The sequence below is a fragment of the Eublepharis macularius genome, chromosome 1 (assembly GCF_028583425.1).
Source record: "Eublepharis macularius isolate TG4126 chromosome 1, MPM_Emac_v1.0, whole genome shotgun sequence".
Taxonomy (NCBI): domain Eukaryota; kingdom Metazoa; phylum Chordata; class Lepidosauria; order Squamata; family Eublepharidae; genus Eublepharis; species Eublepharis macularius.
The window spans coordinates 253402271-253545302 of NC_072790.1; the positions used below are offsets into that span (position 1 = coordinate 253402271).

The 143032-nt window shown below is 49.4% G+C and overlaps 2 protein-coding genes across 2 annotated transcripts; both read right to left on the reverse strand.

Annotated features, from left to right (window-relative positions):
• Positions 1-30489: 30489 nt before the first annotated feature.
• PLEKHO1 (pleckstrin homology domain containing O1) lies at positions 30490-45196 on the reverse strand. The gene is made up of 6 exons (XM_054983634.1): positions 45113-45196; positions 44877-45023; positions 38524-38664; positions 36070-36174; positions 34181-34282; positions 30490-31957 (listed from the first exon to the last, which is right to left on the reverse strand). Exons 1-6 carry the CDS (start codon positions 45137-45139, stop codon positions 31196-31198), a joined length of 1284 nt encoding a protein of 427 aa, XP_054839609.1. The 5' UTR covers positions 45140-45196; the 3' UTR covers positions 30490-31195.
• Positions 45197-53797: 8601 nt separating this feature from the next.
• On the reverse strand, positions 53798-115452 carry VPS45 (vacuolar protein sorting 45 homolog). The gene is made up of 15 exons (XM_055000252.1): positions 115285-115452; positions 109524-109658; positions 108821-108881; positions 102340-102419; positions 100985-101053; positions 100000-100137; positions 99419-99529; positions 98156-98290; positions 97425-97538; positions 95682-95849; positions 92876-93034; positions 92319-92426; positions 88160-88281; positions 78234-78365; positions 53798-54359 (listed from the first exon to the last, which is right to left on the reverse strand). The coding sequence occupies exons 1-15, from the start codon at positions 115375-115377 to the stop codon at positions 54272-54274; spliced, it is 1713 nt and encodes a 570-aa protein (XP_054856227.1). The 5' UTR covers positions 115378-115452; the 3' UTR covers positions 53798-54271.
• Positions 115453-143032: the final 27580 nt, after the last annotated feature.

Consider the following 143032-nt stretch of genomic DNA (forward strand, 5'->3'; position numbering starts at 1 on the left):
GTACTACCCGCTACCATCACCGGTTGCCAGACCTCAGGAGCTACCGATGGGATGGGTGAAGCTGGAAGCTACATTCGACGGGGATCCCGCGAAACTGGGATTTTTTTTAGTACAAGCGCTGCAATTTTTTAACCGTTGGGGACATTTGTTCGAAGATGAGGCCAGCCAAATCGAACACCTGGGGTCCCGGCTACAAGGAAAAGCAGCAGAATGGTATGTAGCGTTGTATGAATTGGGGGCCCCAGAATTAGACTCCTTGCAGGGATTAGTAGCGGCACTCCGAGCCCAATATGAAGATCCTTTGGAAGAGAGTAGAGCCCGCACAGAGTTACAAACCATTAGACAAGGCAGTATGTCGGCCAGAGACTATGTTATGAAATTCCGACAACTGGCCGCCAAATGTCCAAGGTGTGAGGAATCCACCAAAATAATTTTGTTTAAACAAGGCATGAATCCCAGATTGCTGGATCGAGCCCTCATGCAAGACAATCCCCCCACACTCTTGGGTTGGATTCAATTAGCATGTGAAGTAGAAAACCGCATGCAGGAAGTACGGCTTGTAGAGCAACAGCAAGCAACAGGGCACTGGCGGACTTCAATAATTGTAAGAGGGGGAAGGGGAACAGGATACACCGCCAGAGGAACGAGAGATGCTAGATGGCAGCAAGGACTATGCCCACATTGTGGCCAAAGCGGCCACTTCGCGGCACAATGTCCACTCAGGCCTGTGCAAAGACCTCCGTTCCCACCACAGCAAACAGTCTCTACCACCCCTCCCCCACCATACCACCCAACGCCAACTCCACGAACGGCGAGGGGGCGAGGAGCTACCCGGAGAAATCCTCCCGAGAAAGGGTTAGAGCTGGAAAAAATTATGGATCTTGATCCAACTGCCCTAACTAGTGAAGAAGGACCCGAGAGCCCCAACTTGGGAAATGAAATGGATCTGTCGTAAAGGGACCCAAACGGCAGATCAAGCCCCAGTCGACTCCCATAGTGGAAAGACCTCGAGGGTCCATATTATTCATGCCGGTTACATTGATTAATCATGAGAGAAAAACTCATATTCGTGTACAAGCCCTTATCGATTCCGGCTGCTCCAGAGACATTATTACACCTGCTCTCGTGAATGGACTAGTACTCCCAATGAAAGAACTCGAAACTCCAGTTATTTTTGAACAAATGGATGGTACAAATATGAACCCAGTCACCACTGAAACAATACCTGTGATCACAGGCATGGGACAACACTGGGAAACAAAATCGTTTGTAATCAGCTCCACAGCTAAATACCCTCTGATTTTGGGGAGCAGATGGTTGTGCGACCACAACCCAGACATAGACTGGACAGTTGGAAGCATTAGCTTTAAACACGATAGCTGCAAAAATCATCGTTGGGACCAAAATTGGGGTAACAATCCTATCCTCATAGAACAAGCACTATTAACCCAAGAAGAGATTAATCAAATACCTAAAGAATACAGAGCTTATTTACAAGCCTTCACAGAAGAAGAAGCTAACACTTTACCTCCACATAGGAGGACTGATTGTGCAGTAGAAATCATCCCCGGCGCTGCCTTACCCAAAGGCAGACTGTATCCCATGAGCCCAAACGACAGAGAGGAGCTCCGCAAATTCATTGACACTAATCTTCAAAGAGGATTCATACGACCAGCAAACAGTCCTCATGCTGCTCCAGTATTGTTTGTGAAAAAGAAAGATGGAGGATTAAGACTGTGCACTGATTTCAGAGGACTTAATGCAGTCTCCTCCACAAACGCTTATCCTATACCCCTCATCAGAGATCTCCTCAATGTCGTGGCACAAGGTAAGATCTTCACAAAGTTGGACTTAAAAGATGCTTACTTCCACGTTCGTATAAGGGAGGGGGATGAATGGAAAACCGCTTTCAATACGCCCTTAGGGCAGTACGAATATTTAGTTATGCCTTTTGGCCTGGCTGGGGCCCCTTCGGTTTTCATGTCCATGATCAATGAAGTATTGCACGAATTTTTATATAAAGGAGTAGTTGTTTACCTAGATGATGTCCTCATTTACTCAGAAACAGAAGAAGAACACATAGACTTAGTACAAAAAGTCTTAACTACTCTAATGTGCAATAAATTGCCCATCAAATTATCGAAATGTGAATTTCACAAAACGGAACTCAGTTACTTAGGATACTGCATTTCCAAAAATGGGCTAAAAATGGATCCAGGCAAAGTAAAAGCAGTTCATGAATGGCAAACTCCCACAACCCGTAAAGAACTGCAATCCTTTCTGGGGTTTGCCAACTTCTACAGAGAATTTATACAAAACTTTGCCCAAATAACGCTTCCCCTCACTGAACTATTAAAAACCAAAAACAAAGGGGAACAAGCCAAAAAACCGAATGCTAAGCTATTGTGGACTCCACAATGCCAATTGGCTTTTGATGTCCTAAAGCAGCAATTTATATCTGAACCAGTGCTGCAACACCCCGATGAAAATCGCCCATTCATAGTACAGGTGGACGCCAGCGATACTGCGATTGGGGGTGTTCTTCTACAGCGTGGGGAGGACAATGTTCTTAAACCTTGTGCTTACCTTTCTCGAAAATTTTCTGAACCAGAGAGAAATTGGAATGTTTGGGAAAAGGAAGCTTTTGCTGTAAAAGCGGCACTCTCCTCTTGGAGGCATTGGTTAGAAGGGGCCCGCCATCTGTTTGAAGTATGGACAGATCACAAAAATTTAGAAGCATTACATAGTCCTAGAAGACTCAATGCCAAGCAGTTGAGATGGGCGGAATACTTTTCAAAATTCAATTTCACTCTCATATTCTTGTCCGGCAAAACAAACTTTCTTGCAGACGCCCTATTGCGCATGCCCCAACACAAAAGCAGGAGGGAGGAGACAGTGGATACAGTGTTTTCGCCTACGCAATTAGGAGGAGTGGTCACAACGCGCAGCCGCACAAAGCAACCTCCTCAGTCAGATCAGGGGTGGAGACAAAAACTGAAAAGCGAAGTAGAGAAGGAGGGGGAGAATGTGCCCAAAGAGAAATTGATTCAATCTGAACAAGGGGAATGGCTTTGGGGTGATCGATTTTATGTACCAGATAGTTTGAGAAAAGAAGTATTGCAACGCTGTCACGATGCCCCAACAGCTGGCCATTACGGATATTTAAAAACGCTTCATTTGGTCCAAAGGCAATTTTGGTGGCTGGGCATGCGCAAAGATGTTTCACAATATGTAGCTTCATGTCCTATTTGCCTCAGCGCCAAAACGCGAAAGGGCAAGCCTCCAGGACTCTTACAACCCCTTGAAACCCCAAGTAGACCGTGGGAAATCATTTCTATGGATTTCATCACAGATCTTCCCCCCTCCAAAAATCACACCTGCATTTTGGTTGTAGTGGATCTATTTTCAAAACAAGCCCACTTCATTCCCTGCACCACTATGCCTTCGGCAAAAAAGTTGGCGGATATTTTTCTGAAATATATTGTAAAACTCCATTCTTTTCCATCAAAGGTGATATCCGACCACGGCGGACAGTTCGTTGCCAACTTCTGCCCATAAGCTTATGCAACTTATGGGCATTGAACAAGGTTTAAGCTCCGTCCACCATCCGCAAACCGATGGGCAATCAGAAAAAACTAATCAAATATTAGAACAATTTCTCCGTTGCTACATCAATTTCCAACAAGACAATTGGATTGATTTATTGCCTTTAGCAGAATTTTCTTACAACAACAGTGTGCATGCTTCTACCGGAGAAACACCATTCAAAGTAGTTTATGGCTATCAATTTAAACCATTCCCTTTTGAAACTCTTCCCCCCACAACAGCTTCTAAAGACGTCTCAGAATGGTGGGGGGAGGCAGCTCAACAATGGACTCTTATTCAAAAACATCTTGACAAAGCTAAACAGGACTATAAAAAGTACGCTGATCGCCATCGTGTGGCTGAATGGGAATTACATCCTGGAGATCTTGTTTATTTATCCACAAAAAATTTGAAAGTTGCTCAAACCAGCCGTAAATTGGCATTAAAGTTTTTGGGACCTTTTCCAGTTCGTAAAATCATCAACAAAGTGACTGTAGCACTTGATTTACCAAAGAATCTGCGTCACGTGCACCCAACTTTTCACATCAGCTTATTGAAAAAGGTCCCCCCAACAGATCAATGGCACACCCGTGCTCCTCCCATACCGACCTTGATTGATGATCAAATCCATTACGAATTACAGCAAATTCTAGACTCTTAAATCAAACGTAATAAGCTGTTTTACCTCATCAGGTGGAAGGACTTTGACTCTGGGTTTGATGAGTGGGTGGAGGCTGTTCATGTTCATGCTCCTAGGTTATTAAAATCTTTCCACACTCGCTACCCTCTGAAACCCGGGGGGAGAGCATTTTAGAGGGGGCAGAATGTCAGGTTCTGACTATGTTTCATGTGTGTTCAAACCAAAGAGACTCCATTTTAATCTTGCCAGTAGCCGTGGTCTTGGCATTGGCATATACAGCCCAGAAAATCCACAACAACCATCGTTCTCCGGCCGTGAAAGCCTTCGTCAATACATCGGTCCTTCAGATGCTTACAGACATGCTAATGGTTAGAGGACCGCACCCAAAGAGTGGTGGTCAATGGCATTTCATCAGATTGGAGGGAGGTGTCCAGTGGGGTGTCACAGGGCTCGGTTTTGGGCCCAGTACTTTTCAATACTGCCTTGGTCAAGCCGTGCCTGGAGAACTGTGTGCAGTTCTGGAGGCCTCAATACAAAAAGAATGTGAACAAACTTGAGGGTGCAGAAGAGAGCAACGAGGATGATCAGGGGTCTGGAGACTGAGCCCTATGAGGAAAGGCTGAGGGCCTTGGGAATGTTTAGTTTGGAGAAGAGGAGATTGAGGGGGGACATGATTGCTCTCTTTAAGTATTTGAAAGGCTGTCATTTGGAGGAAGGCAAGGAGCTGTTCCAGTTGGCAGCAGAGGATAGGACCCGAAGCAACGGGCTTAAATTACATGCAGAAAGGTACCGGCTGGATATCAGGAAAAACTTTTTCATGGTCAGAGTAGTTCAAAGGTGGAACCAGCTGCCTAGGGAGGTGGTGAGTTCCCCTTCAGTGGCAGTTTTCAAGAAGAGGCTGGACAAATATTTGTCAGGGATGCTTTAGGCTCATCCTGCATTGGGCAGGAAGTTGGACTAGAAGGTCTGTATGGCCCCATCCAACTCTGTGATTCTGAAACAGGAGGCTACCACTCAGTGCAGCATCCACACATCTAGTTTCTCTGTAATGTGTAGGAAAAAGTTGCTCCATGCTGTGTAATCCACCTCGAGTCTCAGTGAGAAAGGTGGGGACTATAAATGACATAAAGTAAATAAATAAATGTTGGGAAGGATGTCATAGTACTGTCCCCTTTTATTTATTTATTTATTTATTTATTTATTTATTTATTTATGTGATGCCTGACTGGGTGCTGGAGGAAGAAGCAAGAAAAGGATTTTTAATTAGTGCATTTGATAGTAATCTTTGACTTCCGGTTTGGGATTCATGGAGGTCTGAAGCAGCTCCATTTGCGGAGCTGACCGGACTGCCGTTTTAAGCGGCCGGCGGGGGAAATTTAGCCCGGCGGAGAGCAGGCAAAGAACACTCAAGACCTCAGGGCGCGTTGATCTCGGGCGAGGGGGGGCTCTGCGCAACGGGCCCCCTCCCGACCCTTGAGGTCCCACCCTGCGACAGGTCGGCTAAGATCTCTGCGGCAGTTTCGGGGCCAATGCGGTTGACATAAGACCTACGTACCCAAGCTTCAAAAGGGGAAAGAAGTGGAGAGGAGAAATTAAGATTGAAACAGCGATTACAACCCAAGGAAAGTGAATGAGAAGGTAAAGATCACTATCTTCTGATACGGGACAGATTGTAAAAAGTAAAGAAGAATTAAAGTAGATTTTCAAACTGCAACAGGTTAGTAAAAAGGAGGGGAAGACTTGGCAAGAGTTGCATAAGAAAAGAGACTAAGTTTAAGGAGTTATTAAAGAAATTGGACTATTGTTTTGAATACTTGCGGTTACGGAGCTGTGAGAAAAATTTACCATCGCGAGAGCTACTGTGGGAAGTCGGGAAACAGGAAGTACGTAATAGCAATAGAGTTGCTGGAGAGAAGCGGCCCTTGCCGAAGGGCAGGAAGAAGGGAATCGCCATCTTTGAAAGGGGAAGGGTCGCGGCTTCAGCGGAAGAGGAAGTAAGCCATTTTGGATTACAAAAATCATAGAAAAACCATAGAGAAAAGACGCCCGACATTTTGGACTTTTTAAAAGCCTTTTTTTTTTTGCAAGAAGACCGGGACATTTGAATTTAAAAAGACATTAAATTTTACGACACGGAGTTAAGGAAGAGAGCGGACTCGTGGGAGCGAGCTAAAGCAAGCCCCACGATGTCGAAAAAAGAGTGGCAATCGGCAATAGAAAACCTGGATAAAAAACTTTTAGAAGTGATTAAAGAACTTAAGGACACAAAACTGGAGCTGATTAAAGAGGTTAGACAGTGAAAACTGAGCTGTCAGAAGTGAAGAAAGGTATGGAAATAATACAAAATGAATTGCAAGGGACACAGCAGAGAGTCAAAGTAGTGGAAGGTGCGGTGGAGAACTTAGCTGACACGCAACAAACAGAGATGAGACTGATGAGGGGAAGAATGGCGGTTGCGGAAAGTAAACACATGGAGAAGCAGCTGAGATTTCGCGGCTTGCCGGAAGTGGAAAGAAAGACAGCGCAAGAACAGATGACTGAGGTGTTAGCTGAATACCTGGGAAAGGAGGAGGAGGAAGTTGTGGCTATCCTTGATGTGGTATATCGTGTAAATTCAAGAATCGCGACCCAGAGGAAATTACCAAGAGACGTGATTGTGCAGTTCACGACTCGAAATATGAAAGAGAAGATTGTGACTAAACAGTTTCAAGATCCATTGGAGATTGATGGCAAGACGATTATCATCATGAAGGAACTACCCAGATCGGTGTTACTAGATCGGAAAAAATATAAAGCACTAATTCAGATTCTGAAGGACATGAAAATCAGGTATAGATGGGAATTACCAGAAGGTGTGTCCTTTGAATTTGGAGGGGCCAAAAAGCGTATCAGATCTGAGCGAGAGATGGAGCGATTCTTAAGGGACAATGAAAAAGACTTACCAGCAACAAGACTATGAATATGGAATGTAAAGTTTTATCTTGGAATGTAAATGGACTAAATTCACCAAACAAGAGAAAAAGTATTTTCCACTGGCTATTAAAACAAAAATGTGATATTGTATGTTTGCAAGAGACCCATATCAGAAAACAAGATGTAAAATATTTGAAACTGAAAAAATTGGGTAATGATTTTGCAGCAGCCTCTAATAAGAAAAAAAGAGGAGTGGTGTTGTATATAAAAGAGGAGCTGCAGCCAAAATTTGTAATGAAAGATGTGGAAGCCAGATTTATAGCAGTGGAATGTATATGGAATCTAAAGAGAGTGCTGGTAGTCGGAGTTTATGCACCTAACAGAGCAAAAGAAAGCTTCTTTGAGGATTTGAGGAGGCAACTAGATGAACTTTCATATGACCAGATAATTCTTGCTGGAGACTTCAATGGAGTGACAAATTTGGAATTAGACAAAAAATTATCAACGGCACAAAAGAAAAGAGGACTGTTACCAAAGCTCTTTTTTGAATTGATACAAAAGGAGACTTTAGAAGATGTATGGAGAAGACAAAACCCCAAAAGTAGACAATTTACGTTCTTTTCTGCAAGGCATTCTACACTATCGAGAATTGACATGATCTGGGCCTCAAAAGACTTAGCGTTATGGACTAAGGAGGTGGAAATAATGCCGATGGTAGGCTCAGATCATAATCCAATCATGTGGAAATTGGGGAGAAGGAGAAAAAGGAAAGGATGGAGAATAAATGAGGATTTGTTACAAGAGGGAGAGAACTTGGAAATGTTGAGAAGAGAGACAAAATTCTTCATACAATATAACATGAATAAAGAAGTACCAACCAACAAGGTTTGGGATACCTACAAGGCGGTAATTAGGGGCATACTAATGGACTTAAATGGTAGAGCCAGGAAAAAGAAAGAAGAGAAGAGACAGTAGATTGTGGAAAAAATAAAAGTCAAAGAAACACAGTTAAAGAAGAGACCAGGGAAAAAGAAAATTTATCAGGACATTAAAATACTTCAAGAACAGCTGACAGCAATGAATAACAAAGAATTGGAGTGGAATCTTAAAAGACTGAATCAAAAAGCATTTGTAGGTGCAAATAAACCTGGGAAATACCTGGCATGGCAACTGAAAAAAAGAAAGGAAAAGAAAACTATAAATAAAATATGTGAAGATAATAAAACATATTTGGAACAGACAGCCATTAGTAGAGCCTTCTACAAATTTTATGCTAAATTGTACAACAAGAAAGAGGTGAATAAAGAATTAATAGCGACATACTTGGATAAAATGAAACTCCCAGTAATTTCGGAAGCTTGGAGAGATAGATTGAATAATGAAGTAACGGGGATTCGGTTTCGTTTTCTCAGCCATGCCGGACGCTCCTCTCGGCTGGTCCGGGAGGAAACGACCGGGCACCCTGACCGGGCGGCTGATCCGCAAGGATTAGCCCCCAGGACTCCCAGGGAGGGAGCCAGGGTCCGGGACGCTGCGGGAAGAACTCCCCGAAATCAATGCGGGGGGGGGGAATTGCCCGTTTGTCCCTATGGAGGCCGGCAGACGTGCGCGGCGCCTCGAGTGCCGCCGGGCAACGAGAAACGGCAAATAAAAGAAACAGGCGGAAGCCCGTAAACAAGCGAATCCCTTCTGTTCTACAAGCGTTCGTGAAGGAGAGGTTGATCTGAAGAAGACTCGTTCTTCCCCTTCGCTGAGTTCCAGAATTTTGTTGGCGCCCCCCCCCCCCCAAAATGGCAGCAAAGAAGCAAAGTCCCGCTCTCAGTAAGTCAATCTCGGCTACCTTGAAGGGAGAGTCGCTCGAAGAGTTGGTGCGCAGGGCGGTGGTGGAAGCCATAAAACCCTTTGTTGACAAGCTGAACGAAACTGATCAAAGGGTGGGCTTAATTGAAAGCGAAGTGAAAACCATTAAGGCAGCAGCGGGGGGGGGGGCAGAGAAGTCTGCTCTGGAAAGTGCGTCACTTGTGAAGGCTACAAAAAAGGAGCTGAAGCTGGTTGAGAACCAGCTGATCGGGCTACAGATGGAACGAACGCAGACAATTTTGCGTCTCCAAAACGTGAAAGAGGAGGAAAAAGAGGATCTGTGGGAGGTGGTCTCGGAACTATTGGCGATACCCGCGAGGACGACTAAAGAAGAGGTTAAAAGCGCCATTTTGGAGGTCCGTCGGGCTTCTTCAAAATATGCAACAAAGCGACAGTTGCCTCGTGAGATCATTATTGACTTTTCATTTAAAAAGATCCGGGACACCATCCTATATAACTCATACAATGCGGATTTGGACTTTATGGGTTTGAAAGTCAAGATTTTGAAGGACGTTCCATTTCTAGTCCGGAAAAGGCGTTTTAAATATAAAAAGTTTGCAGCTCTTCTGAGGGACCATGGAATAAAGTATAAATGGTTATTCCCGGAAGGAATATGGTTTAGATATAAAGATCAGGCCTATAAGATATTATCAGAAGATCAACTAAAGGATTTTGAGAATAAAAACCCAGAACTCTGCTGCACTGAGAACGAAGAAAAGGAGAAGCCGGAGGGGGGGGAGGAGGAGGAGAGCACCGCAACAGCGGTTGCACAGAGAGAATTGCGTCCGGGACCTAGAAGGGGGAGGAAAGTTTAATCAGAATTTGAAATGTTTATTCTCTGTATGATTAACCACTCCATCATTATCCTATGGAGCTATTTTTGTATTATGACAGTATGAAGGGAAACATTGAAGTGTAGTGTTTAGTGTTTATAGTTCATTCCCCCCCCTTTTTCTTTTTCCACCCCCCTTTGTCCCTTCCCTCTCCCCTTTCCTTGTGATAGTCTTGTGTAGTGCTGTGTAGTGTTTTGTAGTTATGAAAAAAAAAAAGAATAATGAAGTAACGGATGAGGAAATAAGAAAGGCAATACAGTCAACAAATTTGGGAAAGGCGCCAGGGCCAGATGGACTTACAGCTAAATTCTATAAGGTAATGGCCAATGAACTGGCACCATTCCTAAAAGAGGTGATCAATGGAGTTTTAAAGGATCAACGGACTCCAGATACTTGGAACGAAGCTAACATATCATTGATCCCTAAAGAGGGTCAAGATCTGACTAATGTGAAAAACTACCGACCTATATCGTTACTTAATAATGACTATAAAATTTTTGCGAAGATACTGGCGGAGAGAGTGAAGGGATGGCTTTCGGAAGTTATTCAGGAGGAACAAGCAGGCTTTTTGCCAGATAGACAAATTAGAGACAATTTAAGGACAGTGATTAACGCTATTGAATACTACGACAAGCGTTGTGATAAAGAGGTTGGTTTCTTCTTTGTTGATGCTGAAAAAGCGTTTGACAATTTAAACTGGGACTTTATGTTTGCCACTATGGAAAAGCTACAAATGGGAGAAAGATTCATAAGAGCAATTAAGGAAATTTACAGAGACCAGAATGCAGCAATTGTAGTGAATGACGAGACGACTAAGAAACTGACTATAAGCAAAGGAACAAGACAAGGTTGCCCGTTGTCTCCGCTGTTATTCATTTTGGTATTGGAGATCCTGATGATACAAATACGACAAGACGAAGAAAGGTCAGAGCATTTGCAGACGATATAATGTTAATTGTAGAGGACCCAATGGAGAATATGCCAAAAGTGATAGACAAGATCAAGGAGTTTGGAGATTTAGCAGGTTTTTATATTAATAAAAAGAAGTCAAAGATATTATGTAAAAATATGACTAAGCAAAAACAACAATTGCTAATGGAAATAACAGATTGCGAAGTAACAAGTAAGGTGAAATATTTGGGAATTGAACTGATGGCTAAGAATATAGATCTATTCAAAAATAACTATGAAAAATTATGGACTCAGATAGAGCGAGATCTGATTAAATGGAATAGATTGAATTTGTCATGGTTGGGAAGGATTGCAGCAGTTAAGATGAATGTGTTACCAAGAGTAATGTTTTTGCTACAGACAATACCAATTATTCGGGACTCTAAGCAGTTTGAAAAATGGCAGAGGAAAATATCAGATTTTGTCTGGGCAGGCAAGAAGCCTCGAGTGAAAATGAAAGTTTTACAAGATGCAAAAGAAAGAGGCGGAATGCACCTGCCCAATCTAAGACTTTACTACGACGCAATCTGCCTAGTGTGGTTGAAAGATTGGATGACGCTGAAGAATAAGAAATTATTGGCCCTAGAGGGATACAAAAAAATATTTGGATGGCATGCATATCTATGGTATGACAAAGTAAAAGCGAATTCAATGTTCTTACATCATTATATACGGAGAAGCCTATATGCAACCTGGAAGAAGTACAGAGACTATTTACAAGAAGGAACCCCCCTGTGGGTGGTTCCATATGAGGTAATAGATCCGAGAGCTGTCGATACTGAGCAACAGTGTTTAACTTACAAGGAGATAACCCGAATAGAATCTTCTAAACTTAAAATAAAGACAGAGGACGAGTTATCACCAAATTATGATTGGTTTCAGTACAGACAGATCAGAGATCTCTACAATTCGGACTCTGCAAAGGGAGGCATAAGAACAGAGAATTCGGAACTAGAGCAGACACTTTTAAAAGATGACAAGAAGGAAATTTCTAAGGTATACCAAGTACTGTTGAAATGGTATACTGAAGATGAAACAGTTAAAGTACAAATGGTGAAGTGGGCCATAAATTTTAATAAAGAAATAACAATGGAGGCATGGGAATACTTGTGGAAGACTACAATGAAGACTACGACGTGTACTAATATCAAAGAGAACATTTACAAAATGATTTATCGTTGGTACATGACACCAAAGAAGATTGCGCTAGGGAATTTGAACACCTCTAACAAATGCTGGAAATGTAAAAAACATGAGGGTTCCCTGTATCATATGTGGTGGATGTGTGAGGTAGCTAGGCAGTACTGGGGGGAAATAATAAGAGTAATAAGTGAGATTTTACAATTTCAAATTAATAAGAACCCAGAACTCCTGCTACTGAACTTGGGAATGGAGGGCATTCCAGCTCAACATAGGACATTGTTATTTTACATGACAGCAGCAGCTAGACTTTTGTATGCGCAAAAATGGAAAGTTCAAGAAGTGCCAACTATCGAAGACTGGATTTACAAATTGCTGTATATGGCGGAAATGGACAAAATGACAAGAAAATTGAGAAACCTTGACCCAGGACAGTTCAACACAGACTGGGAGAAGCTGAAACAATATTTGGTGAAGAAATGGGAGGTGGGAGGAGAACTGTGGCAGTTTGAGAACTATTGAAATACAATAAAATGCAGAGGGGGGGTGACTTTACCGGGGGGGGGCGAAGAGGTAAATGAAAATTTCTAAGCAGTTATGTCATTAGATTATTATATGTAGAATAAGATATAGAATATTGATAGAAAATAATTAACCATAAGGATTAATCATAAGGACTGACTAATTAACATTATTTTTGGTAAAATTTGTATAATGTACCAAACTGAATAAGTTTATCTGAAGAGTCAAACTGATTGATATTATATGATGATAGTTATATAGATTTATAATTGAAGGGGGACAAAAATAGTAATATAATTAAATATAACTAAAGCAGAAAGAAGAAGATAAGTAGAATGAGTAACACATAGAGCATAAGTTAAATTGGTTGACTTATATGAATGTATGGTTTATATGGTTTATGATCTATAGAAATATTTGAAATTATGAAAAATGGGATAAATTGTTTATCCAACAGGGAAAAAGGGACTCAAAGTTAGGGTACAGAGTATCAAAAATAGTTAAAGAATTATTGCTTAGAATAAAGGGAGAATATATACTTGGTTAGATAGAGGAATATAAAAGGAGTAAGGGAAAAGGGACAAAGGGTTGGAAAACTGTTGGAAGTCAACAAAAAGGGGGGGAAAGGGAGGGGGTTAGAAATTGGGAAATGGGAGAATTGATTGTAATGTGAAAATAATTGATCCTAACCCAATAAAAATTTTTTCCAAAAAAAATAAAAGATAGTAATCTTAAACTGTCTGGGTTCTTGACTGCTTCCATTGTTGCTTCAATTTAATAGAAATGGCTTTGAACACCAAAACGGTGGTTCTATGAAGGTTTTCAACAAATAAGGCAAAGATCTTGGTATAGTTTAAAAATAGCAGGAGGTCAGAAAGGAGCAAGCGGAGAAAGGGAAACAAAAGACAGTTGCAAAATGCCTGGGGGCGATGTAGACTTTTCTATGGATCCCCAGACTGGGAGCCGACACCACGGCTGCTGCTGCCTCCAGTCCAGCTCATCATTTTGTTTCTTGTGTGAGGGACCAAACAGTACTCCTTTGTGGGCAGGATCTGGCCAGGGCTGTCAGAGGAGTTTGACAGACAAGGAGCCTTCCTGACACGTGGGGTGGGGGAAAGAGCTGCCGTTAGCAGAATGCATAGTTAGGGGATGGAAAGAAGAGTACATTCCTGAGAGTTCATCAATTTTGAAGGAAAGCCCATTGTAATCAGAGGTTCTACTCAGAAATAAACATATTTAGTATTGAACTGGCTGGGCAGTGTAGATGCTCATTATAGGCAATCCGGATAGTAACTCAAATTACCATATTCATAATCCATATATGAAATAATCACCAAGTATTATCCTTCAAAGCCTCTTTACCCACTGACCCATTGACCCGCTTGTCAGGGAACTAGATTTTTCTGCCCCCCCCCCTAATACAACTCCGCACAACATCGGTTTTTTGCATCACTGATTCATCTAAACGGCTTTCATTTCCCCACTTTTGTCTTGCAAAATGTCATCTTTGTGTGTATTTTGAGATTTCCTGGAACCAGCTTCCCCTTTCAGGCAAAGTCAGAGAACCGCCGCCTCACCTTCCACTTCTGGCACTCCAGATGTACCCAGCCTCTTTAAAAGACAGACACCAGTTTAGCACCCAGTGCAGCTTTTTTACAGATTTTTTTTCTTGCAGGCAAGGTATCAGTTCCAGCCAGGCGCAGGTTAGCCCATAAGGCCTGAAGGGCCACGCCAGACTCAAGTGAGGTGAAACAGGCAGGAGCCACTATTGGCACAAGGTGAACCCCCCCCCCCCCTGTGAGGTGGGCATCTGCTTGTGAGTCAGCCCCACATGAGGTGGTGCGAGTCACTACCATGATGGCCCGGACTAACTCTGGCTACCCTCCCCTGGCCACTCAAACAGGTGGTTATTCGTCCGCTTCTTAAAAAACCATCCCTAGACAAAACTGATGTGGCCAATTATCGCCCAGTCTCTAATCTGCTCTTTCTGGGCAAAGTGATTGAGAGGGCGGTAACCGACCAACTCCAGATCTTCTTGGATAACTCTAGCACTCTGGACCCTTTCCAGTCAGGTTTCAGACCAGGGCATGGGACAGAGACCGCACTAGTAGCATTAGTGCATGATCTCCGTCTGAATATAGACAAAGGCCATGCCTCCTTATTGCTCCTCATGGATCTGTCTGCAGCCTTTGACACAGTAGACTATGCCATCCTGTTGAGGCATCTAGAAACAAAGGATGTGCCCTGGACTGGTTTAAATAGTTTCTCATGGAACGGACTCAAAGGGTTGCTGTCGGAGATCAGCTATCTCCAGAATGGGAACTACCTTGTGGAGTTTCACAGGGCACAATCTTATCTCCCATGTTATTCAACCTCTACGTAAAGCCTTTAGGAGAACTCATCCGCAGCTATGGAGCTGGATGTCATCAATATGCAGATGACACCCAACTCTATATCTCGCTATCCAGGTCCCCACAGGATGCAGTGGAAATCTTAGATCGCTGCCTGACAGCCGTGGTGAAATGGCTGAAAAATAAATTAAAATTGATCCCAGACAAGTTAGAAGTGATGCTTTTTGGGAAGTCAGAGATCTTGAAAGATGTTGTACTCCCCACTTTCGATGGAGTTCGTTTGATCCTGGCAGACTCAATTAAGAGCCTAGGGGTTATACTGGATCCAGCACTACTACTAGAAAAACAAATTAAGGCAGCTGCAAAAAATGCTTTCTACAATCTCACTCTAGCCTGGAAGATGGTTTCTTATCTTGACATGGCCGACCTGGCCACCTGGATCCATGCTATGGTAACATCAAAACTTGACTATTGTAATGCTCTATACAAAATGCTGCAGCTGGACTATTATCAGGTGCGAGCAGGAGCTTGAACATCACTCCCATCCTACAGTCACTCCATTGGCTACCCATCAGCTATCATGCACAATTCAAGGCATTGGTTATTACATACAAAGCTCTTCACGGCCTTGGTCCAGCATACCTGTGGGACCACCTCCCTCCATATGTCCCTCCACAGCAGCTTCACTCATCCGAACAGGGTCTCTTGCAGATGCCAGCCTGCACATGGGCAAAATCAACTGCAGCCTGTACACAGGCCTTCTCTGTAGCGGCCCCTACCCTATGGAACAGCGTGCCTGAGGAGGTCAGGAGAGTTCCCACGCTCTTGGCTTTCCACAAACAATGCAAAACCGAATTATTCAAAAAGGCTTTTTACTCACGTAGGAGGGCAGTATTATAGGAAGGGGGTCTCGAATGTTTCGCCAATGAGTTGGGAACTATGGGCTCCACCATTATGTTGCTTTACATATTATCTGTTACTTTGAATATGTACTCGTATATACTGCTTGTGCTTCATGTTGTCTAATGTCAATCCTAGAATGGATTATGTTCTGTTTCAGCAATCCTTCAACCCTGTATTGGATCCTTGCTAATACTATGTCTCTGTAAACTTGTATTCATCTACTCTATGACATTGTTTATGGGGAGGCCAAGCTGAATGTAGTTTGGATCCAGGCCTTTTGCAACCTTGCTTTGTTTCAGGTGGGTAGCCCTGTAGTGGAAGAGCACAATTCGGGTCCAGTAGCACCTTAAAGTCCAATTAGATTTCCAGGGTGTGAGCGAGTCAAAGCTCCCTTCATCAGATGCTTGGCTTGGGCACCGATTGCACTCTTACGTTATAGTGACTGCTGCTGAGCCATGACACTCCCTGAGCGCACGCATGGCTGTTGTAAGGATGCAGCCCCACCAAGGCATTGCTCTCTCACCAGAGCCAGGAACCAGCACCAAAGAGAAGCTGTGCAAGCTCCTTTCGTCAAAGACTTTGTTAATTCCATTGTACTTCAGGAACCTTCACAATTCCTCCCCTGCCCCAAAAAGGACTCACGGCACGGGACATTGAAGGAACCTGAGGCTAAAAAGCTTGCCACTAATGCTTGGTGTCTCCCTTTGCCAGTAGAGGAGTGAGAAGGGTCCCCAGCAGGATATGTACTTGGGTGACGCTCCTGACCTACAGGAGTAAGCAGGATTTGGAGAGGAGCATGGACACATCTCCCCCACCCCCAGATGCATGCATACGCATTGGCCAGATCCCCAGCAAATCTGGTGCTCCTCGGTTTCTTTGCTCTGGGTCTGGCCCAGGGAAAAGTAAAGCAGCCCAACAGCAACCAGTAAAGTTCTAGCCGGGAAGATCCCCTGAAGAGGTCTCTTTAGAGTGCTTAGCCTTCCATCCTGGCAAACTGAAGCGGCGCTCTAGTTTGAACCAGCATGGGGCGTTTGCCGCAGGAGTGAGCAACACTCTGGAAGAAGTTATTTTCTTTAAGAATCACCCTTCCCCCGTGACCATCTGGCTGTCTCGTGACCGATACGGCAAAGCCGAGGGAGCCTCTTGGCTGAGAGTAAAGCAGAGTGGGAGAGAGGGAAGAAGCGAGCCTCAAAAACCAGCCAGCTTTCCCTGTATGTTTTCTACAAATATGTTTTATATCACTGGCAGGATTGGTTATTCTGTGGAGTAGGAAGGGAGAGGAAGAGGGAAATCCAGACGGGATTTTGAGACACTGGGACTCTTGAGCCGTGGGCGTCCAGGAGGTCTGCAACTGCTTGGTGCTCCCTGTCCACTTCTGTGGTTCCAGCCGATACCCTGGGCTGGCAAAGGCCTCCATGCAGACAAGAGAGGGGGCGGTTAACCACATCTTGCTCCTTCTCTTCCACACCCTGGAGAAGGCTCGGAGCCTCTTCCTTGGCCTCACATGTGGCCCCTTAGGTGGGCTAGGCTCAACTGCACACCTGCCCAACAACGTGCCCTGACCACCCACACCTCTTCCCTGTTAGCCCCAGAACCTTAAAAGAGCTGCTTGGTGATATATAGGAGCTATGCATTGCCCGGCATGGTGAGGCCAGCCCTCTTGCCGTCAGGGCAGCCATAGAAGTGGTTACCAGCCCAAAAGTTGACCAGGGTTATGGTCACCTGCTGTAGCCTGGGTAAGTCTTAGAGGTTTGTCCTCGGATATGAACTTCCCTTCAGTCTCTGGGAGTCTCTCTACATGAGATGCCTCGGCATGTGTTCATCAAGTGTAGGGAGATGCAGTGTTAGCTGGGAAGCATAGTTTAAAAAGAGTCGGTGGAGATTGCTCCTCAGAGGGTTTGTTAATTTCATCTTTGTTCCACAAAGACTCTGTCAATTTCACCTCTCCAGTCTAAAAGTGTGAATCACAGAGGGCAGCGAGGAATGGAAATGGGCTGGAGCTGCCTTCCACAGCTGGGCTTGGTCCTGGAGAGGTTATAATGGGTTGAAGTTTCCCTTCTGGCATTTCATAGCCCCTTCACACAGCTCCAGGGTATAGCAAAGCTTTTGCCCTGCCGCCAGCTCTGTCCTGGCTAACATTGTATCTCCCCACGAGTTCTCCACGTGTCAGATGTCTCGTGCAGGGAGACTCTGTAACAGACTCACAAAGAGGCCTCCTTGGGCAATGAGGGCTGCATGTTTCTCAGGATAATTGGACTTGAGGCTTGACTGTGGGATGCCGCAAGAACCCTCCTTGGCTCTGGCCTTTTCTTAGCATGCATGGCCTGCGCTTGGTTTCTAGACATGCCAGAGTAAATCATGGCTTCCCATTTGGAAACACCACATCCTAATTCTAGACATGTAGGGGGTGCCATGTTTTTTTTTTAATTATCTATTCTGAACCTGGGGCTAAGAAACTGTGCTGTCTTTTTAATCAGCTGGGGGGAGGCACTCAGAATCATGGGGTCCTACGCTAACAAGAAAACACTTGTGGTGATGGTGGGGGAAAATCTGTTTTCTAGCATGACTTCAACATCACAACAGGCTCAGAGCTGGGAACTCTGGACTGTGGTGCCCTCACCTCACCTGACCTGACCTGTCCAAGGCCTCTCAGACAGGAAGAAGGCAAAGGGACTTGATTTCTGTTTCATCAGACTGGGCAGACAGAGAAGGGGGGGGGAAATAGCTGCTCATATTTTATATCCTCAACATTTTTGAATGGCGAAGAAACCCTATTGAGAGTTTTCAGTTAAGACATAAGCGTTGAGCAATGCTCGTCTAGAGAATCAAATTGAATCTTCAAAGGGAAGAGAAACCATTTGCAAATGTGCCGTTCTCCATCTGGCTGGCATAAATATTTGCAAAGAGAGGGCGTGGGCAGACATCATCATCTGCCAATGCCTCCTTTGCATCTGTCCTACCTTTTAGAACTGTTGTAAGGTTTATCTAGATAAGGTGCATGACATGCTTTGAATGCTCAAGACAATGCGCGTGTCACTTTTTGAGCACCTTAAAGACTTCTTCCTCCCATATCCTAGCACAATTTATTAGGTCAAGCAAACAACCACCTCTGGGACGTTCCTTGCATGTGATGTAGTCAGACACAAAAGGCATATAGTCAGTTTAAGAGCCGCAGGACTCCAGTCTGGAGAGCTGGGTTTGATTCCCCACTCCTCTGCTTGAAGCCAGCTGGGTGGCCTTGGGTCACTCACAGCTCTCTCAGCCCCTCCTACCTCACAGGGGTTTGTTGTTGTCGGGATAATGACATACTTTGTAAACCTCTCTGAGTGGGCATTAAGTTGTCCTGGTGACATATAAATTGATGATGATGATAATAATAATAATATCAGACCAGCAGTCCATCTCGTCCAGCATCCAGGACTCAATGGCCAAGCAGTAGCCCTGCAGGGCCAACAAACAGGGCACAGAGGCTGAGGCCTGACCTTGTAGTTGCCTCCTGGCACTAGGATTCAGAGGTTGACTGCCTCTGAATGTGGAGGTTCCCTTTAGTCCCCATGAGCCTGCTGGCGTGGGGAGGGCGGAATATAAATCTAATTAAATAAATAAATAAATGGCTAATAGCCATGGACAGACCCATCCTCGTTAATCTGTCTAATCCCCTTTCAAAGCCATCTGTGCTTGTGGCCATCACTGTACCTTCTGGCAGTGAATCCCACGTTTTAATCACTTGTTGTATAAGGAAGCGTTTCCTTTTGTCTGTCCTGTACCCATTGCCCATCAACTTAAGTGGGTGTTCCCAAGTTCTAGTGTCTTGGAAGAGGGAGAAGAAGGTCAGTCTAAGCTCTCTCCTCCATGTATAATTTTATAAACCTCTATCATGTCCCCCTCTTCTTTTCTGAAAAGTCCCAGGCTCTTCAGCCTTTCTGATTGGCTTGTTGGGCAGTGCAAGGGAAGTTGCTCCTATCCCCTGATATTATCAGTTGCCCTCCTCTGTGCTTTCTCCCGCTCTTCAACGTCCTTTGGGAGATTTGGTGACCAGACCGGTGCCGCACCATAAATCTAGAGAGATGCTTGTGTTTTCCCTTTTATTTGCAACCCCTTTCCTAACAATCCTCAGCATAGGCACAGACCACGCAAGGATGCCTTTCACTGTAGCCTAGGATTGCCAGCTCCAGCTTGGGAAATTCCTGGAGATTTGGGGGGTGGAGCCTAGGGAGGGCAGGGCTTGCGGGGAGGGACCTCAGCAGGGTACAACGAAGCAGCCATTTTTTATAGGGGAAGTGATCTCTGTTGCCTAGAGGTCAGTTGTAATTCCAGGAGATCTCCAGCCATCACCAGGAGGTTGGCGCGCACACACAGGAGGGAGGTGCATGCGCACTGGGCTCCCAGGAGAGCGCACCTGTCTCTCTCTCACACGCACGTGTTTCCAAGCACGGGAGGAGGACTCTCACAGTTCTACAGTTTCGGCTGTGCACCTAATTACACCTATTTGCCGCCTTTGACCAGCTCCTTTTCAGGGTCTGCAAGGCCAGCGCACCCCTGATCTGCGTTAAGCGTCGCGGCAGCCTTTGAATTTGGCAACGGTGCCCCGCCGGTTCCTTACACGCAACGGCAGAGCTGCCCGCGCCCGACGGCTCCGGCTTTGCTTCTCGGAAAACAAGCGAGCGAGCCCGTCCCCTTTCGCCTTATCCAAAACAGCGGCGCGCATGGCGCAGGAGGGGCGCCGCGGCTCGGCTTTTCCTTATATGGCGTGGAGCGCAAGGAGGCCGCTGATTGGCTGGCCCAGCAGGACCCCCCCCCCCAGCGGCCGGCGAAACGCCGGGGAGGGTCGCGGGTGGGGAGGGGGGTCCCGAGAGGCGCAGCTGGGCTATGCTGGCGCGGCGGGGCGCGCAGGCGCCGAGTGCGGGCGCGGATCTCTTGCCGCTTCCGATGCCGCAAGCGCAGATGGAGTCGAGCGAAATGTCTTTTGCGCCCCACTGGGGAGCGGCCGGCCCGGCTGCCCAGCCTGCCCACTGCCCCGCCGCCGGGCATCTTTAGGGCCCCGTGGGATAGGCAAGCCTTTGTTGCCCGAGCCGCACTGGTGGGGGCTGAGAGCCGAGGAAACGCTGCCAGATGCACTCGCAGCGCCTCGATTTGCTTGCAGGGCAGCGGCGCAAGGGCCTGCGACAGAAACTCGTTCCCAGGAAGCTGCTGGTGGAGGGCCCCCAAGGGGGAATCAAGGAGTCTTTAAATAATTGCCACTGGACTCGAGATCTAGGGCGCTGCTGCCACGGCTGTGGTGGCGGGGTGGAAATTGCCGTCGAGTCATGGCCGGCATGGCAGCCGCTGCCACCCGTGCAGGAATGACCTCTGCGTTCCCTCTCCCGCCTCTCCCTCATTCTAAATGGCAGCATCCCTTGCCCCGGTCTTGATGTCCTTGCTGCACGCGGCTCTGAAAGGAGCAGCCCTTGATGAGAAACTGGAGGTGGGCGATGCAGGGGGGAGGGGAGGGGAAGGGATCCCGCGTGCTACAGGCGGAAAGTGTGACGCGAAGGTGCCCCCTTTTTGGTACCCAAAGGAACATTGGAAGACTCTGTCCGTGGATGTAAAGAACCTTGCTGGATTCCAGATAGACTTGAATAAATCTATGAAGCCTTTTGCATTTACAAATCCTATATTGTATTGTTTGTTGAATGTCTTAACTACTTACCATGCTGTCTTACACTGTGTAAATCCACCCTGAATGTCGGTGAGACAGGCAGACTACGGATAATGTAAATAAATAAATGCTTCACTTTAAAGATAGGAAGCACATTCCTCCCCCTCCAGATTTCATCCAAGATACAGGAAGTGGCACTACCAAAGCAGGTTGTTAAGGGCAAGCCTACTTAAAATTCCCCTTAGGATGCCCGGGGTGTGTTTTGATAACCACCCTAGTATTACAGGCTGCTCAAGTGAGGAAGGAGAGACTTCCCTCCCCAGGTTACGTCAGCCAGCAAAATGGAGCTTGGCTCACTAGCCAAAATCACCTCTCTAGCTATATATAGCAAGTGGCACTCTTGACATGCTCTGAATGCTCTTTGTTCTCTCTGAACTGAACTGGTTGATCACACGGTAGGGGTTGCTGTTACTTGACAAAAGGTCGTTGGGCCAGATGACCTTCGGGTCTCTTGCAAATGTTATGATTCTGATGCAGCCTGAGGGCAGGAAAACCATGTGATTCAGCTCTTTCTGCTGGGACTATACCACTTCAGGTGGTGGTAACTGAATTGTTTTTAAGTAGTTCCTTACATTTAACAAAAACAAACACTTAGACTAGGCTATAATCTTGCCAAATATGCTAGACTAGCAAGAAAGCCCGTTGTGAGAAAAAACACAATGGGCTATAGAAAACTGGGCCTGGGGGGGGGGGTCTGTCAGACGGGGCAGGGGGCATGGAAGGGCTGGCAGGCAGAGGGAGCATGGAAGGGCTGGCAGGCAGAGGGGGCATGGAAGGGCAGGCAGGCAGAGGGGGCATGGAAGGGCTGGAAGGCAGAGGGCATGGGAGGACTGGAAGGCAGAGGGGGCATGGAAGGGCAGGCAGGCAGAGGGGGCATGGGAGGGCAGGCAGGCAGAGGGGGCATGGGAGGGCTGCCAGACAGAGAGGCTGGGGGAGGCTGGCAGGAGGGCTCACCTTCCTTCCCTTTCCCCTGGCTCAAATGGGGCTTGGAAGGGCAGCGGGTGGCTCGCCCTTGCCTCTCCGTCCCCACTCGAGTGCGGCTTGGGAGGATTGGCAGGTGGAGGGGCAAGGGGGTTCTGGGGAGGGCTGAAACACAGGGAGCGACACGCCTGTAGCCCTCTCAGCCCCGCTGGAGTTGGCGGGGCTCAGAGAGCAGTGGGCGCTTTGTGTCCCCCCCCCACCGTCCCCGGCTCCACGGAGAGTGGTGCACCAGGCTCCGGCAGGGCCCAAAAGGCAGCGGGCGCTTCGCCCCCTGCCCCCGCCCCCCAGCACTTGTAGGCACGCCGCTCTCATCCTCCTCCCACTGGGCAGAGCTGTGGCAACGGGCCGGGGGGGGGGACGACGAAGCGCCCACCACCCTGCAAGTCCCGCCGGAACTGGGCCATGTTGCTCCTGTTGCCCCGGCTCTGCGGAGAGCGGTATGGCCTAGCTCCAGCAGGGCTGACGGGGGCAGCAGGCCCTTTGCCCTGGCTCTGCAAAAGCGGCGTGGCTTGCCTGGGGGGGGCAGGTTAGAGGGCAGCGGGAGCTTCGCCCCCACCCCACCGGGGCTTGCAGCCGCTACGTCCTTCCTGCACCGCCTGCTGCTGCCACCCGCCGCCGCCCTCCTCCTCCAACTGGGCTAAAACGGGCGGAGTTCCACGGCGCCCTTTTTATCCTGGTGCACTCCGCACATGTGCACCAGCATAAATGTGCGTTGTCGGAAAGACGCTAAGGGAATTATATGGTAGGATTTCTACCAGCAGAAATCCTTTTTTATTTTTAAAAAATAAAACAGAAAGTATTCCAAAAATGCAGTCCTTAGACTGAAGTTAGACGTGATACAATCTGAGCAAGATTCCACCATGTTTTCCTGCTGAACTTAGCTCTTCACCTTTGGAGTCTGCTTTTATATGTTTTTATATAACCATATTACAAGAGCCCCGTGGCGCAGAGTGGTAAGCTGCAGTATTGCAGCCCAAGCTCTGCTCACAACCTGAGTTCAATCCTGGCGGAAGCTGGGTTCAGATAGCTGGCTCAAGGATGACTCAGCCTTCCATCCTTCCAAGGTCGGTAAAATGAGTGCCCAGCTTCCTGGGGGCAGGACCGGTGCGCCCATAGAGGCCAGGTAGGCAGTGGCCTCAGGCGCGAGGGCACTGGAGAGGTGCCGGAGGGGGTGTTGGGGGCGGAGGCGCGCGCCGTGGAGCTGGCGTGGCTGGCCCGCAGCTGCTGCAGCCAGCCAGCACTGTGCTGCTGCTGCCGCCACACGCCCCCAGCCGGGCACAGCAGCCACGAGCCGCTGCCGGGGTGGCGTGCGGAGTGTGGAGCAGCCTCCGCCCGCCACCCCAGCCATCCGCCGGTGAATGCCCCCAGCTTGTGCCGCGCAATGACATCAACGCACGATGACATCATCGCACAGTCCGTGGCGTGCGCGCGTGGGTTGCCACAGGCGCCAGAAGCCCTGGCACCGGCAGTGGCTGGGGGTAAAGTGTAGATGACTGGGGAAGGCAATGGCAAACCACCCCGTAACAAAGACTGCTAAGAAAACGTTGTGGATGCGACGTCCCCCTATGGGTCAGTAATGACTCGGTGCTTGCACAGGGGCCTGCCTTTACCTTTTTTTTTTTTACCTATTACAGTACACAAATTTCAATAATATGCAACCCCACACACTTTTTGGAGATCAACCACAAGCACCCAGTCTGATATCCACACACACAGACACAGACGTTCTTAAAAACATTCACTTCTTTTATTCTCATGATCTTCATCACAGCCTTAAATATCAAACAAGGTAAAGAAGAGCTGCAGCAGGCTGTACAAAGAACCGGCCAGGCTTTTAAAAAAGATTTCACATAAAAATCAGTGCAGATCGGCTTGGTCTTAGAAGGGGAAGGTGGGGGTGAAGGGAGCAGGAGAGAGACACACAAAACACTAGAGAAGAAGGAAGGAATCTCAGAAACGTGCTGTGGGTTGGACCCCACAGATCCAGTGACCAGGGTGCTTCCTGCTGAAAAGGAAGTGCCTTGTCCAAGGAGAAAGCAGCCACGGTAGCGGAGCCAAGCCCTGGACCCGGGGGAGGCATTGCATGGGAGGGAGGCAAAAACATGACCTGGTCATTTCCATTGTTTTGCCAAGCCCACATTTCAGAGTGGGAGAAGACAACAAAAAAGGGTAAAGTGGCAGCATTTTAATTTATTGGAAGGGGGAGGAGTGGACACCCGATAAAGATTTACGTGACCCATGTGGACATACTGATGAAGAAATTATCCCACCCTCTTGCTCAGAAACAGGCTGGCGCCAAGGTCAGAACAAAGCCGAGGAAGCGTGTCAGGCCATGCAGATGTCTCCAATAGGATTCATCGCTGCAAGATGTGGGCCCAGCCACCGAGCTTAGATGGCTGGGGTGGGGGGTGGGGATTTGACAGCAGTTATGGAGGGCAGGCAGGTCTGAGCAGCCGAGAATGGACTTTCCCTGTCCAGAGGCAGAATCCCTCCCATGGCCAGACAGTGGATGCAGGGAAGTGGAAAGCTGGCTGATGCACTCTTGGCCTGCAGCTTCAGCCCACTGTTTTTGCATCCCATAACATCAAAAGCAGGCCTTACCGCGGCACTCTGCATGGCAAATCAAACCCCACATGCAGAACATCCCCCCCCCTTCCCACAAACCTTCACCCTCGTCCTCTCCTCCCCCCATCTCCTGTTACCAGCCTGTTCTTTAGCCCCCTTGGTTGCTTTCCTAAAGGCCCTCGTCACAGCCCTGTTCTGAGCAGGCAAGGAAGGATAAAAGGTTCGCTTCCCTGCATCCACACTGAAATTCCATGCCAGCTTGCTCAAGAAGAAAAGCTCCCTTTAATCACTGGTGAGTTTGAATACACGGTGCGTGTGCTACTGTCGTGGCTGCCCCAAGGCAAAGCGGAAACTGAGCCTAATGACAAAATGTAAGAGAAGGAAGTGAAAGTAATCCTTTATTGAGGCCGGTTTGCATAGTCTTTTTTATGGTTTCCTTAGCGTCCACAGAACTTTGGGAGAAGCAAAACTTAAAACTTCCATTATGATATTTTATGGAGAGGAGGACAAAGTCATGGGAACGCAGACATCAGAGGGGGTGGAAGGAACACAGAAGGCCACTTGAGTTTACACATTTGCCTCGTCCAAGGCTGCATGCACACACCTGCTCACAGAAGGGCAGTACACAGTGTGGGACGGTGGAGCGGGGAGGGCTGCGCATGCTCTACCAGGGTTTTTAGATGCAGTGTTTATTTTTCTCTAGTACGCAGAGGACTTGCACCTCTTTGCACCCACAGCACAACTAGAGGCATGCAGAATCCTAGTTCTTCCAGCATGTTGCTTTCTACAGAATCAGGGTGACTGTCCCCTTTGTCCTTGCCTCTTATTCACTAGAGGCTTAGGAAGTGGCACAAGAGTGCCACATTCTTCAGTTGCCTCCCAGACTTCCCAGCCAGCGCCAGCCACCCACTCTTTGGCTGGGACTCCCTTTCTGGGGCAGACTCTGGCCGACATTTTCCAGTTGAGAGTTGTTCCCTTCAGGCCAGGCCTCTCTTGCTCCCAGCCCCCCCCTCCCCCATGCTTCCTGGTTGGCTCTTCGCCTGCTACTTCCCAGCACATTGGCCTCAACTGCCCTCTACTTTAGTAGGATGAATGACCCCCAATCTATCCAGGTGGCCAGCTGTGGCCCTCAGCAAGGAGGGCGGCCATGGGCCCTGGCCAAATGACTTCTAAGCCCTCCAAAATCCTGGGCTGCAAACACAGTGCTGGCTGCTGAGTCACGGAAGGACCCCACGGACTGACTCAGCTCCTTCTTGGGAAGTGTACTACTGGCCGCCACCTTGGACTCCACACAGGCACGCATGCAGAAACGGAAATGGAATTTTTAAAACCTGGAACGAAGGGGGAAGAGTTGCAATTCTAATCAAATTGGGTGATGCGGTTAGGGCTACACACAAAAACCAAGTAATGAAAGTGAAAATGCTTAAAAGACTCCACTGGTATTTCTCTAAAATGCAATAAAGAGATTAACATGCAGTCCCCTGCTCCTTGTTGGAGCCTACCTTAATCTCTCTGATTGTGCAGAGAAAGATCCTTTCACATGCTCTGAGGGCTAGCTAATCCCCACTGAGGCAACAAAAGAGAACAGCTGCACTGGGGACTAGGGGACCGGCACAGAAGGGGAGATTTCTAATCGTTTGCTTGACTCAAACAAAAGATGCCCCTTTGTGCCTCCCCAATAAGCCCTTTTCTTATAGGCAGAGAAGAGCCAAGCCCAGGGCTCCCAGCCCTGCCACCTGAAGGCTATGGCCATGTTCAAAGGCTACCCTGGAATATCAACTGGGAAAGTCCCCTGCCTTCAAGCCCAGGGAGAGCCAGCCCGGGCGGCTTCTGTACCCGCCCCCCCCCAGTCCACTAAGTCCATATGATACCCACTATAGGGATACCCACCAGTGGGTGGGACAGTCGGGATTTTGCTGCAGGCCCACAGAAACGGAAGGGGGCCCACTATGAAGGGCAAAGAAGGCTGCGCCTGAAGACCGTCCCTGGAGTTAAAACTTGCGGCCTGTTTCCCCAGCGGTCCTTCTCTCTCTCCCCCCCGCCCCCCTTTGCAAAGGTGCCTTTCATCTCACTGGCTCCCATTCGGGGAATGGGGGTTGGACAGACTGGTTGCTCGCCCATTAATGATCTCTTCTCCCTGGACCTACAATATCCCGGAGCCAAATAATTAATGGACACTGACTGTAGTGTATCCCTGCAGAGTGTGCAATTCGGCTTCCCAACACCTGCCCATAAGTACGGGGGTGGGGGGGAACCCAAATTACCCCCCATTCATTTATCGTGCACTCAGCCCCTGCTGAAGCAGCTGAGAGACTCGACCTACACTTGTTCATTTATTTAAAACATTTATTCGCCGCCTTTCTACCTTGCAGGAACTCAAGATGGCTTACACTTTATGGTTCACAGCTACAACCACCCAATTAATTTCTTGTAATCAGCAAGGACAAAACAAGACAAAGCAGCAGCCCTTTGCTGGTGGGCATGATTCCATGCCCATGTGCGTGCGTGGCTGTGTTTCTGTGGTGGGTAACCTCTCAGACAGGATTTGGCAGCACGGACCTCTGGGTTAATATTACACAGTTCATCATGGAACAGATATAACCCCAGGATGTAGGTGTGGGGAAGATGGCGTGGGGAGGGAGCAAACCATACCAGAAGAAGCATCTCCTCCAAGACACACACAGCCATCATCCACGGCCCACTCAGTGTAGAGCATTGCGTTTATTTCTGGATGTCAACGATCATGCAAGACATCACAGACTGGAAAGGCTTGAGAGGAAAGCCTCTTCAGATGGGGGATGGACACTTAAGGAGGTAAATCCCCTGAGAAAGGCTGCAAGGACCGGGCATCGTATGTTTAGCTGAGGGGCAAAAAGGGGAGGGGGTGCCAGAGCAGGCTGCTGCCAGGTATTTAAAAGAGTAAGGATGGCCTGCCCTGACCAAGACAGATCGGATAAGAAGTGGTTGTGGGGAAGTGACAGGAGGGTCAATTAAGGTAAGAATATTAAGGAACCCTAAAGAGCAGTTTAGGAAGGGAAGCAGGCGCCTGGATGTGTTCAGGTCTCATTCTGTGGAGCTTTTCCGAGGAAAAGTTGGACTGGCACCTATGAAGGACGCTTTGGGTAGGAGAGAAACCCTGTTTCCGAGGGGAGTGGGACAAAAGAACTCAGTGGCTCCACTCCAGGGCTGCTTCCACACCAGGATTTCCCCTCACAGGCGCAGCAGGAAGCGGGAGTGTCGGAAGGATGTCGGGGCCCAATGTGGGCACAACCTGTCCGCCTCCTGCTTTTCCCCTCTAAAGTCTGGAGAAAATATAAACCTCAATTTCTCTGGTTAAATGGGGACACGGCAGGGGCGCAGCAGGTTGGGGTGCTCCACCCCAAGCCTCTATAAGGAGAGGGTAGAGCTGCGCTCACTTTCGTAACGGTGCGGGGCAGCTACTGTTGCGCACCTTATAGGGCTTTTTTTCTTTCCCTACTGACTTGCGCTATAGCATTACTCCATGACTTGGGCAGGAAAGGGCAGCGACAGCCCGTGGAGCAGGAACAGGTGTGTGCAGATCTTGTTCTTGCTGCACTTGCTGCTGCCACAACAGAAGAGTGTTTTTGTACCCCTGTGTAGATACAGCTCACGCCTGTCAGCTTATCCGCTCTCTCATCTCTGACCAGATGTTCAGCTTCTGAAAGAGCTTTTGGCTCAATAAAGCCACACACAGACTGTTCAGATCCTGGTCCTAGAACACTGACTGGCACGCAAGCAAGAGGCTGCAGTGGGCCAGCACCCTCCAGCTGCTCTCTGGGCTCCGCAGGACCCCTCAGGGCTGCAGCCGGGGGAGCCGGGTGGGTAATCCAAGCAAGCAAGAGCAGTGCCGTGGCTCCCACAAGCGTCATCTCAAGCAATACGGAAAGGAAGCCAAGAACACACCGCCATCAACGTTTGCTTCAAAATGATCGGCTTGTAATTTGGACATAGGCAAATGCACGCCAGGTAAGCAGGACTCGAGAGGAGGAAGGCTGGTCACAGAAGCTGGATTTCTTGCACAAAAGGTCAGTTTGGAACTTGGAATGTTAAACCTTGCAATACTGAAAACCTGGAAACAGCATCTGTACATGTTCTGAATGAAGTTTTATGCTCCTCCAGACAGATTTGCATCAGAGGTGTTTTTCATTTACGTTTGTTTTCAAGATCCAAATTTCTATTTGCCACTCTCTGAAAACCACCCAGCAATCTATCTCAAAATGCCTTTGATACCGGCCGGGGAAAGTGGTTTTCTCCCTGCTGCAGAACAGCTGGGAAGAAGAGCCATTGCCCCAAACGTGCTGCCAGGCAGAGACTTCTGCTAGGGCTGGGCTGAGCAGACGTGGGTTCCACGCAGAATGTCACGGAAGACACAGCTCTGCGACATTTGTTCCACCACACCAGTCTGAGTGGACCGAGCCTCTTGGAGAAAAACTACCTCCTGTGGGCCACGTGAGGAAAGAGTGTGTGATTTCCGCCCCTGATCCGATTCCGCACAAGCAGGAAAGCTGAGCTGCCCTGCTGAACAAAGCGCGGAGCTGGGGATGTCAGCAAGATGACGATACCTGAGATACGATCGAGGATCGAGGTTACATTTCCTGGGGTTTGACGAGCCCAAGCACTGGAAAGCCACCTGGCCTGGTCTCTGGGCAAGAGGTCTGCCAGGCCACACTCCTCACCTCCCCACCAGGGCCAGCAGGCACTTCTGGGGTCTTGCAGGAGCCTCGGGCCCCTTTCAAGCGCTGGGATCACTTCCAGGAGGGGAGGGGGGAGGAGGGATCTGGGTCATGCAAGGACGGGCACAGGGAGAGGGGTGTTCCCTTGCATACTGGCAGCAGGCCATCTTTCCCCCCTCTACAAGGGCACACCTTGTTTCTGCCAATTCCACAGACCACCCGGCCCACTCTAGCGGTTTCAAGACTGCTGGGAACGAAGGTGGCAGACCCTTGGCTAGGCAGGTCTTTCAAGCATCAAGTGCCAGGTGCTGGTCCAGCCCCAAACCTTCCGCAGAATGAGCTACAGCAAGCCAGGGAATCAGCCCAAAGAAATTAATGCCTTGTCTGGAAGCCCCTTCTTGCCAAATCTTCTGTGTGCATTTCGCTTCAGCATCAGCAAAGGAGAAATGAACAACTGGGGCAGAAATATAATCAAATAACCCCTGGTTTGGGGTGGGGGGTGGGCATGATCCTGGCACAGGCTACCTTGAGCTCCCTCAGGCCTGAAGATATGTGACACCATGACCTCGAGAGAGGAACAGGAGCTGCCCCTCGGCACACATATCCACAGCATTCCCCAGATCTCTAATCTAGCCACAGGCCATTAGCAGCACCTGAGGAAGGCAGCATGTCCCACGTGCTGTGCACATGTCTGTCACTACCAACACTTTGTGTGACCTGAGTGGTGTGCCCAAGGCCCCTTGTGTCATATCTGCCACTCAGGAGCTGCTTCAGCAGTAAGCAGAGGACTGGAATTCTGCTGGAGCAAGAGCCGTCTGTTAAAATCAGATTTCCCAATTCTAGCAGACGGTTTCCAACTTCAGCCGAACAGAACGGAGTTGATGGGTGTGGTGACTGGGCCTTTTGCTTCTGTGACCGCCCTGTGCAAGATAAATGCATTCTACCGTTTGGGCAGCAAGATGTTCACTTCCTTTGCAGCAGGCCAAGTTTGCAGCTGTGGGCAGAAGACTCACCCCAAGAGAGGTACAGGGGCTCGGAATTAGCGGGGGAGCCGAGGGAGGGACTGAATGCTGAGGGAATTAGCAAACTGCTCTTGCTGAGACCCAACCCCCAAATTCCTGGGATTGGGTCCACCCACAGGATCACTTGTGTTTGCCAGGCCTCCCCCTCCCTAAATGGTCGCCATTTAGAAACCACAGACCTTCTCTGGAGGACATTCTACGCCCACAATACACACTCAGCAGCTTGCACACAAAATCCAGCATGTTTCCTTTTGAACGAGTTCTGCCCTACGTACAGCCTGGTGCCCTTTTACAGATATCATACCATTGGGGAGAAGATGCTTTAGAAATAAATAAAAAGTATGAACGCAATCTGATTTATTGGAATGTGTTCGTTGGAGCTGGAGAAAGGAAGGGCACTAAAGGGGACGGAACGGGCAGAACCAGGCTTGTCAGGAGTGAGGGCACCTCAACGCTTCAAATACTGTAAAGAAAAATATAGATTGCTACTGTCCCACGGGACCCCCCTCCTTAGCCACCCGTGCCCCCCCCTTGCCTTCACATTAGACTTTTCCTGTACTGTGACTGCGTGCTCTGTCGGGGCTTTGGGTCGGAGAGGTGCTGCTCCAGCCGCTGATAGAGGCTTCTGAGCTCCCGGACCTCCTGCAGCACTTGCTGGGCTTGGCTCCAGTGGGATGTGGCCTCTCCCAGCAGCCGCTCCGTCTCCTGCAAGACGGCCTCCGAGTCCAACTTGGAAGGAGAGGAGGAGGAGGCAGTCAGGGCCGCCGTGCCGAGCTCCTTCACCTTCCGCCTCCCGTCGCCATAGCCCTTCACCTCTGCCAAGAGTTCCTGCGTCTTTTCAAGTTTCAGCGCTACAAGTTCCTGTATCCGGCTCAGCTGCTCCGGCTCAGCTGCGGCAAAGTGATCCTCTAGGCCCTTCCGCAACACTGCCCGGTGCACCGAACAGGGGTCCCGGCAAGAGAGGATCTCCTCCATGGAGGCACATTTGTTCTTTTCCACCTGGGAGAGCTTTTTCGGAACCTGAGGCGTATACATGGTCCCTTTGTCAAATGAATCGTTACGTTGCGAAGATTTGTCCCAAGAGCCAACCTCCCGCCTTGGGAGGCTGTTCGTCCGGCTCCTCTCCGGCGGCTTGATGCTCTCAGAATCCGAACACCTTCGTCCAGTGGTGAGATGGGCTACGGACTTATCCAGATCCACCCGGAAGCTCCCCTCACACGTGCCCTGGCCTTCTGGGGACGCATCCTCTTCCTGGATCAGGTCAAGGGTCAGCATGCCATCAGACGTTGAGGTAGATGCCTATAAACAGAGACCCGAAAAAGGAAGAGCTGGGCTTTTGGGGGGAAGGGAATTGTTTTCAGTACTGCACCACTGATATTCTTCCTAACATGTGTATCTCTCGTACCTGCAGAGGTACAAGGATACCAAGAACAAAGCAAAAAAGAATTTTGGCCATTGTATGTTGGATCTGACCGAATTAGGGCCACATTTCAAAGTGTTTCCTTCCTCTGGGCATAAATTGTTCAGGGTGGTGAAAGCCAGAGAGGATTGTGAGGCACTCCAAAGGGATCTGTCGAGGCTAGAAGAGTGGGCATCCATGTGGCAAATGAGGTTCAATGTAGCCAAGTGCAAAGTAATGCACATTGGAACCAAAAATCCAAAATATAAATACAAGTTGATGGGGTCTGAACTGGCGGAGACTGACCAAGAGAGAGATCTTGGAGTCATGATAGAAAACTCACTAAAAACGTCAGCACAGTGTGCGGCTGCCATAAAAAAAGCTAATGCTATGCTAGGGGTTATTAGGAAAGGGATTGAAAACAAATCAGCCGGTATCATAATGCCTCTGTATAAATCGATGGTGAGGCCTCATTTGGAGTACTGTGTACAGTTCTGGTCGCCACACCTTAAAAAAGATATCATAGCACTGGAAAAAGTACAGAGAAGGGCAACTAAAATGATTAAAGGGTTGGAACACTTTCCCTATGAGGAAAGATTGAGGCGCTTGGGGCTCTTTAGCCTGGAGAAAAGACGACTGAGGGGAGACATGATAGAGGTTTACAAGATAATGCACGGGTTAGAGAAGGTAGAGAAAGATGTGTTTTTCTCCCTTTCTCACAATACAAGAACTCGTGGGCACTCTATGAAATTATTGAGCAGTCGGGTTAGAACAGATAGAAGAAAATACTACTTTACACAAAGGGTGATAAACACATGGAATTCGTTGCCACAGGAGGTGGTGGCAGCTACAAGCATTGCCAGCTTCAAGAGGGGACTGGACGAATATATGGAGCAGAGGTCCATCAGTGGCTATTAGCCACAGGAGATAGATGGTATTCTCTTTGTGGGGAGGTAGTGCTCTGTTGTCTTGGTGCTGGAAGGAAGGCAGTGGGAGGGCTTCTGGTGTCCTGGCCTCACTGACAGTCCTTTAGATGGCACTGGATTTCTAGCCACTGTGTGTGACAGAATGTTGGACTGGATGGGCCACTGGCCTGATCCAACATGGCTTTGCTTATGTTCTTATGTTCTTAAGCAAGGTTAGGGTTAGGGTCACTGGTGGGGTAGCTGTGAATTTCCTGCCTTGTGAAAGGGGATGGACCCTTGGGATCCCTTCCAGCTCTGTGTTTCTCTGTTTGGCTAGAACAAGCCCAGAAGACCACCAGGAGTCGGTATGGGGTCCGGGACACTGGGGAGACACGAGTTCCAATGCTCACCCATGCAATCAACCTTACACTGTGATCTCTCCATTTAATCTACTTCCAATGTTGTTTCGAGGATAAAATGTAGGGAAACAATTGGGTGACCACCCTGAGCTACCTATGGAAGAAGAATTAGCCACAGAACTGACAGGAACAGATCAGTTCCAACCCACCCCCACGTTTCTGCCTCCACTGCCACTATGTGACAAATCTCCATGTCTAAATACCCCCAAAACATGAGATTATCCTAACAACTACATGTTAGGATAATCCAGATTATATTCCACCTGGCTGCACCAGAGGGAGAGCTTTCTCCGTTGGCCTGCCTGGATCAGCCACCATGGGCTTCCTCCCTCTCGAAGCACTTCTGTCTAGTCATGATGGAATAGCAATAGAAACTCAACTGTTTGGGCCTGAATGGGCTCGTTTTCCTTTCTTTCTGCCCTGTTTTCCTTTTATGCCACGTGAATCACACCGTAGGTGTGTGCACTGCCTTGGAATGTAATGGCAAAAAGGTGGTATAAACAGAAATAGTGACTCACGGAAATAACTGGCGTGACCTGGGGAAAAATCCTAACAGGAAGGCCTGCGGTGTGTGACCCAAGAGACCTCCAAAGTCAAAGGCAGTCCCCATGGCAGAGAAGGGCGTGCTTTGACATAGCCTTTGAGACTGAGTGCCTGTGGGTCAGACCTAAATTCTGCACCAGCTCCCAGACACTCTCCCCAGTTGCAGATGGAAGCAAGTCTGCCCGTTTAAGCCAAATTCAGGTTGTCATGTAATTTCTCCCAGTTAGTGTGGGACTGCAGCTCTTGTGGTACATACCACAGCCATCAAGTGCCCCCTGGTTGGAGGTCTCCTGGAGTGCTGGATCTTTGCTCTGTCGCGAGTTGGATGGGCCAGATAGCTCTCCTCCTCCACCGTAACCTGAAATGCAACATAAGCCCCCGTCAACCATGGCACAGAGAGAGACTCTCCACTCGCTTGGGGTGGCAACTGGAGCCGGGCTGATCAATCTTGGTGAATAATTGATCCCTTTCGTGTTGCCGCCTCCATGCACAGATCTCGGAGCTCTCCAGCATATTCATTACTCGCAACAAGCAGCTGGAATGTCTTTGGGGAGGTGGCTCAACGACCGGCAAAGCCTGCAGACTGGCAAGCCAGCCTGTTCTCCAGAGAAACGGGCCACTCTGTGGTGCTCCCGGCAGATGTTCAGCCCTGCATGATGCCTGCCCAGCCCAGAAGAGCAGAGTTCCTTTCTCTGTTGAAACGGAGACCGGGCCAGTCTCCTTGACTGCCATCGAGAACTCCTTTGTTTGGGAATGCCCCTTGGGGAGCCTGAGGGATGCTTCCAGGGTCTGGCACTACCCCCCTCCCAGAATGACTGCCCACCGTCCCTCCTACCTGCCCCTCCCAAAGATTCAGCCACAGTCCTTGCCGACCAAGATCTGCAACTGTACACATTCCCCCCCCACCCCCCCTGATGTCAATGGCTACTGATCAAAAATGGTCGTTCTCTTCTCTGTGATGTCCCCAAACGTTTCCCAAAGCGGCTGACAAATTTAGAGACATTCTCCCCGTTTCATGTCAAAAGGCCTCCTTCCCTCCCCATGCTTGCAAATGGTTCAACCTGCCCTTAAACTCCTGCCCCTCTTCTCTTGTTCTTGCACAAAGCAAGGCGAACGGCGCCCTTGAATGGAGTCCAACTCCACAGCCCCCTGGGCTGGCCAGCTCTGCTTGTTGAGGGGCCCTCCCCAACCCTCCCACAGGTGCCTCTGCCCCGCCGCCAGTGAGGGTGGTGCTCTCAGGAAGTGGATGGCCAGAGCAAAGAACTCCGCAAGAGGAGGAATTGGGGGAAGAGGGCCGGCCGCCCCCTCGTATGATCCACGCCAAGCAAGGCGCTCTCTCTCCTGATACGGGTCCTGAGAGCACAGGCAGGGTCACAATCCCAAAGACCTTGGTTGTTTTCTGTCCTTTTCGTTTCTTGCTGCAATCTCTACTGTTTAAAAAAAAGCTGTTTAAAAAAACGGAACGGCTACACCCCCACCACCTCTGGCTGTGGACGCTGCCTCCAAAGAACAACCCTTGGCACTGATTTCCCCCAAATTTAGCAGTCAAGAAATGGCTCTCCCTTTCCCACTTATCTACCACGTGCAGAATGAGTCACCACACACAAAGACAGGAAGAGACAGATGGCTCCACAATATCAAAGACAACTGATGGGGGCAGGCAGGCAGGAGAACGGGAGGGGATAAGGCCCATCTCCCACCCAGTGACACGGGTGGCGAGGCCGCCACTTACCAGCACCCCACAGACCAGTCCATGCAGCCCCGAGGCCAAGAGCAAAAACCTCCAGGTGAGATATGGAAATATTTGGGTCTACTCTCTGCTGATCTGGGAGACCCCAGTTCAGAGGTCTGCCCAGAAGGAAGCTCCCTTCAGATACCCAGCCCACAAGCTGGTCGGAGATGGAAATGTCAAATTTGGCACTCTGAAATGTGCCCGCAAACTTCACCTGGGTGCCATATTGCCAAACCTGCAGTTTCCAAACCAAGCCCTGTCTCCAAGCTCAGGGTGCAACTGCCCAGCCAATGGCTCTGCTATCCACAGAGGCCTGGGAGACCTTCGAGGTGTCTTGAGGTCGCCAAGGGCTCTCTGGTTCTAGCGTGGGAGCAGCGGTCAAGAGGGCCACACAGACAAAGCTGAGGGCTCACCTCATCCAAGATGCGGTTCTTGGCCCGCGTTATAGCAGTGTTGAGGGCGTTGATCCAAGACTCCTTCTCTTCAGGACTCACAGCCAGGAAGACAAGATTCGGTGCCTAGAAGAGAAGCAACTTGTAGCAGCCAGGCACGATGGGGCTTTCACCCACCCCACATGCTAAAGAAACTTAAGCCAAGGGGCAAGAAGCAGCACCGCCCCCACCCCCGCACCAGCTGGACAGAGAGTTGGAACGCTGGAGCTCTTGGTAGAAGAAGAAACCCCAGACTGCAACCACTTGGTTGATGTTTAAAGACATCCCTGCAGAGTCGGCTGCCTGTTGCTGTTGCTTCCAGCCACACAGTGAAATGTTTGGGCCCGGGCTTCCCAGAAGTGGCCCGCTGGTCAAGCTCCCCAAGCGTATCATAATACCCCCGTATAAATCAATGGTACGGCCTCATTTGGAATACTGTGTACAATTCTGGTCACCACACCGCAAAAAAGACATTATAGCACTGGAAAAAGTGCAGAAAAGGGCAACTAGAATGATTAAAGGGATGGAACACTTCCCCTATGAAGAAAGGTTAAAGCCCTTGGGGCTCTTTAGCTTGGAGAAATGACGACTGAGGGGTGACATGATAGAGGTTTACAAGATTATGCATGAGATAGGGAAGGTAGAGAAAGAAGTATTTTTCTCCCTTTCTCACAATACAAGAACTCGTGGGCACTCAATGAAATTGCTGAGCAGTTGGGTTAGAACAGATAAAAGGAAGTACTTTTTCACCCAAAGGATGATTAATTCCACGTGGAACTCACTGCCTCAGGAGGTGGTGGCAGCTTCAAGCACAGACAGCTTCAAGAGGGGATTGGATCAACATATGGAGCAGAGGTCCATCAGAGGCTGTTAGCCACAAGGTATAGATGGAACTCTCTGTCTATGGCAGTGAGGCTCTGTATTCTTGGTGTTTGGGGGGGGGGGCAATCAGTGGGAGGGCTTCTAGTGTCCCTTCCCCACTGGCAGACCTCCTGAGGACACCTGGTTTTTGGCCACTGTGTGATACAGAGTGTTGGACCGGATGGGCCACTGGCTTGATCCAACATGGCTTCTCTTAAGCGACTGCAGGGGTGGGATGGCATAGTAAGGTGGGTGCCAATGCCCTGCAGGGGCTTTGTTCTCTCTCAAGGAGGTGATCTGCCAGGGCCAGGAGAGGGTGGGTGGACGTTACCGGGGTGGCAAAATAACTAGGTGGTTATTAACACCTGCACCCTGCGTGCTTAGACCCAGCCCTGAGGTTCCCAAACACACTGGAAGGTGGGGGCTCCTGAAATACCTGCACCCCACATGGCTAGAAGCTCCACCAGAGCCGTCTTTGCCCTTCAAAGAGACTAGTGGAGAAGTATCGTTCCAAGGGAGTGGACAGCCAATGAAGTCCTCTTGTCCAAGGCCGTAACTCTGTGCCACTAATGACTATCACTCACTCGGAGTCCCGGGAAAAACTTGTCCGGGACTTCTCATCTAACAGAAATGTTCGTTTCACTGGACAACAGACTGCTTTGTCCCCCTGGCTTATTCCACCCACTGAAGGCTCCAGCATGTGAGAATGAAGCAGCATTAAGAGGCGGCACGTTGTTTACCAGAGTGACAAGACAAGCGTTGCGAGAGGCTGTAGCCACCCACCTGTTTTTGCTCTGGACCAAAAGACACCCCCCCCCCATGTGGCTGTGTGGGAGGCAGACAGGAGGGAGGGAGCAGAGGACTAATGTCACATCCCTTTAATAAGGTGCATAAATGACTCAGTATGAATTTAGGCAGATCAAGAGAGGGAGGGCCAGTGCTTGGCTTTTGTGGCCCTTTCTAATATGCCCAGGGTAATAATGCTGATCGCTACTTTGGGGCCAGACTGGCTGGGGGTCCCAGTGGCTTTTTTGCCTTCCTCTGGACATTGAGCAGGGGCCACTGGGGGAGAGGGCTGGGGGGATGGACTAGATGACCCTTGGGTTACCTTGCAGCTCTATAGTTCTGTTTCTAAATGGGCAGCTGAAGCATTTCATGGCCTGGAGGTCAATTGCATTGCCTGGTGTTTGCTGCGGATCACATGGATGTGAAAGGGACAGCAAGAGGGACCGTTTAAAAGTTGGCTACACTTGGGCGGGGGGGGGGAGGGAGGCTGGATGCCAGAAGTGTCAGGAGCCGCCGACAAGGTCCTCAGGCAGGAGGCGGCTGTCCCACACGCTCCTCGCGAGGGGAGGAGGACCGGGCTGCCCTCCTGCCTTCCCCCCAGTCAGCCCAACTGGCTCCGCACTGTCTACTCTCACGGGCAGACGCTCTTCCAGGTCTCAGGCAACGGCTCTTCCAAAGAGATGCCAGGATCCAGCCTGGGTTCTCCCCCCAGCTGCGGCCCCACCACGTCCGCCCCTCCCCTATGCTCAGCCCCGCCTTGCTGCAAAGCTCTTCACAGAGAAGACCTACTGTGTTCCCGGGCTCCTTGGAGTGCGTGAGCAAGAACTTGCTGTGGTTCTTTTTGCTCCGGCTTTTGGATTTCCTGAGCTCTTCACATTTCTCATAGTCGTTCAAGTCAAACACTTCCTGGATGGTTTTTTCGTCTTTGACCTGCAGATGGAGAAAGGGAACATGCACACACCACCTTTTTGGTGCGAGGGGTCAAGTCCTGAGTGGTTGCCAAGAGGACCGTGTCCTCATCAGGCCCTAAATGGGACCTGAGTCCAATAGCACCTTTAACCAACTTTACTGTAGCATAAGCTTTCGAGAACCACAGCACTCTTCATCAGATGTATCGTCAGCTTCCGAGAACCACCGCTCTCTTTGGCAGATGCATCTTGCATCTGACGAAGAGAGCTGTGGTTCTCGAATCTTATGCTACAGTAAAGTTGGTTAGTCTTAAAGGTGCTGACTCCTCTGGATCTATAACCCTGCAATGAGAACCCTGGAGGCTGCAGTTCTGCATCTGTGGGTCTCAGTGCCACCTGCCCGGCACTCCAAGGTTCCAAATCCACATGGCCCTTTTGCGGGCAGCACAGAACTGTGGAGGCAGTGACACCCCCCACCCTCCCAGCATCTGCCTCACGGTCTTTGAACCCAAAGATGGGCTTTCAGCCAGCTACCCTGGAAGGCTGGCTGTTAATCAACGTATTTCCGTAGCTCTGGAGCACCACAGAGCTCACAGCCCCTTCACGAAACCACGGCTCCTGGGCGCCTTGCAGAAAGCCGGGGCAGGCAAGCGGCCTCTTGGAGAGTGAGGCACCCATGTCATAAGGAGCACCTAAAACCAGAAATTCAACCGGTAAAGCTTTCCCCAGGCTCCTTGCCTGCTGAATTCCCAACAAGAAACCCATCCTCTTCAGCCGTGAAATGCCCTGCCTGGGCTGAGACTAGGTTGTGAAACAGGAAGCCCCAGGTTCACATCTTCAGCTAGGAGCTGACTCAGCAGGCCCAAGGCAAGCAGGGTTGCCAGCATACCAAGTGCCCATCATTGCTGTGCCTTTGGCAGCAGGCTGAACAACAGCCACGCTCGCCTACACGTGTCGCCTGCCAGCCTCTGCAGAGCAAGCAGCTGTTGAAGATACAAGAGCTCGGAGGGAGGTCTTTTTTCATGGTCAGTTGGCAAACCCGCCGGCAAAGCTTCTTTCTGTCTCAGCCCCCAACTGCAAGAAGGGATAATAGCGACCTACTTTACAAGGTTGTTAAAAGGGAAGTAGGATTTATTATCAGAATATATTATGAAGTTTATTATTATCTGAGTGGCCTACAGAGGATGTTACATCCCGGAAGGTGAGATAGTTACAGCCAGTAGAGGAAACAGAGAAAGAGACTAGCCCCGCTCCGCCACAAGCACCTTTGGGCCCCCCGGCCAGCAGCTCTTCTTGCCCGCAACGGTCCCCCCTGGCAGGCAGCAGGTTGCCCTGCTGACACCAAGAATCCTGTCGAAGGGGAAGGCAGGCTAGGATTATTCCGGCCTCTTGAAAGGGCCTGAAGGAAAGGAATTGCAATGCTCATCCTCTCAGATTAGTTCACGTGTACAGATGCCCTAAAATATTTTTCTCCTCTCTGGAACATGCGGAAAGAACAGCTTGGAGGAGAGATTATTTATAGCCTGATAGTGGTTTTTTAAAAGGGCCATTTGCTTTGCCTCCACCTTCCCTAGTCGTGAAGGAGCACATTCCAGGATCCCGCTATCCTCACCAAGAATCTTGGACGTCCCAAACGATACCCTCCTCTAGCGCCTGCCAAGAATGAAGCAGGACAGTAGCCCCCAAAGCAGGTCAACCCTCTGAACCACAATATGCAGTGCAGAGAGCTCTAGCAAGTGAGCCAGGCCGCACAGTAGAGGGGCAGGGAGGGAGCTCAGGACAGGGTCCAGCCACCCTTGCTGGAGGAACTCTTCTTTCCCTGCGCCAACTGGATTTCTTTTTAGTGTGCAGGGCTGGCTAAAGAGGTTTCAGTGCCAGAGGCAAAGATCAAATCCCCCCCAACTAACTAGAGAGGGGCACAACCCACCCCAAAGCTCCCGCTAGACTAATGAGCAGCCCCAGAGGGGGGCAGCTCATTTCAGTGGGGCTTGCACAGAAAAGCTTCCCGGGGGGTTGTGCCACACAGGGCACATCTGCCTCCGGATCATCAGTCACCTTGGAACAAGGCTGCCTTGGAGAGCAAGGCCCACTGAGTCTCATTCTAGCTGTTCATGTACATGTTCAAGCTCCGTGGAGGACGGGAAGGAGCAGCACATGCTCTGAAACCCTCCCAGCGCATGCCGGAAAGAGGCACGGCAGCCACTTGAGGAAGAGGCAGAGCATGGCCTATTTTTAACTGGGCCAGATCGCTGCTGCAGGCCACCCTGTCGGGGTCGCACGGGATGCATGCAGCCAATCTTGGATTTGTGACATGTGAAGTAAACCACATCCGCTGTGGCGAAGCTGTTTGTCCCTCCAGAAGAGATTATCTGGCAGGAGTTAAAAGGCCAGCGCCCAAGAGAGCAAACTTTGGGGGACCTGAATCCAGAAAACTCCTGCCTTCTCTTGTGCATGGACATATTCACTGCCAGGCATTAGACGTACCACAGCGGTCTAGAGGGAACTGGGTCTGATCCAAAACTTTTAACAAAACGTAGCCAATCTTAGAAAAGTGTAGGAGTTTGAAGACTTTCAAGTTTCATGGAAATCTTCACCCCGCAGATTACAAAGGCAGCAGTTCACGCCTGCGGCACCACATGGGGGACAGTGCAGCCAGCCAGCCTCTTTCCCCTCCGTGTCAACAGGACATTCGGAGGAGAGCGAGCAGGGGATGGGCCGCAGATGGCTGGAGGAAACGTCATGCCGATCCCTGCTTGGGAACAAAAATGGCATTTCCTCCCTCTCAGAGAGCGGGGGGGGGGGGACAACCATGCTGATTTTGTTGCTTTGTGTCATGCTGACACGACACAGCTCATGCGAGGGCGTGGGTGGGAGGGATGCTCTGTTTCTCTCACAAATCACTGGGGGGGGGGGGTTGCAAGCAGTGGTGGAGGTGGGCAGAATGTGTGCGGGGGGCACTTTTTAAAACAATTAAGACAAATCTTTGGCACCGTCGGTCTTTTCTTCCTAGCTATAGAAAGAAGCAAGCCTGTGCTGGGAAATGGGGTGGGGAGCAGCGCAAGACACTGCGGTGCCAGAGGAGGGAATCCTTGGGTGCTCCAGTAACAGGGGATCCACTGCTGGATCCATTGCTGGATCCCCTGGTGGCACACGCCTGGGCTGAAATGTATAGCAGGACCAGAACTGCCTCTCTCCTGCGCTACCATCCTTCAATGACACCCCCAACCTGCTGGTCACCACATCTCAGTGGCCCCACTGTAAGGCAGCTCCCCCTAGAAATGCTTTCCAGCACTTTCAAGGCAGGCTGCCCCAATCAAAAAGCCTTCAAGAGCCCACCCACCTCTGGATGCACCTCTGAAAGGAAAAGAGCCAGGCCTTGGGCACTTGTGCAAGAAAACGTCCCAAAGGACTGTCCTCTTTGGCTGACTGAATAGGATCTTTAACTGATTCACAGAGTGTGAGTATTCACGCACACTAACACGCAACAGCCTTTTCCCATGCGATAAAGAAAGGTGCAACCACCATCCACTCATGGTTTTTGGGAAAAAGAGAAGCCATCAGTCATTTCCATCCCATCTGTGAATTAGCAAGCAACACATTCTGCGAGCCCCTTGGCTGTGGGAGTTTTAACTGGTGATTTCAGGGCCAAGGCAGCAGAACAGCATTCAAGAAGACAAGTGTTCTTACTCTATGGCTTGGGACACAACTGTCTGCTTCACTTATTCTGACCGTTCATAGAATCGTGAGTCTCTGCCGGGCACCCTCTTCACCGTATCAGCAATGCCAAACATTTTTTGCACGGTGCTGCAGTGGCTCTGGGCAGGTATAGATTTTGTCTGCTTAAGCTGTTCTCAACACTCTTATCTGGCTAAATGAGCTTTGACTCATGAAAACTTACACTCTAGAAAATTCTGCTGGTCTTTAAAGTGCTACCGGGCTTAAATTTTGTTCCGCTCAAGGCTCTTTGGAAGACACAGAAAGGATTCCACTCCACAAAGTTTCCCAATGAACCTCTGTGTCTTGCTTCAATTTAGGAACCATGCCAACGACACGGTTTAACATCTGCAGCCCTTATTTAAGGAAGGAGCTATCAGGATCCTGCAAGAATGTGCACTCTTTCCCATTTAGGTTCAGGCACGCAGCCCAGGACCTCTGTTAAGCGGAATGGAACCAGCTCCCCCTCCCCTTTGCTCTCTGACATTGATAAATGCAGCCTCTCACTCCCCAGGGGCATTGTCACATTCATGCGCATTTATGGTGGTCGGGATTTCCTTCTAAGAGGTGAACTGAAGAACTTAAACTACATTTTGGTACACGAATGTGCCATGGTGCGGGCAAGATCTGAGGCATGTCAGATCCAGGGTCTGAGCTCCCTAGCCACACTTTGCCCCATCAAATACCAGCTGAAGGAGCAATGCGACTTAAGTAAAGATGCTTAATTTGCATGACTTCCAGGGATCAAAAATCTACCTTTCCTTAGTGTAGAATTTGTGTGGCCTCAGCAGACGCCTTTAAGGGGTTTTTTAAGCAGGGAGAACGCCCAGCTCTGCCTAAGGGTTGTATCACAACGAGGAAGGGTTGAAATGGAAAGTAGAAGCAGTCCTTCCACACGGGGGCTGCCCACATTCCCCAGGGGCCACCAGCACACACATTTCACCGGCTACAGCCAGAGCTAATGAAGCTGCAGGAAGGAAATGACCAACCGAGGACCTATGCTGTGTGTATTCCCTTTGAGTTCTGGGATGAGGTGAGAGGTGAAAAGGTTTCGGGAAAGGAAAGTCAGAGCCCCGGCAGCTCCCCTCGCAGAACAGCAAATTCCCACCCAGAGCTGAGATCTGTGGCAGCAAAGCCAAGAACTGCCCACAGTGCGTTTTCGGGGAAGTGCCAGCAAGAGCTGCTGTTTTCATTGGCTAATGAGAGCGGGGTCGGGAGAAGCCCAAACAGGAGAGAATGGGATGAGCCATTTGGAGAGTCAGTGAGTACGGGAGCTCCGCCAAGCCGAGCCATCATGGGCACGATCCCGTGAGAAGATCTCCTGCACACGCACCCACTGAAATGAATGGGAGCGGCATTCCTGTCCATTTTGGAGGGCCCCTGCAGGAGAATTTCCCACATTAATTGGTGGGGGGATCCCTCAGCTCAACCCTCAAAGCCCCCTCGGAAACGGGTGCCACGGCCTCTCCCAACAGCCCTTCCCTCTGGCCCACTCCACATCCCCCCCCTCCCGCCTGCATCCACCAGCTTCTAGGCTGTCGTGTTGTGAGATAAGGAACAATAGTGGGAGCCAGAGGTGGCGTCAGAGGGGGTGGGGAGGGGAGAGCCTTCTGCCTGCCAGGAGGAGGGGGGATCTGCTGAGCTACTGGGGAGGGGGCGGGGGGGGGGGGTGATGAGCAGAAACTTGATGCAGCTGATCCTGGGAGAGAAGGACGAGCGCCCCAGAAGCTTCGGGAAATCCGGTCCGGCTCTTTAGCTTGGCTTCCTGCTTGCCCTGCAGAGGGGGCCCCCCTTTAGCAGAGTCAGCGCCAGCAGCAAATCCATTTCCTTTCCTTGAAGAGCGTCCCCCCGCCCCCGACAATACACGGCTCGGCTGCTCCATAGGCCTGAAGACCCCTCCCCCCGCCCGTTCTAGGGATGCAGCCCCAGGAAACCCAGGAAGCTTCTCTGCCGGGACTCGGCTCTGACCCGCATCCCGGAGGGCCTCCGGCACAGAGTGTGGCCGCGCCAGCGCCCCCCGGGCTCCATCCCTTCAACGCGGGCAAGGAAAGCGCGTGCTGCTAGCAGCCGTCTGAAAAGTTCGGCCTGACCCCGGGGAACAAGCGCGCATTCGCCACGGAACGGCCGCCCTCCCCGCCCCGTATCCTGAGTCCGGCCCGTCGCGTAAGCGCAGCATCCCCCCGGCGCCCTCCAGGCTGCGCTTTCCGAGCTCCTTCCCGCGGGCTTCGCGCCCCTCCAAGCGCCTCGGGAGGTCTCGCGCCCCCGCTGCGCCCCTCGGCCCAACATCTCCCGCCCCCCTCCCGGGCTGGGCTGCGGCGGGAGGCGAGGCGCGGGTCCGGCTGGCCTGTTCGGGGGGCCGCGCAGAGCGCCAGGCGGCGGAGGGAGGGCCGGTCCGTGCCGGGGACCCTCCAGCAGGCGGGATCGGGAGGGGAGCGCCCGGGCCGGCAGAGGGGAGGCCAGCGGGAGGGCGGCTGCAGCAGGGGCTCGGGCCGCGGGTGCCCGGCCGGCCGGCGCGCCTACCTCCTTCTCGGCCAGGCAGAGCTGCTCCCCGCGCAGGACGGCGTAGCGCTGCTTCCAGAGCTCGCGGAAGATGCCCCTGCCGCAGAACTTGCGCACCCAGCCCACCTTCTCCGGCGGCGCGGCCGGCGGGCCTCCCTCGGGCGGGCCCTGCGGGCGACAAGAAGGGGCCGGTCAGGCGGCGGCGGCGGCGGCGCTCGGCGGGGCTCCTCGCCCGCCCGCCCCGCCGCGCCACCCACCCGCTTGGCCGCGTTGGTCTTCTTCATGGCGCCTCCGGCTCAGCGCGCCCGGCTGGCTGGGCTGCCCGGGCTGGCTGGGCTGGGCTGGGCGCTCCGCCGCTCCGCAGCCCCATCTATAGCCCGCCGCGCCGTGACGTCCTCCGAGGCCACAATGCGAAGGCGGCGGCGGAGGAGGAGGCGGAGGCGGAGGCGGCGCGAGGGGCGGGCAGGGCCCTCCTTTGTCTGCCGGGCCGGCCGGAGAGGGCAGCCCCGGGCCGGCAGGGAGAGCCCGCGCGGAGGCCCGGCGAGACCCCCCCCCGCCCGCGCGCCCCTTGGAGACAAGGCACCGGGGGGGGGGCGAAGGAGGTCCCGATCCAGTCCCCTCTCCCGCCCCCCGCATCACAGTGGGCAGCGGGAGCCCCGCCTCGCCCTGCCTCGCCTCGCCTGCATCCCAGCAGGAGAGAGGGGTCTGCCCGCGCGCGTCGGCCCCCCCCCGGTGGTCCCCTGCAGCCCCCCCCCGCTGGGGCGCCCCCGGCCCCCGGGCTGGGGTCCCTAACTGGCTGGACCGGGCAGAGGCAGGAGGAGGCGCCAAGAATCCACCCCAAGGACAGGGGAGGGCAGGGGTGCCAAGAGGGCAGGCCTGAAGACCAGAGAATCCCAGCGGGGGGGGGGATGCCCTCATGGCGTGTGGTCACAGGTGCCCAAGGGGCACCATTCAGGGCACTCAGGCACACAGGGGCTGCGGCTCAGCGAAGAGCATCTGCTTGGTGTGGGGCAGGTTCAGTCCCCAGAAACATCTCCAGTGAAAAGGGCCTGGGAAAAAGAGAGAGAGAGAGAGAGAGAGAGAGAGAGAGAGAGAGAGAGAGACACACACACACACACACACAGAGAGAGAGAGAGAGAGAGAGAGAGAGATCACAGCACTCCCCTTTCCTCTCAGAGCAAGGACCCTTTCCACGGGACAACCCAGTTAGGGATGGCACAGACCTCACCGTGAACGCCTTCAGTGGGCAAACACACAACTGGCAGGGCAGGGCAGGGGTGGGGAGCAGGGCAAGTCTCCAGCAGGAGAGAAGGTACTGGAAAGGTGCAGCTTATTTCCAGCCAATGCAAGTCTAACTGGTCTGAGAGGAGGGGCTGACCCAAAGCTACCTACTGAACTCAGGCCAGTAGTAGGAGTCAAACCAGCAGACTGACAATTCACAACCCAACCACTTAGCCACTATGCTACAGCAGCGCTCTATAACAATAACTGCTTATATACAGCTCTTCTAGAGTGGTAAGTGCCCCACTCAGAACAGTGAACAAAGTCATTGTTATGATCCTCACAATATAACCCAAGGGCACCTGCTAAGCTTGTGGCAGAGTGGGATTTGAACCAGCAGAGTGCTGACTCACAGCCCAACCACTTGACCACTATGCTACAACAGAACATACAGAAAACTGCAAAATGAATTATACAAATTTACTTTGTATGAGTGCAACAGAAATATTATTTAAAGGTCTTATTTAAATATCCGCTTCATTTCATTTATATTTATTTATTTCATTTATACCTTGCCTTTCTCTCCACAGTGGGTTACACCCTTCTCCTGTCTTCTATTTTATCCTCACAGCAACCTTGTGAGGTAGGTTAGGCAATGTGTATGTGTTTGGCCCAGGGGCATGCAGAGAGCTTCCATGGCAGAGCTGGGATTCGAACCTGGGCATGCGCTCTAGTTCTCAGACCCCCCCCCCAACAGGGACAGTGTCAACCCTGCTCTTAGGAGGTCATCCAGACAGCCTGGAAAAGGGCGAAGAGGAAGGGAGGTTGAGAGAAATGCTTTGCACGTCTCATATATTTCCGAACAAGGTAAGATGTCAGGAGAGGAAAGAGAACAAAAAAGAGCAGGGCAAGTCTCTAGCAGGAGAGAAGATACTGGAAAGGTGCAGCTTATTTCCAGCCAATGCAAAATCAGAGCAGCTTTGAGGGTAGGGAGATGTTGAAACTGGGAGTGGGGCCAGGCGCGGGCTGAGAGAACCAGAGCTCCCTTGCGGCCGAACCCAGAGGGCAAGGCTGACTGTGTAGGCAAGGAGGCCTCCTCAGGTACCTGCCTGCTCTTCCTGCAATGCCTTCCTTTGGTCCGAGCTGGGCAGGGGGAGGCCCCGAGTCCTCACAAGGCACCCCTCCAGTTCTCCCAGGGCCAGGTCCTGACAACAACAAGCACAGGGTAGAGAAAAGCAAAGCTGGGGATTACCAGGTTAACCGGGATGCAACCAGAGGACTCCCTAAGATCCGAGACTCTTCACCCCAGCAGGCGCATCATCACACGGCTACAGGACTTTTGGGTTTTGAAACTCCAAGGGATGGAGCCTGGGCCAAACCGGTTTGGTCAATGCCAAGCCTGGGGCGGCCATACCTGTCCTGTCAGGATGAGAACCTGATTGCAGACCCTGTACAGGTGAGCTGTCACAGATCGAAACGCTGCAGGGGGGGAATTATGGGGAATTGCAGTCCCATTTCCTGAACTTAGAGTGAAATCCTAAGCAGAGTAACTCTAGTCTAAGCCCACTGAAATCAAGGGGCTTAGACTGGGGTAACTCTGCTTAGGTTTTCACTTTGAGACTTGGAACTCCAGCATTACCGGGGCTTCGTAGCTCAGCAAAATTTGGGAGGTTGCCCATCGCTGCCCTTGCAGACGTTCTCTGAGTATATTCATGACGTTTGGGTGTTACATTTTATCCTGCATTTCATAGACCTTTGATCCTACAGTTCATATGTTGCAGGGCTTTTTTTCTGTGAAAAGAGGTGGTGGAACTCAGTGGGTTGCCCTCGGAGAAAATGGTCACATGGCCGGTTGCCCCGCCCCCTGATCTCCAGGCAGAGGGGAGTTTAGATTGCCCTCTGCGCCGCTCAGCGGTGCGGAGGGCAATCTAAACTCCCCTCTGCCTGGAAATCAGGGGGCGGGGCCACCGGCCATGTGACCATTTTCAAGAGGTGCCGGAACTCTGTTCCACCGCGTTCCAGCTGAAAAAAAGCCCTGGGTTGCAACTCAATGGCACACTTTACCTTAGTGCCACGAGGACTATTTATTTTTGCTGCAGAAGACCAATATGACACCCTAGTAGAATGTACGTGAACATGTGTGTGTGTTGTGTTTGTGTGTATTTGTGTGTGTGAGAGAGAATGTGCATGCATGTGCCCAAGTTGATCTTATATGAATTTGTGTAATGCCCTTTTAAAAGCCTTAATTATGTATTTTTGCAATGAAATGCTTTCTTTTTCATGCTCTGAATATTTACGTATTTAGAAAATTTATATTCAGCCTCCAGAGATCTGCAGAAGGCCATTCACAAAATAAAAACAAAAAAATATAGTAAATCTACTGGTGGTTTCATGAGCTTGTATCATAGGAACAACAGGAAAAGAGAGATTTTCCCAAGAAACTCCATGTGGACAGAATGCAGCCCCCCACCCCAGCTTCAAGTCTCCTAGGAGAGAGAAAATACTCAGTAGTGACCAGTCACTCCCACCCCCAAGTCCTGAGCTAAACCACACGAGACAAATTGCACGAGGATGCTCAAGTGAAGGGAAACACAATGTTAGCCCGGAAGCATAGTTTGAATTTCACCTCTCTCTACGGAGCCGGCAAAGATCGCTCCTCTGAGGGTTTGTTAATTTCTTGTTTGCCTCTGCAAAGGCTCTGTCGATGATTAACAAACCCATCATCATCCACCCACAGCTTTTTTTTTGCAGACTTGAGAACTAGAATCGCGTTTTTCGATTAACAAAAGTCTGCGTTCTCTGGGGCGCACCCAGTGTCAGTTTTCGGCACTGTCATGGAACACACTCAGTATTTTATCGGCCCTCCTGACATTTACCTGCTGTTCAAGCGGTGGCCAGGCATGTGGAAGCCCAATTACTTTGTGACAGGCAAAACTCGGCAGCCTTGAACATATTCTGGGAAAGCGGCTGTTCCCCCACCTCCCGAAAGGACACACAACAATAGAAAGAGTGACAACGTATTGAAAAACAGCCGTTTGTTTCTGCATTCTGTTACATGAAGCATGCAAAGGCGTTCTTGCTCAGTCAAAAGGAGGGGATGTGAAGGGGAGGGCAGTGAAAGGGACCTTGAAAAGAGGACACAGAATGGAAGCAAGAGATGTTTTCCCTCCTTAAAGCCGTTATTATCTCCCTCTGTTCTCTGTCCTGGAACATCCAATTCGCTCTCTGCATCCCTGATGTTGCCATTTCATTTGCCTTTTATGCTACGGCTCGTAATAATCGGTTACTGAAATACTGTTTTTTACAGCCATACAGGAGGAGCAGCCCATGAGTCTTTGGGTGTCTGTCTTCTTCCCAAATCCACCTTCTCTATCCTGTCCCTTTTTCTCACCCCACTAAACATACACACGTGTGTGCAAGCATGTGCACACATGCTCTGGGTAAAGTTGATCACGCTGCTGCTGCTTTAAGGATGAAAGATCTTAACTAGGGCGCACAGATTCCCGCCCCCCTACACACACACCGTGACTATCACTGACACCCAACGGGGCCCAAAGGCAAAGAGGTGAACTTCAGGCCAAAGAAAGGGCTTGCTTCCCACGCAGGGTGGGTCAGTCTCAAGGCCAGGGACAGCCCGTCACAAACCATGGAGCTCCTGCACCAAAAAGCTACACAGGGCAGACTGACACACCCGGTCATGAAGAATCTCACTGCGGAAAAGGCCCCAAACTGCCCTTTCTGAGGCTGCCAACTCCCTGGTGGGGTCTGTAGATCTCCCAGAATTACAACTGATCTCCAGGCTACAGAGATCACTTCCCCTGGAGAAAATGGCAGCTTTGGTGGTGGACTGTATGGCATTATAACATGCTGAGATCACTCCCCTCCTCAATCCCTGCCCAGGCTCCACCCCCAAATCTCCAGGAATTTCCTGCCCAGGAGCTGGCAACCACAGGAGGCACCCAGTCAGTCCCTCTTCCTGCCCAGCAGTGACTGACCACATCTCCCTGCCTCTCTCTCTGTGTGTGTGTGTGTGTGTGTGTGTGAGAGAGAGAGAGAGAGAGAGAGAAGTGAAAGGTGTGGCAGAACGAAAAGGCACTTGGGGAAAAGAGACTCCTCGAATGAGAAGCATTTAGGAGAGAAAAGTGTCCTAGGATCTCTCTCCCGGATCAGGGAGGAAGTCCAGTTTTATTACTATGGCTGTGTTTGATTGCGATGTGAGCTTGCTCAAGCCTTCTTTTTTCACAAATTGGAAGGTGCCATGGCTTCCCCCTAAACACTTGCATAACATACACACAAGTCCTCGCCACGGCTGGCATTTCACTCACCAGGAACGAGGGGCACCCTTAGTACATGGCAGCATAAACGGGGTGGGGATGGGGGAGGGAGAGGGGAGTTCCCAGATGCCAAACCCTCTTTCTTCTGTCCCTGCTCCAAGCCTGTTGGAACCGGAGGAGAAAGCAAACTGCAGAGAGTCTCCAAGGCCGAGGGAACAAGGGACCCCGTTGAGCTGTGGACAAAGAGGGAGAGGTTTTGTATCTCCCCCCCACCCCCACCCCGCCGCCTCCACTCCCAGGTCTAGCTCCCAGGCCTCCTCTCTGCTGGTTTGTTAGTCACATCTTCCAGTAAACAATTTATTTCTAGTATGGAGACAATAAGGATAAAATTAAATTACTAGAGGGGATTACGAGCTCGTTAATTTGATCTGACTCATTAATTCCCCAAATCTACGTTTCGATTACAGCTTCAGAATGTTCCGGATAATAATACAAATTCGATGTCAGAAATGGGAGCTGACCTGCCTGCCTCCTGCTAGACTGTCCCTGCTGGGGCTGTGCGGAGCACGGCTGGGGGCAGGTGGGCGAGGAGGGCCTTTCCTTGCCCCTCCCTGAAGAGAGACTTCCCAGGGGATAGCGCAAGATTCGGGTCCAGGAGCACCTTAGAGACCAACTAGATCTTGAAGGGAGCTCTGACTTTCAAGGGCTCACACCCTGGAAAGCTGGTTGGTCTCTAAGGCGCTCTGGAGCCGAATCTCGCTCTTCCAACACGGCTACCCATCTGAAACTCCCAGAAGATGGGGATGAAACTCAAAGGGTAGCAACAACATTTTAAACATTCTGGACAGGTATTAGCCTACTGCACCAAACCCAGACAGGCATCTTGTGGTGTCTTAAAGGCTTAAGAGATTAATTGAAGTAGAAGATTTTGTGGGCAAAAGCCCACTTCATCAGATGTAGAATGTCAACAGTGTCCTAAATATAATGTCAACATTTACAAATCCGGAGGAGTTAGCCATGTTAGTCTGTAGCTGCAAAATAGTAAAGAGTCCAGTAGCAGCACCTTTAAGACTAACCAACTTTATTGTAGAATAAGCTTTCGAGAACCACAGCTCTCTTCGTCAGATGCATCTGATGAAGAGAGCTGTGGTTATGCTACAATAAAGTTGGTTAGTCCTAAAGGTGCTCCTGGACTCTTTACTATTTTGCAACATTTACAAAGTCTTTCCAGTGTCACTTCCCCTCCACATGGATTCAGTTTCCCAGTCAGTGAGAGATATTATGGCACCAGAACACCTCTGTCCCCCTGCCCAGTCCCTTGCTTTCCTCTGCAGCTGTGTCCACTTACCCATATGTCCTTCTGCCTTGGAATTACTGCAGGCACACCTCACTGTTTGCTTTTCTTGGAGATGGGAGAGAGGGTGATCCCTTTGCCACTTCACTGCCATCCATGCAAAAAGATCAGGGGCCTTTGCAGTCCTCACCACCCTTATTTTTATGGGATAGGAGGGGGGGGGGGTTGCTGGCTTTAAGGACTTTCCCAGGGAACCTGCTTGGTGAAGCCAACTAGCATCAGCCCCCAGCTGACTCAAAACTGATGCAGAAGGTAGAGACCTCTTCTGGTAAGACCTGGATTTCTCTTTCAGCTTAAGCCACAGGTGAGTTAGAGTTAGGACAGCAAGGATCAGGGTGTATACCATGAGTCAGCACCCAGGCACCCCAAATACCGTGCCAAGAAAACCTGAACCCGCAACCTGCATCAGTCATGCAACTGGATCCACTGAGGCTGAGCTCTCCCATCCTGAATAATTAATTCTGCTTCTGCTCAGCGTGGCAATGAAACTGGGCTGACCCGCTCACCAGAGAGTTAAGCAGCGCTGGGTCAGGCTACGTCATACCACCCCAACCGTCCACCCCTCTTACCATGGCTGCCTTTCATGGCTGCTTCAACCCCTTTTTTATGACACGATTTAGCATTTTTAGTAATGAAGCCGGAGGGTGATTTGTGCCCCCCGGCATTTCTTTTCATTGGAACAGCAGAAGCTGCAGGCCCCTCGAGATCACCCCATTTTGCCCTTTAGCATTTACTCTTCTGGCCAGCTTTGATCGTAGCGCCTGCTACCACCAGGTCAACCCAAAGGCTGTTTATGGGGACAAGAGGAAGAAACCACCTCTGAAGCAGGAGGAAGGGCTGGTCAGCTGAAGCGCAAGAATCAGATGAGAGACAAGCTTAACCCCCCAGCCACTTCCTTCTAAGCTGTGCTACATACAGATTCAATTAGCAATTTTATTTCTTTATTCATTAGATTTCTATCCTATTTTTCCATCGGCATGCTAATGGACGCAGATAAAACTGAGTGTAAGCTAAGTGTATTTAATCATGACAAGCCAGTGACAAATTTACAGCAAAATTACAAACCATCTGATAGAAAATTGTTCTTGATGGAATATGAGAGAGCCGGCCAGCCGTGGATGGGGACCCAGCGAGGCTGCGGATGTGTCCCCTGAGAATACCACAGGGCTGCGCCTATGCATCGCCCCTGTCCCCCAACGGGCTCCGCCTCCTTGGTCAGGCTGGCCTGTCTCCGGCCCTGCCCTGCCCTGCCGTGTACATTCTGGCTGGCCCAGAATGAAATGCCTGCACTGAGCAGATCCTGAACAGCAACGGCCCCTCTTGGAGTCGCGTTTGCTGAAGTGCTCTATTGGCTCAGCGCCTCGGCTCTTGATAAGGTGCATTTGGGTCAGGACCGAGGCTATCTAGATGAAGCCTTCAGGGAGAATGGAAAGCCCCGGCCTTTGACCCAGGGGAGCCTGCTAAGCACAAACAAACTAAAGCCAGACCCGGCTGGCTTCAGGCCTCCCAAAGAGTCAAGCCGCCTGAGGAGAGGGAGGGAAGCCCAGCTCCTCCGGGCATACCACGGCCCGCCCTGGCTGTGTGGCGAAGAAAGCCCACTGCGGCTGCTTCTCAAGGATTATTTGACAGCAGCCTCTGAGACTCCTTGTTCAGGGACACTAAATGATCATCAAAGGTATTAATTATTATTAGCCATTGTAACTCAGGTCTTCACAGAATAGCAGGAACAGATAAATGTGTAGCCTACTTTCTAACCTCAGCAGAAATCAAGCCAGGCCAATGAAATGTGCAACTGAAACAACTTTCCATTCAGAAAAACCCCAATCAGAGACAGGGTCCTAGAGGAGTCCCACACAAGGACTAGACCCTTTGGAGGGGGGTGGGGGGTGGGGGGGGAGAGATGTGAGTCCCCTGCCTCTTCTTAAAGGGCACAGCAGACATTTTCTCCCACTCGGCCTCCACCTGAGGGAGGGCGCCCCACGGCCAGCCCGCTAGACGAGCAGACTCAGGCTCTGTCGCCTGCCAGCACCATCTACCCGCCGCCGTGTCATTTTCACCCCTCCATTAAAGAAGCACATACCAGCACCTGCCACAAAATCAGGACTTCCTTTTATTGGGGCTCTTACAATTTCTTTTCGAGGGATAAGACATCACATGACACAGGGGCAGAGAGCTTTGGGCCTCTCCAGGTGAAGCAGCTAGCTCAATACCTGAACGGAAATAGAGCAAAGAAGTGGGATCGATCAATGGACCAGGTCAGAAGGCGCATCTGGGCAGTTCTCCTCTCTGGCCATCTCTGGCCATTCATTCCCACGCCTTGTTCCCTTCCAGAATATCATGATGAAAAAAACAACAAACATGACACGCTGAGTCCACGGGCAAGCCCTGCTTGGTTGGCCTAGCTGGACGCAGACTTCAGACATCCCTGGAGTTTTCAAGGGCCAGGCAGAGGCCTCGTAGCCAGGGAGGCAAACCAGCCCAGGGCAGGACAGTGGCGCGGCTTGGACACACGAGAGATGCTTATTGTCCTGAGACGGGCAGAGGGAATGATGGAGAAGGTCATCCACTCATCGCCTGCTGGCCGCCCTGACTGCCGCTTGAGAGCTCTCTGTGCCCCGTCCACGGAAACCAGCCGCCGAAACCTCTTCCAGGAAGCTGAGAAAGAGAAACAACATTGGAGGAGAATTAAAGAAAGGAAGAAGATTTCGCAGGGTCAGAGAACAGGGCTAGCAAGCGGTGGAGACCTCTGCAGCCTACGCCAAGGAGGAAGGCGACACGCTTGGTCTGCGAAAAAGGCAGGGATCTTGCTGGGCAGGTGCAGAAACGCAGGGAGGGGAAGCTATCCATGGGAGCTGGTTTGAACCAGGCCAGAAATAGAAACCCTTACGTCAGGGGCTGTATGCACAGCCGCCTCTTAGGAGCTCCGATCCCGTGTGGAGATTTAAGCAAGTGAAATACATTTCACAAGAAGAGGGGAATTGAAAAGGACCGAGCTTGAAAAAGACTTCTACTCCCCACAGACTGTCTACCAGTACAGGACATGGAGTTCCCCACACAAGCCCCACTGCACCCCTGATCACCTCCAGAGGGTGTGTGTGTATAGGGGGGGTTCTGGTAGGTTGTGTCTCTGAATCAAATCTGTTTGTCTCTGAAGCAGATGGTCTTAAGGGCACCCAGAATGTTTGCTTTGCTTGCTTTCACCGAAGGGCTGCCCCTGCATTCAGTGGTGGGAGAGCAAGGCCCCCAGTCCAACCTACTTTCCCCTTCCTCTGAAATGAGACACCTCCTGAGAATTTCGGGGAGAGCTCTGCCTTTCTAAGCAGCCGTGGAACAGCCGTCCATATGGAGTAATTAATCCTCGTCACACAACGGAGAGCAGAGCAGCTGCTTTTGTGGCCTGCCCACGGATGCGGGGAGCGCAGAAATGCCAGGAAACTGCTGGTGGCTAGCAACAAGGGGACCGAGCTCGCCCTCTTCCCTTGCAGGGCAAATGTGCCATTTCTTTTACACAATCAAACACACACCTCCATTTGAATGAAAAGAAGCCCTACCTTCTACGCTCAAGGGGAAAAGTCCCTTCTACTTTCTATTCCCTCTCTCCCCTCCCCAGGAAATGACTCCACTCCGGTACGTTCTGTTCGGTTGCTTGTTGGGAATTTTCCTGTGCTGAAAATGGGGGGTTACAACGTTCCATAACATTTTGCCCTGGGCGAAGGGAAGCCCCCCCCCCCCGGCTTGCTTCCCTGTGGCCCAGCTTCAACTAGTCACCTCATAAGCAGAAAGAACGTTTTCCTTGGACATTTTGGAGGTCTCTCATTCATAGGATCGCCGTAGTTCGGAGGCGACTTGACGGCACGTAACACCCACACACATTTTGTTTTTATCCCACTCTTCCATGAAAGAGCTCAGAGCAGCATGCATGGTTCTCTTCTCCTCCATTTCAGCCCTACAACAACCTTCTGAGGGAGGCTAGGCTGAGAGACAGCCCCAGGCCACCTAGCAACGTAGGCCTCCCTGTCCTACAGCAGAGCTCTAACCACTATAACCACACTGCCTCTTGGCCTCCAGGGCAGGACACGCTCAGGCAGTGGGTGGTTTGCTTTTTTACTCTCTTCACAAACCTGCAGGTGCCTGAACACCAATTCAGACTGACAGCAGCTGAAGGAAAGCTTTTGGCTTCACGCTCAAACGTTTCATAGACAGAGGGATGTTAAGATGGAGAGAGGCACACAGGCTCCCTGGTAGCAGAGCTATGGTCCGGGGTGGGGGAGCAAAGCTCGGTTGTGTGCCTTGGCAGTCCCACATCTGCCTGGCAGGCTAAAATACTCAGACCAGAAGGGGGTTCAAAAACTGCCTGAAGTAAACTCATTAGAGGCCTTACTGAGGAGGAGGAGGAAAGCTTGGGCTAAGCTGGGGTCCTAGGCAAGCCCTGGAGCTCGGGGCCAGGAGGAGACCACTGGGCCTTGCTTGATCCAGCCCTGACCGTCTGGGAGGCAGAAGGTAAGAACCAGCAACCTCAGCAGGGCCCAGAAGCGAAGCAGGCAGCCCGTGCCCCAGTCACGGAAGAGGCTGAGTGCCCGTGTGCAAGGCCCTCCAGTAGCGACTGGCCCTTTGTGGGGCCGGCACCAGGGATCCTGTGCCATCCCCGCAACTCCCTGCTCCACCCCCTCCGGTTCAGTGCCAGGTGAAGGCGTGGGCTACCACAGCTTCAGTTTTTGCATACCATCGACAGACGCTCTTCCTGGTTGCGCTGAAAGAGGTTCACAGACCAACCTGGGTTTGCCTGCACTACAACAACAGGGTTACTTGGTCTTCTCTCATGCAAACCGCAACCCTGCAAGGCCCACTGGAGGAGAGAGCCCGTATCTCAGAAACCCATCCTGGCAGTAAAAAGAAAAAGAGGGAGGGGCTCTCTAAAAGTAGCTTTCACAACTGGGCAATTTTAATCCCACTCTCAAAGGCACAAAGAAGCGGTGTTCCAAGCCCCTTGTAGGTAACAACAACAACATTCGATTTATATACCGCCCTTCAGGACAACTTAACTCCCACTCAGAAGAGTTTGCTATTAATATCCTCACAACAATCACCCTGTGAGGTGGGTGGGGCTGAGAGAACTCCAGAGAGCTGTGACTGACCCAAGGTCACCCAGCTGGCTGGCTTCAAGTGGAGGAGTGGGGAATCAAACCCGGTTCTCCAGATTAGAGTCCCGCGCTCTTAACCACTACATCAAACTGGCTCTCAGGTACATCTGCTCATCCTAGCCGGCTCAGTGCCAAGACTGGCAGGGGCTCAGGCCGAGGGCCAGGACTCCAGGCAGGTCTCCGTTCCCAAATTTCACTCCCCCTGCAGGGCGGTGGAGGCAAGACCGCCTCTCCTGCTGCTTCTGGGGCAGGACTGGTAGGCTGGGCTTGTGCTCGGCGTAAGGATGGACCACTGAATTGTCTGACGGCACATCTTCTGCAAAGCTACCGGTCAGGATCAGGCATGGCCTCTAGACGAGGAACCCAGGGCCTCAGCTCCCGTCAGCTCCTTGCCAAATTCCTGGCTCTCTAGCCGGTTGCCCACCATGAGGGCTTCCCTGCGCCCATCTCCTTGATTCTCACCAGCTTGAGGGTTTGGTGCAGAAAGCACTAGGAAAAGCTCCCCCACACACACACACACTTGCAGTGGCAGAGTCCAGACCTCTGTCTTCCCCAGAGTCCCTGATGAATGGGCTTGGCTAGCTTCACCCCAGCCTCTTTTTGTCAAAAGTGAGAAATGCTCAAGGAGAGTTGGGCGTGGGGGTGGAGGTGGGAGGGCTGGTAGCAAGGTTCCCCGTACCCCCTCCTGGGCTGCTCCACGTCTGTGAGGTGGGAGATCTGCTTTGCAGGAGCAGCAGTGAGAAAGGGGTGGAGTGAGAAATCACAATGAATTCCAAAAGGCTAATTACGTGTGGTGCATTATTTCCTCCTGAATACAAAGGCAAGTATAAATTGCTAAAAAATAAAGCAGAGCCCCTCTCCCCCAATTCTTGTGCTCTGAAATTAGATTATATGTTTCTATTACTTTTCATGATAAATAAAAATAAACTCTTGCTATTTATAGAATCACAGAATCATAGGATTGGGACGGACCAATAGGGTCATCTAGTCTAACCCCCTGCACAATGTAGGAAATTCCCAACTACCACCCCTTCCCCACACACACCCAGTGACCCCTGCTCCATGCCCAGAAAATGGCAAAACACCTCCAGGATCCCTAGCCGAACTGGCCTAGGTAAAATTGCTTCCTGACCCCAAGGTGGCAATTGGCATTACCCTGAGCATGTAAGAAGGGCCACGAGAACTAAGCACTGACGCAGCCCTTCCTGCCCTCCCTCTCTTGATCTGCCCAGGTTCACAGGATCAGCACTGCTGTCAGATGGCCCTCTGGCCTCTGCTTAAAAACCTCCAAAGAAGGAGAGCCCACCACCTCCCGAGGAAGCCTGTTCCACTCAGGGACTGCTCTGTCAGGAAGTTCTTCCTAATGTTTAGCTGAAAACTCTTTTGATTTAATTTCAAGCCGTTGGTTCTGGTCTGACCTTCCGGGGCAGCGGAAAACAACTCTGCTCCATCCTCTATATATGGCAGCCCTTCAAGTACTTGGAGATGGTTATCCTGTCACCTCTCAGTCGCCTCCTCTCCAGGCTAAACATACCCAGATCTATCAACCTTTCCTCACAGGGCTTGGTCTCCAGACCCCTCACCATCTTCACTGCCCTCCTCTGGACTTGCTCCAGCTTGTCTATATCCTTCTTTAGTTGTGGTGCCCAAAACTGAACACAATACTCTGTATACTACTTTCCCCAAGTGTTGCTGTAACCCTTACAACAGCCCCACAAGGTATGCATCATTACCAGGTAATTGCACAGGGACCGGGCCACGTCTGAGTGGGAGGCCTGCCCGTGGGGGAAAGTATCACCCTGGGCAGAACAGATCCCCAGGATGCGACCCATGGGGTGTGGTTTGTGAGTGCGCACGTGCACGAATATATCAGGAACAGCGGAGACAGAGTTGGTTGACAAGAATGCTTACTTAAATAGCACGCGATATCCTGGGATTATGGTTGTTGTGGGTTTTCCGGGCTGTATTGCCGTGGTCTTGGCATTGTAGTTCCTGACGTTTCGCCAGCAGCTGTGGCTGGCATCTTCAGAGGTGTAGCACCAAAAGACAGAGATCTCTCAGTGTCACAGTGTGGAAAAGATGTAGGTCATTTGTATCTACTCAGGAGGGGTGGGGTTGAGCTGAGTCATCCTGTAAGAGTTTCCCAGGGTGTGGAATGCTAATGGCGGGAGGCTTCACTGTATCCTGAGGAGATTCTTTTGCATATGGATTGGTACTTGATGTGCTAATCTTCTCTGCAGGGCTATTGTCAAGGATAGAATGTTTTGTTAGCCTGGTGTTTTTCAGAACTGGCAACCATGCTCGGTTCATTCTTAAGGTTTCTTCTTTCCTGTTGAAGTTTTGCTTATGCTTGTGAATTTCAATGGCTTCCCTGTGCAGTCTGACAAAGTAGTTGGAAGTGTTGTCCAGTATTTTGGTGTCCTGGAATAAGATACTGTGCCCTGTTTGAGTTAGGCTATGTTCAGCCACTGCTGATTTTTCAGGTTGTCCAAGTCTGCAGTGTCTTTCATGTTCTTTTATTCTTGTCTGGATGCTACGCTTTGTGGTCCCGATGTAAACCTGTCCACAGCTGCAGGGTATACGGTATACTCCTGCAGAGGTTAGGGGGTCTCTACTGTCTTTTGCTGATCGTAGCATCTGTTGTATTTTTCGGGTGGGTCTGAATACTGCTTGAAGGTTATGCTTTTTCATAAGCTTTCCCATCTGATCAGTAATTCCTTTGATATATGATATATAAGAATCTCCTCAGGATACAGTGAAGCCTCCCGCCATTAGCATTCCACACCCTGGGAAACTCTTACAGGATGACTCAGCTCAACCCCACCCCTCCTGAGTAGATACAAATGACCTACATCTTTTCCACACTGTGACACTGAGAGATCTCTGTCTTTTGGTGCTACACCTCTGAAGATGCCAGCCACAGCTGCTGGCGAAACGTCAGGAACTACAATGCCAAGACCACGGCAATACAGCCCGGAAAACCCACAACAACCATCGTTCTCCGGCCGTGAAAGCCTTCGACAATACATCCTGGGATTAGTCTGTGCCAGAGTGACTCACCCCTGGCAACATGATGTGGTTGATTTTAAGAAATACATTATCAGGGATTAATGCCAGAAGAACTCAAAGCAGGTGACCACTGCAGGCAAAACATGGCTTTTGCAGAAATGCCACTTTGCTTTGCATGTCCCCCACCCTCCAAAGCATAGGGAACTTTGCCATGATTGTGAACCACAAGGTTTGGAAATCACGAGTGCCCCTCCAGAGCCAAAAGCTGCTTGCCCTACTTTCAAGGTAGCAAACTCTTGGACAGCTAAAGACTCGGTCTGTAACGAGAGCCCATTTGGCTTTTTCAATTATAGCTCCGGGTTCCCTCTCCCCACTTCCCCTTCTGTTTTATTTTTAGGTAGAGCAACATCACAGATCTGCGGGTGAGAGCTGGTGTGGCTTAGCGATTAAGAAAGCAGGCTAGGAGCCAAGCTGCAAATACCACCTCAACCCCAGGCACATGGCAGGCCCCACAGTATTCGGGTGCGCCTGCCAGAGGCCACGCAAGAGGAGCGCCCCAGAAGCGTTTGCTGAAGGGCCCCAAGTACACCCCTGCTTCAATAGGCAGGAACTTATGCTGAAGACTACGTGAAGCGATTACAAAGGAACGACAACAAAGAAGCATTTGGAGAACATGTTTAAAAGGATACATGCAAAGCCCTGCAGAGCCAAAGGGTTAGAGGGTTGGCATTAAGACCTTATTTGATCACAAGGCCAACAACTCACTAGAAATTGTGGAAGGCTTTCACGGCCGGAGAACGATGGTTGTTGTGGGTTTTGCGGGCTGTATTGCCGTGGTCTTGGCATTGTAGTTCCTGAGTAGATACAAATGACCTGCCAACACCTTTTCCGCACTGTGACACTGAGAGATCTCTGTCTTTTGGTGCTACACCTCTGAAGATGCCACTGAGAGATCTCTGTCTTTCGGTGCTACACCTCTGAAGATGCCAGCCACAGCTGCTGGCGAAACGTCAGGAACTACAATGCCAAGACCAGGGCCACACAGCCCGGAAAACCCACAACAACCAACTCACTAGAAACTTGCTTGAAATGGATTTCTGAAAAATGCATCAGAGAATGAGAGCTGATGATTAAGACTGTTCCAATCCTCTCCCAAGGAGAGCAGGTGGGTGGCAACCCGGGAGAGTGCCTTCTCCTCCACGGCACCAAATCTCTCTGGAACCCCCTCCCCAGCGGGACTGGCTTGTCCCCTTCTGCTGCCCTCTTCCGCCAGCCGCTGAAGGCTCGTTTGTTTCTTCTGGCAGCCCCTCAGTGATCCCTCCTTCCTACCCTATGTTTCAATTATTGTTTTATGTGCTTTTAATATGTATTTTAGTCTGGGACTGAACGGCGTTTATAAATTACTTTTATAATGTTTTGTTGTAGCTGTTGGCTGCTTTGGAGGGCCTGGACTGGGCAGAACAGCAGCATACAAATTTTGTAAATAAATAAATAATATTCAAGCATACGGTTATTTTTTTAATGTGAAACGCCAATAAAATTTGGCTACTTAAGCACTTGCTGAGACTCCACCTTGAGTCTCTGTGGGAAAGAGTAAACACATCCAGTACAATCTCACAGGACATCTACCCTGCCACCTCCTTGTCCTTTGGCTGCTTCTCACCACAAACATGTACGTTTTTGCATGACAACGTTTGGCCCAGCAGACGATATTCACTGGTGCAAAATAGTGCTGTGGCGAGGACAACGGGCACATGGAGAAGGAAAGACCTGAAGCCCTGCTGTGGAGTGAATGGATCACACATTTCTGACGTAACCCTTCCTGCCCTCCCTCTCGTGATCTGCCCAAGTTCACAGAAGCAGCACTGCTGTCAGGTGGCCCTCTGGCCTCTGCTTAAAAACCTCCAAAGGAGGAGAGCCCACCACCTCCCGAGGAAGCCTGTTCCACCACTCAGGGACCACTCTAACTGCCAGGAAGTTCTTCCTAATGTTTAGCCGAAAACTCTTTTGATTTAATTTCAACTTGTTCTAGCTCTTTTCATGGTTATCTCGACCTGAAGGGGGCTCAGTCACAGCGTGGACTGAAAGGTGTAGATTTCTGGCAACCCCTTTCAGACAAATGTTTAAAAACCTTCAAGATGGCACCCTCCGGAACGATTCCCTGCCTGTGGCCACCGTGCCTTCTAACCCAGCGCCGAGCAGCCCTCGGTGTCCAAAGGCCTGCAAGAGGCTTGCAAGGGAAAACCAAACTCTCCTGGGAGGCTTCAGAGATGGGCTCCCATGGAGCAGAGGTTCCCGAAGGCACAGTGACAAAACAAATTAAACATGGGGTGGGGTGAGGAGGAGGAGGAGGAGGAGGAGGAGGAGGAAAGAACAGCTGTAATTATATCCTTCTCTAAAAAAAGAGGATCTACCATTAATATCCAGCGGATCAGTCCCGTTGTCCCTGCTCGTTGTGCTGCAGAAAGGACCAGATGGGATCTCTAGAGGCAGATTTGTTTTTATTTAGCAACTGGTCCTGCCGTTGCCAGATGCAGAAAATGAACCTAATCCTCAACAATGGGCACATTAAAAGAATTTAATTGAACGGGCGGAGGCGAGGATGTCCTCTTGCATTCACAAGAGGACCGACCGCCTCTCACCACATGCTCCCCGGAGGCTGCTCCGTTCCGCAGATAAACACCTACTGGTGGCCCCCCCCCCCCGCCCCAGGGAGGTTCGCCTTGCCTCGAACAGGGCCAGGGCTTTCTTGGCCCTGGCCCCAACCTAGTGGAACTCTCTGTGTCAACGTGGGCCCATTCGGATGTTATCCTTCCGTCGGGCCTGCAAGACAGAGATGTTCTGCCAGGCATTTGGTGGTTGAGGCAGGCAGACCACCTAAGATATCACGTCGGTCTCCTGCCATTGGCGGGGGGGGGGGGAGTATATGCCCCCCCTCAGGCTCTGTAAACATCATGACTGGCCACCCACCCCGCAGGTTATTTAGTTTGAGGGGTAAGGCAAAACGTGCGTGGCTATTTATAACGGATGTGTTTTAATGTTTATATTGCTGCTGAATTTTATTCTATTTATTGTATATTTTAAAATGTTGTGATCCGCTATGAGCCTGCTTGCGGGCAGAGGGGAACATAAATCAAATCAAATCAAAACTCGTGCAGTGGGGGGGGAGGAGGAGTACAATAACCTGGAGCAGCCCCTCCCACCCCATTCTGTGAGAGAAAGCCCAGGCTGGAGGAAACTCCGGATAAGCAGAGCCGATGCTGGTTTAACCACGAGAGACTTTCGTCCCAACACCGAAGTCATGCAGTACATTGTATCGGTGGTGGAGGAAAGTGCCATCGAGTCATAGGTGATGTATGGCGACCCCTAGTGTAGTTTTCAAGGCAAGAGACTAACGGAGGGGGTTTGCCATTGCCTGCCACTGCATAGAGACCCTGGTCTTCCTGGGAGATCTCCCGTCAAATTACTAGCCAAGGCTGAAGGGTGGTGAGCTCCCCCTCACTGGCAGTTTTCAAGAAGAGGCTGGATGAATACTTGTCAGGGATGCTTTAGGCTGATCCTGCACTGGGCAGGGGGTTGGACTAGATGGTCTCTGTATGGACCCTTCCCACTCTGTGATTCTATGATTCTATGACCCTGCTTAACTTCTGACATCCAATGAGATCTGCTTGCCTGGGCTATTAGGACCAGCCCAAACAGCTTTTGAGTTCTCCAGAAAAAGGACGGAGAAGCTGCCCAGTCTGGGCCTGATCTCAAAGCCTCTGCCTGCATACCGTACAGGAGACCAGGCAGACTGGAACAGACAAAGCAGCGCTGGGTGCAGCTAGCATCAGGTCGCCCCTCTGGCCACCGGGGAAGGAGAAGGGAGAACAGCGGCCTCCCTTTTAAAATATAAACACAAGGGGCTGATCAAACGGCTCCCCACTCTAAAACAGAATACAAAAAAACCACCTCAACAGTGGAGAGCCGAGGGGGAGAGAGGTAACTGCTGTCTTGATCACACTTGCCATGGGCCAACGCACAACCTGTGTCTATTTGGGAAGAGTACTGAACATGCCTTCAAGAAAGCTGAGAGTCAGGCACTAAAAGGGTAAAGATCCAGCGTTAGTCTGTAGTAGCAAAATCGGGAAGAGTCCAGTAGCACCTTTAAGACTAATCAACATAAGCTTTCGAGAACCACAGCTCTCTTCGTCAGATGCAACTTTACTGTAGCATAAGCTTTCGAGAACCACAGCTCTCTTCGTCAGATGCAACTTTACTGTAGCATAAGCTTTCGAGAACCACAGCTCTCTTCATCAGATGCAACCTGACGGTTGCATCTGATGAAGAGAGCTGTGGTTCTCGAAAGCTTATGCTACAGTAAAGTTGGTTAGTCTTAAAGGTGCTGCTGGACTCTTTCCGTAAAAGGGTAAAGAGGCAGATTCCAAGAGCCTGGGGACACAGAACCCAAGGGTTGGAAGGGCTCTCCAGGGTGCTCTAGTCCAACCCCTTGCACACTGCAGGAAATTCCCAAATACCTCTCCCCCCTCACCACACCCCCCCCCCCAGTGACCCCTGCTCCATGCCCAGAAGATGGCAAAACACCATCAGGATCCCTAGCCAAACTGGCCTGGGGGAAACTGCTTCCTGACCCCTTTTGCTCGGATCTGGGTTATCTTTGGCCTCCCTGACCTGGAAGAGCCTTGCTGCCCAGAAGGGAGAGGTGGTCCCAGAGGGAACTACACCTGCAGGCTGAAGGACCCTGCTGTGGGGAGGGAGTGGGGCTTCCGGAGAACCAGCGGGTGGGCTGAGGGGGGCTACCTGGCTTGCTTCAGCACTTCTCTGCAGGGAAACACGAGAGGCAAGGAGAAAGGTGGGCTGGCTGCTTTCCTGGGCAGACTGGCCTCCCTGGTGCCCTCTTTAGAACCGTGCATAATGCAGGGGGGGGGGGGGATTTCATAAACTGTTGCGGCAACACTAAAGTGTGTGTCGCCAGATGCTGCCTGTCATGTGTGTGTGTGTGTGTGTCTGTAACGTGAGAAGATGCTGACCCCGAGAGGGCGCTTCTTTTGCACGTGGGCCATTAATAAATGACTACTGGGGGGGGGATCTGATGGCAAAGGCCACAGTCCAGGGTGCTGAGAAGCCTCCTTGCGAAGCAGCGCCCTCCTCCACTCCCGCAGAGAGCCCCCCGCCTCAATAATTCATGACGGTACCCCATGAAGCAGCAATGGGGAAACAGAGGTAGGGATGGAAGGGCAAGAGAAACCCCCCCCTTCCCCACCACAGCTGGAAGCCAGACTAGAGGATCCCTTCACAGAGGAGATTCATCTGTTAAGGGGAAAACTGCCGTCAATGGGCTTTCTCGGGAGGAAAGTCCCTCACAGCCCACCCCTCTCCTTCAAAGCGTGCTTTGCTGACGAAGGCTGTTTGTTTGGTGGCTCCAGACACACCTCTCCTGTCCAAAAGAAGCAGGCAGGCCGTTCCGGCAGGGCCACGACTTCTCTGGGGGAAAGGAAAATTCTGCACGGCGGCAAATGTCACTTCTGTGACCTGCAATAATCATGCAAACCTCTGCTTCGCTTTTGCTTATTTCTGCTCTCAGCCTGCTGCTTCGGCTCATCTCGGACAGGGACAAAGCCTGGCGTGTCCGGCCCCTGCGTTGATTGGCAGCTCATAAAGAGAACTCCTTCAGGGTCTCTGTCATAGGACAAGCGGCAAAATTCCTGGGTAAGCCGGACCCCCAAAGCACAGCGCTTCCCCCTTCTCTGGATTAAGTTTCTGTTTGTTTAGAGTCACCCAACCCCGCACCCGTGGAGTGTTTCCTCCACCTCCCTGGAATTAGATGGAAAGGGGAGAGCGCCCTCCTTCCAGCATACCAGCGGCATGGAGTCCTGCGGCACCTCCTGGGTCAAAGGGGCCGGACAGAAGCCTTTCATTGTCACCTTCTGCCACAGAGGCCCTCCAGGAAGGATCAGAGCCATGCCAGAAGCCTGTGGCACAGAACGCCCTGGCTGGTGGCATTACAGGCTGCCAAGATGTCCAGGAAAACTAAGAAGGACCCAGTCTCTCAGTCAGCCTTGCGTAGCCTGCTCAGGCAACCAGATTTCCCAAATGGCAAACCCCTCGCCCAGCTTCTCTTACCAAAATGGGTCGATCTGAGCTTGTTCCAGAGTGGGCAATGCAGAAGCAAGCCCAAAGCACTGTCGAGGGGGTGCCTGCCCCAGACTGGAAGAGGTTCGTTCCCAAAGCCACAAAAATACAGGTGGTGATGTTTGGGTGATGCCTCCCCTCAACAGCTTGAAGGCATCCAAGTCCTACGAGGAGACCTATAAGGAAAGGGTAAAGGAGCTTGGCCTGCAGAGGAGGCGACTGAGAGGTGATAGGAGAACCATCTCCAAGTACATGAAGGACTGACATATAGAGAGGATGGCGCGGAGTTGTTTTCCGCTGCCCCAGAAGGTCAGACCAGAACCAACAGCCTGAAATTAAATCAAAAGAGTTTTCGGCTAAACATCAGGAAGAACTTCCTGACAGTTAGAGCGGTCCCTGAGTGGAACAGGCTTCCTCGGGGAGGTGGTGGGTTCTCCTTCTTTGGAAGTTTCTAAGCAGAGGCCAGATGGCCACCTGACAGCAGTGCTGATTCTGTGAACCTGGGCAGATCACGAGGGGGAGGGCAGGAAGGACCAGATCTGCCTCTCCCATTATGCCCCCCTGCAGGGCCTTGCGCTCTGCAGATATGCAGCTTCAGGTGGTCTCCAGCCCGAGGGACATTCAGCTGGCCTCGACGAGGGCCAGGTGGAACACTCTCCCACTGGAGATCTGGGCCCTGCAGGGCCTATTACAGTTCCGCAGGGCCGGAAAGATGGAGATGTTCCGCCAGGCACTTTGATTAGGGGCCAGCTTTGTGTCCCCCTTTCTGACTGCCTTGCCCTCCCTCTGCAGCCGCCCTGGATTTCCACCCTGGCGGTGTCCGTGGCTTGTAGTGGTTTTATAGTAGCCTGATTTGATCAGTGGTGCCTGAATCTTTTTATCATGTTTATCTGCATTAAGTGGTTTTAGTGTTTTGTTGTATTTTTTACTGGAATATTGTTGGAAGCCGCAGCATATAAGTCAAATAAATAAATAAAAATACATCAGTGCTTAGTGCCCGTGGCCTCTTCTTACATGCCCAGGGAAAGGCCGATCACAACCTTGGGGTCAAGTAACAATTTCCCCCAGGCCAGTTTGGCTAGGGATCCTGGAGGTGTTTTGCCATCTTCTGGGCATGGAGTAAGGGTCACTGTGTGTGTGTGTGTGGGGGGGGGAGGTATTTGGGAATTCCCTGCATTTTGCAGGGGGTTGGACTAGATGGTCCCAGAGGTCCCTTCCAACCCTGTGATTCTACGATCCACTCCTGCACAGCCAGCTTTAGAACATGTTGCCAAGGCAGCCCCTGCCAAGGCAAAGTTCTGACTCCCTCCCAACACACCCCTTGTTGAAGGAGAGTTCCCCTCTCCTCTTCCCCCACCTGCAAGGCAGCAAACAGCTGTTCCCGTGGGCTGGCGGGAAGAATGGGAGGAGGGGATTTCAGAGCCCTTGCGCGAGCCGTTCGGCATATATCAGCATTAGCCATTCCTTTGTTTATTCTGAGATATTGATCCCAACTGGAATGGAGGCCTGCTGTGGATTATCCATGGCAACACCCACACTGGGAAGGAGCCATGGCTCAGGGACAGAGCATCTGCACTTGGCAGGCGGAAGGGCTGAAGCTCAACCCCACTCGAGAGGCTCAGAGGCTCTGGCACGGTACGAGGCACCTGCTGAGCCAAGTATCCACTGGCCCCGCTGGGAATCCTGAGCCCGTTTCCTTCTCGTCTTGAGTTTCCTGGTCCCCTTCCGTCACCACTGCCCCCTGCGACTAGGAGGCAAGAGGAGAACCATCTCCAAGTACTTGAAGGGCTGTCATATATAGAGGATGGAGCGGAGTTGTTTTCTGCTGCCCCAGATGGTTGGACCAGAACCAATGGCTTGAAATTAAATCAAAAGGGCTTTCAGCTAAACATTAGGAAGAACTTTGTGACAGTGAGAGCAGTCCCTCACTGGTGGAACAGGCTTCCTCGGGAGGTGGTGGGCTCTCCTCCTTTGGAGGTTTTTAAGCAGAGGCCAGATGGCCACCTGACAGCAATGCTGATCCTGTGAACCGGGGCAGATCATGAGAGGGAGGGCAGGAAGGGTTGCATCAGGGTTTAGTTCTCATAGCCCCTTCTTATATGCCCAGGGTAATGCCAATTGCCACCTTGGGGTCAGGTAGCAATTTTCCAGAGGCCAGTTTGGCCAGGGATCCTGGAGGTGTTTTGCCATCTTCTGGGCATGGAGCGGGGGTCACTGGGTTGTGAATTTCCTGTATTGTGCAGAGAGTTGGGACTAGATGGTCCCTTCCAACCCTATGATTCTACCCCCCTGCCTACCTCATCCTCTTTCCCGAGCAAGATTTGGGTCCAGTAGCACCTCAGACACCAACTAGATTTCCAAGGTGTGCGCTCACATGAGTCGAAGCTCCCTTTTTCAACTCCATGTGTCTCACAAAGGGAGCTCTGACTCTCAAAAGCACACACCTGGAAATCTAATTGCTCTCTAAGGCACTACTGGACCCGAATCTTGCTCTTCTACTACAGACCAACAGGTCTACCCACCTGAAACGATCTTTCCTGAGTGTCTCCTTTGCTCATTGGCCTGTAACTGTTCAGAGAGAGAGAGAGGTTTGAACTGGGAGCTCAGGCTCAGGCATGAACCGGGGGGGGGGGGATGAAAGTCAGGGAGCGGCCCCAGAATCGGGGGGGGGGGGCATGGAAGCACATCTATATGTAATCTAGGGATCAGCAACTGGAGGCCCCCCCCCTATACTTGTCAGGCAGAGTCAAAGGAGGCATATGGAGCATGGGGGGGGGCGTGGGGGGCTTGCCAGCAGCCCTACATCTTCCCTTGACAAAGCAACTTGCCAGGGAAAGGTACAGAGATCCAGTCCTACTGTGACAAAGGAGTAGTTCTCCCAGACTCCAGCCGAGTTCTCCCCTTCCTAGCCTTTCTGCTAAAGGTAACGGGCACAGTCCTCTCCTGTACCTGAACTGAATCTTGCCTTGGAGGGGGGGACTCCTCCTCCTCCTCCTCCTTCCTGTTGCGTGTGCCTTCCATGCTCCCCTCTCCCCACAGAAAAAAGCATGTTTTGGTGGGCCCCAAAATTGCACATGTTACAGACCCCCCAACACAAGGTCTCCCAAAACGTCCTGCTAGATTTCATTAAACAAATACTTAGCTCCATTAAGACACAAGAGAGGGAGTGGAGGAAGCAGACAAAATGCTCTCGCTGTATGCAAATAAACTATCATTAGGAAAAAAGGATGGACACATTAATTCAGCAGACATTTTAATATAATGGACTTCTTGTATCTAAACAGTTTGCACATATTCATGCAAACCAGTTGATAAATTAGCCCAGGACCTGTAATAATCCACACCTGCCTGCGAGAGGGAGTGTAAAGGCAATCAAGAGGTCTCCCTGGCTACAAAGAAAGAGCACCGTCTATTAAGAAACTGGGTGTTTTGGAACAAATGCCAGTGGAAACGCTTCAGCTTTATAGGATCTGCCAGTCTTGGACTCCGGCCCAAAGACCTGGGATCAAACCCACGGGTGGTGGGAAAGAGGGTGTAGGTCACTGTCCTCTGCTTAGCCTACCTCATAGGGTTGTTGTGGGGATAAAGTGAAAGAAGGGCATTCCATTGGAAAAGGGGGTGGGTAGATTCCAAAGGCACTTTGTTGGGTAGCGTGGTGTGTCTAGGGACACAGCTGCTGGAAGTGTGCAAATCAGAATGTACACAGTCAGCGGCTTCATTCTTTGGCTTTTGGGTGTAAATCGGAGTGTTTTTCATTTGGGAGGTTTTCCTGCTTTCCTTCTTGGTTTGGCTGAGACGGCTCTTGGACTAGAAGGCCTCGCTATCCAGGCGTTGAGCAGGAAGCTGCCATGCTAGAGGGCCGTCTGACAGCAGTGCTGATCCCGTGAACCTGGGCAGATCATGAGAGGGAGGCCAGGAAGAGCGACATCAGTGCTTAGTTCTCACGGCCCCTTCTTACACGCCCAGGGTAATGCCGATTGCCACCTGGGGGTCAGGTAGCAATTTTCCCCAGGCCAGTTTAGCTGGGGATCCTGACGGTGTTTTGCCACCTTCTGGGTATGGAGCAGGGCTCACTGGGTGTGTGGGTGGGTGGGTGGGGGGAGTATTTGTGAATTTCCTGCTGGGGGTTGGACTAGATGACCCTGGAGGTCCCTTCCAGCCCTATGGTTCTACCCAGCACATAAGTCAAGCCTAACAACCCACAGGCCTGGTGCCAACCCCCCCACTCGGCCAGTTTGGCACTTCAGACTTCCCTCGCCTCAACAGAACTGACCAATAAATGGAATGAAATTTGCATTTCTGCCACTGGTTGGACAGGCAAGGAAATAGGACTTTTACAACAGTAACACCTTAATGAGCCAACCAGGTCAGTCTGAAAATTGTCTCAGACACTGCCCATTTTCTTAAGATGATTTTACATATTTGGGATATTTTTAGATGCTTCTCTAGAGCCCTGTTCACAAGTTTACAGTGAGCACAGGTATAACCCATGCACATGAGCACTTTAGGTGTTTTGTAGAATTGAGTTATTCGCATTGAATAAATCTCAGGTCACATTTATGCACAGCTAAAGGTGTGACTGAAAGTTCACATTTATTCAAGTATTGGTCCCCGGTTCCACCCGTAAAGTGAATGTACTTTGGCTCTTTCCTACGAACAGATGCACACACGATGTGTGTGTGTTCGTTGCTAACTTGTGAACAGGGCTTGTGTGTCAAACTCAACATTGCCTACAGCAGAATTTATAAAATATCTGAAGTCAGAATAGAAAATATTTAAAACAGTATCGAAACAGTAAAATAAAAAGCAGCAACCCCCCCCCCCCAATGCTATAGAATGGTACAAGCTTCTGTCCCCAACTCTCAGTAAACACCTTCTAAAACACTCCATGGAAGAGGCCTGGCAAAGAAAACTCTCTTCACCCATTGGAGGAGGGATGGCAGATTTGGGAACAAGCCAGTGCTCTATGGGGAGGGGCCAATACTGAGAAAGCCCTGCCTCAGGTTGCCCCCCCCCCCACTTCACGTTAGATGGTGGGGGACAGCAGGTGGTGCATGAGATACTGGTCTAAACGCTACGCAGACTGATATGGGCAGAAGGGATGCCCTCTCGACCCAGGTGTATAACGCTTCACGAAGTCAGAATGTGCACTCTGAATTGCGCCCAAGAACAAACAGGTAGCCACAAAAGGTTCTCTGCAGCTTGTACCTACTGATAATCTAGCTGCAGTGCCCTTTACCAATAAGGATTCCTAGGCAGTCCCACATAGAGCATGTCACAATAATCTAACCTCCAAACTACAAACCTGTACCTCTAGTGGGAATGCAACCTTGTCTAGATTGAATACCCCAATTCTTTAATCCTTTCTTTACTCTATCATCCAAGTCCTAAGCAACATATGAGTAGGGAAGCTGTGGAAATCCAGCTTTGATTGAATACAGATGGGGCCGGGGAGGAGGGGGTACCAACCCTTGTGGATTTTTCCATTCATGGGGTAAGGTGCACCAGAAAGAGTCCCCACAGGGCCCACAAAACTTCCTATTCCCCATTTTGCCCAACCCAAGAGCTGGAATATTTATTTAGAATATTTATCATCCCCCTTCTCCCAAATATTAAGACCCAAGACAGGACCAAGGCCACAACCGGCCACATTCTCGGAAGCCTAGGAAGGGGTCCCCAGCCAAGACTGGGAAGAGGGAGCTCAACCCGCCCCTGCTGCAAAAGCAGCGACTGTCAGCCTGACTTTAGGGACACACAGCAGGGAGGCTCAATAAGGGGAGGAAACCAAGCTAATAGCAGCAGGATTTGGTAAAAATGTGGGTTAATACAGACTTGCCTTTGTAACCTACTTCTAGGGAGTTACTCAAGTCTGATATCCAGCTGAAGAGCTTTGCGATTATTTGGCATTTCGCTGAATGAAGCACCACCTCCCCCCACCCCTCCAAATGCGCTACCTCTATCATTTCGGGAGCAAGAAGCCAATTAATCACTCTGGGCTGTGATGTGCGGCACTGCTGGGTCAGCAGAGGGAGAAATTCCTGCAACTGCTTCAGAAGGAGAGAGCAGGCGGGCTCATGTCCCCTCAAGACCGCCAGCGTGCCAAAGCTTCAGCCCTGGGTTCCAAGGCCAAACTGATTCCAAAAACGTTTCCACCACCAGTCAGACTTCATCATTAAAGAGCTTATTCATTCATGGTCCTTTTTAAAGAAGCAAGCATAAAGGATTAAGGAGAGGCGGCGTGCTAGCTGGAGAGTTTCCCTGCATTGCTTTGGAATTGGAGCACACCAGCAAGCTCAGCACGTGGGGACGCAGCGACCGGTTAGCATTCCTGAAGCAACTATCCTTGGAGTAATGACGCCCTCTTGGGAGAAGGAAAAAGAGCGGCCAGGGGGGACACAAGCCCCTCCCTTGTGCTTGACTCAGAAGGAGAACAGACTGCCACGTGGCTCTCCAGCCCAATGAATGGCATTTAGGGGTTGCCTGCCTCACCCATGGTTTTTGGGAATGATGTCTTCCCCCCACCCTCTGGATCTGAACACAACAACAACATTCGATTTATATATCGCCCTTCAGGACAACTTAATGCCCACTCAGAGCGGTTTACAAAGTATGTTATTATTATCTCCACAACAACAATCACCCTGTGAGGTGGGTGGGGCTGAGAGAGTTCTGAGAGAGCCGTGATTGAGCCAAGGTCACCCAGCTGGCTTCAAGCAGAGGAGTGGGGGAATCAAACCCGGCTCTCCAGATTGGAGTCCCACGCTCTTAACCACCACACCCAACAACCTTGTCTTTTGCTATGGCTCTGCCTCCCCCTTCATTTGCCTGCTCACAACCCCCAGGCAAGACTGAGCCCCGTCAACCATCATCTGTCCTCCGCTGTAGTCTCAAATTTGGAAGGCTGAATTGGTCTCGGCTTGGGAATCCTGATTATGACAAGGGCCACTATTAACCATGCTTAAAGCTACAAACGAGCAGAATGTTATATAGAGATCTTGTCACCTAGGTGTGTCTAACAGCTGCTCTGGAGAAAAGATCCCCTGCATGAACGTTTATAGAAATTCAAAGCTTTCCCTTTCTCAAGTTGCCCGTGGGCTATAAAGCTAAATGGAGACGTCCGTCACCACCTTGTTAAGCGACAGTCATAATGAGCATCCACAGAGCAGCTTGCTTAAGCAACTCTCCAAACACTCTGTCCACAATAATGTAACATCTCTGTAATATCCCTGCTTCGCAGATGCAGTGCGGGGAGAGGCTAAGGAGAGTGGAACTGCTTTATACCAAATGAGAACAGTGGTCCATCAACCACAGCACTGTCAGCCACCGGGCACAGGGCCCTCTTTCCCAAGGCCTACTTACTGCCTGAATTCCTTGTGCACTGGCAATGCCAGGGGCCGGACCGCGGGGGCTTCTCTTTGCAAAGCAGGGGCTCTGCCATGGAGTGCTTGATCATGAGCAGCTCACCTGAGGCAGAGGCCGATACGACTGAACCAGAAGCCCCAGGTCACAGCTCAGCCCCTAACTTAAAGAAGTCCCAGACATTTATAAGCACTAGCACCTCCTCGACTCGGATGCAGAAACCAGCAGGCAAGAAAGCAAAGATTATGCCTGCAACTGCCATATTTTGCACCAATGGCCGTTTCCCAAACCAACATCAAGGGCAGCTCCATGTACCACGTTCCACCATAGTCAGCGTAACGTAACAGCTAGTGTGATGGACAAGGAGACCCGGGTTCAATTCTCTGCTCTGCCACGGAAGCTGACTGGGCAACTTTGGGCCAGTTACATCTTCTCAGCCTAACCTACCTCACAGGGTAGTTGTGAGGGGAAAAATGGAGGAGAATGGTGTAAGCTACTTCAGGTTCCCACTGGGGAGAAGGGCAGAGTAAAAATGAATCAAAATATAAATAAATAGTCAAGCCTCAAGGGGGAAAGGATCACCACGGCTGGACTGGCAGTTTCCAGATTAAGTGGGAAGCTTATGGGCCCAATGCAGGCGGCAAGGAGCACTTTTGGCCGTGCCGACGCCTGCTTCTCAGATGACTCAGCTGGGTCCACCTGGACTGCCAAGTTCTTCCAGGTGTCTGCCAGAGTCACAGGGCTACACCTGCTCTCAGTCTGGGAACACACAGAGATACGTAAAGCGCAAACTCTTCCTCTTCGGCGCTTTGCTCATTTATTTACATTATTTGTAGTCTGTCTTTCTCACTGAGACTCAAGACGGATTACACAGGGTGAGTTAGCGCAGTCGATTTCAAGGATATTTCAATAAACAATGTAGTAAGGTTTGGGATGTCTTTCATTCATAGGGTCGCCAGGGGTCCGAGAGGGCTTGACGGCGCGTGCATACGCACACATACACACAGAATAGGGAACATAAACACAAATTTGCAGAGACTGCAGCCAAAATCTCCAGATCTATCCATGAAATAAAGATGTGTGATTCCCGTATTTTTTAATAAAAGAACCTGATAGGAAAAATAACTTGATAGGAAAATGTTTAAGAGAATCTTTGAAAAAACCCTCAGTGGGGAATGACTGAAACAAATCGCTTCCGTGCAATCAACATATTTATGTTTAATGAGGTCTAAAAGATTTCCTTCTTCACCCCTGAGAGAAGAGAGTCATAATTTCAGAGCAGCTGTTGGGGGTCTTCAAAGAGCTCTTAGATTTCATATTTTCTAAAGCAGCATACAAGAGGGATTCAGGTCACCTGTCCCAAGCCTTCCCAGCGGAGGGCCTCTCTATCAGCTGACGGGCCGCATGCCAAAGGCACTTCCATTAGACGAGGGGACAGAGTGCCACGTTTTGGAGGGAGAGAATGGAAAGAATTCTCGGTTTGCCCATTTGGTAGCAAGCTGGCAAGGAAGGAGAGCAGCCGGTGCCACTTCTTCCCTCCAAGAGACAGCAGGCATGCAGCGGTACAGATGCCCCTGCTGTTGGAGGAATCCTCACATCCACCAGCTCACACTGACACGAGGGCTGTAAAAACTGCACCTAACTGCAGAAGCAGCTCTAAGAAAGCTCTGGGCCCCCTCTCCCCCACCCCAGGTCCCTTTTTCTGGCAACACACAAGAGTGATTGTAGAAACTGATAGTGGACTCTAAGAAGCCATCATAAGATCATCAGATTGTATCGTCCAAAAATGGGATCCAGAGGGCGCTGCCCAATAAAACGTCTGAACAGCAAAAGCAGGGGGAATGGGAAGAGGGAGGGAGGGAGGACTTGACGGTTGCAAAGAATGCAGAAGCCCCCAGAACGAGGCGGCCATTTTCTGATCTCACTTATCCCTACAATTCATTAGACAAGATGTGGCAATACAGCAGCTAGATGCATTTTCGTTTTAAAGGAAGAGCCTTATCAACAGTATTAGAACCGCCTAGATGGCGGTTCTAGATGATGAGGCCTCCCAAAGCGGGGCTGGCCTTCAGCTATCTCCATCATGCCCCACAAGGCTCTGCCGGAAACTGCCTAGACCAGGGGTCCCCAACCTGCAACCCACAGGCCGCAGGCAGCCCCCAAGCTCTTTCTGTGCGGCCCTCCAAGCTGCTTGTTTTCTGCTATCACCCTCAAAGCATTTTCCCTTTTCCTCCTGCCTCGAGAGGCACCACCTGCAGTTCTTCTTCCTGTCCCTTTCTTGCCCAAAACACAATTGCAATTTCGTTTCCTCTGGTCTCCAAGGTTCCTTCTGCCAGCCCCCTCTTGGTCTTCTCCTCCATACTAGCATTTTGGCCATTCTGGGTGCTTTGCTGGCCAGCAAAGCCAGGGGCGGCACCAGGGTTCTGGCGCCCACGGCTGCCCCTACGTGCGCATGCCCCCCTGGACTGCATGATGATGTCACTGCATGATGATGTCATCACACAGCAAGCCAGCCCCCTTGGCCGACGGGTGGCTGGGGCGGCATGTGGAGGCTGCCCGCGCTCCCAGTCGGGCGCAGCGGGTGGCTGGGGAGGTTCTGCACTCTGCCCCGGACACCTGCCGTGCCTGGCCTGTGGCTGCTGTGCCTGGCCGGGGGCGTGTTGGTGGCAGCGGTGCGGGGCTGGCCGGCTGCAGCAGCTGCGGGCCGGGCATGCCAGCTCCGTGGCGCGTGCCTCCGCTCCTGGCACCCCCTCTGGCGCCCCCTTCAGCGCCTCACCACCCGTGGCGCCCACCTCACCACCTCAATGGTGGCACCGGCCCTGGGCAAAGCATAGGTACCTGTGCTTCACTAACGAGTTGGGGATCATAGTCTTCAGCACTATTTTTGCCTTATATATGACTGGGCAAGCACCGAGTCACTACTGACCCATGGGGGGATGTCGCATCACGATGTTTTCTTGGCAGACTTTTTGTTACGGGGTGGTTTGCCATTGTCTTCCCCAGTCATCTACATTTTACCCCCAGGAAACTGGGTACTCATTTTACCGACCTCGGAAAGATGGAAGGCTGAGTCAACCTTGAGCTGGCTACCTGAACCCGGCTTCTGCCAGGATCGAACTTGGGTCATGAGCAGAGCTCGGGCTGCAGTACTGCCGCTTGCCCACTCTGCGCCACGGGGCTCAGCCGTATATATTATCTACTGCTTTAAATATGTATTCCTACGTACCACCAGTACTAGAACTGATTATGTTTTGCTCCAGTATTTTTTCTACTCTGTCTTGGATCCTCGCTAACGCTATGTCTTTTAAACTTGTATCTGTTTACCTTATGGTATTGTACTGAAATGTACTTGATACTGATTGTATTAACCTCATACTGTGTAATCCGCTTTGAGTCTCCGTGAGAAAGGCAGACTATAAATGATGTAAATAAATAAATAAAATAAATAAACTAGTCAGCTTTTTCATTCCCCCTCTCCATTCATTACTATGTTGAAGGCTACATGTGTGTGTAAGGGAGAATGTGCGTAAGGGAGCTGTGTGAACGGTACAGGGAAAAAATCTTTTGCAAAAAAGGCAGGAAAGGGACAGTAAAAGGGCTGGTATTCTTGCCCCCCGCCCCCCCCAAGGATACAAAGTGTTTTGCATGCTAAACATTTCTAGAGGCTGCATTCATCAAGGCTCCTCCGAGGGGCTTCCCAGGTGACTGGTGAGGTTGCTGCTGCAGGCAAAAGCCCTCTTCCTTCCTCGACAAGAGCTGGTCGCTCTGACTTTTGGCCCTGCTTGCTTCTGCCTCTCCCCGCCCCCCACCCCCCACTCCAGCTAGGAGTCTTCTCGTGCATCTGTGATTGCAGGAGCGGGTGAGCGGCCCCTTGGGTTGAGCGGGAAGGAGTACTCCCTTAGCAGGGAAGCTTATTATGGGATCCCCCTTCCCACATCTTCCTCCAGCCAAGTTCCCCTCCCCCCGGCTGACATTTTGCTTCTCATGACCGAGGCTTGGCCGGCAGGATGTGATGCTTATGCGCACCCTGCATATAAATCTCATAGTATTCAATGTACTTAGGATTGCAACTCTGCTATACAGAAGGTCAGATTCATAATCCATTTTTAAAAAATCCTTCCAAGCCTGTGCATATGGCCCGATACTCCTGAGAAACGGCAGAGGCAAGGGTCTCGTCTGTTCTTTGCCAGGATCGAAATGAAGATCCCCAGCAAACAGCAGCTAGAGTGGGGTGGACCTTGACTTTAATGCCTCACGCTGACTAGGTAAGCATGTGTAGCGAGATAAAAGGATTCAACAGTAAATTATCGTTCCACGATGTATTGCATTCAAGTCGACATTTCTTCATTGACCTCTGAATGTTTACTGTTGATCTAAATAGGTAGGTTAATAATTTTGTTACATTTTGATTTTAGATACGGCCCTCTTTAGACATTGGAGACTCTGATGTGGCCCCCATGTACCAAAAGGCTGAGGAACCCCAGGCTAGACATACCTGGGTCTGATTTGGCAAGGCTGTTCTTACATTCTTGGGAATGAGTTGCAGGTACCAGGATTACAAAGCAGACGGAAAACGGAGTCTCAACTAGGGGACCATCATGACTGTTCTAGGGGGAAAGGTCATACATACTCCATTCCTTTTTGCCAAGATTTTACTTGCCACACAACGAGGAGTCAACTTGCTAATTCGTTAGAGAAAGAACATGAGCGGGGGAGGGGGGTGTTTCTGAGTTCAACCAACAACCCAGCGCTATCTGGCATCTTCGACCCACCACATTCACGGAATTGCTCTGCTCTAAATGGGTTTATTGATTCCCATTTCTAGCCCTAGATTGGTCTCTTTAAAAAGAACAGCAGAACTCTGACACAACTTCAATGCTCAGGTTACCTTTTTGTGTTGTGGATAATGGTACCGCCCAGCACAATCCGGACTCCGGGAGTGGTGCGGTTCAGGTTATAAACCGTCAGGGCTTCTTCATAGGTTGCCCCTCCAATAATAAACACGATGATATCTTGTGGCCTGTAAAGAACGGAAACTGCTGTTTAAAGCGGTTGAAAGGAAAAGACGGGAAGCCAGCAGAGCAAGCTAATTGCTGAACTGCCCTACAGAAACTGTGAGACCCCTGCCCCTGCCGCCCAGGCAGAATCGGCACAGGAAAGCACTTGGGTGGAGGTGCGGGCCGGCAGCAGTCCAGTCAGCCTGGTGTTACACAGCCTCATCGGCAGTACAAAACCCCCCGTTTTTACTAGTGCTTGGATGCTACGGTCAAGCGGCTGAGGAGGAATAAGCTAAAGATGTTCTAAAGGAAATTGCAGTCCCCTCTCTGGATGGAAACGGTCAAAAGCTGTAGGTCGAACTGTGTTGCTGAAAAATCAAGTACAGTTATAAGAAGTGCTTCCCCAGTTACCTCTTGTATGTAAACTATCTCCCTTTCTAGACTCAGCCAAACAGGCCATGCTCTAAAAGACAACCCAGAACTTTCATTTAGTGCAGAATGCAGCAGCTCATCTGCTGACTGGAGCCCATAGGTTTGACCACACGATCTCTCTTTTGAAACATCTTCACTGGTTGTGTATTTTTTTCTCTGGACTAAATTCACTGTGTGGGTTCTCGCCTGTCTATGCTTAACAGGAAAATTAAGAACTGTCATCTCCCGCCAAGCTCTGCTGCCTGGTCGCCTAGCAAGCATGCTTACTCAGAACCGGTGACCGGTCCAACTTTCATAATGTGACAAGGGCACTTGTAATACCCCCGTTTTGCAGGGAGTATTGCAAGCGGATTATGCTACCTCGCCCCTTCCCTGCCACTCCAATAACATGAGATTTACCTGGGGGAGGAAAGGCACACAGACACAAAGGCTTACAGACAAGGTTTTCCGATCACATCCAGGCTAGACTACTGCAATGCTATTTGCCTGGGGCTGCCTGAGAAGACGGCTCAGAAACTTCAACAGGAGCCCAATGCAGCAGCAGCTAGACGGCTGACTAGCCCTACCTACCAAGGACATCTCTTGCCAAGCTTAAGGCTGCCTATTTGCTTCTGGGCAAAATGCTGCTTATCACCTTTAAAGCCATAAACGGCTTGGGATCACGGTGCCTAAAGGGCTGTCTATCCTTTAGGGACCTACCCTGCAAAAGAGGCCCACACCATAAGCCTTCTGCTGCCTCCTTCCTTGTTCAAAAGGAGAGCAGAATGCCACAAAAAACAGGGCCTTCTCAGCTGTGGCACCAAGTGTGAAATGTTCTCCACTCAGCCACCTGCCTGGTGCCAAGCCTCTCAAGTTTCCAGAGCCAAATGATAATGTATTTGTCCTCTCAAAGTTCTCTCACAATTTTTTCCCCCTTGATGTATTTGCTGGACTATGCTTACCGTATCTACTGTCAAAAAGAGTCCAGTAGCACCTTTAAGACTAACCAACTTTAATGTAGCATAAGCTTTCGAGAATCACAGTTCCCTTCGTCAGATACGTATCTACTGTGACTTGCTGTTTTTTTAAATATAAATATTTTTGTGTTTGGTAGCTTTGCTGGCTTTAATGTTTTAATTTTGACTGTTTTTTAAAAATAAATATTTGTATTGTCCTTGGGGCTTTATTGTTTTGCATTGTAACTCTTCGTAAGCTACCCTAAGAAATCAGTTTGATTGATGGGTAAGGTAGAAACATTTTTAAATAAATAAAAAGGATGTTTCCACTGAAGCTGTAATCTGTGGTTGGACTGGACCTCTTCAGTCTGTAGGTTGGGGATACAATGGGAGGAAAATCCAGCCTCTTCCTCTGGCTCTCGGCTGATGATAAGAAGTGCTGCCTTATGCAGCGCTAGACAAAGCCCAGAAACAGCAGCTTGAAGAGCTGCAGGGCAGCTCAAGGCCTTTCCCAGTCCTCTTCCTTGCCGTCTGTGAACTGGAGAGCCAAGGACTGAACCCAGGAGGGCGGCTCTGCCTGCAAACCAGCTGTACTTACCACTTAATAACTTGCCATAAAAGCTCAGTGCTAGTTATGAGAGCACAAGCCTAGCAGGGATTAGACATCGGCACGAACCAGAAAAAAACTGAACCATGGGGTTTCCACGAACCATGAACTGGCACGGAACTGGCCCAGTTACGAACCAGTTTGTGGGGTTTAAATGCCCCTTTCCGGTAGGGAAAGGGGCATATAATCATTTAAAGGGCCCTTTCCTGCCACTTGCAAGTGGCAGAACCCTTTAAACTATCAGGTGGCAGGGGGCGACACCCCCTTGCCAACTGCCAGCTGATAGTTTAAAGGGACCTGCCACTTGCAAGTGGCAGGGCCCTTTAAACGGCCCCACCCCAGCCCCCACTACCCCACCCCCAGCCCCCCACTTACCTTAGCTCTGATGCTGGGATGGAGGAGGCCTCCTTCGCTGCCCGCGGAGCAGAGGAGAAGGCCAAAAACGCCCTTTCCGCCCCTCAAATGGCAGCTGTGGCTACCATTTGAGGGGCGGGAGGCCCTTTTCCGCCTCCTCTGCTGCCGCACGGGCCTACAGGGCGGCGGAGGAAGCCGAAAACAGGATCCCCCCCTGCCGCCTGCCAGCTGATAGTTTAAAGGGACCTGCCACTTGCAATTGGCAGGAAACGTTTAAAGGGCCATTTCCCCCGGGGAAATGGCCATTTAAACTGGCCTTTCAATACAAACCAACAAGCCAGTAGTCCAGTTCGTGGAAGTTCGTGGAAACGAGCTTCCACGAACCCAGGTTCGCGAACCCCGAACAGGGCTGGTTTGTGGGTTTTTTTGGTTCATATTTAGGTTCGTGCCCATCTCTACTTGGGATGAGGGGTGTTTGACCAATGGACTTCCTGCAGCTGGTTTCCAGCTTCTACCAGTTCACTACATTTTCCTCCTCACCTTCCTTGAAGGAGTTCACAGTGGCATGTGTAGTGTCTGCCACCCCTTTTACATTCACAACAGCCTTGTGAGGGAGGTTAGTTTGAGAGCGGCCGGCCCAGAGTCTCTCCCATCTTAGTCCAGCATTCTAACCACTACAGTGCAATCATGCCACTGTGCATGGATCTTCCACTGAAAGCCCTAGGAACCCCTGTGCACTGCAGATGACTCAGGGCCATGTTCTACAGCAGTGACCCCCAATGGTTACCATGGTTCACCCAGATGTGCTTCCTGGCACCCATTAATTCATTCCCCAAACACCTTTCCCATGAAACACAGAGCCAACCCTGGTCCTTCTTGACCTCACTGGAACAAGAAGTGCTTCAGAAGACCACAAGAGGCATCAACTTTGGCTCTGCAGAAAGCACCTACTAAAAAATAGCTGCCCCTGCCATAGGAGAATGCTTTGTTTGGGACGCCCAAACCTTTTGTGATGGATTGCTCCCCCCACCCCCAGCAGCCATTTTGTGGTGGTGCCCCCTACCCTCTCTCGGAAACTCCAAATTGGTGGCAGGAACATTTTACAATTCGAGATATGTAGATGACATCATGTTACTGGCAGAAAATAGTGAAGACTTGAAACAACTACTGAGGAAGGTTAAAGGAGAAAGCACCAAAGCAGGATTAGAGCTGAACATCAAGAAGACAAAAGTAATGACTACTGAGGAATTACACAATTTTAAAGCTAACAATGAGGAAATTGAAATTGTTCATGATTTTCTACTCCTTGGCTCAATCATCAACCAAAAGGGAGACTGCAATGAAGAAATCAGAAGGAGATTGAGACTCAGAAGGGCAGCTGTGAGGGAGCTAGAGAAGATCCTTAAAGATAAAGATGTCTCTCTGGGGACCAAGATCAAGATAATCCAAACTATAGTATTCCCCGTTGCTATGTAAGGATGTGAATGTCGGACAGTGAAGAAAGCTGACAGGAAGAACATTGATTCATCTGAAATGTGGTGCAGATGCAGATACCACGGACAGCCAAAAAGACAATTAAGTGGGTCGTAGATCAACTCAAGCCTGAATTCTCCTTAGAAGCTAAAATGACAGAACTGAGGCTATTGTACTTTGGTCACGTTATGAGAAGACAAGATTCTCTGGAAAAGTCAATAATGCTGGGAAAAGTGGAAGACCTAAAACGAGGTGGCTGGACTCAATAAAGGAAGCCACGTCCTCCAGTTTGCAGGATCTGAGCAAGTCTGTTCATGATAGGACGTTTTGGAGGCTTTTCATTCATAGGGTCCGCCATAGGTCAGAGGTGACCTGATGGCATATAACTCACACACACACACAAGGCTGACAATGAAGAAACTGAAACTGTTAAAGATTTTCTATTCTTTGGTTCATCAACCAAAAGGGAGACTGCAACCAAGAAATTAGGCGGAGATGGGGACTTGGACGAGCAGCCATGAAGGAACTAGAAAAGATCCTTAACAATAAAGATTTCTCTCTGGAGACCGAGACCAAGATAATCCAAACAATGGTATTCCCCATTGCTATGTATGGATCTGAAAGTTCATTTGAAATGTACTGTTGGAGGAGAGTTCTGCAGATACCGTGGACAGCCAAAAAGACAAATAAGTGGGTCCTAGACCAAATCAAGTCTGAATTCTCCCCAGAAGCAAAAATGACCAAACTGAGTCTATGGTTCTTTAGTCACATCATGAGAAGACAAGACTCAATGGAAAAGACAATAATGCTAGGAAAGGTGGAAGGCAGCAGGAAAAGAGGAAGACCCAACATGAGATGGCTTTACTCAGTAAAGGAAGCCACAGCCTCCACTTTGCAATATCTGAGCAAGGTTGTTAAGAACAGGACGTTTTGGGGGTGACTGATTCATAGGGTCACCGTAAGTCTGAAGCAACCTGAGGGCACATTTAACACACAAAAGACTGGGGAGTGAAAGATGCTCTGCTTGACACCAAGAGCACATGGAGCACAGTGGCGCCCTGCTTTTGGCTTTACTCTCCTCCCCTGTCTCTGTTTCATCCCCAGCCTGGGCCTCCTCTCCTGTTGCTAAGCTCTGCTGTAGCTGTTAACAGCTCCTAGAGCTTTGTAACAGAAGATAAAAAGGACAAGGGTTTTCAGTCACAACAGATTCCTTTGCAATACGAAGAGGCTCAAGAATGTGCCAGAAAATGGTGCTCAGCGCATGCTGGGAGGTTCATTTTGCAGATGGTTAGCAAAGAAAAGGGTAGGAGCGGGTGGGGGAGAACAGAAAGGCTTTCTAGAGCACAAACCGGACCAGTTAAAACAGCAAAGACATTTGGAATAGCAAGATGTACAGCAAGTGTCAGAAGTTCACACAGCTCTCTCAGCAGGAATAAAAAGACAAGAAGCTTCTCACATCCACCCCACTGGGAACAAAATGTAAGATCTTCCTGTACAGCAGCCCGAGGATTAAGCTGGATATATTTAGCAACTGCAGAGAGTCACATTGTGCGGGTCTCAATGGTTCACCAACACAGTGCGCAGGTTTTGTGCACCAGTGCCGACGTTAGTCACACGGCGTTTGGGGTGGGCGGAAAGAAGATAATCACTATGCTGTGCAAGCATCCGTCAAGCAGCTCTTTCTTGAGGGATCCGGTGCCTGGCCCCTGGCAAATAAGAACGTGCATGCAATGCCCGCTTGGGGGCTCCTGCGCTTGCGACAGGGGGCGAGAGGCGTGCTTAGCATGCCCCCTCTCCTGGCAGAAGGGTTTGGGCATACACACAGCCTGCCGAGCGGGTGGGTTCTATCAGGATAATATATTTGGTTACTTCAGGGTGACAAACAAGGCAAGGATCCTAGGGCTGACCTCTTTTCATTCTGTGATTGTCCTACGAGCATATTAAGAAGATGATGCGGGAGGCGAGGGGAGGGAAACACGAGCTAGAATTAAAAGGTTGTTATTTCGGGATATGTGCTTATGAAGGTGTTGCAACTGAAACCCCACCTCCCCCCCCCACACACAGACACACCGCTGCCACCACAACACAAACCTTTCTGCCAGGGAAGGAGTGGGTGACTTCTGCTCACACAGAGACGCAGAAGGGAGGGCGCTGGCACTGGGTGCTGGCTCCCTGGGAACGGGGGCGACTGCATCTGATGACACAGCCTGGAGCAGATGTGTTTTTAAAAAACAAGCTCTCTCTTGTACCAATGAAGCCAGCCAGCTTATGGAGGAAAGAAGAGAGCACACACCAAAACAATCCAAGGCACTGGTGTGCTCCGAAGGGCTCTGGGGCCTCCCCCACAAGACTCGGAAACGAACACAGAAAGAAGCCAGTTTTCAAACACAGACTGGGGGGGGGGGGGAGGCTGTCACAGTGAACCCTTATCATTTATTTATATCCCATTTTCCTCCCTGATCCGGGATGCGAAACAGCTTTTCACATCATCCCCCTCTCCTCTGCTTAATTCTCAAAACAACAGCCTTGCGAGGGTATGTTAGGCTCAGAGACGGCGATGGGCCCACAGTCACCTGATGGGCTTGCATGGTTGAGCGAGAGATTTGAACCTGAGCATCGCAGGTCCTAGTCTAACCACTGCACCACACCACCCCTCAAGTGGTACAGATGGGAGGGCATTCGTAACAAAAGGCATTTTTCTTGGGGAACGAAGTTTATCGCATACATCGCAATACTGTGTGCTGCAAGGCCGCAGGAGGGAAGGACCTGCCACGGCCACGTCTTCAGCAGCGGGAGATATTTTTTTTAAAAAATATTTTTATTCAATTTTAGAACTGTAACAATAATCAAACATCAGCTGGAGATATTAATGACCCTTTCCGACATTCCTTCCTGCTCACCCAAGGTGCTGGATCACACGCACAGCAGCTCTTCCCTCCGACATAAGGAGACTTCCCTGACACGAGAGGGCCGGGGAAACTGACATCACCATTATTAAAATTTTATTTCCTTCATTTATACCCCGCCTTTCGCCCCAGTGAGGACCCAAAGAGGCTTAACATTGTTGTCCTCTCCTCCATTTCATCCTCACAACAGCCCTGTGAAGTAGGTCAGGCTGAGAGGGTGTGACTGCCCTAAGATCACCCACTGAGCTTCCACGGCAGAGCCGGGATTCGAACCTAGACCTCTCAGATCCTAGTCTGACACTCTAACCACTACATTACACTGGCATGAGCAGAACAGAGGTGCCGGATCCGCCCCCTGATCCCCTTCGGTTCTGCCAGGAACTTTTCACGGAAGCCGATCATCAGTGGATCTGGGCATCATTTATTTGTTCTTGATTTATTTAGTTTGGACACGACACGCTACAAGCAACTCTGGAAACACAACGGAAAATATCTGGAGTGTGGCCATGTGAAATCCCCCCTCCCCAAATACACACGTAATTTGATGGCCATTATCAGCACCTGTATTCTCTCATACAAGGGCAGCCGGAGGCGAAACCACCCTAATGCTCTTGCGTAACTCCTGGAACGAGATCCACACACCTGCCCCAAGGCAAGAGGCCACACCGGACTGCAGCAGAGCCAGACTGCTGCAGCTTCACCAGGAACAAATCCTCCAAAGGGCTCTTTCCATTTAGCAGCCTCCTCCCACTCCCCCCTCACACACACGGAGCAAATCTTTTTAATCTAATGTCCTAACGTTTTTAGTAACTTTGTTTGGTTCACATCACTTATTTTTCTTCTTTGACCTCAAACACCCCTAAAAGTTTAAAAAAACGAAGCCCTGGGGACATAGAACTTTATGGGAACTGCAGCTTTTATGATAACCATGTTGCCATGTTACTCTGCTGCAGCAAACTGAAGCAAAAGTCCAGGGGCGTGGACTTCAAGTACCTCGCTGGGCTTCTATTCCATAGTTTTTAATGGTAGGCAGCAATGAATCAAACCACATAAGAACCCCCCCTTGAAATCATAAGGGCCAGCGGAATCCACAGGGAGGGTCAGATTTCTGATAAATACTGCAACCCCCCACGGCCCCCCCCCCTCTTTTCCTTGCACAATTCTAGTCTGAGAGCAATATGGGGGCTTATTTCTCCAACAAATATGGAAGCCACAACACATTCCCCCCCAAGGGGAAAAAAACCTGCCCCATGTGAATTTAAAATTCTGAATACTTGTCAGAGATGCTTTAGGCTGATCCTGCACTGGGCAGGGGGTTGGACTAGATGGTCTGTATGGCCCCTTCCAACTCTATGATTCTATGGCCCAGCTATGTGAAAATTAACAAACTGTTTGGTTTGCCTTTGGTGAAGAAAGGTGGTGTAGAAATATTTTAACCAAGATACAACGACAACAGTAGCTTCCCCCTAAAGCATAGCACTGGGACAGGAGCTCTCGGGTGAACTGACTCCCTCCTCCAGCCGCAGGGTGCTGAATTTCAGCGATTACTCTCAGTGCAGGGGCTAGAAGAGTCTTGGCTGGTTACTGGTGCCCCGCCTAAGGACATGCAAGGGTCCACCCTTTCTCAGATGAGAAGAGAGACCTCGAGAGCCCATTCTCTCCCTCTGGGAATGAGGGCAATCTCCCCCCCCCCGCCCCAGAAACACTGGGAGGGTGGGACCTTGTGGAGCTCTGAGAAGCCATATCTGAGGCCAAGCCCAAGGACATGCAACAGAATTAGACTGCAGAAAAATGGGCTGCCCCTCATACTGGAAAAGAAGGTGTCATATTTGTAATGTTTCCAGGGAGAAAGGTTTAGCCAATCTTCGCAGTGCTGTTTTCCGCCTGGATGGAATTATTAATGAAAAATGTAATCTCCTGCCTGCCAGATGATGTGGTACAACCCAACATTTCTAGACCAGGATTGGTTCTGAGCCTGGGAGGCTTGGAGAAGCTGGGAAACAAAATGCATTTTGCATTTATTTGTATCCTACTTTTCTCTCCAGTTGGGCCTCAAAGTGGCTTAGAACACCGTTTCCCCCCTCCATTTTCTAACAACAACCCTGCGAGGAAGGCTGGGCTGAGAGCGTATGATTGGCTACCAGGTCACCCAGTGAGCTTTCATGCTGGAATTGGGGATTTGAACCCAAGTCTGCCAGGATCCTAATCCGACTTGATCCACTATGCCACGAGGGCTCCCAATGCAAAATATGGAGTCCTGCCCTGTGGACCAGGCAAGGGCAGAAGACCAGGCACCAGGAATGGATACCAGGCCCAACCAAGCCAGAGCCTTCATGCTGCCTGGGGGCCCACCCTGTCTCCTTCAGAAATGAGGGCCCCTGAAAGGCAGAAGACCATGGTAGCTGGACCAGGGAGACCCCGTGTGGCCAACTGGATTCCTCATGTCTATGGATTGAAGCCTTCTGCGCCTTCCAGAACAGGAATCTTTGATCTGTGTGAGAAACTGAGGTGTCCCCAAATGTCCACACAGCTGAATGAAAACCCGTTTGGGGTGGGAGACAATAGGCAGTGACCATTCTTGAGTTTTTATGGGGGGGGGGGGGTTTAAACAGGGATGCCAGGTAGAGGAGGAGCGTAGAAGCCTGCTGGACTCCAGGGTCTCTGACACCAGGCGATTTGGGGCATGCCGCTCTTTCACCCTTCTCTTTCTCCCAGGGCGGCTGCAAGGAGACGGGGAGCTCCTTGAGGGACTCACGAGGCATGAAAGTGGCGAAACTGAGGCTATTTTGGAAAGAAGGCGGGAGGTCCACCTGCCCAAGGCCCGGTGGAGGGGGAGGCAACAGAGAAAAGGAGTCATTCTGCAGCCCTTCGGTTCATTCCCCCATCCTGTTTAGCAGCCACATCCGACAAGGTCAGGTCACCGGGAAGTGCAGGGCGAGTGGATGCTGAACTGTTCCGAGTTGCCAGGGGGAGGGAAAGGCACTAAAATCACCATCTCAGCGGGAAGGGCTGGTGTGGCGACCTGTGATCCTTACGGACAGAAAAGCACGCGCGCACGCGCGCACGCACGCACGCACGCACACACACACACACACACAGCGTTGACATACCTGTCACGAAGTGTGCTGGGACCAAGGTAGGGGTACAGGTTATCCTTCAGTTTTCCCTTGATGAGCTGATCTAGGGTCTCGTGCAATAACGGCTGGTGTTGGGTGTACACATTTTCAACTCCCTGTTTTACAGAAAACAAAACAAAAACAATGAAAGAGGGCAGTCCCAAGCCTAATGGGTGCGCTAGAACAAACACACGCACAAATCAATGAACAGACTCAGGAGGTTACAGATTATTATTATTATTATTATTATTATTATTATTATTATTATTTCACACAACACAATCAATAATAAAGATCACATGTTATCATCAATTGGCCTTGCTGAGCTGATGCAAGTTTCTGCCAGAGACCTAAGTATCAGCCAGGTATCGGTGTAAAATGTACGCTGTTTCAAGTAATGCCGTCTTTTGCAGATCTGTAGGCGTTATGTCAGAAAGCTGCAGTTTTCCATATAAGTTATGAAGTTTTCCAAAATATCATCATTATTATTAACAACAACAACAACACATGAAGGGGCCTCATGCTGCATCAGCCCCGTGGGCCAGCAAGGTCAGTATCGACACTTAAACGGGCAGCTGCTCTTCAGGGTCGCAGGCAGAGCTCTTCTTCCTGCTTCTTTTCGCGGGAGATGCCGGGGATTGCACTGAACCACGGACCCTGCTGTGCTTCAGGCTGTTATGGTCCATGCAGATTTTAAAATGGTACGCAACATTCCCCACCGTTCCCACATCAACTGTCAGCCACACATTTCTCTGTAGGATCTGAGCCAGGGCCCCCCAGGAGCCAAACACAGGGGCCCCCAACCAGCCGGCACAAGCACAAGAGAGTCCGCTACGCCTTCGGAGAGTCTAGGGCTTGAGGAGCTGACTTTCTGATTTGTTGGGCCAAATATGGAAACTATTCAGGGAAATGACCACTGGCACATGTTTTTGGAAGGCCTGCACAGCCACATGTGGGGAGGAGGTGTGCAAACCTAGTGCCAGTCACCAAATGTAGTCTCATTTCACTGGCTGCTCAGACTGTGCAATACCTCTTCTTTATTTATGTTATTTATTTACTTATAAAAGAGATACAAAACAAAAAAGGTACAGGAGTACAAATTACACTGAAGGACAATTGCAAAGACTGTCTAGAGTACAACTATCATATAAATATCATGCATGGGTTACAACCACTAGAAATAATGCCCGTTGTAGCATAAATACAACGGGCTCTAGAAAGGGCAGGGGGGCCTGGCCGGCAACTGCCCCCTCCCCAGCGCCCAGGTCTGGGGCAGGGGAAGGAGGACAGGGTGGCATGCCCACCTCCATGCCCCCCGCCCTCGCTCCCACTGTAGCTTGGGGAGGTGAGGGAGGTTTGCCCGCTGCCGTGCCCCCCTTTGCCCCTGCGTGGCCCCCTCACCTCCCCATTGTGACTTGTAGGGTTGCCAGGTCCAGAATGGGACATTCCTGAAGATCGGGGGGGGGGGGTTGGAACCTGGAGAGGGTGCGGTTTGGAGAGGGGAGGGACCTCAGGTGGGTATAATGCCATTGAGCCTACTTTCTAAGGCAGCCATTTTCTCCAGGGGAACTGAGCTCTGTTATCTGGAGATGAGTTGTAATTCCTGGAGATCTCCAGCCACCACCTGGAGACTGGCAACTCTAGGCTTTGGGGGGGGGGCAAGGCAGGCAAGCCTGCCCCCTCCCCCCCACGGTCGTGACTTTGTGGAAAGGACAGGCGAGCAAGGCTTGCCCGCTGCTGCACACCCCTAGGGTTGCCAGCGTCCATGTAGTTGCTGGACATCTCCTGAAATTACAGCTGATCTCCAGGCCATAGAGATCAGTTCCCCTGGAGAAAAATGGCCGTTTCAGAGGGTGGGCTCTATGACATAACATGCTGCTGAGGCCTCTCCTCTCTCCTAACCCCACCCTCTCCAGAATCTGCCCCCCATGACCTCAGCTTTGGGGAGGGGGTGAGCAGGCGAGCCAGGCTTATCCACCTCTGTGAGCCCCCCACCCCCCAGGATCATGGCTCTGGGGGAACAGCAGCTGAGCGAGGCTTGCCCACCTCTGCTCGACCCCCCCCCCGCCCCCCAGGATTGTGGCTTTGGGGAGGAGAGGAGGCCAGCAGCCACCCGGATTGGGGCACTGCGGGTGGGAAGCGAGGGGGGGCGGCTCCAGGCTCCTCCACCTGGCAGCCACCCAGATTGGGCTGCTGCAGCACGAATTGACCCCCCCTTGTAACCCCGCTAGGGGCGCGATATGGGATCCGGAGTGCGACGTGGGATCCAGAGTGAGTCGCTGGAAACCCGCTTACTGCATTATGTAGTAAGATTATCAGAATCGTTTCCTGTCTATCTTTTACTATATCTCGCTATTAAATCAAATATTAAAGATATAATATTGTATTTTAAAGTATTTAACAATATTCATTGTTATACTTTTCTTACCTCCAGATTATATATATGACATATTATAATCTAACCATTTTTAATATTAACTATATTATACTATAATATACCAAATTATGCTAATTATCAGTCAAATCAATTAATATGTGTTTCTATTTCATAAAATTTTCCCATTTTTTTTTCCAAATCCTTTAATGGGTCTTCTATTTATATAATTCATTAATTTTGCCATTGCCACATATTCTATCAATTTACGTTATTTAGTCCACCTTTCTCACTGAAACTCAAGCTGTCTTACATAGTGTAGCTGGATACAACCAGCAGCTGGGACATCCAATCAACAACTCAATAGGGTTTCGATTGCAGAAGTTTGAAAACAAGTAGAAATCTAATACAGTGCTGAAAGAAGGCATAGGCAATAACATTCAGTTTATATACTGCCCTTCAGGACAACCTAATGTCCATTCAAAGCGGTTTACAAAGTGTATTATTATCCTCACGACAATCACCCTGTGAGGTGGGTGGGCCTGAGAGAGCTCTGAGAGAGCTGTGCCAGACCCAAGGTCACCCAGCTGGCTTCAAGTGGAGGAGTGGGGAATCAAACCCGGTTCTCCAGATTAGAGTCTTGCTGCTCTTAACCACTACACCAAACTGGCTCTCCAATTAAACATGGCATGTTAAACAATGCAGACATTTCCTAGTAGGAGCACACTTACATACGCAGTACACAGTAGCATTGTCAACAGTCCCCACCTCTTTACCAAAATATCTTTCTGAACCAATTTCTTTCAGCACAGCCCTCCTACCTTCTCATCTTCTCAAATGTCAAGACAGGCCGACCCTCCTGTGTCGCATCACACACACCCCGCCAAATGCTTCATGGCCACTGGCTTCCCTGATTCTACCTGCTGCCTTTTTATTTTGGCCTTCCTCTGCGGAGCTCAGAGTGGCACACGTGGCTTTCCAACCTCCGTTCTACCCTCCCAAAAGCCCTGCACGTGGACGAGGCAACAGAAAGTGGCTGGCCCAGGGTCACCCGGAGATCTCCGTGGCTGAGTGGGGGTCTGAAGCCAGTCCTAGTCCAATGCGTTAACTGCTCCACCACACTACCTCTCTCTGTCCTTTTTTATTTCCTATCACACTTTTGCAAGGGTCCTTCTTCCACCCTACTGTTTTCAGAAACTGAAATCTCTTAGATGCATTTGTATTTACTGATTTATATCCTGCTTTTCTCCCTCAGCTGCGAGGAACTCAAAGCGGCTTAGAAAATCATTTTCCCCTCATCTGTTTCCCCACAGCAGCGACCCTGTGAGGTGGCCAGGATGAGACGGGTCCCAGGTCACCCAGTGAGTTTCCACAGGAGAAGTGAGGATTCGAACCAGGGTCTCCCCATATCCTAGTCTACCACTCTATCCACTACGCCATGCCAGCTCTCTCACCACCCTATTTATTAGGTGACAACAGCTTAGACAACTATGCCTAGTCTCCAGATGCCCTGAACATCTACACAGTGCTACGCCTTCCTCTTTCTTCACACCCCCTCTCAAAACCCAACTTTTCTGTTAAGTCTTTTGCTTACTCCTCTGGGTCTTATCCCCAGTCATTGCAAATCTAAGTACCTACATCTGCATTCATTCCTATTCACCCCCACCTCCCTCCAGTTGCCTTCCCGGTAAAATTTATATGGGAACAGGGATTTGTCTGTTTTGATCACGTTATTCTGTAAAGCACCCAAATATCACCTTGTTAAATCAGTAATCATACCTTCAGCCCTTTGAGGAACTGTTTGGTGATAGCCACGGCATCCTTGGGACTGAAGAGGTCACTCCCTCGAACGCGCTTCCCTCCATACTCTATAACAGCAGACACCAGCTATTCAAAGAGAGAGAAAAATACTGCTCGGTTAAATTCAGAAAACTGTTGAAAAGGAGTTATATGCTTAATACCAATTAAAAGGACAGGAGGGAAAGTGGCAGATGGGAGGGAGGGAGGGAGGGAAAGAGGGAAGCAGCAAAAGGGGCGAAGATGTGGGGGTATGATGGGGAGGGAAGGAGCGGAAAAGGAGACAGGTTGGGGAGGATGAACAAGCTGCAGTCTCCTCACAGGTTCCCCACTAGTACGTTTATATACCGATATACGTCGGGTTTCAATGAGGAGCTGAGCCTGTTCCAAACAGCAGGCACATCCCAGGAGAACGTAAAAGCCCACCCACCAAATGCACAGTGAAACTCAGATGTGAACACCAGCAATTCTCCCGCTTGCCTCTTCATTCTTAGCGCTCAAGTTTCCTCCCCACCCCCGAGGAAGCCCCTGCCACGTACCTTGCGGTGTCTCTCGGAAACCCCTCTGTTCTTCAGATCTGCCATGAGGATGGGGAGGCTGTTGCTGCTGTGCCTCTCATAGTGCAAGGCGTAGAGCATCACCAGCCTCACCGCGTCCAGCTCGGTCACTTTGGGGTTCTGCAGGAGCCGTCGCACGTTCTGCAGGAGGAGGAGAGAGCTCGCTCAGGGCTGCAAACAAGGGCCAACCCGCACTTCGACACAGGGAGGTCACTCGAGGACACCTGTAAACACGCTCACTTCCGAGAAATGCATTCTGCCCACCAGCTTTCTGGGTCCTTCTGAACATTTCAGCAGAACGAGATTCAGGAAAAGAAGACTCCTTAGGATGCAAAGCTTCACATGTGTGATCAGCATACAGTGGAAGCATCATGACTTAAGGTCACAGCAGATCCTTAAAATGGGGCTTGGGGATGTTGGATGGGATTGCGGACAGTGTGCCACCCACTAGACTCTGGCCTACGGAGGGAACGACAGGGAAACACACTGGGCCAGCAAGGGAGGCTTTCTGCAGCAGTAAGCCGAACAGAGTTATTCCAGCCCGTTAAGTCTCCTACATAAGTTTCTCGGCCTCTTTGGGACTCCGCTGTCACTCCATGTCATGGCCACACGACTACTTTGCCTGTGGAAGACCCTGGCGTGCAGAAGGGTCCCCGATTTAAGCTCCGGCATTTCCAGGCAAAGGCCAAAGGCAACAGGGCTGGAAAAAGAACTTTCCCTGTCTGAGACCCTGGAGAGTATCTGGCAGGGAAGACACTTTTGAGTGGTTGGTCTCACTTAGTATCAAGGGAGCTCCACCAAGAACTTCTCTACCCAACAGAAGCAGATTATAAACCATACCCACCAAAGGATATGGGGGGAGCATTCATAACAGAGTTAGATTAGACAGGCGTACTGATTTCAACTACAGTCTCACCACATGCAAAGATGAAAATAAAGCTCACGGTCTGAAAACTAAGCTCCGCAAAGAGAACAAAGCATGCGCTTAACTCTCTCCCAGAGGAATCCACCAGTGTTAAAATGCTCAACTCTGATCAGATCATGCCCAGCCTTGCCATTGTCCTTAAAAATAGGAGCATGCAAATGATGGCGTGGCTCCGGCCCAAGCGACTGTCTGGACACACAGTCGCTTTTTAAGGCTCCCTGAAAGCCAAGGGCGTCACTGGAACCAGCCCTCTCGGCCCCTCGTGGTTTGCCCAGCACCACAAATGCTAACAGCATCAGCATTGCGCAGAACTTTTCTAGAGCGCCTCTACAGAGCCTCAATGCCTCTCATTTTCCATAACTGTAGCTGGGGGGGTGGGCGGTGTTGCCTGAATGGGGTTTCCAGTGGTCAGAAGGCCTAGACACAAACCTTCTGTCCGTTTCCACATGGCAGATTTCAGTTCTCCACCCTTCTAGTACCCCAGTGACCCCCCCTCCCCACAGCCAGCTTCCTTTTAAAAGGGCAGCATTGTTCCCAGTAACAGCCACAATTCATCCTGACTAATGTGGTGTCAGATAGTGGGGTCAACTTATGAAGTCTGTGAACGAGGAAGGGAACAGACGTCCGATTAACACTCTGCAGTCACACAGAGGATCCTTGTGGAAAGGTTTCCACAAAGCTCTCACACCAGAGATCCTTTACGGAAAGCAGCTCTTCTCCATCGGATCCCCAAATGGGAAGAAGATGAGAACGTTTCCGAAAAAGGACCACCACCAGGCATTTTGAGCTTTTCAAGTTCAGAATACCACACTCTGATGTCCAAAACTGACTCTGCAGAAAGTTCACCCCTCCAATTAAATGCCCCATTTAAAACAAATTATGAGGTCAGGCAGAGGTAAAGGTGGCACGGGGTGGGGGAGATGCTTAAATCCCAACCCATAAATTTAAGAAGGCAGAAAAACCCCAGGAGCAGCCGTGGAAAATGGAGACCCAAGAGTGCATTACCGTAATCTCCCCTCCTTGAATGGGATACGCAGGCAGCCGGGGGTGAGTGTGACTCAAAGGCGCCGTGTCGGGGCCAGGCCAAAGGGCGGAGTTGTACCAAAGGTGTGCCACAAGCACACAACAAGAGGAAACGGTAATAACATCCACAGCCCAATATTAACATAAATCAGTCAGCCTGGCTTACAAGAGGCCTGCAGACCTTCCCACACCGATTATCGCAGTAGGAAGTAAGAAATAAATAAACGCAGGAAGATTTTCAGGAGCCAATTCTAGGGGAATGGACAGAACTTAAAAATAAAAGCAGGTCGCTTCAGTCCTGAAGCACATCCGTGACACGCAGAAAGACCTGTGTGAGTTACTGAGGCAGCCCCTTTCAGCAGCCGCATGTCCAATCATAGCTTTTATCTGATGACCCAACCGCAGGGAGTCTTTTGACAAAACCGTACTACCTCGTGGGCCCCCGACACACCTTGTTTTCCATCGTCTGATGATGGCAACACGCCCTGATAATTAGGTCCATCGCCAGACCAAACACCAGCCCAAGAAACAAACAAACAAAGATGCAGCTGCAGATGAATGGGGCTTCCGCTCAACTCTCAACACACAATCCCTTCCAACGAGGTTGTTCGCACACTTGGGATGGGAGCAGCGCTGACCTGGCACCGGTCAAGTCCCGAGTTCCAGTGCGCACACGGGCGCTTGGACGGCCCACCCAAACTCTACAACAGAGCCATCGGTATGCATCAGCGTATGCCTCGCATGCAGCACACGGACTCCACCCGCACAAACCCATCTCAAGTGCAATGCCGGAGTGTGCTCGCTGCGCAGGGCGCTCGGCTCTCCCCCAGGACCAGCTACCTGCAGGGCGCTGGAGTGGTCGTTCTGGCAAGCCAGCTCCTGCTCCACCTCGGACACTTCCAGCAGGTTCCTCTCGCTGACCAGCCTGGAAAGCTCCCCCACCACAGTGACATGTTTGGAGACCGTGCCGGACATTTTCTTGAACTGGGGGTAGTTCTCCACAAAGGCCTGAAACACAGACGGGAGGAGGAGGAGTCACAGGTTCTTACAAAGCGGGGAGCAGGAGGTCACAGAAAAAGCCCTGACGGATCGGACCGGCAGACCATCTCCTCCAGCTGCCAAAGAGGGTCCCTGTTCCTGAGTGAGCCGGTGCCCTTTAATCACCAGGGCTGGCAGCCACTGATAGACCCATCCTCTATGAATCTGTCTAGCCCCCTATTAAAGCCATAAAAACCCAAGAAGAGCCCTGCTGGATCAGACCAGTCGTCCATCTAGTCCAACATCCTGTCTCACACGGCGGCCAACCAGCTATTCTGGAGGGCCAACAGCAGGCCATATAGACCGAGGCTTTCCCCTGAAGTTGCCTCCTGGCAACAAGATTCAGAGGTTGATTGCCTCTGAATATGGAGGCTTCCTTTAGTCACCATGGCTAGTAGCCGCCAATGAATCCCCTTTTAAACCTGCCTGTGCCTATGGCTATCACTACATCCCCTGGCAGGGAAATCCACATCTTAATACCTGGTTGAGTTAAGAAGTATTTCCTTTGGTCCATTCTGAATCTACTGCTCATCAACTTCATTGGATGCCCTTGAGGTCTAGTATTTTGGGGGAGAGAGATAAGGTCTCTGTCCATTCTCTCTACCCCATGCATAATTTAATAAACCTTTATCATTGTGTGTGTGTGTGTGTGTGTGTTATGTGCCATTGAGTCGCCTCCGACCTATGGCAACCCTATAAATGAAAGACCTCCAAAACATCCTATCATTATCAGACATGCCCAGATCCTGCCAACTGGAAGACGTAAGTTCTTTTAGTGAGTCCAGCCATCTCGTTTTAGGTCTTCCTCTTTTCCTCCTGCCTTCCACTTTTCCTAGCATCATTGACTTTTCCAGAGAATCTAGTCTTCTCATGATGTGACCAAAGTACAATTGCCTCAGTTTTGTCATTTTAGTTTCTAAGGAGAATTCAGGCTTGATTTGATCTAGTACCCACTTATTTGTCTTTTTGGCTGTCTATGGTATCTGCAAAACTCTCTTTCAGCACCACATTTCAAATGAAACGATTTTCTTCTTGTCAGCCTTTATCATTAAGACATCTCTTTCATAAAACAACCCAGACTCTTCTGCCTTTTCTTATAGGAAAGCTGCTCCAACCCCTTGATAACATCAGTTGCCCTCCTCTGTACTTTGTGCAGCTCTGCAACGTCCTTTTTGAGATAGGGCGACCAGAGCTGCACGCAGGACTCCAGATGAGGCCACACCATCGCTCTACAGTCCTGGCCGTTTTATTCTCAATCCCTTTCCTAACCATCTCCAGCATGAGTTTGCCCTTTTCACTGCTGCCACACACTGGATCAATTTAATTCAAGGCAAAAAAGGAAGATGACTTCCATAATGTTGCAGGCTATTCTGGGGGGCACATTCTGCCCACACAGAGAATCCGCTGCACAAGACTCACAGTGCTTCTGGCACAGCGGGTGTCCCTTGAACTGTGTGCCGTCAAGTGCATAGATGCTTCGGGGCTGAACGTGCCAACTTCTTGCCCTTAACCAAAATGACTTCCATCCCTCTGCCTCCAAATTACCTTCATGTCTGCTATAGATTCTAGCTTCTGCTGTTCCTTGGGTTTCCTCCGCTGGAAGTCTTCCATAAGGTTCTTGATATTGCTGCCAATTTCTGCAAAGTTCAGGTACATATTCTGCAAACAATAAAGGAGACAGTATGAAGGTGGCCGCTGATTAAACTTTAGCCATCAACAAGTCAGGAAACGTTTTGTGAGATGCCACAGCAGACCTAGGCACAATGGCCCTACTGTGAAACGGAAGGACCAAAGCGAGTCTAAGGCGACTCAAACCCTCCAAAAGCCTTTATGAAGGAAAGATCAGGGACCTGGAGATGGCTTTAAGGCACAGCAAAGGCTAGGACACGTTATTACAGCCAATGCCTTGGACTGGAATCCCTCCCTCAAAGGAGTTTAGAATGAGAAGGGCCAGATAATGGAACTGAAAAAAGAATGCAGATTTGTGTCTTATTCAGGAGACATAACAAGATCCCAAAAGCTGCAGAGAAATCTGAAGGAAAACATATTGGGAGAGAGGGAATTAAAATTTGCACACCGGTGAGATATTCACCTTCAGATACTACTGCAGGTGGATCTTCACCCCCACACTGAGTCTAGAAAGGGCAGCTTCCTGCCTACAGTCCTTAAGACACTTTCCCGTCTGCAATCTGACCCAAGGCCATAATATTGGTTTAGGTTCAAAAAACAGCAAAATCTGAATGCAGACATTATTACATGACGACCTATGTACTTACATTGGCGTAAAACTCATCATTTTCGGCAGACAAAACCACTTCTCGAAGATCCTTGCTTATGCCTGGAACCCGTGAGAGGTCAATCCTATTGTTGTTAATTCCTAGCAGCTCATGGACCATGGCCTGGTATGTCCACTACACAGAAGAAAGAGAGAGAGGAAAACACTGCATAACGCCTAAACGAGTTTTATATGCCCAGGGGAGCAGTGGATTTCTCTCGCTCTCTAACCACAGCCAGCTGTCAAGCCACCAAATTTCAAAGACAGCTTGAGAAATGGTGTGGTGGCCTGCCGTTCAAAGAAAATGAAAGGAAAATCCAACCAGGTGTGACCAAACTCTTGCCCCAATCTTCTGTAGCCCTGGATCCTGCCTGATCTCTTCAGTCAGAGGCCTGATTTACACATTCAGAATGAGATGGGAACAAGGTCGTAGCTCATGCTTGAGAACGCTCCTCTTATGTTAGCGTTCCGTACAAATATAAAACCCTGCTCTGATAGTTTCCATTTGCATGGAGTTGTTTATGGGAAAGAAACGTTCCAAGGTTCTGTCTGAAGCTACACCTTCCCATCTATTGCCTCAACAGACTCCCCCCTTCATTCCTCAGCATACGGAAACCAGTTTTAAGTGTCCAGCTGAAATGAAAAATACACAACCCAATCTTTCAAAATGTGACTTCATCAGGGAGTGAAAGCCTGGACAAAGAGGCTGCTTGACTGAACCATTGTTTTCTCTTTCCATCACCTTCTCTCTCCCCCTCCAAGTCCTTCTCAAGATCTACAGTTCCTATCATTCCTTGGATCCAGAGGAGTTAGCCATGTTCATCTGTAGTCGCAAAATAGTAAAGAGTCCGGTAGCACCTTTAAGACGAACCAACTTTATTGTAGCATAAGCTTTCGAGAACCACAGCTCTCTTCATCAGATGCATACGCTTGTGCTACAATAAAGTTGGTTAGTCTTAGAGGTGCTACTGGACTCTTTACCATCATTCCTTGGTCCTTCCTCCAACCTCACACTCAGCCTCTGCTACTCCCATTTCTGCTACTGTCTTCCTCAAGGTCATTTTGAGATCATCGGCTACTGGGAGAGAGATACGCATTCCTTCGGTTTATGAAGCTCTGTGAAGCATGGTGCCCCCCAAATAATACATTACCCCTGCCCAACGTGACACCGGCCAGCCCCTGAGCACAAATGCAAATCCGGCCCACGCCACACAGACTTCCCTTCCAACCCTCAGACGCCTGATGCTGGGGAAAGAACTCTCACCTGGTTCAGAAGTGGCGTGATGGCATCATCCGACCGGTCCAGGAGCAGCAGCAAGGGAGGGACTTCCGTACGTCGGAAGTCAAAGAGTTCATACTCTTTGGTGATCACTTGCTGTTTGGGGAAGGAAGGATCATTTCGCTTTCAGATGGAAAAGGCTCTCTGAGGCCCTCGTGATTCTCGTTGCCATCAAACTGAGACATCAGCAGAGTTGTCTGCCCACCCCCAGGCAGCCCCCCAGGACCCCCCTCAGCACCAGCCTCTATTTCCAAATCCCAGCAGGAGCCAGGCCGATGCCATTCTGCCCAAGAACCAATGCCAGCATTGGAGGGGGGGTGGGGGTGGGGGTTGCAGAGCAGCAAAAAGAGGCAACTAAGAGCCCGGAAGGCTCCCAGCAAAAGCTCGGCTCAGCCACTCCTCCCTCAGCCTCCCCATCAGGCAGAACAGGGCTGGTCTACCTCCCCGAGGTGCCAAAGCAGTCCTGAGGAAATGGAGGCACCTGAGCTTTGAACAGGTGAAATGTGCCACACTAAAGGTTATTCTTCTTAAGGCGAAAGACATGAATCTGGAGAATAAAACCATACCTTGACACATTCCCCGAGCCTCTTGGCCGAGTCTGAAGAGAGCTGGTAACGAATCATGGGGCACTTCTTCAAAGACAACAGCAAGGCGGTCAGGCCTTGGGTTGCCCTGGACAACTGGGCTGGGTCCCAGCTGTGACCCTAGAAAAAGATAAACGAGTGAGGCTGAGCAAAAGGAATGGCTGCAAGGCACCTGCTGAACACCCCGGGGTCACGCCTCGGCGCCTCCAGCAAAAAAGTGTTCTGGTAACAGGCCTAGGAAATCTCGAGTTGATTCTGGAGAGTAAACGTACTAGCATAGAGTAGCACTTAAACCTGCTTCTCAGCAAGGAAAACTATTGGTCTACCTGACACAGGACTCCCTCAGGCAGAGAATGATCTTTCCCTAGCGCCTGTTATCCAAAATAATAACAGTGTGTGCGTATATACTGCTCTTCTAGACAGATTCGTGCCCAGTCAGAAAAAGGAACAGTCAGTGTTATTATTATCCCCACAATACAGCTGAAGAGCTGGAGCTGAGAGGAGGGGCTCACCTAAGGCCACCTGCTGAGCTCATGGCAGGAGTGGGAGTCAAACCAGCAGAGTGCTGACTCACAGCCCAACCATTTAACCACTATGCTACAGCAGTTCTCAGTACCTCAACTTAAATGGAGTCGGCCCACATCTGCAGAAGCCCCATTCCTCCACCTATAACTCTGCCCTGTTGGCTATGGTAAAGTATAATAAAGAGACAGGATACTGGAAATTGCCACGAGCTCCCACTTCAGCGTGTACCCAAATAATGTCCAACAGCTAGCATTTCCTCCTAAGGGACGTACCAGTGAGAGGTTTTAAAATGTCAACATTTGACAGCCATAGAAACTGACTGCAGAACACCACAGCATGGCTTTCAACCATCTTTTCATGTTTCAGCAGGGCAGACAAAGGCGCTTATATGCCTAAGGGAACAGGAGTCGAAGAAGGCATCGTGTCCTCCCCTGCCCCGTACCTGGCAGCAGCCCAAGATGTTGAGAGAAAACACGTGTGGATTCACAGCAATGAAATCTCCGTAGAATTCCTGTCGAACAAAAACAAGTCAGGGATGCGGCCCGGGTCTCACAGTAACTGGGCAGAAGATAAACATTTTAAATAAAATAAAATAAGCAAACCTCAGTGAGAAGACAGGGGAGGTCCCAAGAGAAACATCCCGGGCCGTGCCACGAGGCAGACAGAGATGGCTGCCTCAAGGGGCCACCGTTTCTCCTACGGGCAGCTGGAAGATCTGTATCTTTTGCTTCGGGCTTAAGGAAAGATACCTTGGGCCAGCCTAGAGCACAGTCACTGCTGACACAGCCTTCCGCTCCGTCCAGAGAGGTCTAGCAGGTTCATTCCTTTGTCAAGCGGTGGAGTTACTGGACGGCATGGAACACAGCCCCCTCCCCGCCTCATTTATTGCTCTGCCACACTTCTCACCCAGAGTAATCTACAGAGGCCAAACCCCATGCCACTGGGAATGCCACCGTGGCAGACCCCACGCCTGGTGGGACTCTTCCCTTCCCCTCAGCCACAAAGCTGTCCTGCACAGCAAGCAGAAAAGTGGGCCAGCTGCCCAGCAGCCCCCCCCCCCCGGAAGAGCTTAAAGGAGGCGTCCACAGAGGATGCAAGCTGGCAGCACAACCTGTTGGGTGCCCGCCACCAGCCAGAGGAATCAAGCTGGGGGGCTGGAGAGGTGGGAGCTGTGGCGGCCCACAAACGCTGTGTGGTGATATTATATGATGTAAAGCACTGCGGCCGATGATCATTTCCACAAGTTCAGCCCAGGCCACCTTTGACCCACACTGCACACAACTGTGCAAGGTTAATGAGTTAATAATAACAACAATAACAACAGCAACATTCGATTTCAGGGCAACTTAACACCCACTCAGAGTGGTTTACAAAGTGTGTTATTGTTATCCTTACAACAACAATCACCCTGTGAGGTGGGTGGGGCTGAGAGAGCTGTGACTGACCCAAGGTCACCCAGCTGGCTTCAAGTGGAGGAGTGGGGAATCAAACCTGGCTCTCCAGATTAGAGTCCTGCCGCTCTTAACCACTACAGCAAATGCAACAGCCTGTCTCAGTCTAAAGCAGCTTCAGGAGATCAAGACTTCAGACATTCAAGAGCTATTTTAAGGGTATGCAGTGAGATCCTTGACCCTTTTTTGAGCTTTTGCCAGCCGATAGTCACACCAAACCACATGCATCTTTTGACACCTCTCCACACAGTTTCAAAAATGGCTCGCTACGTGCCACAGGGAAGTTCCTGTTCCAGAAACCAGGCCAGGGCCCTTCGTGAGCACGTTGCTCTTGGGAGGCACGTACCTGGACTTCGGCTACCACTTCCTGCTCGTCAGCCTCTGCCAGTGACTTGATGTCACTCTTGCTGATCACGTTGCTGAAATCTGAAACGAGGCAGCACAGAAGGTAGCCAACAAGCAGGCAGAAGGGAACCGGGTTCACAGCCAATTCACAAAGGAGCGACAGAATGCGAGACGTAATTAAGAACCTTTCAGACTGAAGGAGGCAAGAGGCTGGCTACAAGAGTTTCCCCCCCTAGGGCCCAGGCTACACTGGGAGGCGGGAAAGCACTGTCCAAATGCTGCAGCATAGTATCTGAAAGACCGACTTCTGCCATACGTTCCTGCCTGTGAGTTAAGAGCAGAGGGAGAGGCCCTCTGGACCGTCCCATCAACCGAAGATGCTCCTCTGGGGGCTATACTGGAGAGGGCCTTTTCACTGGCAGTCCCACAATTATGGAACATCCTCCTAAGGGAGGCACGCCTGCCCTCTCACTTTCAAACTGTAGGAAGCAGCTGAAGATGGTTTTATGCAGGATGGCATGTGATTAGTTTTTCGACTTATGGGTAGTTTTAAATTGTGGTTTTAAATTGAGGTCTTCTTATGTATTTTCATGTAAGCTGTCTTGAGCGCTGTAAGGTAGAAAGGCAACCAATAAACTTTTTAAATTAATTAATTAATCAATCAGTGGGGCAGACATGGCCAGATTAAGACAGGGAGACGCTCCAAGCAATGTTACGTTTAAAGAGGCCCACACAGCCCTATCCAAATCTGGTCGTTCAGTCATTTTTAGCCTTGTTTTTGTATTGAGTGGCCCCCTCAGAAGCAGTGACTTATTTAGCTTGTGCATGGATCCAGCTCTGCAGATAGACAAAGCCGACCGGCATTCTGAAACAGAGTTACCTAGTCAGGCCGCACAAGCAGCTCACATTAGCCAATCTGCGTAAGGAAAAGGCTGAGTTGATTCTACAAAGCACTGAATCTGCAAGACGTCAGAGACCAACAATCTTAGCTGTGACATAAAAACGCTAACCGAGTTTCTACCGCTTATGCTGGCGAAGACAGGCTAGAATGCACGTGGGCAGGGCCTGGCAACATCTCCGAAGGCACTGGGGGGGGGGGAGGTGAAGCTTGCCCAGGGGGCTGGCAGAAAGGCCCAGGATATTCCTCTGCTATTCCTAGGACTGGCAAAATTATACCAAATGAGCAAATATATTCATATCTGCTTTGTGGAGGTTCTGGTCCTTCATAGGAAGCAGATTCCAGAAGGTGTTGCTGGAGGACCACCGTTCTTGTCCGTGGGAGTCATTCTTTTGGGCTTCTCATGGATCAGTAATGGGCTGGGTGAGTGCAATTAAACTGTTTTATTAATTAAAATATTTCCACCCCACCTTTCCATGGTGGTTTACGGCTGCTTACAATTCCAAGATCACAAACATACCAAGTACGATAAAACCCCATGACCAAGGAAACGCCTGCAGCTTAAACCCCAATGCTGAATCTGTGAACCTAAAAAGAAAGTAACAACGCCGTGACCAACTAACTAAACACAGTTTGATACATATATACGCATACACGATAAAGAGAATCCTTCAATAGTAATCTGGGTCTCCTAGTATATAAATAGATGAAATAAATACCAAAACTCGTATAATCAATAGGATTACGATTGAAGGATTCTCTTTATTGTGCATGTATATATATATGCATAAAACTGTGTTTAGTTAGTTGGTCACGGCGTTACTTTCTTTTGGGGCTTGATACCATGACACTCGCGCTTTTGTCCGATTCTAGGCAGATCATGAGAGGGAGGGTAGTAAGGGTAATATCAGTGCTTAGTTCTTGTGGCCCTTTCTTACATGCCCAGGGTAATGCTGATCGCCACTTAGGGGTCAGGTAGCAATTTCCCCCAGGACAATTTGGCTAGGGATTCTGACAGTGTTTTGCTATCTTCTGGGCATGAAGCAGGGATCACAGAGGGTATGACAGGGGAGGTATTTGTGAATTTCCTGCATTGTGCAGGGGTCAGACTAGACGACCCTGGAGGTCCCTTCCAACCCTTTGATTCTATGTGCGCTTTGGGGGTTTTCTATGATTCTATGATTAAAAGTCCATGCAAATGAAGTTTCCTGAAGGCGCCCCTCCATCTCCTCTGGATCCTTTGGGATTATGCTCTTCTAGTAGGATGACAGCTTGAAGATATTTCTGGAATCTTGGACAGCGCCCAGAGCCTAGAACGCTTCCTTTCACCTCTCAGCTATGCCCGTTATAGGAACACAGTGATCTTCCCACCGTTATCTATGCCTTAGTGACGGCCAAATTAGCCTTCTGAAACGGGCTGCAGGCAAGGTTGCCCTTGAAGGCTGTCCATAAACCTCAATTAGTTCAAAATCCTGCTGCCCATCTACTGACTTGTACAAACTGGCAGGATCATGATACATGCATTTTACAACAACTTCAACGGCTGCTGGTTAGCTTCCAAGCTCAGTTCAAGGCTCAGTTCAAGTTGTCGGGGTTTAGAGAGTGCCTCCTAACACTTGCTCAACAGAGATATCCCATACGCTGAAGGGCTGTTGGGGGGTTGAGGAAAGAGGGCTGCTTTTAGGTTGGTATTTGATTCGTTTAATCTATTTAATTATTGGTAACTTTTAAATTGTGCTCTATATTCTATATTCTTACGACTGTTGTTCTTTACTTTGTTGCTTTAAATAGGTACTCTCCTATGTCCGCCCCAAAAATTGCTTATGTTCTATTTCAGCATTTTGTCAACTCTGTATTGGATTCTTGCTAATGCCATGTCTTTATAAACTTGTGTTTATTTACCCTGTGGAATTGTTTATGAAATTGTCCTTGATACTGACTGTACTAATTTCACACTGTGTAATCTGCCTTGAGTCTCAACGAGAAAGGCAGACTATACATGACATAAATAAAATAAATATAAATAAAATGACTCTGTAAGCTCCCTTGATTCCCGTAAGGCAGAAAGGCAGCTAATAAGGAATAGTTCTCTTTGGCTCTCACTCCATCGTGGTGCAACGCCCTGCGCTCAAAAGGCTGTTGAGCCTCTGCACTTCTCTCCCTCCAGGGAGTGGCCGTAACTCATTGGCTCCGCTAGGATTTTAACATCTTTACCTGCTGAATTCTTTGTGTGGTCGATCCTGCTATTTGGCTTAACTTGTCAAGTGATTGTTTGTAGGCTGTGAACTGCTGTTTAAAAAAAATATTTAAATTGGTTTTCACTGATTTTAGGGAGTATTCTTTGCACTGCATTGTGTCCCTCTTTGAATTTTTAAAAATTAAAAACCAGTAGAAACTTTGGTAAATAAATAAACAGGGCTGCCTTGTGAGGAGCAGGGCCTGAGTGATAAGAGGCAATATAAGCCGTTATGCACCGTGTAACTTTGGGTCATTTGAGCCGAATTTGTTAAATGCCATATCATATAAAACCTCCTTTCCTCCTTTCTCCCCAGTCTCCATAAAGGTCTTTGGGAATCCCTGGGTTGCTGATTTATCATTTCAGATGAGATCATACAAGCCGGAAGGAGAACACACAGACAAAACGGGCCTGTTCTTCTCTTGATGCACTTGCATAGGGAGATCATGACATCTAGAGGCCAATCCAGGTTCGTTCACACTACGCCGGCAATACCGATCCTTCCTGTAATAATTCCTCCGCAGCAACAAAAATAGGAGTCCCGTGGCACCTTAAAGACTCCAGCCCAAGGTTTTGTGAGCCAGGGCTCACTTCATCAGATCCATGTTCATCCATTAGGTGGATGCATTTATATTCAAAGCTGCAGGCAACAGAAGTGGCCGGGGGGAGCGGGGGGGGGGGAAGAGGCAGGACTAGATGCTAGGAAAGGAGGCCAGTTTAAATCAATATCCAACAAACAGAGTAATCAATCTATTCAGAAGAGCTGGTCCTCGTCCACTCTGAGTGGACCGAGCAGTCTTTTGGTTGGATAGAATTTCCAGCTGGCCTCATTTCATAACATCGACTCCCCTGTCCTCTCCACAAAATTCTTCTGTTGGCTGCAGTACTAAGTATAAACTTATCTGCCGAATGGATGTATATTTCATATATTCGATGAAGTCAGTTCTGACTCACAAAAAATGATGCTGAGATAATTTTTTTTTGGTCTTTAAAGGTGGCACTGGACTCCTGGTTTTATATTGCTACTGCCAACAAACATGGTTATTCTTCAAGCTTTTAATAATATTAAATATCATTATCACGACACGTACATAAAAACCAAACATGAACAGGACCCTCAACCAAGAGATCTGAACTTTTTTGGGGATATGTATACAAAAAATTGTTCCCAAGCCAAATCTTATTTTACTCGGCCTTTCCAGAGACCTGCTCGAGGCAGCTAGCAATAATTTGTTTAAAAATCATGACTATTAAATATCCTGGAAGTCACTTTAAACAGGAATGGTTTAGCCTGATGCCTAATAAACAATAATGTGGGAGCCAGGTAAACCTTAATGGGAATAGCATTCTAGAGATGAGATGCCAATGCCAAGAAAGGCCTGTCCGTACTTGCCACTGCAGGTGGGGGCGTGGAGCGCAGGGCTTAAAAGGATCCTCAGGGTACAGTTCTGGATGACTCAGGTCAGGTAGGATTCAGATCTAGGTCCAAATCTTCTAGGTAGCTTTCCTATATCGAATCATTTAACTCCTGGCAAGAGGTACCCCTCAATAATGTTTTAAGTTCATTGCCAGGTATAGTACACAATAAATACTATTTCAGAATCTCTGCTTCCATTCTAAGCCTTTATCAAAACATGATTATTCAGCATTCTTAATATTCGCTCAATCAGCAGAAAATTATACCATCCATGGAAACTACACAGATCATTAATGGAGAGCCATGACAGGAGTCCACCATGCATCTGATTAAGAGAACTGTGATTCTCGAAAGCTTATGCTACAATAAAATTGGTTAGTCTTAAAGGTGCTACTGGACTCTTTTTGATCAAGAAAGAATCTTATCAAAAGATAAGAGGGACACAGGCAAGGAACCCCTTCTAAGAAGCTCTTGATCCTCGTATTTATTTGGTTTCAGAATCATCTCATCGATCTTAAAATCACTGAGTTTATGGATTATTCTTTGTACTGCGTTGTGTCCCTCTCTGAATTTTAAAACATTTGGCAAATTCTTGGCTAATGATCTTATAACTTCAAAAAAGCTTATCTATACTTGCAACATCTTAGATTATATAGAAATTGTTAATTCATTTTATGTTAACAAAGTCTCTGTGAAGTTAGTGATTACAGGCTTCCCAGACATATGAGTATCTTTTGGCCTCCAACCAGTGCACCCATCCTTGAATCACCTCTTCAGCTTCTGTGAAGTTAGACCTTCCTGTCCTCAGCTGCTCTCGGCACCTGGGCTTCAACACACAGTATCTGCTGCTTTGGGTCAGGCAGCTCTTCCAATCAACACAAGGTCACCCAACTGTGTTACTCCTCTGTTTCATGCCCCTCTCCAAGGTTGTTCCCTTCTAGGCCTCTGGGCTCTCCTTGTGGCATGCCTAACTGTTGGGGCCAGCCTAGCCCTGTTTCTGTGTGCAAAGGCATCTTCTATGAGCCTCGTGGTCAGCGACAGCTCCCCTATACTTCTAGCCATATCCGTGACAGTATATTTTCAAGTCATGCGCTTTACGCTGAGTTGCCTTTGGGCTTGACCTGGAAGTTACAACTGGTTCAGAATGCAGCGGCACGCACCCTGAGGGGGATGCCATTCAGGGCACACATCCATCCTGTGCTGTGCCAGCTGCACTGGCTTCCAGTTCAGTTCTGGATCCAGTTCAAAGTGTTGGTTTTAGAGTTGCATGCCTGGAGGACCGCCTCACCCACTCACTATGTCCCCCGCAGGGCCTTGTGCTCTGTGGATAAGCAGCTCCTGGTGGTCCCTGGCCCACAGGACATTCGTCAGGCCTCGACAAGGGCCTTTCTGGCCCTGGCTCCCGTCTCGTGGAACACGCTCCCAATTTAGGTATGGGCCCTACGGGACCTGTTACAGTTCTGCAGGGCTTGCAAAACGGAGATGTTCTGCTGGTCCTTTGGTTGAGAGACAGCGAATTGTCCCCCTTCCTGTTTGCCGCATCCTGCGCTCCGCTGGCAGCCGCTCTGGGCTGTGCGGTAGCTATGTACGTGGTTTTTTAGATATTTATTACAGCCTGGGTTGATCATGGCGCTAGTTGTTTTATATTGTTTTTATGATTTTTAGATATGTATATGGTTTTAATTGTATAATATATGTTGTTAGCTGCCCTGAGCCCATTTGCGGGGAGGGCAGAGTATAAATTTGATAAAGTAAATAAATAGAACTACTTGTCCCAAGCCCACAGGATGCTAGTCAAGACTGAACCAGGTATATATCTATGTAAATAATACATGTAGGCAAGATGGAACACCGTGAACACAATCAAAGGGGAGGAAAGAGGAGTTCAGCAAGGTCACAAGGCAACATGCGCCGGGACGATGCATACTTACAAATGAAATAGATGCTGTATTTCGGCCTGCGCAGCTCTTGAATAAGGTGCTCTACGTTTTCCTAAACAAGTAATAAGCCCAAACATGGCAAGATCAGAAATAAAATCCCAAATCAGTACAGAAGTCAAAGCATGTAATTTTATCCAATACATGTACCAAACTACATTCAGACAAAAAGCGACACAAGAGGATGTTCAGCAACTATGGAGCCTAAGCTAAGTTAGAGGGGCAGCAAGTGATCCAAGTAGTTTCTGTCCCTCTTGCATCCCGCTACCGTCAATGAGGCCATCAAAGGGAGGGCAGGAAGCAGCTAGACAATGACACGGCAACCTCCACTGGGCCTGGGGTCCAGCTCCTTTGAGAGCTGCTGTTGCATAGTGGCTAAGTGGTTGGGTTGCAAGTCAGCACTCTGCTGGTTTGATTTCCACTCCTGTCATGAGCTCAGCAGGTGGTCTTGGGTGAGCCCCTCCTCTCAGCCCCAGCTCCCCAGGTGTATTGCAGGGATAATAATAATACTGTCTTTGTTCACCACTCTGAGTGGGCACTAAGCTGTCCAGAAGAGGGGTATGTAAGCACGCTGTTGTTGTTGTTGTCTTGTCCTCACAGAGCATCCATTCTGAATTTTAATGTCACTTATATTGGTACTCTATCCCTGCAAAGCGCTTTGGAATTAATTTTGGCTGAAGTGTGGGATTCAAAATACCTTAGTAGGCCGCAGGAAGCAGATGGCTTTCAAGTGCTTCATATTCTCCCGGTTGGCAGAATCAATGCGCTCAAAGAGATAGACCTCCTTCTGTAAGATCTCCGACTGCGTGTACACCATGCTCACGATACTGGTCTGCAAAAGAGAATGAGCTGTCCAGATTACCTCCGCTCACCTAACCATCCCACACGTCACTCCATGAGAGATTACCAGAAGCAAAAAGAGAGTTTCATAACACTTAAAGTCTAAGGTTGTCACCTCCCAAAGTCTGCTAAATAATTTTAGGCAACATTTAAAGGCAGCTAAGGCTTAACTGGGGCTAGTCGCAGAGTTCTGCCAAAGGATCCATTTGCAATGCCAAGAATCAGCCCTGAAGAGAATCCATCAACAACAAGCATGGCCTTGCTTTAGAACATGCACAGGATCCGACTGCAGCCTGTCCTCTTGGCATCTGGGATCAGGGAGCAGCCCTTGCACAGCCTCTTTCATGGGAAGCTCGAACTCTGGCCGTGCTGTGAAGAAAAATGCTATGTTCTAACTTATACAGAAGCCATCTTTCTTGAAACTTTGGTTCAGGGGCTTCCTGTCTGCACAAGCAGTCGAGCCTCCACGGCAGAGTTCTCCGTGAATTAATTGCTAAACAATTTACACCTGCAGGACTGAGTGTGCCATGAACTGCAGACTTGGTTGCACTCCCCTTTCAGGTGACATCAGCATTTGGTGCCTAATGAGCTAACAGACCTGGGCCACTCTGGTTTCCAAATGACATACAAGACCTTACTCAATAACGGAGCCTTAAGCTTTCAGTGGGTTTCAGTGGCAACAACTGTAACTCGCCCACGGCTTCACTTTTGGATCGAGAACTCTGAGATGGATGCTGAGGCACCCATCTATTCGTTTTGTTGTGTGGCCTAGCTTTTTCAACTTTTGACCAAAGACTGTGGCTTCAGCATCCTTGACAACATCTTGTTTTGCCTCCTTTGGAATTACTGTGGTATGTATTAGCAAGTGCTTACATGCTTTAGGATTTCTTGTTTTATCCTCACATTCTGTCTTGTGATTTTAGATAACCTTGCACGTTAATAATAAATAATTATATTTCATTTCTGTGTGGGTTCTTTTAACTCTGACGCCTCAAAGCTACAAATCACTTTGTGAATCTCATGAACCACCTACCATAATAATATTCTGTTTTGTTACCCTTACTTGCAAACTGCCCTTGCAAGGTAGACTTCTGCTCTGTTAATTCCTTAACAGGCTTAGAGCTTTGTCCCTCTACTCCTCTGCCTTGGGATAGTTGAAGGGACTGGTGGCAGCCAACCTAGGCAATTGTGAGACATTCTCTCATTGTCAGTTTTGTAATCTGTGTGAAACCGGCCTACAGGGCACCTGTGACACATGCCCCTGGTGCATTTTCTTCACCAATAAGCACCATGACATCTAGAATCATAGGGTTGGAAGGGATCTCTAGGGTCATCTAGTCCAACCCCCTGCACAATGCAGGAAATTCACAAATACCTCCCCCTCTCCCATAGGCACCCAATGACACTCCATGCCCAGAAGGTGGCAAAACACCGTCAGGATCCCTAGCCAAACTGGCCTAGGGAAGATTGCTACCTGAACCCAAGGTGGCACAAGATGGCCTCTGCTACTGCTATACTATTTTTCTCCAGGCCTCTCTCTCTCTCTCTCTCCTGAGCAAGCTCAACCTGCCCCAATTACACGGCCTTTTTTCCCATGGCAGTTTTCACGTGCCATGAAACAACTGCTTCACAAGCAGAAATCCAGGAGGCCATTTTGCCCAGTGTAAAAGTAGTGAATTCATGGAGGAAAACTACCTGTTACGCCCCTACAGCAGTGAACAGCACAGAAACTATACTAGGAGAAAAAGAAGGGGGCAGCCAGCCCTTAGTTCTCCACATATTTGGGGCCAGGGGCAAGCCTTCCAAGTCAAGCCATCTGAGTCCCAGCTCATCTTTTCTTCAAAAGCATTTAACCACTACAAGAGAAGTCAAGTAGGTACCTTTACTCCTCCAAGGGCCTTATTACTTTCCTCTTTTCCAACATGGACCAAGAAAAAGAGTCATGCTTGAAAATTCACACATAAACATAAACATTTCTCCCAGCAATGCATGGCACGCTAATACAGACTGCTTCCTCTCTCCAAAATCCCTTATATTGCAGCAAGAAATGAAAGAACTGTAGAAGAACAATGATTTGCTTTAGACAAACGCAGGACTAAACAAAGAAGTAGAGGAAAGTAGGGATTCTGCAAACTATGTAAAACAGAGGTGTTTAGGAGGGCTTTCCTAGGAAGGTGCTTGTAATGATTCCAAGTAAATGGTGTTACTGGAACTGCTCTGTTGATAGGATGGGGAGTTAGCTTAGCAGTCCAGAACTAAAACAGCGCGGATCTAGCCAGCTATACCAAGGTCCATTTTCGAAGATCCCCGTAACAAAGAGGCAGACTACAAGTATTCAATCAATAACGTATATTTTCTAATAGTGTGGCGTATGCCTGAAATTACACACACATCCAAGATTACATACAAGATCTAAGAAATACAGAGTATGAAAATTAGAGACCTGAGCAGGAACCCCACGATGACAAGGGCATACTCACAAGCAGTAGGCATGTCAGAGATATAGACGTGACATGATCCAGCGCCCGCACTGGAATCACGGAGAGACAGCAAGGAAGCTGGGATGGGGCTGGTGCGCGCGCACCCTCAGGTTTGAGGGGCTAGCTTATATACTTTCAAAGCACCCAGGGGCTGGCGCCCCTGTCAGTGGTTCTCACGACTTAAATCAAAGGATTTAAGGCCATCGGAACAGCCTTGATTGGACCATGTTTGAAGTCTGATTAATTTATAAATGACACCTTTGGGGAGAGGGGATGGGGAGGAGGGAGGGGATCCGGGCAGTTTGCTCGTTCCGGTGCCTTCAAGTCCGGAGTGCAAAGGTTGCTTTGATGTGCGCTTGTTGATGGCCCTGGCTGACTGATGATCAATCTCCATTCTGGATAGGTGTTAAGAAATGCAGAGGAGAGCGGGATTCTCTTGCTGCGTACGTGGCCCGCTCGCTTCTTCGAAATGGCTTCCCCAAGCAGGCTGTTCCCCTCGGCTTCATGGCTGTTCTGAGAACATGGCTGTCATCTGGGCATGGCTAGGGCTTACCAGCAGACTGTCTGGCAGTGAGGGCAACCAGCCCACGGGAGGCTCCCGGCAGGAGCTGGCCAGGGAGCGCCTGGCCATTCTCGCGGAAGGTTTCCCCTGGCTGGCATCTGGCTGCTGGCAGCGTGGCTGGAGCCCAGGGTAAGGCAAGCTCTCATGGCAGGCAAGGGAGCAGCGTTTAAGACACAGTCCGTGGTTGGCAACAGGGCAGCATCACACAGGAGAGTCCAGATATAAGCTTGAGCAGGGCAGTGCCACGTAAGAGTTCTGAGAGCAATTGTCCAGGAACTGTCAGTCTGTTGCAGCATCAGATATGAAACTGACACGTGTATTAGAGGCACACAGGCAGGGCAGTCTTTTAGTATAGAACTCAGACCCAGTTCGTGGCTGGCCTCTGGCGGGAGGGAGGGCTGCTCGGTAACAATGGGTGTCTGTGTCTTTAAATGCTTGGTTTGAGCTAGGTGAAGAGTCGGGGTGAAAGAGGGGGATGAGTGAGTGATGTGATTGGTTAATGACTGAGAGGGTGGGCGGAGTGAAGGCAGTTTGAGACTGAGAGTGGAGGGAGAAAAGTGTCAGTCCGAAGAAGGCAGGCTGGCTGTGGGCTGCCTGAGGAGTTTTAAGCATTTCTATGAGAGAAATATTGAGTTTAGTGAAAGAGCCTAACTGTGTGTGAAGCCTTGGAAGAGATCTGTATGAACGAGTTTATAGGAAGCAACTTTAAGAACCGAGAACTACGTTTATGAAACCGATACGCTTCCTGACTAAATAAAAGTTTATTTTGCTTTGTTATCTCCCAGTGTAGCTGTCGTTGCTTTATCCCATTCCTATCCTCAGGGCCACATAGAACCACGAAGGAGCCTGACGCTTAGGCACGTTACCAAAGGGGAAACTTAAATAAAATACATTGGAAAATAATATTCCTGGTGGCAGCAAACTACCCAGAGGGTGTCAAGGGAAAGATTAAAAGAAAAATCTACCCAAGAGAAAGTAAAGGGTCATAACAGTAATACTGTTACAATAGAATGGGTCAGGAAAGCACTTTCAAAAAGGAAAAGGACTGTGGACAATATCGCTGCGTACAAGATGTATTCTCTGTTTGCTGCCCGTATTATCCTGTTGTCTCTTCATTGTTCTCTACTGATGTAATGCCATTTTTCTGCACTGCACTCTCTAGCATGTCTAATATGCTACATTTATTCAGATTTCTGTAATCCAAGTGCTAATATATTGCTTATTAGATGTCTCATCACATTGATTGCATGGAATTACAGTCTCAATGAGAAAGAAGAAGAAGAAAGGCAGAAAACCGATCAGTCAAATGGGACCTGGATGCACCTCTGAGGGTCAGTCAGTAACTGGGTACAAACAGCAAAGAAGATGTCACGCCATGCTTGTAATGCAGGAGCATTACAAACAAAAAGTACAGAAGGCAACAATTTGATGGGGTTTTGGAGGGCATTTTCTAGGAGGAAAGGCTGAAGAGTCTCAAACTTTCAGTTTTTAAAAAAAAGGTGATTGTGGAGCGGAGGGCATAATAGAGCTGTATAAAGTTATATATAGGGATGGGAAAGAAGTTTTTCCCTCTCTTCCAAAATACTAGAACTTGGAGACAGCCAATGAATTTTATGGGCAGTAGATTCTGGATGGGCAAAAGAAAACACCTCTTTACTCAACAAGTGATTAAAATGTGACAGCCACAGGCGCAGGCAGCTTTAAAAGGGGACTGGCCAGGTTCATGGAGGATAAGTCAATCAGCGGCCATCAGTCGTGATGACTAAAGAGAACCTCCATCTTCAGAGGCGCCAACCTCTAAATAAATAGCAGTGCCAGGAGGCAACTTCAGGGGGAAAGCTGGCCCTCGGAGTAAGACAGGACGCTGGATCAGAGGGCCTCTGGTCCGATGCTGCAGGGCTCTTCTCTGGTTCTTATGTTCGGACAGTGGTGTGGCCTCCTTCCTGGGTGGACTATAGCAAGACGTGGCCTCCATTTTGCCCCCCCCGTGCCCCCCCATGCTTAATGGCTCCCATCCATACAGTAACCACCTGATGCAAGTGACACCCTGGAAGCTGCCAGGCTGAGAGCCGCCTGTTGAGAACTCATTACTTTAAACAGAGTTTAATGGTAAAGGGGGAGACTTCCGTGCCTCCTCCTGTCCGCAACTAGTTTTATGGGAAAGCTGTTTTAAAGAGGGGGTGGGCATCAGGAACCAGCCCTCCTCCCCCAGTGTGGGCTGCCACCAAGATATTTAGTGTCATCGATTGCAGTACATTTGTACCCTTCGCGTGCAGTTTATACTGCTTATACAGGTGGGCCCCCCACAGCAACGGGTGTGAGGCGGGGTGCTGGGCTGGATGGGCAGGGCCCGGCTGTTCTCGGTTCTCACGAGCCTCTCTCTGCATCCGCGCCAGGGACGGAAGAACGCCAGACCAGGCGAGGGGCTCTCGGCCAACCAGGGCCTTCTCGCGCCCGTCGGCGACCCCAGCAGCAGCAGCAACCCCAGGCGCAGGCGCAGGCGCAGGCGGAGCCTCCCTCTCCGGAGGCATTCTACCCCCGGCTCCCCGCGCAGGCAGCCCCTCCGCCCGGCTCACCGTCTCCTTGTCCATCAGCAGCACCTTCATGCCCGGGCCGCTCTCCTCGATCGTCTTGGCGATGTACTGCTTCACCGCCAGCACCACGTTCATCTTGCCCCTTGCAGCACCGCCGCTCGCGGCCTTGGGAAGCCCAGCTGCGCTCCGCCGGCAGTCCCGGGAGGCGGCGGCGGCGGCTCTTCCGCGTCTCCCTCCCTCCCTCCCGCTGCAGCGCTGGGAGGTGTAGTCCGGGAGCAGGCGCCGTGCTCGGGGGCGGCGGCGCTGGGACTACAGCGCCCAGAAACCTCCTCGGAGCGGGGCGGCGGCTTTGAAAAGGGTTTCCCGCAGCCTTTCCCGTGCCGCTCCGCTCCGCTCCGGGGCGCCTTTGCGACCGAAATTAGGGGTATCCCCGGATAGCAGCGCATGCTCCTGTTGGGAGGCCTGCTGGTCTTTAAGGTGCTGCTGGACAGAGGGTTGCCAGCCTCCAGGTAGTGGCTGGAGATCTCCTGGAATCTCCAGCCGAAAGAGATCAGTTCCCCTGGAGAAAATGGATGTTTTGGAGGGTGGATTCTATGGCCTTATACCATTCGGGGGCCCTTCCCCTCTCCAGGCTTCACCTCTGCGCCGAAGCGCGCGCACGGCCAGAAAATGCCCGCGCGCGGCTCCGCTTCTTTTTCTCCACCCCTCCTCCGATAATTGCCCACTGACGATCTTCATAGAATCCTAGGGTTGGAAGGGCTCTCCAGGGTCATCTAGTCCAACCCCCTGCACAGTGCATAACAGTCACAATTATCTCCCCGCCCCCCCCCCCCCCACACACACATCTGCTCCACGCCCAAAAGATGGCCAAAAAAACTCTCCGGCTGCAGAAAAGCGCTGGTGGATCAGGCCAGTGGTCCATCTAGTCCAGCGTCCTGTCTCGCCCAGTGGCCGGCCAGTTGCCCTGGAGGGCCAAACAAAGAAGGCACAGAGGTGAGGCCCTTCCCTGGATGTTTTGTTTTCATTGTTTTTAATGTTTTAATTGTTCACTGTCTTGGGGACCCTAAGTTGGGTGGAAAGGCAGCTCAAAATGTTTTAAATCAATAAATGGTTGCCTCGTAGCACCTGGTTTAGGAGGCTTACTGCCTCTGAACATGGGAGCTCCCTTTAGCCACGTGGCCAGTAGCCACAGATGGGCCTCTCCGTGATCCCTGAATCTGCCTAGCCCTCTTTTAAAGGTGTCTGTGGCCGTCACTACCTCCACACTGTATCTGAAGAAGAGAGCTGTGGCTCATGAAAGCTCCTACCCTACCATTATTTTTTAAAAGTCTTCTTGCTCTTTTCCACACTGGCAGTGAATCCCACAGCTTAGTTACCCTTTCAGTAAACATGGACAATAAATAATGACAGTAAAAATAACAATAAAGAAGTGTTTCCTTTTTGTCTGTTCCATGTCTATTGCCCATCCACTTCAGGGGATGCTGTTGAGTTCTAGTATTTTGGAATAAGAGAAAGAGTCCCTCCGCTCACACGATCCCCATGCCACACATTTCCATTCCTACAAATGGATTATGCTCATAAAGAAAACCAAGCATCTAAACCCTGCTCTTAATGAAGGAAAGACTCGTTTTTTTTAAAATGAAGGTTTGAAGTTCTAGGAATCAGCAGAAAAAGGGATATCCATTTATGCTTCAGCAGAAGGAAAGGCACTGTATTTCGACTTCCATACAACCCCTTCTGGCACTGTTTAACATGTCAGACTCACAAAATGTGTGGCAGGGGATGAGCTTTGTGAGCCACAGCTCACTTCTTCAGTAGGAAAGAGCAAGAGTCCAGGAGCCCCTATAAGACTCACAAAATGTGTGGCAGGGGATGAGCTTTGTGAGCCACAGCTCACTTCTTCAGTAGGAAAGAGCAAGAGTCCAGGAGCCCCTATAAGACTCACAAAATGTGTGGTTGGGTCTGAGCTTTGTCAGCCACAGCTCACTTCTTCAGTAGGAAAGAGCAAGAGTCCAGGAGCCCCTATAAGACTCACAAAATGTGTGATAGGGGATGAGCTTTGTCAGCCACAGCTCACTTCTTCAGTAGGAAAGAACAAGGGTCCAGGAGCCCCTATAAGACTCACAAAATGTGTGGTTGGGTCTGAGCTTTGTCAGCCACAGCTCACTTCTTCAGTAGGAAAGAGCAAGAGTCCAGGAGCCCCTATAAGACTCACAAAATGTGTGGTAGGGGGTGAGCTTTGTGAGCCACAGCTCACTTCTTCAGTAGGAAAGAGCAAGGGTCCAGGAGCCCCTATAAGACTCACAAAATGTGTGGTTGGGTCTGAGCTTTGTCAGCCACAGCTCACTTCTTCAGTAGGAAAGAGCAAGAGTCCAGGAGCCCCTATAAGACTCACAAAATATGTGGCAGGGGATGAGCTTTGTGAGCCACAGCTCACTTCTTCAGTAGGAAAGAGCAAGAGTCCAGGAGCCCCTATAAGACTCACAAAATGTGTGGTTGGGTCTGAGCTTTCGTGAGCCACAGCGCAATCCTTCAGTAGGAAAGAGCAAGAGTCCAGGAGCCCCTATAAGACTCACAAAATGTGTGGTAGGGGGTGAGCTTTGTGAGCCACAGCTCACTTCTTCAGTAGGAAAGAGCAAGGGTCCAGGAGCCCCTATAAGACTCACAAAATGTGTGGTTGGGTCTGAGCTTTGTCAGCCACAGCTCACTTCTTCAGTAGGAAAGAGCCAGAGTCCAGGAGCCCCTATAAGACTCACAAAATGTGTGGCAGGGGATGAGCTTTGTGAGCCACAGCTCACTTCTTCAGTAGGAAAGAGCAAGAGTCCAGGAGCCCCTATAAGACTCACAAAATGTGTGGTTGGGTCTGAGCTTTGTCAGCCACAGCTCACTTCTTCAGTAGGAAAGCGCAAGAGTCCAGGAGCCCCTATAAGACTCACAAAATGTGTGGTAGGGGGTGAGCTTTGTGAGCCACAGCTCACTTCTTCAGTAGGAAAGAGCAAGGGTCCAGGAGCCCCTATAAGACTCACAAAATGTGTGGTTGGGTCTGAGCTTTGTCAGCCACAGCTCACTTCTTCAGTAGGAAAGAGCCAGAGTCCAGGAGCCCCTATAAGACTCACAAAATGTGTGGCAGGGGGTGAGCTTTGTGAGCCACAGCTCACTTCTTCAGTAGGAAAGAGCAAGGGTCCAGGAGCCCCTATAAGACTCACAAAATGTGTGGCAGGGGGTGAGCTTTGTCAGCCACAGCTCACTTCTTCAGTAGGAAAGAGCCAGAGTCCAGGAGCCCCTATAAGACTCACAAAATATGTGGCAGGGGATGAGCTTTGTGAGCCACAGCTCACTTCTTCAGTAGGAAAGAGCAAGAGTCCAGGAGCCCCCATAAGACTCACAAAATGTGTGGCAGGGGATGAGCTTTGTCAGCCACAGCTCACTTCCTCAGTAGGAAAGAGCAAGAGTCCAGGAGCCCCTATAAGACTCACAAAATGTGTGGTAGGGGGTGAGCTTTGTGAGCCACAGCTCACTTTTTCAGTAGGAAAGAGCAAGAGTCCAGGAGCCCCTATAAGACTCACAAAATATGTGGCAGGGGATGAGCTTTGTCAGCCACAGCTCACTTCCTCAGTAGGAAAGAGCCAGAGTCCAGGAGCCCCTATAAGACTCACAAAATATGTGGCAGGGGGTGAGCTTTGTGAGCCACAGCTCACTTCCTCAGTAGGAAAGAGCCAGAGTCCAGGAGCCCCTATAAGACTCACAAAATGTGTGGTAGGGGGTGAGCTTTGTCAGCCACAGCTCACTTCCTCAGTAGGAAAGAGCAAGGGTCCAGGAGCCCCTATAAGACTCACAAAATGTGTGGTAGGGGGTGAGCTTTGTGAGCCACAGCTCACTTTTTCAGTAGGAAAGAGCAAGAGTCCAGGAGCCCCTATAAGACTCACAAAATATGTGGCAGGGGATGAGCTTTGTCAGCCACAGCTCACTTCCTCAGTAGGAAAGAGCCAGAGTCCAGGAGCCCCTATAAGACTCACAAAATATGTGGCAGGGGATGAGCTTTGTCAGCCACAGCTCACTTCCTCAGTAGGAAAGAGCCAGAGTCCAGGAGCCCCTATAAGACTCACAAAATATGTGGCAGGGGATGAGCTTTGTGAGCCACAGCTCACTTCCTCAGTAGGAAAGAGCAAGAGTCCAGGAGCCCCTATAAGACTCACAAAATATGTGGCAGGGGATGAGCTTTGTGAGCCACAGCTCACTTCCTCAGTAGGAAAGAGCCAGAGTCCAGGAGCCCCTATAAGACTCACAAAATATGTGGCAGGGGATGAGCTTTTGTGAGCCACAGCTCACTTCCTCAGTAGGAAAGAGCCAGAGTCCAGGAGCCCCTATAAGACTCACAAAATATGTGGCAGGGGATGAGCTTTGTGAGCCACAGCTCACTTCTTCAGTAGGAAAGAGCAAGAGCCCAGGAGCCCCTATAAGACTCACAAAATGTGTGGTAGGGGGTGAGCTTTGTCAGCCACAGCTCAATTCTTCAAGAAATGAGCCGTGGCTCATGAAAGCTCCTACCCTGCCCCTGATTTTGTTAGTCTTTTAGGAGCTGCTGGACTCTAGCTCTTTCCCATTATTGTTTCAGGTTAACGTTGTATTGTGTCGCCTATTGAGGGAGGTGTGCGTGTGTTTTGGTTTGGTTTTTTTAAGCGGCCGCGTGACGACAGAACCGCCTCCTCCCCACGCAGCCGCAGCGGGCGGAGACAATCTCCTCAGAGGAAAAGGCGGGAAAGCGCAGGCGCGCGTCGCGTCCGAGGAACGGCCTGGTGGGCGGGGCTCCGGTGGCCCCGCCCCGCGTCTCCGACGGCCGTTAACGGGCCTCGCGGCGGGAGGCGAGCGGCGAGGTAGCGGAAGGGGCGGGAAGGCGGCCGTGGCTGCGCCCCTCCCGGCTCAGTCGGCGGTGGGGTGCCTGCCTGCCTGCCTGCCCGCCCGCCCTTCAGAGCCGCCCCTTCCTGCTCCCTCGGGCGGCGTCTGGCGGCGACCCTCAGGCAACCCCGCAGGCCCCCGTTCGGCCTCGCAAGCGGAGGGTTTTGGACTGAGGCAGAGTCGCCCCCTCCCGCTTTCCCGACCCGCTCCGCCTGCCAAGTATTGGGGCGCCACGAGACACCCCCCCCCCCGCCACAACCCTCCCACCCCTCTCACACACACGCACACACATTCCTGGGCGAAAAGATGAACGTCGATGTCCCCTCCCGAAGCCTGGAGACGATGGCTGGCGGGGGGGGGCGGTCTTTAGAAGCAGCCAAGAGTAGGCCTGGGAGGAAAGTAAGGGCCGTTTGGCTGCCCTCTCGGGTCCCATAAAGCCCAGGCTGGTTCCCTGGCCGAGCCTCTGGGGGTGGCCTGGTGAGGAGGCTGGTCTGTGCATTCCTATAGTGTGGTGATAGATCAAGATGGGTAGCTGTGTTAGTAGCAGCAGAAAAGAGCAAGAGTCCTGTAGCACCTGTAGGACTAACAAAATTCGTGGTGGGGTAGGAGCTTTCTGAGTCACAGTTCACTTCTTCAGATGTGTGTGTGGAGCGAGGGTGCAGTTCAGTTTAGTCCGAAGAAGAATTACCCCAATCTAAGAGCATTAGTTTCAGTGATCTTAGATTGGAGTAACTCTTCTTAGGACTGCTCTGGAAATCATGCCGGCCCCACACACACGCTGCATGTATGCACAGACCAGATAACTGATAGGTTACTGCCTCAAAGGATGAAGAGCCTCCAAATAAAACAAGCACTAAGTAGCTCTGCAGCCTTTTCCAAGAAGCATTTCTGGTTCATAAATTGCAGAATTCACACCAGTGACCTCGTATCATGGCATAGTTGTATGGCCGTCTCCCCAACACCCAGAGGTCATTTCCCAGGCACTGACCCACCTCCCCCACAACAGCTCAGATCATTCTAATTCATCCTTTTCATGTCTATGGAACAGGATTGTTGCTTCTCTGCCTGTGGCAAGCATTTGATGAGCCCTGGGTTAAAATCTCTAGGCTTTACTAGTTAAAAGAGGATGAAGATGATGATAATAACTCTGCTTATATACCACACTTCTGGATTGATTAGTGCCACACACAGAGCAGTAAATGAAGTCAGTATTATTATCCCCACAATGCAGCTGGGGAGCTTGGCTGAGAGGAGTGGTTTGCCCAAGACCACCTGTTAAGCTCAAGACAGGAGTGGGAGTCAAACCAGCAGAGGGCTGGCTTGGAGCCCAGCCACTTAACCAGCCACTATGCTGCTGGAAGAAAAATAGCACCGTGGAAGAAATAACTGTTTATGTTAAATTTATTTCTGGTTGCAGGTTGTGGTATTAAAATGCCGTTGCTTGAAAATCAGGGTAAGGAAGACTTACAGGAATATATCTTTTCGGTATGGTGAATATCAAAATAGCTTGAGCACAATTCAAACCCGTAGGTGGAGGAGTGGGCTTATTGCAGTCACTGCTGTTCTTCAGTACAAACATGTTGGAAGGAGATTCATTTGTAGATCTTCCAATTTCTAGTCTTGCTTAATCCTCGGTGTCAGAATTGTAGGGTATGCCAAAGGTGTAACTATCCACCCCCTCTGTACTGATTAAAGTTGTTGACAGTTGCACAGTAATTAGATACAAGTTTGCAGAGTTGCAGAGTTTGATAATAGTGCAATGGAAATAAGATGTACTTCCATGATTCTAGCTCTATAAAATACTCCATAATAGGGTAAAGAGGGTACATTTGGTAGGAAAAACAACAAACAGTCTGACTACATCTTGATAGTCTCGACTAGGTAGTAGAGAGAGAGAAGCTTAGACTGCATGGTCTAGTGAAGTAGTAGTAGTGGACTGTAGTAGCAGACGACTGAACGAAGAGCAATAAAACCTTAGCATATATTGCTAGCTAATTGCCCCCCAATAAACTGGCTCATCCAATAGACAATCCTAGATTCATTAAGACTAAAGACACCCACTTTCTCTGGCAGGACCTTCTCTCCAAGCCTAAGTGGTCCTATGCTAACTAGCTATCTGACTAAACAAACAGAACAACAATTTAACTCTTTCATGACTGAGCGTAGAACACTTGCAAAAAGTCCTCCTGAAGATGCTGTTTGTTCAGTTGGAAGAAACAGACAACCTATATTTTTACCCTAGTGAGGCACATGGCAGGTATGGGAGGCATTTGAGTTTGGGAAGAGTGAAATGAAGGAACCAATTCTCACGATAGGGATCCGTGGATCTTCCATTCATGGATCTTCCGGTATCACATCTAGTTCAACGCTAAGCTCTACCAGCTGCATGTTGCAGGCAAGGAACTGGATGTTTGAATTGTTTCTGTGAAACTTGCTGCAGGTGGATGACTACCATGTCATTTTTCTGATGGGCTAGCTTTCCAGGTACACAGAGAGCTTTATGTAGGAGATAGCAAAGTTGTAATCCCAGTTTGGAGAGACTCTACCACGTAGTATTTTTCTCCATAGGAACTGTTCATTGATAGAAGTATGATAGTCTCAGAATGTGAAGGTTGTGATGTTTGGCTGTCATTGCACATGTCTAAAAGTAGACCCATCCTGCAATGTATCTTCCCCTTTAGAAAGGCATTAGCACGAGTACCCACATTGACAATGTGCAGGTTTTCCTAAGGATTGTGATTTGGGGAAAGGGCTGCGGTGTACATGAAGCCGGTAGGCTGCAATATTAAGGCCAGCTTCTGAAGTAACTACTGCCATGTTTGCCGCAATATAACCAAGCTGCGAGTGGACCATAACACTTCCACCCCCAGCTGTTGATCCTACCTACTTATTTATGATGCTTTAACCTTACCGTCTGTGCATTTATCATTACAGAAAATGATGAGCAGATGCTGGTGAAAAATGAAAGCTATCTCCAGATTTTGTAAGTACTGCTTTATAATTAACTCTTGAAAGAAAAATTTTAAAACTTATTTTCCTAAAAATTAACATAGAATCAAAAATATAGAAATACTTCTTTTTCATTTTTAAGAAAAAACAAAGACCAGAGGAAGAGGCTAGTACATGAAATCTGCTCTTTTTTGGACAGCAGCCAATCTGTAAGTAACTTCAGAAATGCGTCTTCATGCTGTTTATGACAACTCAAGCCTTTTATGGATCACGTAATGGACCACTGAATAATTCCAAGGACTTCCCTTCACTGCCTTTTGGGTGTAGTGGAGAAACGGGTCTTTTCTCAAGGGAGAACAGCTGCTGCTAAAGTTGACTTCACAATTTAGGCTGTACCAGGAATTTGTTTCCTGAGGCCTGGTTCCCTGTTTCTTAATTGGATGCCTGTGGTTAGACTTTGGCTACTTTGAAGTAAATAAGTGTATTCTGCTTGTATTCAGAAATGCTCTTAATACTTCACCTGTTCCAGGACTTTGTGCCTCAGCTAACTCTGGCTCAGACTGAAACACTGGGGCTCTCTAGATGTGCCTGAGCTAGTAAGTGCGGCAGATTCGTCTTTAAAGTTGCTTTTCTTTTAAGGATGCTATAAAATTAGTACTTGGGAAAGATGAATGCTTTGACAAATTTGGCAAGAGCCAAATAATGTCACGTTGCTGAGTGAGTGGGCCATATGCACTGATGTATCATGACAGTCTGAGCAGTGAAAGAACTACAACTCTGGAAGAGAGTGTGAAAGTGCCTAATTGCATGATTAAAGTAAAGAGCACTAATTAAAGCCTTTAGAAGTCTGACAGTGACCTGATAATAGCTGAGCCCCGCTTCTTAAAAATATACTACTTTGGCAGAAACAATAATTAGTATTTTCCCTTTCTCATGTAGGTCCAGGAAATTGATGCTCTGAGAACAGAGAATAGGAAGCTTAAAAATGCGGTACCTTTCTGACATTCTGTTTAATTTGTGTGGCCGTCTTACAGTTCGCCCTTCAGTTCTCATCTTGCAGTTCACACTGGGGGAAGTTCAGCTCATAAGACCAGGCCTGTATTTTTCCATCCGTGCTTCACCTTAGCAAACAGCACAGTGATAAAAAAACCTGCCTGAACACTGATGGTACAATAATACTATAATGTGAGAAATGACATTTCAGATACAAATACAGGTCAAAGGTTACAGACAGGAGTCTGTAGTTCAGTTTTGAGAGATTCTTCCACAGTATATAGATACCAACTTTAAAATGTTCTTCTGATCTCTTACGAAGATTAATATATTCATTACAATATGTAACAAATGACATTAAAACTAAATATTTTTGAATTTTTCACTTATAATAAAGAGCCGTATTTAACACAGTTGCAATGTGCAACTTCTTCTTGTCATTTAATAACACTACCCTTTTAATTTTTGATACACCCTTTATTTTTCCTTATTTACACCCAGCCTGAAGGGAGGTATAAAAAGTCACAAACAATGCAATCCTAAACAGAGTTATTCCAGTCTATGCCCACTGAAGCCAGTGGACTTAGACCAGAGAAAATTGAAGTTAAGAGCCTCACAAGACAGGAGTCTACAACAACAGAGAAACTTCATTCAAACATATTCTCACGAATCCAAGTGGGCTACAGTGAGTTATGTTCAGGGGTCATTTCATAGAAAAAGAGCTGGAGGAACTCATTAGCATAACTTATTAGCATATGCCACGCTTCTTGTCATCACTGGAAAATTTATTCTGGCTGTTCTGGACCCAATCCTGGCCATTCAGGGCCAAAATTGGGCCCAAAATGGCAAAAAGGGGCACAAAATGGTCAGGCTTGGGCCACTGCTGAGTGGGAGAGTGATCTACCACCTGTCAGAGGCCCGATCCAGGCCGTTTTGGCCCCAATCCAGGCCGAAATGGGCCCAAAATGGCTGAGAGGCAGTGGGCAGGACCACCTGACATGACCTCTTTGGGGAACTGCCGGAACTGTGTTCCTGTGCATCCCCCCTCGAAATGAGCCCTGGTTATGTTGATTATTATATCACCCAGTTTGTTATGTCTCATTCTCCCTTTAAATTTGCTTTACATTTTCTGGTCTGTAATGAGAACTTTATTTCCCTGGCTACCATTAGAAACCTCCAAGCAGAGGATTACAAAGGTATATGGGATGTCTTAAGTATATATACAGTTTAATGTTTTAGGTAAAGTTTCAATTATGTTTATAGAATATATTTTCCTATGCTTTACAGGGATTCTTGACTTAGAAGTCTGAATATGTTCTTATCGTCTTCTGTGCAGTTCCACATGGGAACTGCGCATGTGCAGGCCAGCCACAGCTATTCCAAAGCTCATAAAGGCGTGAGACACTCACCTCGCCTTTTTGCTCACTTTTCTCCTCAGCCTAGCTATAAAAGGCGGGACGAGCTGCTCCCTCCCTCAGTTGTTCTTTAGCTGCCGCTGAAGAAGGATGTCTCCTCTCTAGCTCCTCCATTCTGATATGGTTGGTGGGAGTTTGGGCCTTCAGGTCCATGGCAACGAAGGCTTTATTCAAGAAGTGTTCTCTTTGCGGAACCAAGATGGCCCAACCCGACGGGTACAAAAACGCCTTCTTTGTCTGGGCAACGGCCATAACACCATAAGGCCTGCGGTCTGCAAATAGTTTATTCCTAAGATGCGCCATGAAAGGGCATCATGCTTAAAAGCGGCTCTATGGGAGTCAGCTCTGAAGGGAGCATCCAACTCCAACAATGCAAAGGCCACAGAGAAAGAACTGCAGCACCCAGAACGGGCCTCCTCAGTTCCTCCTTCAACCTCGGCTCCAAGTATTGATAAAGAGGGCCAGTCTCAGTCTATAGTTCTGCCTCGGTGCCAATTGGAACCACCACATAAAAAGGCAAAGCATGCCAAGAAACAGCCGACTTCTAAGTCGCATAAGAGTAAGAAGTCCTCTTCGGCTCATGCCATGTCGGTGGCCTCAAGTACACCTTTCTCACTGAGACTCAAGGCGCATTACGTAGCGTGAGATTAGTCGATATCAAGGGCATTGTAATAAACAATGCCATAGGGTAAATAAATGCAACCTTACAAAGACATAACATTAGCAAAAATCCAATACAGAGTTGAAGAAATGCTGAAACAGAGCATAAGTAATTCTAGGACTGACATTAGACAACACAGAACTACCCAGTAGGGTCATTCTTAAAGCAACAGATAGTACATAAGGCAACATAGTGGTGAAGTCTATGGTCCCTGACTTGTTAGTGAAACATCTCTTGACACCACCACCTTGTAATACAGCCCTCCTATCTGAGTAAAAAGCCCTTTTGAATAATTCAGTTTTGCATCGTTGGCAGAAAGCCAGGCGAGTAGGGGCTTTCCTGACAGGCCATTCCACAGGGCAGGGGCCACCACAGAGAATGCACATGTATGGGCAGCTGTTGATTTCACCCCTGTGCTTGATGGCACCTGCAGGAGACCCTATTGTAGTGAATATATTCATCTTCATAAGAGATCGGAACAACATTTTTGTCTCTTTTTTTTTGCTGTCAAGTGGCAGTCAGCTTAGGGCAACCCCATTGGGTTTTCAAGCCAAGAAACATTCAGAGGTGGTTTACCTTTTCCTGCCTACGAACAGCAACCCTAGACTTCCTTGGTGGTCTCCTGTCCAAGCACTAAGCAGCGCTAACCCTGTTTTTCTTCCAAGATGGAGCCAGCCTGGGCCATCTAGGTCAACCTATATGTATACTGAAGAAGGATACCTTGAAACATTTGGATTCCTCTCTAATCTTTGAACTGTATTTGTGTATGGATTGTCCTTCCTCAGCCATTTTGTTGCACATTCTTTTGCAAGAATTGCAATCATAATTCTTAATATATTCAGAGCATTTGCTGTGGCACTGTATTTTTTTCAGTCCATTGACGTCACTGGGTTTAGAAGAGGGTAACTCTGCTTAGGATGGCACTGGGGACCCCTTGTTTTAGTTGCAGGGGCAGCTGAAGCTGTTTCATAGGATTCCAGGGCCAAACGTATGCTTGAAATCAATACCACTTTATATATGAGCCTGATAGGATTTTTGTTCTTTTTAAAATTAGAACTCAAGGCTGCGCTATAAAACAAAAGGTATGTATTAATTAGTATGTATTCACACACACTTTCGTTTTATCTCTTAGCCAGTACCTCACAGGGTGGTTGTGAGGAAAAACTGGAGGGAAATGATGTAAGCCACCCAAGTTCCTTGGGAGAAGGGCAAGATAGAAATGTAATAAACAGAGACTGAAAAATCAAGGAGGTAACATATCATGGGGAAACCATTTGTTTGCCCCGTTTGCCATGTACTAGCTAGGCACAGACTTGCTCAGCTTCAAAAGTGGGACTATATCAGGTGCTTTAAAGTTTATTTGTTAAGTGTTATCTCTGGATAACATGTCTGAATTTGGATACAAAGAAGGAGACGTGTCCAAACAAATAATTTAATTTAATTTAATTTAATTTATTATATTTATATTCCGCCCTCCCTGCTTTCGCAGGCTCAGGGCGGATAACAAATACAAACATGTTTAAAAACATTTAAAAACATTAAATAATACATTTAAAAAACATTTAAAAACATTAAATATAACAATTCATGCTGCCCAGTGGTTCATACATGCCTCTGTGTTTGCATAGGGGTGATGGTTTAACCCCCCCTTCACGGGGGGGGGGGGTTAAAACTAAATACATTAGTTTTGCAGTATAGATGAATTACAGACAATAGGTTGCATTTGTAGTGATTACTGTAATACTGTGTTGTATCTTAAAATGAGAAACAAGTTCCTTGTTCAACAGGCAACATAATGTGAGGGGGAAATGTGGGTCAGAGAAGCAGCATGGAGGAAGGACCCAGGTAGCATCTCCGTGGCACCTCCAGAAGTTTAGAGAGCAGGTTTGAGAAAGTCATTCCTCCTCGTGACATTGGAGAGCTGCCAGACGAGTAGATGATCTTCAGCCGAAGAAACCGGCGGTCTGATGGTGCAGGACATTTCCATAATTTCAGTATTTTTGTTTTTTCTTAGACTGGGCTCTAAAGAAGGAAGAATATGAGAAGTAAGGCATGGTATATTACAATTACCTTTTAAACACACATGCTGAAATTTTTCCTATAGCCCAAAAATACAGAATTGATGTGCAGCAACATAGATTGTGCATGAGTTCAGCTGTTCCTTACATTTTTATGAATGAAATGCCTTAGTCTTAAGACTGTCTTTTGACCAGTAACTTTGTTTTCTTTTTTGTCTTGAAATATATTTTGTCTTACTCAGAATAAATTGAAATAGAATCTATTACATGATAAAATGACAAAAATTGAACTCTATTGGACCAGCGGCATATTTGTTTATACATTTTCAATGTATTAACCATTTTTGCTAGCATAAAACATGGTAAACAGTAAACCTAAATTTAAAATTATGAATATGGACATATTCTGCTTTATTTTAAAGCGAGATTGAGAGGCTTTCGGGTGAGATATCAACTTACTTGAATGTCACCAACTTCTGGGTGAGTATACACTGACTGGGATAGGATATGATCTTTCTGAAGCCATTTGGTATCTGGCACGTTGTACTCCATGAAACTTAGGGGGGCCTCAACCCAGCTAACATGAGTGGTGACGGGAAGCCCCATCCTCAGACCCTGAGGGGGTGCCAGCCGTGCTAGTTGCCATGCCATGGCCACTCCTCAGTGGAGAAATCACTAAACGCCCCTTGGAGAAACTCTGACTGCATGGCACTCCCACAGGAGTCCGCAGGGACCCTGCCATGGAGCAGCGTGCCATCAAAGAGCAGGTCACTCAGCACGGGCAGCGAGGCCGCAAAACCTCTGGCCAGGGTTTGGGTCTTGGCCAGGGTGGGACTCTGCCAGGCAAGTGGAGTGCACACACTGGGGCAGCAACGGAGAGCGCACTGCTACACCCTCCGCAAAAGCAACTCTGTCTCTCACACACACTCATGAGGAAGGGCAGCCATGTAGCAAACAGGATACATAGGGTTATTCCCAAGTGGAGTAGGCGCTAGCTAGAAGACAGAGCTTATTATTATTCCAAGCAGTGGCTGAGCAGCAGCAAAACAGGAGGCAAAGGCTGGACTAGAACCCGCATCTCCCACACGTGGGAGCAGTTATCCACTCACTCGCCCAGCTGGGAATAAGACACAATGGAAGGCGTTGGGCATTCCCCAGCAGCCCTGTCGTCAGCACCAGCTACATGGAAGAGGATGGAAAAGAGTGCAGAGATGAGCCTGGTGCACTAGAAGGACACAGGGGTGGCATATTCAGCCAGCTGATTTCCATAGCAGGAAAGTTTTAAGGTAGCCCAGCTGGACCCCCACACACAGCTGAAGTTTTGCATGGCAAAGGTGATCATGGAGGATGAGTGACTGATACTTAGGGATGTAAAATCATGAATCATGGAGGGGGAAAGGTTGGGTGAGGAGGTTCTGGAAAAACAGACCTTTTGGTAGAAATTCAGATCTACGCAGCACTTAACTTTCCTATCAGACCTAAACCCTCTTTTCTGCTGTAACGACATAAAACCCTTCATTTACTGTTAATAACTGTTGCTAGCGTATAAAACTGCATCGCTCAGCGTTTGTATGGAACCTATGCGGGATACGCGGGAGCGTGCTTCCCAGCGGTCCTCCCCTAGGAGATTGCCCCGTGTCCTCTTCAGCTCCCCCCCAGTCAGCCGCGATGAGGGACGAGCCAAGGGGGGGGGGCCAAACCCAATAGATAGAGACATGGATGTCAAGCATCCCCGCATTTTCCAAACAGCACCAAGTCAACTGGAACAAAGTTGGATGGATGGAATCGCCAGCTCCCTTGTACTGCTAAGGCCCTTGGCTGGCAGTAGCACGGCTCTGAATGAGGGGGCTGTTGGGCCCCCCCGAGCGCAGGTGGGTTTAGGTTCCATTGAAACCACGGGAATAAGTTGGTCATGATGAAACCAAGTATCTGCTTTCCTTGGGCTTTATAGTGCAGTCCTGAGCAGAGTTAACCCTTCTAAACGTCCTGACTTCAGTGGACTTGAAAGAGTGTAACTCTTTTTGGTTTATGCTGTTAGTTAAGGCTAACTGCAGTTGAATCAGGGCCAGAGAGTGGAGGGACTTCTGGGCCATGAATAGACAGTTTTGGTGTTCTTTGATCAATGATCAGAAAATGTTTAATTCCCCAAACAAATGATGCGTTCTACTTGAGAGTTTCAGTTGTGTCTCCAAATCCATTTGGCTTTTCCCAATTAATTGCAAGTCAAATTGTGTCTCTCTTTTAGTGTGAAGAGTCTGAGCTTCTCAGTGGCCAAGGTATGTTGTTTTGTTTAGTTCTGTAATACTCAGTGACTTGGGAGCTACCTAAGGCTTTTTTATACCTCACCTGTGGCTCTTCTGAGGACTGTTCTCAATGTGGCACCTGCCTCATGTTTTGCAAGCATGGCCAAGGTTTTTGCCAGTAGGGGCTCGTGGTTGGCAGATGGGTTTCCGCCTTGAAACTGCTGCCTCCAGAAGAACAAGGAGTCTGCGCCCCTCCCTGAAGTGGAAGCCTAATGCTAGGGGTGAAATAAATGTGGCTGTTTTGGTTGATGGTGATTGTGAATGTGGCTGTCCAAAAGACATGGAGGGAGTACCGCTGGTTTAGTGACTGCAAAGTCATCCAGCAGTGATTATGGATTTACTTTCCTTTAAGTCCATCTGTATGACCAAATGGGCATGAAATACTACCCTGCGTAGTAGTAGTAGTAGTAGTAACAACAACAACATTTGATTTATATACTGTCCTTCAGGACAACTTATTGACACACTCAGAACGGTTTACAGAGTGTGTTGTTATTATCCTCATGACAACCACCTTGCGAGGTGGGTGGAGCTGAGAGAGCTGTGACTGACCCAAGGTCACCCAGCTGGCTTCAGGTGGAGGAGTGGGGAATCAAACTCAGTTCTCCAGATTAGAGTCCTGCCACTCTTAAACACTACACCAAACTGGCTCCTAGTATTACGTATGTGCACACACAAAAAGTTATTTTTTGGGTTTGGGTGTCAGGAAGGCCATGAATATTAGCATTCCAGATACTCGAGTCCTCTCATTCCAGTTTTGTATTCAGATTGGAGTTTTTAAAAATTAAATCCATTATTTAAATCCAGGGTTTTCTCCAGGGCAAAAAATTTACAAATAATTATCATTCTTACTTGAATAGATAAAAGGACGCTAAGTGAGCAAAGAAAACATGCCAGGTGAGTCCCATTTACAAATTAACAGTACATTAGTCAAACTGATTAACTGAGTATAACACAGTTACTTTGGGAAAGTCCATTTTTTAGAAATTCAGTTCTTTCTGCTCGTTTGGGGGTTTATAATGACCTAGCATTTAAAAAAAAACTTCTAAAAATATGTCTATGGTCATAAGGTTTAGTAGGGGAAAATATTTCCTTTCCTTAGGCTACATAGCTGCATAATGAGCTTTTACAGATCTCAGCCAATGGACTTAAAACGATCAACGTTTCATTTGAATTTCCACAGCACTCAGACAGATGGCGCGTTTGGACTGGAGAAGAGGTAACCACAGTGGCCCTTCACTTGGCTTTGAAGCAGCTGCTATGTGAGAACCTGGAATCTTGACGGAGTTTCCAAGGGAGATTGACAACACAATCCTATGCTGGGTGGCGCCTGGAATTTTTCATATTATTTGGACCAATGTGGTTATAATGTTTATATTGTATTTTTTATTTGTTATTATTTATTTATTTGATTTGATTTATACCCCACCCTCCCCACAGATGGGCTCAGGGTGGCTAACAATATTAAAAGATACATTAAAATCACAAAAACATAAAATCAATAATAATTTTTAAAAAATCATTAAAATAGTCCAGGAGCAGGCTATTTAGACAAACATTGGGAGTCCGTATACGGGCATAGCAGATGGCCGAGGGCATCCCCAGAAGAAGTGGTGGTCTCAGATGGAAGAAGGAGGACACCCGCTGGCACTCAGCCAAAGGCCCAGCAGAACATCTCCGTTTTACAGGTCCAGCGAAACTGTAACAGGGCCCAGAGGGCCCGGATCTCCAGCGGGAGAGCGTTCTACCAGGCCGGGGCCAGGGCAGAATTTGCCCTAGCCCTGGTTGAGGCCAGACGGATGTCCTTCGGGCCGGGGACCAGCAGGAGTCACTTGTCTGAGGAGCGCAACACCCTGCAGGGGACGTAATGGAAGAGGTGGTCCCGCAGGTATGCAGGTCCCAGTCTTTAACTGTATATCTTGTTGGAAGCTGCCCTGAGCCCTCTTGTGAGAAGGGTGGGGTTTAAGCTGAATAAAATAAATAAATAAAAAGAGGAAGAGTCCAGTAGCCCCTATAAGACTAACCAAATTTGTGGTAGGGGATGAGCTTTCGTGAGCCACAGGTCACTTCTTCAGTTGAAAAGAGCAAGAGTCCAGTAGCCCCTATAAGACTCACCAAACTTGTGGTAGGGGATGAGCTTTCGTGAGCCACAGATATCTGAAGAAGTAAGCTGTGGCTCATCCCCTACCACAAACTTTGTGAGTCTTATGGGGGCTCCTGGACTCTTGCTCTTTTCTACTACTATAGACAGAATATTCTAGGATTGCAGTCTTAGTATGCTACATCTTTCCCATTGTCATGTAATGTAAGGTATGATATAAGGCACCTCAAAAAATGCACTGAGAATTGTAATGTGTGTGGATGGGAAATTTATTGGATAAAGAGACTGGTTTAGAGACCTTATAATTATCTAGCCGCTCTGCAAACCATGAGCCAGGTCTTGACAGGAAGGCTCCATAGAGCTTCTGTGAAGTGGATGTGTATTTGTTACCTACAATACATACAGTGAAATCCTAAGCAGAGTTACTCCAGTCTAAACTCATTGATTTCAATCTAAGCCCATTGATTTCAATGGGTTTAGACTGTGGCATAGCACAGATCAAGATGAGTAGCCGTATTAGTCTGTCTATAGCAGTAGAAAAGAGCAAGAGTCCAGTAGCACCTATAAGACGAACAAAATTTGTCATAGGGGATGAGCTTTCGTGAGTCACAGCTCACTTCCTCACTTCTGCTTAGGATTTCACTGATAATCACTAAGGGATAACTCCCTTGGATCTCTCGGCTGATGCCAATTCCTTCCCCCAGCACAAAGGGCTTTAGAGGCTCTTCTATCAGGGGAAAGCTCTTTGCTCTGGAGAAGGGAAGGCACACCACTATTCGCTCAGTAGGTCAGTAGGGTCCAGTCCTACATTTCTCTTTCTTGGTAGATGGTGTAACCATTTTCTGAGCAAGGTTTTATTTCATTTGATTATTTCCAGATATACTGCTCTTAAAATGAGTGGCCATTATTGGCTTAAAAAGATTTAGCTTCTATAAAAGCCATCTTCCTGAACGGAGGTCCTCAAAGGCAGTGGCTGGAGCTCTGCTTAATGTATCTAAGCACTGGGGGTGGGAGGATTGCCCCTTGCTACTCTATTGCGTCTGAATGTAAATGTGGGGGCAGTGACCACAAGGGCCAAGAGAAACGGATTTGGCATGTCCTGTGCTGCTGAATATACCGAAAGCCGATGGCTGTTGTGGGTTTTCCGGGCTGTATTGCCGTGGTCTTGGCATTGTAGTTCCTGACGTTTCGCCAGCAGCTGTGACTGGCATCTTCAGAGGTGTAGCACCAAAAGACAGAGATCTCTTTCAGTGTCACAGATACACCTCTGAAGATGCCAGTCGCAGCTGCTGGCGAAACGTCAGGAACTACAATGCCAAGACCACGGCAATACAGCCCGGAAAACCCACAACAACCATCGTTCTCCAGCCGTGAAAGCCTTCGACAATACATACTGAAAGCCTCCCCTTCGTGATCTTGCATGACAGTGCAAGTTCCTGTTTTGAGAGTATCCTTTTTCAGTTGAAAATGTGGGACAATCCATCATGTGGAAGCCCCACGGCCACAGCGTGGCATTGACAAGCGCAGCAGGAATGAGGAAGACTGGGAACTCATCCTGTGAAGAAGTCAGCTTAGTCTCTGATATCCAATAACAGTGCCCCAGTCCATCACGTTGCACTTTCCATGGACATAATTTGAAATGCACAAGTTAGCTAAAAGGAACTGGAATTAATTGGATGGTTGTTTCTTTAACCATCAGAAAGGAGAATTGGCCCTGTGGAGAAGGGCACTACTAGGACCCCCGTGGGTGTCCCTGAAACAATAGAGGAAATGGGAGGGTAGCAAGGCATGGGCCGTTTGCCATCCATGGGCCCGTGTGCCAGGCACGGCTGTGATGCATTTCTGGAAAACATCCAAGGGCCCGGCTGAGTTTCTTTTCACATCAGGCATCACTAGCTATAGATAGTAAACTTCTTCCTGCAAGGGAAAAACAAAATATATATTGTGTGCACATAACAAATATAAAATTATATAGAACCATGAATGGATTTCTGTAAACTTACAGAGCAACGGCCTAATTAATGTTTCAGTAGTCTGCTAAGCAAAGTAGTTTATTATAATAGTAACTGTGCTTATATATACCACTCTTCTAGACAGATGAGTGCCCCACTCAGAGCAGTATACAAAGTCAGTGTTGTTGTTATCCCCACAATACGGTTGGGGAGCTGCAGCCAAGAGGAATGAGCTCAGGGCAGGAGTGGGAGTTGAACCAGCAGCGTGCTGATTTGCATCCCAACCACTTAACTGTTGTGCTGCGACAGCTCCCGTATAATAACAACTGCACTTATATACTGCTCTTCTAGACCACTCAAAGCAGTAAGCAAAGTCAGTGTTGTTATCCCCACAGTACAGCTAGGGAGCTAGGCTGAGAGGAGTGGTGTATCCAAGGCCACCTACCAAACTAATGGCAGTAGTGGGAGTCGAACCAGCAGAGTGCCCGTTTGCAGTCCAGCCACTTAACTGCTATGTTAAAAGCTGCTCAGAGGGGTACTTTTTTCCATCTGTGGTAGAACAGCTCATGATTTGCAGCTCCGCCACTTAACCATCATGCTAAAGCCTCCTGAAGAGTGGCAGTGCGGGCCAGGCACAACTCCCTGGGGATGCTGTTTGTGATCTGGGACTTCCACCAAAAAGGTCCTTTCTTGTGTACCCACCAGGTGGGCTTCTTTAGCTGATGGAACAGTCGGAAGGGCCCCCCCCCTCTCTCTGCGTGATCTTAATTTTCATGCAAGAACATATGGAAGAAGGCAGTCCTTCAGATACCCCAGTCCCAAGCCATCTAGGGCTTTAAAGGCCCCAAACAACACCTTTAATTGTGCTCGGGAGCTAATCAGAAGCCAATGTGATTGCTGTAATATTGGGGTCACATTGGGGTCACACTTACATACTGCTGGCAACGTTAGAATATTGTTATCTCAATATACCATTGTAACTATTTTTCAAAAAGTAGGTCTCTAGCATCTTCAGTTGCAAAGAGAAGGTGCTAGAGACTTACTTAAAAAAAAATGAACCTGCTACAACTTACAATGGCATCAGGGCCGGTGTCAGCAGCACACGGCGAGGTGGAGCAGCTGCCAGGGCCTGAGGCCCCTGGTGGGGCCCGGTGCTACCAGCTCCCTACTGACACATCTCTGATGCCTGCACTCACTCTTTCCATTGCCTGCTTGTGAGTGCCTTGTCACTTCTGCTTCCAGCTGGGTATGCTGGCTAGTGCTGCTGGAGAAGGGCATGTGGGTGGTGCACAAAGCATGAGTATTCCTAGTGGCCGTGGTAGTGGCACTCCTAGCTGTACTCACCACCCAGCACCATCAAGGGAAGGACATGCAGGCGGTGTGAGCAGCTGTGGCTGCAGGCAGGGGAAAGTGGGCAAAGGAAGAGCGCACAGGCAGGTGGCAGGTGGGTGGGATGGCAAGAAGGGGAGAAGTGGGCATAGAGGGGCCTTGAGCACTTTCTGCTCAGGGCTCCTCAAAACCTGGAACCAGCCCTGAATGATATTCTAGTGCCAATTTTTTAAAAACAAATTATAAGCTCCCTGTGGCAGGGGCAAGCTGCAATAGAGACCGGGCCAGGAAAAATGGCTGCCACGTGGGCCTGAAAAATCTGAATTTTCCCAGCTACGCAGCAGCCGTCCGGGCTTTACTGTGATCTTTCCCAAAACTTCAGAGCAAAGCAAGTAAAGAAAGCTCATAGAAAAGCCGGGGGAAACCCCACAGGTGTACAAATGCATCATCATGCTGTGGGGAAGCAGAAAAAAAAACCTGTTTCCCAGAAGCATTTAACTTGGGGCAGATAACCTGTGTGTTTCCAAGACAAACACATTGGCAGTAGCAAGTGAGAGTTCCTGTCTAATAAAAAGATGCTTCTGTCAGGTATCACAAATACACGAACGGCATCACCAGAGTGGAGCGTGGAACCGGAACGCTATGAGGCGACTTGCCCTCGCTGAGCCACAGCCTGGAAGCAAGCAGAGCTTCACTCCCTCGGGGGTTGATCTGGCAACAGCACCGGCAGCGGCTTGAATGAATGTGGAAACATTCCATCGACCGCTCCGCTTGTGTGTGGGAGGCACTTCTGTATTTCACATCTCTTTAACTCATAAACAGCAGCGGAGGTTACTCTCGCTGGGAACTGCTTCATTTTAACTAGAAATGTTTTTAGAAGGATGCAGAAATGTTCCAGGGCTATTAGTGGCAAGACAGAAATAAGTAAGGAAAGCCGAGTGTAAAAATCCAGACTCTCACTGTTAGCAATAATTAAAACATCAAGAAAGCCGCCTCTGTATATAGCAATTTTGGCAATTTTGAACTGGTTTACTAAATTTAATTTCCTTACACAGATGTAGAAATATACTGTGCTTTTATATGCTGATCATAATACCTGTTTGTGCTGCAAATACTATTGTTAACATTAATTTTACTCTTATTCCGCTCCATCCAGAACTGTTGAAACTCAGACTGGTGAAGATGGCTCAAGGTATCAACAATAAATACATTGATTCTTAATTAAGAGTAAATATTGCAGAGGACTGTGGCAGCCTCCAAATACTAACTTGCTTCTCTGTGTGCTTCCAGTTAAAGATGTGAGAAGGACACCATTGGTTTAAAGGTGGATTTGGGCTACTTACTGAACCCTTTAGGGGCTCTTAACTAGAGTAAAAATGATTGTTTTTTTGCCATTTAAGGACTATGCTGTTACTCATTCATCCCAACTGGCAGAAAAGCTGAGCCTATTCAATTTAAAGTCAGTCAAGGCTGTGGGCATTCAACAATTATGAAAACATAATGGGAATATTTAGACCGGGCATCAAGTCAGATAGCTTACAGTGCAATCCTAAGCAGAGTTATCCCAGTCTAAGCCCATTGATTCAGTGGGCTTAGACTGGAGTAACTCTTCTTAGGATCGCACTATTAGTGGCCTTTGGAGTTTTGTATATAATCTACTGGACCTTGCATAGTCAGGTCTGTCCTGAACGGCAGAACAGGGCAAGTGCCATTCTTCCAGGCTCCGATCTCTACTCTGCCACCCTGAAAAATGGTGGGCCTTAGCTCACAAGAGTCAGCTCTATGCAGTAGAGCTCTAAGCACATTTATTTAGAAGTGGGATTTATTCTCTGGTAGGTATGCATAGGATTGCAGCTGAAGGCGCTTTATTTATTTACTAGCAACAAAGCCTGTTGTAGCAAAAAATACAGCAGGCTCTAGAAAGGGCATGGGCCATTGCCTCCTCCCCAGTGCCCCAGGCTAGGGCAGGGGGAGGAGGGCAGGGCAGCAGGGCTGAGCATTGACCCCCTCCCCAGCGCCCTGATCTGAGGCAGGGGGAGGAGGGCAGGGTGGCATGCCCGCCTCTGCGCCCTCCCATTGCAGCTTGGGGGGGGTGAGCGAGACATGCCCACTGCTGTGCCCCCCTTGCCCCCGCACACTTCCCATCGCCCCCTAATGTGGCTTGGGGGGAGGTAAGCGAGGCATGCCCACCACCTTGTCCCTGCTCCCCCCTCTCCCTCCCCATTGCGGCTTCAAGTAGGGTTGCCAGCTCTAGGTTGGGACATTCCTGGAGAGGGTGGGGTTTGGAGAGGGGAGGGACCTCAGGTGGGTATGATGCCATTGAGCCTACCTTCCGAGGCAGCCATTTTCTCCAGGGGAATTGAGCTCTGTTATCTGGAGATTAGTTGTAATTCCCAGAGATCTCCAGCCACCACCTGGAGACTGGCAACTCTAGGCTTTGGGGGGTCAAGGCAGGCAAGTAAGGTTTGCCTGCCACCCCACCACCCTCCCCCATGATCCTGGCTTTGGGGGGAGGGCAGGCTTGCCCGCTGCTGCATGCCCCAAGGGTCGCCAGCCTCCAGGTGGTAGCTGGAAATCTCCTAGAATTACAGCTGATCTCCAGGCCATAGAGATCAGCTCCCCTGGAGAAAAATGGCTGTTTCAGAGGGTGGGCTCTATATGTTGCTGAGGTCCCTCCTGTCCCCCAACCCCACCCTCTCCAGGATCTGGCCCCCCACAATTACAGCTTTTGGTGTGTGGGGGGGTGAGCAGGTGAGCCAGGCTTGTTCACCTCCGTGTGCCCTTCACCCCCCCCAGGATTGCGGCTTGCAGGGGCAGGGTCAAGCGGGCCAGGATTATGGCTTGCAGGGGTGGGGCGAGGCAAGAGAGTGAGGCTTGCCCCCTGCTGCTTGATTCCCCCCCTCGCCCCTCAGGATCGCAGCTTGCTTATGCAGATGACACCCAGTTGTATCTGTTGATGGATGGCCGACCTGACTCTGCCCCTGACACCCTGTTGAGAGCTCTCAAGGCCGTGTCTGGGTGGGTAGAACAGAGCAGGCTGAAGTTGAATCCCGCAAAGATGGAAGTCCTCTACTTGGGCCATGGACTGTCGGAGGCAGGGATCCTTCTCTCGACCTTTGGGGGGGGGCACCACTTGTCCCTGTACCATCGGTTAGGAGTTTGGGCATGATTCTGGACTCCTCCTTGCCTATGGAGGGCTAGATCGTGGCTGTGGCTCGGGCGGCCTTTTTCCACCTTCAGCAGGCCCGGCAACTGGCGCCCCTACCTCTTGGCCCAGGACCTAATAACAGTGATCCATGCAATGATCACCTCCAGGTTGGACTACTGTAACTCGCTCTACGCAGGGCTGCCCTTGGGCTTGATCCGGAGACTTCAACGGGTCCAGAATGCTGCTGCGCGTGTCCTAACTGGAGCTTTGTGTAGGACACACATTACGCCTATCTTGCAGCAGTTTCACTGGCTCCCAGTAGAATTCCAGATCTGGTTCAAGGTGTTGGTTCTGACCTATAAAGCCCTAAACAGACTGGGACCAGCATACCTAAGGGACCGTCTCTCCCCGTATGTGCCCCAAAGAGCGCTTTGTTCAACCGGAAAACATCTACTGGTGGTCCCTGCCCCTAGGGAGGCTCGTTTGGCCTCGACCAGGGCCAGGGCTTTTTTGGTCCTGGCCCCAACCTGGTGGAACTCAGACAGACAGTTCCACCAGACACTTGGGCCTGCCAGGATCTTGTATCGTTTAGGCGGGCCTGTAAGACAGAGATGTTCTGCCAGGCATATGGTGGAGGCTAATTTTAGTCCACCAGTGCTGAGCCTTCCACCCGTCTCCCTCTACAAGGGGTATGGAGAGTCCACTCCCGCTGGTTGCCCCGGAAGGGGCACAGTATTTGATCGGTTTTTATAATTGATTTTAAGTTGTATTATAATCAATGTTGTACCTCACCCTGAGCTCGCTTGCGGAGAGGGCGGGTTAAAAATTAAATAAATAAATAAATAAAAATACGCTGCCGGGGCTTCCCGGCCTCCACATTGCTGGCTGACTAAGTACTTATCCCTGCTTACTGCGCATGTGCGGGGATAAGCTGTGAGTCATCTCAAACACGCTTTCTCAATTATTTTTAAGGATTTATAGTCCACCTTTCTCACTCAAGGTGGATTACACAACGTAAGTCAACACAGTCAGTAGCAGGGACATTCAGACATAGCCCCTCAATCCATTTTGGTTGGGTTTTTTTTGGGGGGGGGACTTTTCTGGATTTAACATGCCCTTTTCCAGATGGGGTTGTGAAGGAATGGTGATTGAAGGAGTGTGTATGCAAGGAAATGTTTTTATACAATATGGTGTTTTGAAAAGGCATCCTGTAAAGCAGAGCTTCTGCCTGAAATGCGAAGTCACTGTTAGATCAGTGCGGAAAATGGTGGACTGCCTGACTAGCTGCTTGTTATTGTTCTCTCCGATTCAGCTGCCGTGTCGAAGACTCCTCGTCACAGGTAAGCAAAGTGCCTTGGTTTTGTTGCGTTCGGGCAGGTGGTGTTGGGCAAGCCGTACAGCCGTTGAGCTCTTCCAGAGTCCCCTTGCTCCTGCCCTTCCAGCTGGTGCTGATCCTTTGCTGAACGGATTTCCTCAATACTTCCTAAAAGCACGTCACTCAAATGTTAAGGGCGCTCACGTTCTCCCTTGATGTTAGCCCAAAAAGTCAGAAGGTTCTGTGGCCCCCTTGACTTGGGCACAAATTTCTGGAGTCTCAACCTGCAGTTGTGAGTGGCTTGTGTTCCACATCTATAATTGCTGTCACGTCACTGGCAGCCATCAAACTCTGGAGGACCAGGATTTTTAAAATATGTGCCATTTATTTCATTGGGAAGGTTAAGCATGTATTGCAATTCCCGCTTGAATGGCACTTAAAAGTGATTAAGTTTGGCTGGGTTACTCTTTTTCTAATAGTTTCTGTACAATCAACAGGTTTATTCTTTTAAAGATCCATCTTTTTTTTCTTTTAAGGTGATAAAAACTGTAAAACTGAGCAGGGATCTCCCTGCTCCACCCCACACAGTACCATTAAGGAAAATGGATGGATGAGTACTTTTGGACTGGAGAAACGGGGTGCTTACCCAGATTCTCACCTACAATTCCCCCCCCCCCCCGGGGCTCAAAGCTGGTGGGTGAGAAAATGGAGAAAAAGACTACTGAGGGAAGGACTGCAGAGGAAGATCAGAGACCCAGTGGCCACCAGCCCTCCTCTGCTGCACATACCCCCACTGACCTGGATGTTAATTCTCTGAGTACTGGAATTAGTAATGAATGACAGTATATTGCTTTTTTAAAATGTCAGAGCACATGAGACCAATTCCGAGCAAACCTATACTGAATCCTACTCGGGTCTTTTCAGTGGGAATTACTCCGTGGAAAGAGTTCTTAGGATTGCACTAGAATACTCGCTGGAAGGTCAAGCTCCTGTTAAACGAATAGAGGGGTTCGTGGAGATACTCTGAATGTTGAAAAAACCTTTTCTCTTTACAGGATGAGTATGAATAGAAGAAGCACAGTGGAATGATCTGTCTGGCTGCTGGAGAACTTTTATGTCTGATACTTTAAATTTTATCGAAAGCACATTACAGTATTTATAGAAACAAATAAATCTATTTTAATCCTGCTATAGTTTGAGATAGTACATTTATTAATATATTACAGTTCAAAAAGTTCAAAAGGATCTGTATCTCCTTAGGGAGGTGGACTTCATCCAATGCACTTTTGGAAATTGTCCCTTTGGTAAAAAGCACATGAAACCCACGTCCCCTCCCTTGGTGTTCTTTTTCTGCTCTTCTTTTGAATATTGAGGCCACGAGATGGTTTCTTCTTCTTCTCCAATGAGCAGATTTTGCCTGAGAAGTCTTTGTTCTTTGATTACTGGCACTGAGATGCTCCTTCACAGATTAGAGCCTACCAGTGTCCCTGTGCTCCTTTTTAGCCACAAACGTAGCGGAAAGGGCCGTGCATTCAAAGCCCCGGTGTCATCTTGTAATGCTAAGCCATAAATTAGGACAATAGCTGTGCCTGCCTTAACAAAAGGCCTCTCCTCGCCTCCTTGAGCATCCTGGTGTGCAGGCCATCTGTTGATGTGTCTTTATCCCCTTTCACTCCATCCCTTTTCCTCTCCCCATTTAGTCCTGTGGCTGCTAACAAATCCACATGATCTCCCACCCTTTCAAGGCATGGGTCATCATAATCTCTCTCTATTAAAGTAATACTGAGCCAGAGAAAGGTTCTTGTGCATTGCTGTGGCATCCTGTCAGAACTGAGGGAAGGGGATCAAGCAGGGCAGTAAATAGCATCGTGCCAGATTAGGCCCAAGGAGGAGGTATGTGGAGAAAGCCTGATGAAAAGACGAGGACAAAACGGGGTTTTATTTCTGTTCCTCCACAGGCAGCCTGCATCAGGACTACCACGTCCCTGACTCTTGGGGCCCAATGCAGCAATATGTCCAGTACTTTCCTCTACATGCACTGACTGAGAGCCAAAACACACATTTAAGTGTGAGCGTGACACAAGTAGGGTCACTGGTGCCTGACCGGACTCTCAGTCACAAGTTCATGTGAGAACTAACCTTTAAAAAACCAGGGGGAAGCCCCAGCCCAGCCCTCTCCTGCTGGTGAAAATGGCGTGGGAGGGGAGCCTGGCGGCCCCCTTCCTTCACGCGATGTTGGAGCCACCCAGAGTGATGGAGAGGTTTCAAAGGCTGAGGGTTGGGTCAGGCACCTCTGACCTTCCTTGCGTCACACCTAACTGTAAGCCACCTCGACCAAGACTCCGAGGAGGTGGCATAGAAATACCTTAAGTGTACGAGCTCCTCCTCCACTATCAGCCAGCCTGACTTCTCTGTTTTCTATCATTTCACACACAACTCTTTTTTTAAAACCCAGGTTGAATTGACATCTCCTGAACTGATTTGGCACATGTACAGACTACCGGTCTACTTCTCTGAAATCTTTCAAATTTTGGTTGGGTTTATGTCACCTGTGCAAGTACAAGGTAGGATATGGACTAAACAGAGCGGTGAAACATACCGCTCCTGCCAAGGTATGCTGCATACCTGAACCAGGCGGCCCTTCCTTCAGCCCCACAGAGCACCAGTATTCTATGAAGTCCGCCTTTAGAGAGTAGAGCCAAGGTTGGGC

What these genes read in the sequence shown, in the direction of transcription:
- PLEKHO1 (XM_054983634.1), bottom strand. Translation starts at nt 45,139, where the DNA reads ATGAAGAAGACCAACGCGGCCAAGCGG. An exon ending in AGACCAACGCGGCCAAGCGG is followed by an intron (nt 45,024 to 45,112) that starts GTGGGTGGCGCG and finishes TGTCGCCCGCAG; the next exon opens with GGCCCGCCCGAGGGAGGCCC. An exon ending in TCTGCCTGGCCGAGAAGGAG is followed by an intron (nt 38,665 to 44,876) that starts GTAGGCGCGCCG and finishes CTCCATCTGCAG; the next exon opens with GTCAAAGACGAAAAAACCAT.
- VPS45 (XM_055000252.1), bottom strand. Translation starts at nt 115,377, where the DNA reads ATGAACGTGGTGCTGGCGGTGAAGCAGTACATCGCCAAGACGATCGAG. An exon ending in TGCTGATGGACAAGGAGACG is followed by an intron (nt 109,659 to 115,284) that starts GTGAGCCGGGCG and finishes TCTCTTTTGCAG; the next exon opens with ACCAGTATCGTGAGCATGGT. An exon ending in ACCACTCCAGCGCCCTGCAG is followed by an intron (nt 93,035 to 95,681) that starts GTAGCTGGTCCT and finishes CTCCTCCTGCAG; the next exon opens with AACGTGCGACGGCTCCTGCA.